General features: G+C 43.6%; 2 protein-coding genes across 4 annotated transcripts; both read right to left on the reverse strand.

Moving 5' to 3' along the window:
- Positions 1–13,929: 13,929 nt before the first annotated feature.
- On the reverse strand, positions 13,930–101,950 carry col12a1a (collagen, type XII, alpha 1a). 3 transcript variants are annotated; one of them, XM_083792574.1, is made up of 64 exons: positions 101,791–101,950; positions 100,819–100,924; positions 96,872–96,991; positions 96,529–96,672; positions 95,608–95,661; positions 93,939–94,202; positions 93,492–93,656; positions 92,762–92,935; positions 91,507–91,797; positions 90,573–91,175; positions 88,129–88,407; positions 87,310–87,585; positions 86,903–87,175; positions 80,238–80,507; positions 78,277–78,543; positions 77,961–78,153; positions 77,694–77,818; positions 75,229–75,378; positions 75,000–75,119; positions 74,301–74,465; positions 73,932–74,078; positions 72,505–72,641; positions 70,642–70,771; positions 66,229–66,365; positions 63,765–63,894; positions 63,513–63,652; positions 62,909–63,041; positions 62,390–62,419; positions 60,937–61,076; positions 57,993–58,122; positions 57,000–57,139; positions 56,702–56,831; positions 54,024–54,169; positions 50,482–50,611; positions 48,983–49,125; positions 48,246–48,375; positions 47,265–47,384; positions 46,354–46,500; positions 45,881–45,997; positions 45,084–45,236; positions 44,374–44,448; positions 43,446–43,585; positions 42,679–42,802; positions 41,556–41,699; positions 40,757–40,921; positions 39,951–39,989; positions 39,379–39,517; positions 37,386–37,528; positions 36,863–36,972; positions 31,326–31,484; positions 30,301–30,378; positions 29,179–29,265; positions 28,531–28,584; positions 27,778–27,873; positions 23,619–23,672; positions 22,505–22,558; positions 22,077–22,130; positions 20,663–20,734; positions 19,934–19,969; positions 19,769–19,835; positions 18,834–19,016; positions 18,399–18,476; positions 16,486–16,662; positions 13,930–14,831 (listed from the first exon to the last, which is right to left on the reverse strand). In XM_083792574.1, exons 2-64 carry the CDS (start codon positions 100,886–100,888, stop codon positions 14,683–14,685), a joined length of 9,090 nt encoding a protein of 3,029 aa, XP_083648700.1. In that variant the 5' UTR covers positions 100,889–100,924; positions 101,791–101,950; the 3' UTR covers positions 13,930–14,682. The 3 variants fall into 3 exon arrangements, with proteins under 3 accessions (XP_083648700.1, XP_083648701.1, XP_083648702.1); XM_083792576.1 differs by lacking the exon at positions 13,930–14,831 and adding an exon at positions 15,415–15,846; XM_083792575.1 differs by lacking the exon at positions 62,390–62,419.
- LOC310878460 (collagen alpha-1(XII) chain-like) lies at positions 67,487–68,880 on the reverse strand (the record flags this gene model as incomplete). Its single annotated transcript, XM_083792789.1, has 3 exons — positions 67,487–67,732; positions 68,608–68,753; positions 68,862–68,880. 3 exons carry the CDS (start codon positions 68,878–68,880, stop codon positions 67,595–67,597), a joined length of 303 nt encoding a protein of 100 aa, XP_083648915.1. The 3' UTR covers positions 67,487–67,594.
- Positions 101,951–103,341: the final 1,391 nt, after the last annotated feature.

Here is a 103,341-nt window from a genome sequence, read left to right on the forward strand (position 1 = left end):
ACTAAGCCAAAGCAACTGCCTATGGCTGAGCCATAGGCAGTTGCTTTTTTCATTTTTTTCAAATCCTCAAAAATGATGAAAAACGGCGTGCTATAGTATGCCGTACGATATGGGCTATAGCCCATTGTCCAAAATGATAAAAAACGAGGATACATTTTTTTATCAAAAATTCTAAAAACGATGGGCTATAACCCATCGTTTTTTTCATTTTTTCACTTTTTTTCAAATCCTCAAAAATGATGAAAAACGCCGTGCTATAGTATGCCGTACGATGTGGGCTATAGCCCATGGTCCAAAATGATGAAAAACGAGGATAAAAATTTGTATTCAAAAATTCAAAAAACGATGGGCTATAACCCATCGTTTTTTTCATTTTTTCATTTTTTTCAAATCCTCAAAAATGATGAAAAACGGCGTGCTATCGTATGCCGTACGATATGGGCTATAGCCCATGGTCCAAAATGATGACGTTCTCTCTACCGCAACATACTTAAAAGTATAGCAGTGTATGAGAATGGGTGTTGCGGAGGATGAGAAACATTAACATTGTGCTATATATAGGAGCAATGGGACTTGACCATAGAATGTCCGTACAGAGAGACTGATCATTAGACCATTGCACCATCAGTCAGACACACAGTGAACATCTCCTGGTAATTGTGTGTGTTAGCCCTCAGTTGGTAAAGTTGAAACACTCCAGCATTATAAAGCTATAGGAGAACAGGGATTTGAACATTTAGAGGTGTATTAACTGAAGGCTCACAGCCTCAGCCTGATAACCTCAAAAGTCTCATATCTCCCCTGAGCCATAGGCAGTTGCTTTGGCTTAGTGGTTAAGATGTTGGCCTTCAGTGCAGGGGACCTGTGTTCGATTCCTGGGTGTTACACTCTGATGAACGTGAGTCTATGTTCAACTCTTGATTCTTTCAACTTTACTATCTGAAGGCTAACATACCAAAGATCGCTTCAACAGTACAAAGAGGCAGATGTTACTGAGTGATGTTGTATAGTAGGGGCTATTCAGCACAGAGAGTTCATGTTCAAATCCCACTCTTCCTAAAGTTTAATGCTAGTTATTGAGCTTCATTTACTGCTATTCTAGCAGTGGCTCACAGCCTCAGCCTGACTACTCCAAAACTCTAATTGTCGTAGTGGTTAAGATGTTGGCTTTCCACGTGGGAGACCAGGGTTCGATTCCCGGCTGTTACACTATCATACAAAAGAAGACCTCAACAACAGCGCTAAGAAACATCTGATTAATATGAGTCTGTGTTATTTAAACTTTACTGAAGGCTAACGCACAAAAGATCACTTCAAAATTACCAGGAGACTTTGCCTGAGAGTGTCTGACTGATGGTGCAGTGGTCTAATCATCAGGCTTTCAGTACAGACATTCCATGTTCAAGTCCTGTTCCTCCTACAGCTCAATGCTGCAGTAATTTGAACTTTTCAAGGCTTGAATAAAAAATAATAACTCAAAAGCACCAGGAGACATCTGCTGAATGCCCCAAGGTGCCTTGTGGGGCGGCAGTGGCTCAGGGGTAGAGTGCCTGGATGGTAACCGCAAGGTTGCCAGTTCAAACCCGGGCTCCCCCAGAGTTACTGTCGAAGTGTCCTTGAGCAAGACACTGAACCCCTAATTGCTCCCGATGTGCTAGTTGGTGCCTTGCATGGTTTCCGCTGCCATCGGTGTATGAATGGGTGAATGTAATGCACAATCTCTGTAAAGCACCTTGGATAAAGGCGCGTAGCGCCTTTATCCAAGGCGCTTTACAGAGATTGTGCATGCACCATTTACCATTTATGTTAAATTGGACATTTTCATGGTAAAAGGTTAGCTGGACAGGGTTCTTTCAGACATAAGCCCCAACCATTACATCTCAGGAAACAGGGGGAGAGAGCACCATCTCCCGATGGTCCTCCAGCACCTTGATGTCATGACATGGGACTTGAACCTGCCAACTGTCTGTAGCAGAGGCAACGGGTCAAGCGCTCCACACCATTGAGCCAAGGCACCTTTGGGCAATCAGTAGATGTCTCCTGGTGCTTTTGAGTTTTTATTTTTTATTCAAGCCTTGAAAAGTTAAAATTACTGCAGCATTGAGCTGTAGGAGGAACAGGACTTGAACATGGAATGTCTGTACTGAAAGCCTGATGATTAGACCACTGCACCATCAGTCAGACACTCTCAGGCAAAGTCTCCTGGTAATTTTGAAGTGATCTTTTGTGCGTTAGCCTTCAGTAAAGTTTAAATAACACAGACTCATATTAATCAGATGTTTCTTAGCGCTGTTGTTGAGGTCTTCTTTTGTATGATAGTGTAACAGCCAGGAATCGAACCCTGGTCTCCCACGTGGAAAGCCAACATCTTAACCACTAAGACAATTAGAGTTTTGAGGTAGGCAGGCTGAGGCTGTGAGCCACTGCTAGAATAGCAGTAAATGAAGCTCAATAACTAGCATTAAACTTTAGGAAGAGTGGGATTTGAACAACTCTCTGTGCTGAATAGCCCCTACTACACCATCACTCAGTAACATCTGCCTCTTTGTACTGTTGAAGCGATCATTTGTATGTTAGCCTTCAGATAGTAAAGTTGAAAGAATCAAGAGTTGAACATAGACTCACGTTCATCAGAGTGTAACACCCAGTAATCGAACACAGGTCCCCTGCACTGAAGGCCAACATCTTAACCACTAAGCCAAAGCAACTGCCTATGGCTGAGCCATAGGCAGTTGCTTTTTTCATTTTTTTCAAATCCTCAAAAATGATGAAAAACGGCGTGCTATAGTATGCCGTACGATATGGGCTATAGCCCATTGTCCAAAATGATAAAAAACGAGGATACATTTTTTTATCAAAAATTCTAAAAACGATGGGCTATAACCCATCGTTTTTTTCATTTTTTCACTTTTTTTCAAATCCTCAAAAATGATGAAAAACGCCGTGCTATAGTATGCCGTACGATGTGGGCTATAGCCCATGGTCCAAAATGATGAAAAACGAGGATAAAAATTTGTATTCAAAAATTCAAAAAACGATGGGCTATAACCCATCGTTTTTTTCATTTTTTCATTTTTTTCAAATCCTCAAAAATGATGAAAAACGGCGTGCTATCGTATGCCGTACGATATGGGCTATAGCCCATGGTCCAAAATGATGACGTTCTCTCTACCGCAACATACTTAAAAGTATAGCAGTGTATGAGAATGGGTGTTGCGGAGGATGAGAAACATTAACATTGTGCTATATATAGGAGCAATGGGACTTGACCATAGAATGTCCGTACAGAGAGACTGATCATTAGACCATTGCACCATCAGTCAGACACACAGTGAACATCTCCTGGTAATTGTGTGTGTTAGCCCTCAGTTGGTAAAGTTGAAACACTCCAGCATTATAAAGCTATAGGAGAACAGGGATTTGAACATTTAGAGGTGTATTAACTGAAGGCTCACAGCCTCAGCCTGATAACCTCAAAAGTCTCATATCTCCCCTGAGCCATAGGCAGTTGCTTTGGCTTAGTGGTTAAGATGTTGGCCTTCAGTGCAGGGGACCTGTGTTCGATTCCTGGGTGTTACACTCTGATGAACGTGAGTCTATGTTCAACTCTTGATTCTTTCAACTTTACTATCTGAAGGCTAACATACCAAAGATCGCTTCAACAGTACAAAGAGGCAGATGTTACTGAGTGATGTTGTATAGTAGGGGCTATTCAGCACAGAGAGTTCATGTTCAAATCCCACTCTTCCTAAAGTTTAATGCTAGTTATTGAGCTTCATTTACTGCTATTCTAGCAGTGGCTCACAGCCTCAGCCTGACTACTCCAAAACTCTAATTGTCGTAGTGGTTAAGATGTTGGCTTTCCACGTGGGAGACCAGGGTTCGATTCCCGGCTGTTACACTATCATACAAAAGAAGACCTCAACAACAGCGCTAAGAAACATCTGATTAATATGAGTCTGTGTTATTTAAACTTTACTGAAGGCTAACGCACAAAAGATCACTTCAAAATTACCAGGAGACTTTGCCTGAGAGTGTCTGACTGATGGTGCAGTGGTCTAATCATCAGGCTTTCAGTACAGACATTCCATGTTCAAGTCCTGTTCCTCCTACAGCTCAATGCTGCAGTAATTTGAACTTTTCAAGGCTTGAATAAAAAATAATAACTCAAAAGCACCAGGAGACATCTGCTGAATGCCCCAAGGTGCCTTGTGGGGCGGCAGTGGCTCAGGGGTAGAGTGCCTGGATGGTAACCGCAAGGTTGCCAGTTCAAACCCAGGCTCCCCCAGAGTTACTGTCGAAGTGTCCTTGAGCAAGACACTGAACCCCTAATTGCTCCCGATGTGCTAGTTGGTGCCTTGCATGGTTTCCGCTGCCATCGGTGTATGAATGGGTGAATGTAATGCACAATCTCTGTAAAGCACCTTGGATAAAGGCGCGTAGCGCCTTTATCCAAGGCACTTTACAGAGATTGTGCATGCACCATTTACCATTTATGTTAAATTGGACATTTTCATGGTAAAAGGTTAGCTGGACAGGGTTCTTTCAGACATAAGCCCCAACCATTACATCTCAGGAAACAGGGGGAGAGAGCACCGTCTCCCGATGGTCCTCCAGCACCTTGATGTCATGACATGGGACTTGAACCTGCCAACTGTCTGTAGCAGAGGCAACGGGTCAAGCGCTCCACACCATTGAGCCAAGGCACCTTTGGGCTATCAGTAGATGTCTCCTGGTGCTTTTGAGTTTTTATTTTTTATTCAAGCCTTGAAAAGTTAAAATTACTGCAGCATTGAGCTGTAGGAGGAACAGGACTTGAACATGGAATGTCTGTACTGAAAGCCTGATGATTAGACCACTGCACCATCAGTCAGACACTCTCAGGCAAAGTCTCCTGGTAATTTTGAAGTGATCTTTTGTGCGTTAGCCTTCAGTAAAGTTTAAATAACACAGACTCATATTAATCAGATGTTTCTTAGCGCTGTTGTTGAGGTCTTCTTTTGTATGATAGTGTAACAGCCAGGAATCGAACCCTGGTCTCCCACGTGGAAAGCCAACATCTTAACCACTAAGACAATTAGAGTTTTGAGGTAGGCAGGCTGAGGCTGTGAGCCACTGCTAGAATAGCAGTAAATGAAGCTCAATAACTAGCATTAAACTTTAGGAAGAGTGGGATTTGAACAACTCTCTGTGCTGAATAGCCCCTACTACACCATCACTCAGTAACATCTGCCTCTTTGTACTGTTGAAGCGATCATTTGTATGTTAGCCTTCAGATAGTAAAGTTGAAAGAATCAAGAGTTGAACATAGACTCACGTTCATCAGAGTGTAACACCCAGTAATCGAACACAGGTCCCCTGCACTGAAGGCCAACATCTTAACCACTAAGCCAAAGCAACTGCCTATGGCTGAGCCATAGGCAGTTGCTTTTTTCATTTTTTTCAAATCCTCAAAAATGATGAAAAACGGCGTGCTATAGTATGCCGTACGATATGGGCTATAGCCCATTGTCCAAAATGATAAAAAACGAGGATACATTTTTTTATCAAAAATTCAAAAAACGATGGGCTATAACCCATCGTTTTTTTCATTTTTTCACTTTTTTTCAAATCCTCAAAAATGATGAAAAACGCCGTGCTATAGTATGCCGTACGATGTGGGCTATAGCCCATGGTCCAAAATGATGAAAAACGAGGATAAAATTTTTTATTCAAAAATTCAAAAAACGATGGGCTATAACCCATCGTTTTTTTCATTTTTTCATTTTTTTCAAATCCTCAAAAATGATGAAAAACGGCGTGCTATCGTATGCCGTACGATATGGGCTATAGCCCATGGTCCAAAATGATGACGTTCTCTCTACCGCAACATACTTAAAAGTATAGCGGTGTATGAGAATGGGTGTTGCGGAGGATGAGAAACATTAACATTGTGCTATATATAGGAGCAATGGGACTTGAACATAGAATGTCCGTACAGAGAGACTGATCATTAGACCATTGCACCATCAGTCAGACACACAGTGAACATCTCCTGGTAATTGTGTGTGTTAGCCCTCAGTTGGTAAAGTTGAAACACTCCAGCATTATAAAGCTATAGGAGAACAGGGATTTGAACATTTAGAGGTGTATTAACTGAAGGCTCACAGCCTCAGCCTGATAACCTCAAAAGTCTCATATCTCCCCTGAGCCATAGGCAGTTGCTTTGGCTTAGTGGTTAAGATGTTGGCCTTCAGTGCAGGGGACCTGTGTTCGATTCCTGGGTGTTACACTCTGATGAACGTGAGTCTATGTTCAACTCTTGATTCTTTCAACTTTACTATCTGAAGGCTAACATACCAAAGATCGCTTCAACAGTACAAAGAGGCAGATGTTACTGAGTGATGTTGTATAGTAGGGGCTATTCAGCACAGAGAGTTCATGTTCAAATCCCACTCTTCCTAAAGTTTAATGCTAGTTATTGAGCTTCATTTACTGCTATTCTAGCAGTGGCTCACAGCCTCAGCCTGACTAATCCAAAACTCTAATTGTCGTAGTGGTTAAGATGTTGGCTTTCCACGTGGGAGACCAGGGTTCGATTCCCGGCTGTTACACTATCATACAAAAGAAGACCTCAACAACAGCGCTAAGAAACATCTGATTAATATGAGTCTGTGTTATTTAAACTTTACTGAAGGCTAACGCACAAAAGATCACTTCAAAATTACCAGGAGACTTTGCCTGAGAGTGTCTGACTGATGGTGCAGTGGTCTAATCATCAGGCTTTCAGTACAGACATTCCATGTTCAAGTCCTGTTCCTCCTACAGCTCAATGCTGCAGTAATTTGAACTTTTCAAGGCTTGAATAAAAAATAATAACTCAAAAGCACCAGGAGACATCTGCTGAATGCCCCAAGGTGCCTTGTGGGGCGGCAGTGGCTCAGGGGTAGAGTGCCTGGATGGTAACCGCAAGGTTGCCAGTTCAAACCCGGGCTCCCCCAGAGTTACTGTCGAAGTGTCCTTGAGCAAGACACTGAACCCCTAATTGCTCCCGATGTGCTAGTTGGTGCCTTGCATGGTTTCCGCTGCCATCGGTGTATGAATGGGTGAATGTAATGCACAATCTCTGTAAAGCACCTTGGATAAAGGCGCGTAGCGCCTTTATCCAAGGCGCTTTACAGAGATTGTGCATGCACCATTTACCATTTATGTTAAATTGGACATTTTCATGGTAAAAGGTTAGCTGGACAGGGTTCTTTCAGACATAAGCCCCAACCATTACATCTCAGGAAACAGGGGGAGAGAGCACCGTCTCCCGATGGTCCTCCAGCACCTTGATGTCATGACATGGGACTTGAACCTGCCAACTGTCTGTAGCAGAGGCAACGGGTCAAGCGCTCCACACCATTGAGCCAAGGCACCTTTGGGCAATCAGTAGATGTCTCCTGGTGCTTTTGAGTTTTTATTTTTTATTCAAGCCTTGAAAAGTTAAAATTACTGCAGCATTGAGCTGTAGGAGGAACAGGACTTGAACATGGAATGTCTGTACTGAAAGCCTGATGATTAGACCACTGCACCATCAGTCAGACACTCTCAGGCAAAGTCTCCTGGTAATTTTGAAGTGATCTTTTGTGCGTTAGCCTTCAGTAAAGTTTAAATAACACAGACTCATATTAATCAGATGTTTCTTAGCGCTGTTGTTGAGGTCTTCTTTTGTATGATAGTGTAACAGCCAGGAATCGAACCCTGGTCTCCCACGTGGAAAGCCAACATCTTAACCACTAAGACAATTAGAGTTTTGAGGTAGGCAGGCTGAGGCTGTGAGCCACTGCTAGAATAGCAGTAAATGAAGCTCAATAACTAGCATTAAACTTTAGGAAGAGTGGGATTTGAACAACTCTCTGTGCTGAATAGCCCCTACTACACCATCACTCAGTAACATCTGCCTCTTTGTACTGTTGAAGCGATCATTTGTATGTTAGCCTTCAGATAGTAAAGTTGAAAGAATCAAGAGTTGAACATAGACTCACGTTCATCAGAGTGTAACACCCAGTAATCGAACACAGGTCCCCTGCACTGAAGGCCAACATCTTAACCACTAAGCCAAAGCAACTGCCTATGGCTGAGCCATAGGCAGTTGCTTTTTTCATTTTTTTCAAATCCTCAAAAATGATGAAAAACGGCGTGCTATAGTATGCCGTACGATATGGGCTATAGCCCATTGTCCAAAATGATAAAAAACGAGGATACATTTTTTTATCAAAAATTCAAAAAACGATGGGCTATAACCCATCGTTTTTTTCATTTTTTCACTTTTTTTCAAATCCTCAAAAATGATGAAAAACGCCGTGCTATAGTATGCCGTACGATGTGGGCTATAGCCCATGGTCCAAAATGATGAAAAACGAGGATAATTTTTTTTATTCAAAACTTCAAAAAACGATGGGCTATAACCCATCGTTTTTTTCATTTTTTCATTTTTTTCAAATCCTCAAAAATGATGAAAAACGGCGTGCTATCGTATGCCGTACGATATGGGCTATAGCCCATGGTCCAAAATGATGACGTTCTCTCTACCGCAACATACTTAAAAGTATAGCGGTGTATGAGAATGGGTGTTGCGGAGGATGAGAAACATTAACATTGTGCTATATATAGGAGCAATGGGACTTGAACATAGAATGTCCGTACAGAGAGACTGATCATTAGACCATTGCACCATCAGTCAGACACACAGTGAACATCTCCTGGTAATTGTGTGTGTTAGCCCTCAGTTGGTAAAGTTGAAACACTCCAGCATTATAAAGCTATAGGAGAACAGGGATTTGAACATTTAGAGGTGTATTAACTGAAGGCTCACAGCCTCAGCCTGATAACCTCAAAAGTCTCATATCTCCCCTGAGCCATAGGCAGTTGCTTTGGCTTAGTGGTTAAGATGTTGGCCTTCAGTGCAGGGGACCTGTGTTCGATTCCTGGGTGTTACACTCTGATGAACGTGAGTCTATGTTCAACTCTTGATTCTTTCAACTTTACTATCTGAAGGCTAACATACAAAAGATCGCTTCAACAGTACAAAGAGGCAGATGTTACTGAGTGATGTTGTAGTAGGGGCTATTCAGCACAGAGAGTTCATGTTCAAATCCCACTCTTCCTAAAGTTTAATGCTAGTTATTGAGCTTCATTTACTGCTATTCTAGCAGTGGCTCACAGCCTCAGCCTGACTACTCCAAAACTCTAATTGTCGTAGTGGTTAAGATGTTGGCTTTCCACGTGGGAGACCAGGGTTCGATTCCCGGCTGTTACACTATCATACAAAAGAAGACCTCAACAACAGCGCTAAGAAACATCTGATTAATATGAGTCTGTGTTATTTAAACTTTACTGAAGGCTAACGCACAAAAGATCACTTCAAAATTACCAGGAGACTTTGCCTGAGAGTGTCTGACTGATGGTGCAGTGGTCTAATCATCAGGCTTTCAGTACAGACATTCCATGTTCAAGTCCTGTTCCTCCTACAGCTCAATGCTGCAGTAATTTGAACTTTTCAAGGCTTGAATAAAAAATAAAAACTCAAAAGCACCAGGAGACATCTGCTGAATGCCCCAAGGTGCCTTGTGGGGCGGCAGTGGCTCAGGGGTAGAGTGCCTGGATGGTAACTGCAAGGTTGCCAGTTCAAACCCGGGCTCCCCCAGAGTTACTGTCGAAGTGTCCTTGAGCAAGACACTGAACCCCTAATTGCTCCCGATGTGCTAGTTGGTGCCTTGCATGGTTTCCGCTGCCATCGGTGTATGAATGGGTGAATGTAATGCACAATCTCTGTAAAGCACCTTGGATAAAGGCGCGTAGCGCCTTTATCCAAGGCGCTTTACAGAGATTGTGCATGCACCATTTACCATTTATGTTAAATTGGACATTTTCATGGTAAAAGGTTAGCTGGACAGGGTTCTTTCAGACATAAGCCCCAACCATTACATCTCAGGAAACAGGGGGAGAGAGCACCGTCTCCCGATGGTCCTCCAGCACCTTGATGTCATGACATGGGACTTGAACCTGCCAACTGTCTGTAGCAGAGGCAACGGGTCAAGCGCTCCACACCATTGAGCCAAGGCACCTTTGGGCTATCAGTAGATGTCTCCTGGTGCTTTTGAGTTTTTATTTTTTATTCAAGCCTTGAAAAGTTCAAATTACTGCAGCATTGAGCTGTAGGAGGAACAGGACTTGAACATGGAATGTCTGTACTGAAAGCCTGATGATTAGACCACTGCACCATCAGTCAGACACTCTCAGGCAAAGTCTCCTGGTAATTTTGAAGTGATCTTTTGTGCGTTAGCCTTCAGTAAAGTTTAAATAACACAGACTCATATTAATCAGATGTTTCTTAGCGCTGTTGTTGAGGTCTTCTTTTGTATGATAGTGTAACAGCCAGGAATCGAACCCTGGTCTCCCACGTGGAAAGCCAACATCTTAACCACTAAGACAATTAGAGTTTTGAGGTAGGCAGGCTGAGGCTGTGAGCCACTGCTAGAATAGCAGTAAATGAAGCTCAATAACTAGCATTAAACTTTAGGAAGAGTGGGATTTGAACAACTCTCTGTGCTGAATAGCCCCTACTACACCATCACTCAGTAACATCTGCCTCTTTGTACTGTTGAAGCGATCATTTGTATGTTAGCCTTCAGATAGTAAAGTTGAAAGAATCAAGAGTTGAACATAGACTCACGTTCATCAGAGTGTAACACCCAGTAATCGAACACAGGTCCCCTGCACTGAAGGCCAACATCTTAACCACTAAGCCAAAGCAACTGCCTATGGCTGAGCCATAGGCAGTTGCTTTTTTCATTTTTTTCAAATCCTCAAAAATGATGAAAAACGGCGTGCTATAGTATGCCGTACGATATGGGCTATAGCCCATTGTCCAAAATGATAAAAAACGAGGATACATTTTTTTATCAAAAATTCTAAAAACGATGGGCTATAACCCATCGTTTTTTTCATTTTTTCACTTTTTTTCAAATCCTCAAAAATGATGAAAAACGCTGTGCTATAGTATGCCGTACGATGTGGGCTATAGCCCATGGTCCAAAATGATGAAAAACGAGGATAATTTTTTTTATTCAAAAATTCAAAAAACGATGGGCTATAACCCATCGTTTTTTTCATTTTTTCATTTTTTTCAAATCCTCAAAAATGATGAAAAACGGCGTGCTATCGTATGCCGTACGATATGGGCTATAGCCCATGGTCCAAAATGATGACGTTCTCTCTACCGCAACATACTTAAAAGTATAGCGGTGTATGAGAATGGGTGTTGCGGAGGATGAGAAACATTAACATTGTGCTATATATAGGAGCAATGGGACTTGAACATAGAATGTCCGTACAGAGAGACTGATCATTAGACCATTGCACCATCAGTCAGACACACAGTGAACATCTCCTGGTAATTGTGTGTGTTAGCCCTCAGTTGGTAAAGTTGAAACACTCCAGCATTATAAAGCTATAGGAGAACAGGGATTTGAACATTTAGAGGTGTATTAACTGAAGGCTCACAGCCTCAGCCTGATAACCTCAAAAGTCTCATATCTCCCCTGAGCCATAGGCAGTTGCTTTGGCTTAGTGGTTAAGATGTTGGCCTTCAGTGCAGGGGACCTGTGTTCGATTCCTGGGTGTTACACTCTGATGAACGTGAGTCTATGTTCAACTCTTGATTCTTTCAACTTTACTATCTGAAGGCTAACATACCAAAGATCGCTTCAACAGTACAAAGAGGCAGATGTTACTGAGTGATGTTGTATAGTAGGGGCTATTCAGCACAGAGAGTTCATGTTCAAATCCCACTCTTCCTAAAGTTTAATGCTAGTTATTGAGCTTCATTTACTGCTATTCTAGCAGTGGCTCACAGCCTCAGCCTGACTAATCCAAAACTCTAATTGTCGTAGTGGTTAAGATGTTGGCTTTCCACGTGGGAGACCAGGGTTCGATTCCCGGCTGTTACACTATCATACAAAAGAAGACCTCAACAACAGCGCTAAGAAACATCTGATTAATATGAGTCTGTGTTATTTAAACTTTACTGAAGGCTAACGCACAAAAGATCACTTCAAAATTACCAGGAGACTTTGCCTGAGAGTGTCTGACTGATGGTGCAGTGGTCTAATCATCAGGCTTTCAGTACAGACATTCCATGTTCAAGTCCTGTTCCTCCTACAGCTCAATGCTGCAGTAATTTGAACTTTTCAAGGCTTGAATAAAAAATAATAACTCAAAAGCACCAGGAGACATCTGCTGAATGCCCCAAGGTGCCTTGTGGGGCGGCAGTGGCTCAGGGGTAGAGTGCCTGGATGGTAACCGCAAGGTTGCCAGTTCAAACCCGGGCTCCCCCAGAGTTACTGTCGAAGTGTCCTTGAGCAAGACACTGAACCCCTAATTGCTCCCGATGTGCTAGTTGGTGCCTTGCATGGTTTCCGCTGCCATCGGTGTATGAATGGGTGAATGTAATGCACAATCTCTGTAAAGCACCTTGGATAAAGGCGCGTAGCGCCTTTATCCAAGGCGCTTTACAGAGATTGTGCATGCACCATTCACCATTTATGTTAAATTGGACATTTTCATGGTAAAAGGTTAGCTGGACAGGGTTCTTTCAGACATAAGCCCCAACCATTACATCTCAGGAAACAGGGGGAGAGAGCACCGTCTCCCGATGGTCCTCCAGCACCTTGATGTCATGACATGGGACTTGAACCTGCCAACTGTCTGTAGCAGAGGCAACGGGTCAAGCGCTCCACACCATTGAGCCAAGGCACCTTTGGGCAATCAGTAGATGTCTCCTGGTGCTTTTGAGTTTTTATTTTTTATTCAAGCCTTGAAAAGTTCAAATTACTGCAGCATTGAGCTGTAGGAGGAACAGGACTTGAACATGGAATGTCTGTACTGAAAGCCTGATGATTAGACCACTGCACCATCAGTCAGACACTCTCAGGCAAAGTCTCCTGGTAATTTTGAAGTGATCTTTTGTGCGTTAGCCTTCAGTAAAGTTTAAATAACACAGACTCATATTAATCAGATGTTTCTTAGCGCTGTTGTTGAGGTCTTCTTTTGTATGATAGTGTAACAGCCAGGAATCGAACCCTGGTCTCCCACGTGGAAAGCCAACATCTTAACCACTAAGACAATTAGAGTTTTGAGGTAGGCAGGCTGAGGCTGTGAGCCACTGCTAGAATAGCAGTAAATGAAGCTCAATAACTAGCATTAAACTTTAGGAAGAGTGGGATTTGAACAACTCTCTGTGCTGAATAGCCCCTACTACACCATCACTCAGTAACATCTGCCTCTTTGTACTGTTGAAGCGATCATTTGTATGTTAGCCTTCAGATAGTAAAGTTGAAAGAATCAAGAGTTGAACATAGACTCACGTTCATCAGAGTGTAACACCCAGTAATCGAACACAGGTCCCCTGCACTGAAGGCCAACATCTTAACCACTAAGCCAAAGCAACTGCCTATGGCACCAGGAGACATCTGCTGATTGCCCCAAGGTGCCTTAGCTCAATGGTGTGGTGTGCTTGATCGGTTGCCTCTGCTACCTGGCAGGACACTGGGTGGACACTGCAGACACTGGGGATGCACTGGGGAGGCACTGGGGGGACACTGGGGGGACACTGGGGAGACCCTGGGGGGACACTGCAGACACTGAGGGGACACTGGGGAGACACTGGGGATACACTGGGGAGTGCAGGGAGGCACTGGGCAGACACTGGGGAAACCATGGACTAATGCCCTTTTTTCGTGATTTTCAACTTTTTCTCAAATCCTCTAAAATCATGAAAAACGGCATACTATAGTATGCGGTCCGAAACCATGGACTATAGTATGGACCTTTTTCGTGTTTTTAATCTTTTACTCAAATCCATGGCTATTGATTACTAAATGACTGGAAGACAAGAACAAATGCTACATTTTCAGTAGTTTTATTGAAAAATGCCTCTTCTGTTTCAGAAATAAATAAGAAAATAAGGCTGTGGAATTCACAAATGTGCAGTTAAAACATGAGAAAAGCAATTCTATGTCCATAGTCTTGCACGCAAATCCCAACTGCATTGATACAAAACAACAACTATTTTCTGATTTAGAAATACTTAACGTCCCTAAATATACAACACAGACATGCAATTCCACCTTTGGTAACAAAAATATTGTCAGCTGTGAATTGTTACAATATTTCAGATTAACTTTGGTTTACAGGACTTGGAAAAGCCACAATGACCAATCGGTGCATGAACTGGAATGGAGATGTATGTGGATAAAATCATTATGGCAAACAGATTTACATTGTGAATTTGTTTTCCCTAACTGTGAAGTAAACATAGCTTTTTGGAAAGCATTGACAAACATACATACTACTCTTGACATATTTGTTGATTTTCACATGATTAGTGCATTGCACATTGGACTCCGATAAACACTTGATGCAGTTATATTACAAGCAGAGACAATTAAGGGAACAGTTAGCAAGCACACAGGTTTTGTAATGAAAGAACATCGAGAGTTTTGTACTCTTCTTGCTAAACTTGTCTCACGTTGGCAAAATATATATGTTCAACAAAGCCAGGGGTATCAAACCCGTAGAGTTTTTATCAAGTCATACTTACATGTGACCATTGAAATAATTTTAATATAGCACTTTTTTGAGAACTCATGTTTGTGCCTATGATGGTATTCTCTCAGTATCATCTCTTGGTAGTGACCGCTTTCCTCGCTGGTTTCGTGTGTAACCAGGTGACTGTATTGTCTCATAATCTTCGGCTGGTTCCTCAGGTATAGACACGACCGCAGGCTCGGGCTCGTAGTGATTGGCTAGAAAATATTTAAGTTTGGCCAATCAAAAAAAAGGGTTCATTCTACATTATTTCATCTTAACATGCTCAACATACGTTTAGTGTTACATTGCACAATGCTATGGAAATCTGGCATGGTTGTTTCCTTCTTAAGATGCCAGGAGAGTTTTGAAAACCTCTTATTTTTAAACCTCAAAAATACAAAATAACAACCCGAAAACAAAACAAAAACACAAAATGTAAGGATGGCATTGACAATAACACATTCTGGACTGATATTTGTCTCAATTTCCTTTCTAATCCTAAAACCCGCTGAGGTATTAGATAAGAATATAGGACATCATCAAGTAAAATAAAATATAAAATAAAAAACAACAAATTGCAGGAAAACAAACACATTGTCAATTCTCAGGTTAAAGATTAATTGTACAAATGGCACATGCTTCAGTCTGAACTGGAGCACTAGCTACTGTATATAAATCACTGAATGCATCATAATCAGAGGTTATGCTGGCAGTAAGTAAGCAGAGTGTTATAGGGCACAAGCTCAATACAGATGTTAACTTGATTTTTTTTAGTGAATTGTTGACTTTCAAACATCATTTACAAGGCACAAATTAGTTTATTTACAGGTATCACCTCTTCATTGACATGTTAACACTGCTGTTGTCAGTTACGAAATCCCTTTGGTTAGTAGTTGTTTTGGGGTGAAGTTTTGTTTTGTACATGCTCCTTCCTTCGTAGAAAATGCTCTTTCACTCTGTTTTTTTCCCACCGGGTTTTGGGTTCAAGATGCAAACAGGCCAGTAGGTTGCCATCACTGTAGCTTGCAGCTGTGATTGGATGTTAGTGCCAGTCCACTTCTCTGTTTTTTCTTTTTTTTCTTTACAGTCTATTGGTTCGTTTTAACGTTGCTCATTAATTATGTCCATGGTGATTAATCCTTACATGCCCCTTTAGTGACCGGGAAAACATCTCAGAAACAGGACTTCAAAGTGTAAGCAGCACAGGCGGCTTAGTTTATTATGCCGTACCTGAAAATAGTTGAAAGAGGGTGTGAGTGTTTTCTGTAGCACATTCTGAGTAACCAGACATCACAACGCATCACATGCCACTTTCAGTATCACTGTCAAATGTATGGTTTTTGTTTCCTGAATATAGGGGTTCCTCGTGAAAAGATGGCATTCGCTCTCAACAAAACTGAGAACAATTAAGTTAACCACTTAAGCTTTGTCTACTTAAGTCGTACAAGAAATAGTGACAAGACGTGCAAACATATAGAAGAGAATAATGCTTGCACACTGAAGGAAACCTAAGAACTGCAAGAACACCGCACCAGGGTTTTCAGATGCAACATTCTTTTCAATACATAATAATCCATGGTGTGATGCAAAGCTAAGATGCTTCCACCATGGATAATTAAATATTGAAAAGACTTTAGCAACCCCAGTGTGTGGACATTCCCCTCTTGACGAATCAGTGGGCGAAAAGTGTTTACTGTATCATTCTCTATAGTCTCAAACATCAATCCGTTGGAACCCTTATATTCTGATCACCATACATTGTCAAAGCAAAAAGGTAGTGCATTGAGTTGCGAATAAAAATTAGTGTGCATCCATTTAACCTGATATGTAATATTGTGCCATGCAAGACCTAAATATTGTTCTATGTACCTGCATATCCTTGTCCGTGTCCGTTGTAAGGAATGCCAACACACTGAGAGGAGTCGCAGTACCCTGGAGGTCCTGGTGGTCCCCTCACCCCGGGAGTACCCTGGCGACCCGGAGGGCCACGAGGCCCAGCAGAGCCGGAGGGACCCGGGGAACCCGTTCTCGACTCGCCTGGTGGCCCTGGAGAGATGAGAGAAGGTTCAAATAGGAGGACTCGCTGCCAAGAAGGAAACCCAGTGACATCACCAACGGAAATGATATGGGTCACACTGGTATGTAGTACTGTAATTTAAATATTTAGACAAGCCAATTAAAAGCTTGACCACAAACATACCCCCCTCCCCCCAACCCCCAAAAAGTTGTACTTAAGGGGGCTCAGTGCAGTTGCCCCCTGGCCCCCTCTGTCTAGACGCAAAAATCCCAGGGTGGAAATCTCCCCCCCCCCCCCCTTCTCTCGTTCTCTCTGACTCCCTTAAATGAGCCCATGTGTTGTCAATGAAGCCACCAAGGAAAAGCTCATTGTACAACAATCTGAATCTCCCACCCACACACACACACACACACACACAAGAGTGAGTCATCCATCCATGTGGGTTTCCTCCTACTACTGCTCAGTCTGTTCTCACTTCATTCATAGAAAGACAGACATGGCAGTGTTTGGATTGGGGTCGGCAACACATCAATAGAAGATGCCTGCCGTTTCCCACTATCCCCCCCCCCCCCCCCCCCCCCAATGATAGGCAATCGTCTGAGGTGGTTGGTGGGCTTTTCCGAGGAAGCAAACTGAATATCGGTTGCAGCCGAGACTCGTATTGTGGCCGATTCCATGCAGACAGTGTCCTAATAATAACTCGGCCCAGACTAAATACAAAATTTTTTGGTCATTTCCAAACAGTTCCAACAGTATTGAGATCAATTAAAAAAATAAATCCCATATGACTTTGAGGCATTTCAATGGAAAGTAGTCACTTTCCATTTAAAGTAGGCTACAATAGTTCACGCATTGTGGAATAATTTTTTTTGTCAGAATGTGGGTTTCGCAGAATAGCTATTATGTGCACGAGCTGTAAATCATTAAGAAATGAAATAATTGGGAATACAATTCCAAGTATTCCCCAAGTGTTGAACGAAGGTACTGCACAGTAAAATCCTCAGTGTAAATGTATCCATTCTGTACCTCAGAAGAGTGTATAAATGTAACCTCTGAGTTAAATTAACACTGAAGATTGTACCGTAGACACACAATATGTAAATCACGCCTGCTCTTTGGCGCCTGTGATTTTAATTGGACCAGGAGGAATGGTCACAGCACTGTATAGTGAAAAAAAGTCACCATTTTGGAACTAAAATGTTAAAAACATCCCTGGCAGTGAACAGTGAGATACACCAGAACATCTGCAGCTGTTGAAGAACACAAGGTTGTACAGGAAGCCTCCGTGAAGATGCTTTTATGTTCCATGCTTCACTGTGATGCACATGGTGCATAGCAGCCTCATTGTTCATCGTTACATGTCTCAGTCACAGCTGCCTTGCAATGTGGACAGCACAGTACAACTAGAAGAGGATGTACTGTGTTCCTTGATCGGTCAGTGCATGCATCACTAAATTCATACGCTCTACACTTAGTGGAACGGACTCGAGATGGTCTGCTCTGATTTCCTTCCACGCCAAATGTCTTCGCCAGAAATGGTGGATCTACAAGCTCACGACGTGTTCTCACGTGAATGTTCACGCGTGGCATTTATTTCTGCCGAATGTTCCCCCCCCCCCCCCGTAATAGGCGGTGATGAGGTTCAGGTGGTTAAACGATGTTCAAGCCCAATTTACTACCTTGAATGTGGTCCCGGGGATCAGACAAATTGGAATGAAATGGATCTCTCGTGGTCCATAGGGTGAGAGACGAAGGAAAGTCTTACCTGGTGTACCACTGTTTCCTCTTTGTCCTCGCTGTCCAAGTCCTGGACTTCCTCTCTCGCCTTTCTCTCCTTGCAAACCTGGAAAAAGACATCAGAAGTAGAGAAATCAGCAACAGTAACAGTTTGCACAAAAAAAAAAAAAAAAGGGTCTGGAGTGACGTACTGTATAGATCAGGAAGAATTAACCATGATGGAAAAGTCTCATGTTACTAGTGTATACTAAACCTAACCTAATCCATCCATGTGCAAACCTCACAAGGAAATATAATTATGTCATTTCCTTCAGGCCGGATGGAGCAGCATGGGTACCGTAAACGTAGTGACTACGGCGTAGTCAAATGCCACTGTGTGCTTAACTACTCTTTTGTCATTCTTCTCTGAGAGACCCTGTGACACCTCCAAAACCACCAGTGGAACCAGCACTTGGGACTATACCTCTTTCTCCTGAGTTTCCGGGTTGACCCGGATGACCCGGGGTTCCGCTTCGCCCAGGCTGACCGGGCTCTCCTCGGGTTCCCTGTTCGCCAGAGGGGCCGGCGGGGCCGGGTGGCCCTCCCGTGCTGCTGCGGTATCCAGTGGGAATCTGGTTCAGCATCATGTCGATCCTGCTCATTTGGCCTGCGAGAGGTGAACGACGTGATTTCACGAATTTAAAATAAAATCTCACGACACAAGGGGATAAAACTGCGTATGGCCAATGTCCTAATATGCGATTTGTGAAACACGATATCAGACTGTGTTCATTGTTTAGGAAACAGCGCTATTTTATATCATAATTGTCAATATGATAAACATTATGATGTTTTAGTAATATTGTTCCTGTAATATTGTTCCTGCTGTTGGCAGTACATACTGTACTGCCAACCAGATGAAGAAATCACAAACAGACTCTTTAACCTTTGCTTTTATGACATTTATGGCAAATGCTTCAAAACATGTTGCTAGTTTGACCACTTAAAATGCTCTAATCTTTAAAAGAAATAGTCAAGCTCCCAATGCATCTGTGATGCGTTTGGAGCTTGTAGCTTCCATGCTTCCATTGAAGACATGCTGGCTTCTTTGGAATTCCAAATGCCTGAACTCAAGCGTGGCGACTTTAATCCATGCGATTTGTAAGGTTTGAAAACAAAACAAAAAACTAGATTTACAGGTGGTGCAAAATGTCCTTTAGGCCATTGGTTCAGTGGACGAGCCCCAGGGGTTTTATTGTTTTCTGTGTACATTTTAATAACACAAATCTTGCATGGGAGTCCCTGGCACAAAATATGTTCAGATGTGTGCCGGCGGCCAAATACATACTCACTTGCCATCCTTGACATGGAAAAAAGTTAGAGAACCACTGCTTTAGACTAAAGAGACATTCTACTTACTGTTCACGAGCTGTTCACAAACTTGTCTGGCGATGGAGCGCATCATGTTCTGGGATGCAAAGTCTCCCTGAGCAGCAGAGACATTTTAATGAGACCCGGTTGTCTTTATGCCACATTATAATAGTGCATGATTATACGATTCTAATAAATAAACATAATACATACCCTCTCTCCCTTTTCTCCTTTGATGCCAACTGGTCCCTGTTAAAGAGAAGAACGCCATTGTCAGTGACAAGATGAGAAACACGTTGCTTGAGCTTTGAGGCAACACTAGAATGGAACATGAATAACCATGGCTTTAACATTCAAAAGAGACAATAGATAGATCCAATGACATCTGACGAATTTAAGGGGAATGCTTAATACTTTTGTGAAAACAATAGACAACTATTGGGTATCTATTATACTGCAGAATCTTCTTCAGACATAAAAAAAAAATATATATATATATAGTGACATGCAAGCATTTCAATCTCAAGTCAAAGCATGGCTTAAGGCAACTTAAACTTGCCAACATAAACAACGCTGAAGCTGAACTCATGAACTTCTATTGTGCCTTTCACCATAACAGGATGTTCCTCACACGTTCACCTGAGAGGACGGTTTAGTATTGTAACGTAGTGTAATTTCATCATAATGCATTATTTTGTATGTGTTTTGAGTGTTTTGTATACAGCGTGGTTGTTCTGTTTCATTGCTGTACACCTGCCCAGGGACTGCAGATGAAAATTAGCTCAATAGCTACAGTACATCTGGTACACTGCGTCAGATTTCTATTGCTCAAGTCAGTTCAAATTTGTACACCGTCTCTGTCAGACAAAATAAAGTAAAACAAACAAACAAAACACTTGATCATCGTGGTCTGTCGATGGAATCGAGTTGCGTTGCACATACCGAGTTTCCTGTTTCTCCGGCCTTCCCTGGTTTTCCTGAATTTCCCTGTGCTCCTGGATTACCAGGATTTCCCTGGAAAGAAACACAAAAAAAGTGTACTGTAATATTGACCTAGTGCACATTACGTGCGCCAGCACAAAGTGTAATATTGACCTAGTGCACATTACGTGCGCCAGCACAAAGTGTACTATTGACCTAGTGCATGTTAACGTGCACAGTACAAAGTGTAATATTGACCTAGTGCACATTACGTGCGCCAGCACAAAGTGTAATATTGACCTAGTGCATGTTAACGTGCACAGTACAAAGTGTAATATTGACCTAGTGCACATTACGTGCGCCAGCACAAAGTGTAATATTGACCTAGTGCATGTTAACGTGCACAGCACAAAGTGTAATATTGACCTAGTGCATGTTAACGTGCACAGTACAAAGTGTAATATTGACCTAGTGCATGTTAACGTGCACAGTACAAAGTGTAATATTGACCTAGTGCTTGTTACTGTACGTGCACAGACCTCATCACCATAACGGCTCACTATTATTGTGATGTAATCAGCTTTAATTTCAGATGTGTGTTTTATGTACATAAGCCCTGTCCGGCTAAATTAGTTGATATAGCATCCAAATCAGTTTAACCACTTTAACCCTACATACAAGCTCAAGCTTTGTAGATCTGCTATTGACACTATCCATTGACACGGAAAACGTTGACAGCCACTGTGATACACCACTCCAGACGCACTACAGAGGATGTGGAAGACCACATCTAGATGGGATGATTGTTTACTGTACTGTACTGTACTGTAATGTACTGTACGCGCCAGCCCATGCTAAGCAGCCTTTTGAAGAATCCAGAACGGTATAGTGCACGTGAATGCCATGTTGGCATGCATGTAGCCCCTGTGGCATTGTGGGACGATTAAGTAGATACAGGCCTAAACCAAACCACAGAAAAAGAAAATGAGATGCCTTCGCCTTTTTCTCTCATAACAGAGGCCGAGAGACTACAGTCTGCGTTTTTATGTGCAGCGCCATTGGAGTGGAACTCCACAACCGGACGGGTAATTGTTTTACATATATCAGGAAATAATGCATGCTCCAAGGGGGTGTTTACGCCCCTTAACACAAAGACACCCCCCCCCCCCCCACACACACACACACACACACACACACACACACACACACACACACACACACACACACACACACACACACACACACACACACACACACACACACACACACACACACACACACACACACACACACACACTGTCCGAAACTGTTACTTTTCAGGATTCAAATAAATAAAATAGAGAAAATAGCAGATCTGCAAGCACGATTCTTTAGTGTGACATTGTAGTATGATCAAGTATAAGGCAGGCGCGCGCGCACACACACAGTCACTCACCATTGCTCCTGGTGGGCCTCTGGGTCCAGATTGTCCCTCCTTCCCTGGTGGTCCCTGTGAAGAAACAACAATATACGCTGACACGCGGGGTACAACACACTGGGGACCTTAATCCAATACAATACATGCCCACTGTTGAGATATATATATTTCTTTCTTTCTTTCTATTTCTACCTGAACAGGGTGCTGAATGGGGTGCTGGACAATTCATTACAGTAACATGCATTTACTGCACAAAGAAAACAGTTTTGGCTTGAGGCAAAATGGCTAAAATGCAAAGTAACTGTGAGACAATATGGTAATACTACTGTACATCACAGTACATGCTGCGCTACGTAAGTGCTCACATGCAAAGCACATGTCTAGGTAGGTGTTGGCTGGATTTATTTGTAGGCTGTCAACAGCATGTGTACATTGAACAGGCTTACCCGTGCTCCGGATGGTCCGACTGGGCCTAGCGGGCCAGCAGACCCGGGAGAACCCTGTAAATAAAGCAGACACACTTAATCAAATGGTAATGATCAGGAAAATAAGATTCATACAGGTCCCAAATGACTGTCTATAAAAATGTCTGCAGTTTCCTAATGATGTAGCCAAAGATGATAGACCATCTGTTTCCCTCCAAACCGGAACTATTTCATTTTCTTTTAAACTGTAGCTGCATGTGTTTATTGGAACCGTGTGCGGGACAATGCTGGCATAATTAGCTTGATTGTGCGAGGGAAACAATACAATGGTGCTAACAGCACTCTGAAGCTGCCCAGGTCTCAATAATGTGATTATTCCCATGTCTCACAACTGCCTTATTTCTAGGTCAAAGTAATCAGTGATGAAGTTCTGTCCAGTTGAAGGGTGGAAGTTGGCTGAATGAGAGGTTCCTCAGCCAGGAGATGACGCTGTAATGCCAGGCCATTCAAATGGCCTTGAGAAACCATGGTGATCTTTTCAGAATGCTAAATAAATCCATCTAAATGTCAAAGCCAAGTCGTCCTCAGCAAATCCGAGTACCATTGTCTGCATGGAGCCTTTGGACTTGGTACAGCACAGCGTCCAAAATCCAAAGAACCTTCAGGAAAACATTAAAAGAGACAGTAGGAACCTTTTGGAGCTGTAGTAATCCAATTTTTGGAGGTTGATCTTCTTAAGACTTCTATTCCATCAAGCTAGCGGAGACGAGAGATGTTCAGACCTATACGACAACGTGGCCTCTGGGTCTTTTCACAAAGTCCTTTTCAATCACAAGCACCAGAAAAGAACGTGTTCCATTCCCGTGTAAGACGAGTCTGCGCTCCATAATAATTTAACTGCATCAGCTGGCCTTCTACTGTGTGTCAATCAGTGGGCTGATTTCAAGAGTGGGGGGGCCTCTCGGGGGGATGGCACGGTCTACCTCCCACTTTGAGTGTGGTTTTAGACTCGCCATGTGGACCGATTCCAGGCTCCAGTAGCAATGCTTCTCTCCATGGATAGCCTCCGGTTTCCTGTTCAAAAACCACAGCTGGGGAATAAAAAATAAATTAAAAAAGAGAAAGCAGCACTCACTTGACGACCCATCAGACCTGCGTCTCCGTTCTCTCCCTTTGGTCCTTGGCGACCCTGAAGGAGGAGTGGGGAGGTGACAGGTTAGAGTTGAAATACCAATCGAGATCACTTGGCAAAAAAAAAAAAGAAAAAAAAAGAATCAACAACCTAAACTGCTCTGGTCTTTCTCTCTTTCACTATAGGCCGCCTATAAATGGGAATGCATTAATGTGTTGAAAGAGATTCAGAGAAGGAAAAGAGGAAGGAGTCTATCTGGCTGGTAAAAATATAGACCATAATCAGTCAGTCAATCCATCCATCCATCCATGAATCATCTTTAATGACCACACAAATGAGGTGTTGACAGTGCAGACATCAAGTATAAATCACAATCACTGATAGACTAGTATCAGAGAATCTGAGCTCATCTGCCTTCTTCCTACAAGCTGTCGATCACTTATCATTGGTGTGCATAGGTGTGGTCACTGGGGTGTGTCACATATGGGCCAGACCGCTCATTTTCGGATATCGGTACCATTAGAGAGGGGACAAAGGTTGCATGTTGGTATGTAGTGAATGGCATAACTCTGCAACTAACGGGCTGATTTGGATGAATCTGCTATCAAAGAATAGTGTTCTGGGGTGTTGAGTTGATTTGAGGTGACTGAAGCAATCCAAGTCCAGTGGCATGTGTCAAAGGTCAATGTCATGGTCATTTTGGCCTTATGTTGACCTTGCCCTCGATAATACAGATGGAATAAAATAAAATTGTGTAGCAAATAGCAAACATAATAAGCTTGATTGTTTTTTTTCATTATCACAATAATCTTTCAAGACCCACAGGCTATTTTGTTCTATGACGATGTAAACACCAAATGTCTTGAAAGAAAGAAGAGTGTACTTTCATCGGGGGTGGGGGGAGTGTGTTTCTGTTCTTTATTTATTGCATGGCAATTGAATATAGCTTGTTTTTACCAAAAATTCTGTCTGAGTCTGTCTATTCTTATAAATCCCATAATACTACTAAACCGTCTTGGATTTGTTTTCATTACTTTTTTTCCTGTCCGGAAGCCTTAGATTAACTCACAGGTTACGGAAGAGCGGCCTCAATCGGAAACACTGAAAACGCCAAATGCCGGTCTGTGCGTTGGATTTGAAATGAGGTCTATAGACGGCATTCGCAGTCAATGAGTTAATATAATAATATATCTGTCAACAACTGCAGTTAGGAAACTTGCATAGTCGTGGACATTTACAAGCCCAAAACTCATAGACTACATGTGGTGGAGGGGCTGTGCATATTCAATGAATTGCTAACTGTCCACCATCAACTGCAGTTGTCCATCCACTGTATGGGATCTGGTGCAGATGAGTCTCCGGAGAGCATCTCCATAATTATTCAAGTCTGGTAATTGGCACGGAGGACATGGAGAAATACACTTTCACTACATGGTGGGTGGTCCCAGACAGATACCAGCTACAAGTGAACTAAGTTGAAACATCCCAAGTCTGGCTAAGTTGTTTGAATGAATATAAGTGCTGAAAACAAGTAATTGAATTAAATTGAAAATCAGGGTTTTTCTTCAATAACGTCAGTGCATTCAGTTTTCCACAACCAGCAAAGGCAATCACGGTGTCACATCCTGTAGAAATGTGTAGCGCAACCAGACTCTCACAGAGGTTAATTCTAGTTGTGTGATCCTCATTTACATTCCTTTATTTGCATTTATTGCATATCTTGAGTTGAGTTAATTGAGTTAATTGTGCGCTGGGATACAACCATGAGTGTCAGAGTTCCTGACTCTTCAAAGTAAAGTCTAAATGTTTTCTCACCTCACCTATCCCGTAACCCCGGTGGGTCGTTGGGGCACCACATCCTCATAAAAAAGAGGTATCACTCATGATTCTATGATGTTTCATTCAGAAGTTGTATGAGAATTTCAAACATTGTTTTTATTGTGTATTGTGTGTGTGTTTTTTTCTTATTTTTTGTTGTTGTCTTTGTGATTTCTTTGTGGTTGTTTTTTGCTGTTCTTGGCTTTTTTTCTCAATAAAAATTAAGTGAAAAAAAAGTTCTCCGTCTCAAGAGTGGCAGCCATCTTGGATTTTCCCAGTATGGCTACCAGAAGGTATAATTCAGCCTGTCTGTTGTTATATTATGATGCTGGTTAGAAACATCAGAAATGTGCATTACAGTGAATCATTTAGGAGTTTAGACAATGATGAATTATGTGGTTTTGCACCAGAGTATACTCCTGCCCATCTGCTATCACACATTTTATCACTCCTGGATGTCAGACAAACAGTACGATAACACATTATGGCCTCTATTTTTGTCAATGCTAAACCCCTTACCCATTTTGTTGCTATTTTGAAAACAATTGTTGAATAGTTCAACTAGCCAATCTACATCGACACATTGTGAGCTTGTAGATTGGCTATTATAACTATTAAAAAATGTAAAAAAAAAAAAAAGGCAAAGTAGTAGTTTAGGGATAAAGGGTTTAGCATGGATGAAAATAGAGCCCCAAGTCCCTTTAAGTGGTACCGATAACACACCTGGCCCATGGACTAATATTGTTGTTGTCGTCAGGTGGAAACCTCATCATGTTGAGGTCGGGTAGAAACCTACCATCTCCATATTCTAACTTTTATTTTTCAACTTTTTTTGTAAATGAACTTGATCATACTAGTACAGCTTCACACAAAAGTATCAAAACTTGCATAATCACAAGTGACGTGTTTCAAGCTTGTCGATCTGTCACTTTTGGCTGACACCTGTATTCTACATTTGACAAACAAAATATACTGCCCATTTCTTGGCAGCAGAGCATACAAGTGGAGTGGAACGGGAGTGGAGCACGACATTTGTTAACGTAGCGGGGAGTGGGTTTATAAAAAGGTATAGGAGCAAACTCGGTGCGAGGACCACCTGTCGTTCCAAGCCGCTCCGGTCGGGGCTGCACGCCACATGTTGGGGCACATGTGTTGCGTGTTTGCTGCGTGTTTCCGACACGCAGCAAAATGAAGGCGAGCGATGGAGCGGGGTGGACCATAGCGCCGGGGCGGGATGGGGAATCAACATGAGCAGATAGCCGCACCACTCGGCTCGTATCCTCTGGCTGCAGTATGCCGTTGTACTGTCTAACTGCATACATACACACATGCTTCTATGTGGACCTACCGATGTGTTGCCACTCTTAGTTTGCACCTTGTGTCTAATCTACCTACTACCTGTGCATTCACTCACTGATTTACACCTGCAAAAGATATATATATATAATATATATAGATCAGATTGCAATGATATGAACTGGAAACTCATTATGTCCCCTCCATAATTATGTGTTCCATTCTGCTGCTGATCAAACGAAGCGATGGGAAAACGAACCGGAACGGGAGACGGTCATGTCACCTTCTTGGAAGCCAGGACTACAGTCATGCACAGATCCTACTGACTGAAGCCAGGACTACAGTCATGCACAGATCCTACTGACTGAAGCCAGGACTACAGTCATGCACAGATCCTACTGACTGAAGCCAGGACTACAGTCATGCACAGATCCTACTAACTGAAGCCAGGACTACAGTCATGCACAGATCCTACTGACTGAAGCCAGGACTACAGTCATGCACAGATCCTACTGACTGAAGCCAGGACTACAGTCATGCACAGATCCTACTGACTGAAGCCAGGACTACAGTCATGCACAGATCCTACTGACTGAAGCCAGGACTACAGTCATGCACAGATCCTACTGACTGAAGCCAGGACTACAGTCATGCACAGATCCTACTGACTGAAGCCAGGACTACAGTCATGCACAGATCCTACTGACTGAAGCCAGGACTACAGTCATGCACAGATCCTACTGACTGAAGCCAGGACTACAGTCATGCACAGATCCTACTGACTGAAGCCAGGACTACAGTCATGCACAGATCCTACTGACTGAAGCCAGGACTACAGTCATGCACAGATCCTACTGACTGAAGCCAGGACTACAGTCATGCACAGATCCTACTGACTGAAGCCAGGACTACAGTCATGCACAGATCCTACTGACTGTGATGATGACCGTGCTTTGTTCTAGACTGGAGTCTAGGCCTAATATCATGCATGAGTGTAGTTTTAGTGGAACTGAATGGAGGTTTTAGGAAGCAGTTAAAGTTGACTCACAGGCTCTCCAGGAATAGACAGTCCGTTAGGGCCTTGTGGACCTGGGGGTCCCATCGTACCTGGAAGACCTGAATCACCGCGGGGACCACTTGGACCCTACAGAATATACCCAAAAACAAAATGGTTAAACGCAGGCAAACTTAAAATATACACACACAAATACTACATGTCCTCAGAGAAGGAGAGCAGCATTTTCACAACATAGATGGGGAAAAGAATAGTGGATACAAGGCCATGGATCCACTAAGGTTTGCTTCAAGTTGAACACTCTCTGCGTTACAGCATTAAAGGTCCATTTTTGGTTCGATCATTAAGCAATCATTAACAAATGCATTGTATCAATCATTTGAGAATCGCTGCCATGAGAATGAACCACCACAGATCATTTTGAGAAATGTGCCTTTGGAACATTCAACATACTGTATGGCATGTTGAGTGGTTCCCAAAACGGTGACCCCCCCCCCCCCTCCCAATGGGTCATTGAGTCTGCTAAATCTCTTATGGTGTCCCTGGCACAACATATTTTCAAATGGTACCATGTCCTGTGGGGGTTCTTGAAATCACACCAACAATTGTAATAAACTGTTCGATTAGTCTTCTCAAGAAAAGACAATTTAGGTTTTTGAGAACTTGAAATTATATTGCCTTTATTGTGCAAATGTGTCTTTTACTGGCTGGTAATGAACTGGTTCAAAACTTTTATATGATGTATTGCAGAAAACGGTCAAAAAGAGCGTGCAGCATATAACTTACAGCAGGGCCGCTATCGCCTCTCTCTCCTCGTGGTCCCTTGGTGCCTGGGCTTCCCTACGTTAGCAAAGAGAGACAGAGAAAGCAGTCGGTGATGATTGAGAGTGAGTGTAAGAACAGGAGCAGATTCCAGAGGTCCTAAAAACGCAAGCCATCAGAAATGATCCTCGCTGAGGTAGCAGAGCACTCGTATTCCAGACCTCCTCTTCAAGGAGTCTGCTGCCGTTGTTTTTTTTCCGACGGGCATTTATCTTTTGACACGTCTCCCCAAGCCCCCACGTTGTTTCACATGCCACTGGTTTCGTCCCCCTCTCGATTCCCCTTTCGCGAGGAAAAGGAAAAACACCACTCCCTTTCGCTAGGGATGTCCTTGGTTTGTCTCTCTACTATCAACTACAAACGTTTATTTTGGAACTCTGCGTAACTCGGAGTGGGCCATTTTTGTTATTCTTACGCTCTCACATTTAAATGGGATTTTATTATGTAGCTCACTGCCTCTATGTGATTCGTCATTCGTCTATCTATAATCAGAGAGATATATGGTATTATCATCATCATCATAATCACCACATGAGAAAGCATACAATCAGGCGACTGACAGAGACAGAGCAGGTGATGAGAGACAAGAAGAGAGATGTGTAATGTCTTTACCAAAGGTCCAGCAGGTCCTTGAGGGCCGATACTGTCCTGAGTGCATGTGCAGGAGTGAGGAAGGGACGGGCACTTGGCCTCATCTCTCTGAAAAGGAAGGATGAGGAGAAGAGATACATGAAAATCAGGTCAGTTTATAAAGAATGCGCATCTTAAGAGTCCTGGCATGTTCCTCTAGACTTGTGGCAACCCAGAAACTGCATGGGGTAAACTAAAGTGAAGAGTGTTGATGTAAGTGAGTGACAACGCACTGGCAGCGGCGCCTTTGGCATTCCCTTGGAGTTTAAGAGGAGGAGACATATTAGAAAACCTGCGGAAGCCATTATGGAAAAGTGGTTCGTAGAGAAATGCGAAGAGAAGCAGCAAAATCAGTATGGGGATCTAGGACAAAACTCTTTATGGCAGCTAAAAACCTTCAAAATATTTAAAGGAAATGAGCATTTGACATAAGTCATGTAAATGCTACAATCATTGCATTAACATCTGATGCATTAATATCTGATGGAAATTATAAACAAATAACTTATAATTGGCTTAACTGCACATGCATCCGGCGGTATTTGACACATCACAGATCATGAGCATGACGATTTGCTATCTGCCTATGATGAAAATAAGTAGTGCTTGTTTCTATGTGATTGGGAGGGTTTATTGACCACATTCAGAATGGTGCTATTGCCGCAGGCTACAATGTCCCATTCATTTGTGTCCAGGCAACAATTTCAACGAGGAGCCTATTTCTGAGCCTCCCATTTAGCCTGACTATAGCCTATAGCAACATGTGTGTATCATAAACATTGTAAATTGCAATATCCCTAAAGGCATAGCCATAGGCTACAGTACATGCGTGAGTAAGAGCCATGATTCCCTGACCATACATTCCAAACATTGGTCTAAACATTGGGTGATGATGGATAGGAAAGAAATACAAAAGGGGTGTTTTATTTCTTTCCCCTGGTTTTCTTCTCCCTCCAAGAGTGCATGTTTTAAATCATCCAAATGGATTCAACATACGACAGAGATAGAGAGAAACAACATCGGCAGGAGAGTACAACTGCTACGTTCAAATGACGTTGAATTACAATAATGACACTTTCCAAAAGCCAGCGAGTTTTCCCTTACCGTGGCAGGCAGATCGCAACATTTGTCCCGCGTGGACCAGCTCTTGCTGCATACAATATCAAACATCTGGAGCTGGAACTAATGGAGCACAGACAAGGGGAAACAATGAGGGGTGTTACAAATGGCTCCCATTCAGGATGAAAAAGGCACGCTTTGGAGAAATCAGGCCAGCGCAAACCAAGATCGAGACCCTCCGAGAGATGAGAGTGAGAAGTGGCCTGTTGTTAATTGTTGATCGTGCCAGCTACAGTATGGATGAGGATCTGGGTGAATGAATTCAACTTGACAACCTCTGCGACACGCCCCCCCAAAACTATTTTTCCCCGCTTTTGAACTTTGAGTACCGGTATGTTTCCTATTTTTTAACTTACTGTTGCAGATAGCCGAAAGAAGCTTGTCTTTTTTTTAATGCAATAGATGCTGCTTTCCATGGCCTACTAGAAAGAGCTAGAAGAGTGAGGAACTATTCCTCGCTGCTTTAGACTATGGGGACATAATATACAGAAATATACAGAAATGCATCAGCTACCTACCACACAAGTTTTGGACTTTATTATTCTGCACCTCAGATTTATAAAGGGCGACAGCTATAACACCCATCACTGCATACTGTACAATAAGGTTGGATAGCCCCCCTTGTGACTAGGATTGCATTGGTTCTTATTTATCTATAAAGCTTTAATTGGGAGTTTACCCTCTTATTTAAACAATGTAAAACCATTTTTTATCATACAAGCTCTCAGGACAATTTGATGCTTGATTTCCTGATTTCCTGATTTTCCAGTTTGGAAAATCTGCTTTCAAGTGCTGTGTGCCGCACACCTTTGGAACACCTTACATACTTCACTCAAGTACAGCTCTCTTGTTCCACTAGATCGCTTTCAGTCGGACATAAATTATCAATCCCCACCCCCCCTTTTTTTACTTTGTTGTTGAAATCACAGCACCACTGAAAAAGAGGTTCCCAGCTCTCAGTGTGTTCTCCGAGACCTAAATAAAGGTTGAAATGAAATGAAATAACTTACTGTTGCAGATTGCCTCTTTCCACCTCCAGGCTTGTTTATCTTTCCAAGCACCTCATAGCCTTCCAATGTGATGTTGTTTGCTTCTTTGATGGGCTTCTCTGCCACCTCTTGACAGTCAATCCTGAGCTGGACATTCTCTGGTGAGATGGTGATGTGGAGCTGCGAGAAAGACAAGGGACAGAAGTTTAGTGAAACTTTCAAAATGTTTAATTGCTAAACACCTGGCAGCTTTGTTTCAAAACAAATGCTTGGCGTCGGTACCAAGGACATTTACAGCTTTGGAAAAACTTGGTTTGGCATTCAATTTGGCTTGAGAGGGGGAATGACTGCCCCTTTAAAAGACAAAATAAGAAAAATTAACCAAGCAAGTAGGAACAACCTCTGTGAACTTCCTCTGTGATGCTTACAAAAATGCTGATACTGTATTTCACATAATCGCTGCATTTGGTAAAATGTTTAGTCAATCATGTCTCCACGGAATTATGCTAATTGCAGATTCTGACATTACACAAGAGTGGTCAGAGCTTTGGCATGAAACCCATGTTTTGGCATCCACAGATGAACGGAACATTAAGAAGAGAAACATACTGTACTGTGTAACAGTTGCCATTTCCATGTAGCATTAGTGATTGTGTAACAACTACAATGACAAGGTGCCAGATTTTGAGATTTCCTGTCCAGGGAATCCTATATACCACATCTTGAAATCATACCATTTGTGGTGCCCCATCAAAAGTGCTACACTTTCCATATTTTCCCCTCACTGTTGCAAATTTCACCCTGCTGAACAGGCCGACAAGCTTTCTTTCTGTCAGGAAAAAAATAAAGGAAAAGCAAGCTAACATTTCTCTCCACAGAGTTGTACCAACCACAGGCTAGGCCATAGCTCTTGGCAACCAATCAGAAAATCACAGTTGACTTCCTTGGCAACAGAACAGACCGTCACACAGACCACAGGGGTGTCTGTTACTCCAGGGTTCTGGCTTGGATACGTATATTACACCATGATGCTCTTGAGGGCTTACCAAAATAACTCTCAATGATATACTGGGATGTGCAACTAACACATACAGTATATACATAGATTACCTCATTGACCAATACGTAAACACAATAAATACAGTTCAGTCCCCTGGAAAATAATGATTCATGAAAGCCAGCTTTCCGAACAACCATCGCTATACTGCAGTTGACTTGGCTTATACTGTCAACTTTGTCAAGTGATCTGGACATGCCATGGTCAAGCCATGAATGATGAAGAACGTTTTAGTTCTTCTCTCTCAATAATATGTATTACATATTAGAAATATGTTCCATATGGGGTGTCTCGTGTCTGGTCTGGTTGAGCCAGTCTAACTACTTCTCCTCCTCACAACCAAGTTCGAGTCTGACTCCAGTCTTGTCTCACATGTACTGTATACCATCTTTCTGCCTTCAGTTTCCTGTCTTTCTACACTCGCCTGTCTAAATAAAGCAGAGCATGGCAAGTATAAATCGAAAGAAAAAAGAAATACGTTCCATGTTGTCCACATTATACAGATAGTATATCTGTATACCTACATCTGGTTACGTTTCAGGTTCTTTCCCCTGGACTCCATCAATATACGTACTTCCATGATTTCTATCAGACACCGTTGTATTGTTCTTGGCTCGTTCTTTGTCCCCCGTTTGTATTTCCAAACCTATGCCTTCACGCTCACACTTTTGTGCACTCACCATTCCGTTAATGGCCCAGGTGCATTGTGCGTTACCTCCACGAAAATGCAACCGAGAGTTAGCAAGTTAGTGTCGCTGATAATAAAACGGAAATTAAAATGTAAAGCCACTCCATGAAATGGCCGTCTCGGTGGACAGAACGCAATATTGTCTATTAAATCTCCACTTTCATTGACCAATGTTCGCTTTATTGTTGCCAGAATGCAAGCTCCCATGTCCGCTCTGGGAAGACACTGCTCATCAGAGGCCCGGGATTGAAATATTGCATAGAGAGCTACTTTGGGTTAGTCACTAAATCATTTCCCGCATTTCTAGCATGGCTTTTCAGTTCATTAATTCTACTTGGCCAGGTCACAATGAGCAGACTTCTTTAGCAGAAAAGAAAGCATCCAAGTCAAAATACTGTCCTAAACGGAGGAGTACAAAGAGTGCAGTCAAAGAACACTGAGAAAAGTCTGCAGGGCCAGCACCATAAAGAGCTCTGGCTTTGTGGAGCGCTCTGTTCACCTCCCCCCTCTTGCTCAATTAGTGCGTGCATACACTGGCACGACAGCCTTCCCCAATCCAGTCCCTGAAAGGAAAGTTTGAATGACTTCAGGAACTTTAAAGAAAAAAGAAAAAACAATAATAAACTTAAGGTTGTGTGGCTTTAAGCTCAAACATCCTAGTGTGTCTACGACCACTAAAGCACACCCCTGTTTCCATTCGAGGGCCGCCCTCGGGGCACAAAACTCTACGACAGCGACGCATATAATGTCAGCGTGAGTTCAGGAGAAATGTCCTTGTCCGAGAGGAACGTTCTATCTTACTCCCCCCCCCCCCCCCTCCCCCCGACGCCCCTCACCTCTACAGGGAGGGATTCCCTCCTGCAGCCACGCTAGCTAGGGACCGTCGGCGTCTGTTAAAACTATTGCTAAAAGCTTTCCCACATGAACAGCCAGCAGCAAGGTAGGTTGGCCTCTCCAACCTGGATTTTGCTTTATTATTATTTTTAAATTACCGTGCATGTGCCATACTATTTATATCCATATACGAACAGTTGTGTTGTTTTGTGACTGACTGCAGTTACTCTATTAATTCTTCCATTCTCATGACAATGAAAATAAACGCTGCATTTGAAATGTAATTTTCATGTAGCTTTTTTCTTCTTCTTTTGCATTCTTGACAAATAACTGTAAACCTCATTTATTGCAACAAATTGGAGGTAAAATAAATAAAAACTAGTACCACTTGTATATAGTTGCTGCAGTACATAAAGATAAATGTACTCTAAAGATCAGTAACCCTACCCTGAGGGTCAACATTATTTGTGTGTTCTTTGTCACGGTTGTTCCGGACATTAAGTTCAGCTGTCGTTTGTGTCAAAACCTCAACTCTGAGGCCTCAGCACAAATACTCGGGTCACTCCAGTAAACGACCATGGACATAAGTGTTGGGAAACCACTGACAACACATAAACACACAACAGCAGCAGTACGACACTTGGCACCGCTGACCATTCGGCAGACCAGCAAATAAGCAGGTAGGCAGACCGCTACAGAGAGCTCTGCAACTACTGCACCACAACGCAGCCACACAGGGTACATTCAGACTGGAGGCTCCTCCAGGGCCACAGTCTTAACAAAACAAACACACGCGTCAGCGCACACGCACACACACACACACACACACACACACACACACACACACACACACACACACACACACACACACACACACACACACACACACACACACACACACACACACACACACACACACACACACACACACACACACACACACAGCAGGCTGGCATCCAACTAGAGCAGCGTTGATGTCACTTTGGTGATGTCACTCGCATCTAGCCTGAACCAAGCCATTTTTCAGGGTCCCACTCATTCATGAAGTTAGCCTTTAATTAGTCGTCTAGCGGTCGAATTGAAAATACATTAACTGTTCACTCTGATTCCAAAGCCAATCTATCTCCCACAGTGGGTTTTCACTAAGCGTTCTCTGCACAAGAAAGAGCTGTACTGTACTCTCTTATACCAGGAAGGAAGTGGGCGACGTTTGATGTTGTAGTTAAGGAAAAAAAGAAAAGGGTCAATTCGTTGATTACCTAGTAGTAGTAAGTACTGTAGGAAAACGTTGAACTTTTGTTTCAAAATAAGGGTACATCGTTCTTCCTGGGAACAAAAATCGGATTCACAATTGCACATGCCCTCTACTGCGCGTTTTTGTTTCTGTGAAGAATATAGCCGTTTAAAGCCATTCCGGTTCGGCATAAAAATAAGCTTTTCCATTGTTCAATCCGTCACGCCTTCCAGTTGGAGGGGAACATAACAGTGGATGTTTTATATCCACTGCTGCTTTGAGTTGAAGGGCAAGGCGTTTGATGTCCCCTTTAAACCCCCTGCTGTGCCCCTGGGAGACTCGGGCGCTTTACAAAAAACTGTATATCACGGCTGTTAAGCTTGGTATGTGACTGAATCATTATAAACAAAGTGAATTTTTAGGGCCAGTAGAAAGTCATGGCGTGACAGTACACTGTACCGTTTGAGCCAGTGCTGGGAAAATAAAATAAATTGGCAAAAGAAAACAAACATAGTTATTCTATAATATTAATATCACCGCCTCCAGCCTGCTACTGTTCAACCGTCTGGCCCGATAGTATCATTGACATTGAACCCCGAGAGATGACAGGTTTTGACACAGTGATGAATGGCTTTATTTGTCATTTTAATCAATTGATTCACTACATTTCCGAGACGGGAAAGAGAAATATCCCAATTCAGTCATGGCAAATTCTATTTAGACTTGGTGACGTATGCCAACAGCATCTCCTTAAGCTTTAAAAACCTAACTGGATTCTATTTCTGAGGTCAGAAACAGTCAGGTTTAAAGAAGGAAATTCTGCCTATTGAGAACAAAATTACAGTCAAGCTTCCATTCCTGAAACAATATTCAAAGGCAACTTACTGTACAGTAGGCGAATGTTTCTTTCTGTTTGCCAATGAGAACCTGGCCAGACTCCTAATGCACTGGGCTGCATTTACCGCAAACAAGATAAACCCAAACAAAAGATGATTCAATCCACCACTACTACACAACGGTTTGGAGCTCAGAGTCAGCCACCATCACATCCAATCAGCACGTGGGGAGACCTCTGTGGCTAATAGCACTGTATTGTGCTAGGTCTCTAAGGTCACTGACTTCTATATTTATAGCCTTTCTGACCCATGAATCAAATGAACTGCCTTTGGTCGAAGAAAACCCAGATTAAAGCCAAAGTGTAAAAAAAAGCCCTATGTATACTTTGGCGTCAAATCCTCTGCTGCTGAGAGATGGATAGCTTTGAATCATTGTGATGAGGGTAACGAGATACCTTGAACCCCGGTCTCGGCTCTGGCTTCTAGTGAGGTCTTCACCTTAAAAGGTAGTTTAGCCAAGTAAATGAGGCGCGGATGTCGCCCATACGGTCATCAACTATGGTTAAATGTGTCCAAGAATTGTTTCCGCAAAGATGAGCATCTTTGCCTTCAGGGGTGCATACAATTCCAACACAAAATCTATTGCAACCAAAAACCAACACCACGGAAAAGAATATGATAGTCAAACACATCTGAAAAGAATGATCAATGCAGATGCTGAAATTATTCACGCAAAGTCTCAACAGAATCTGCTAACACTCAAGTTACAGTGCCAGATCATCTCCGATCATTCATGAAATGAGATCACATACAGTAAAAACCACCTAGTCTCACAGTTGCCAAGCTTGAATAATATTGCAATGTGACACATACAGCATTCTTCCCATTGGAATTGTGCATGGTGTTTACCTTGTGGAAGCTCCCATGGAAAACTCGCTTCACTTGCTCCTCATTAAACGTGACTCTCTGGATCTCTCCCCGCGTGTCCTTGTTGTAGAACGTGATTGTTTTGCTGGAAGCTGAAAAGAAGAAAGTCTCTGGTGAGTCCCTGACAGGGACACATGTTGGCGTACAGAGGCAAGATGTAAAGCAAGGACGAGGACGGAATAATAAAGGCCATTGTGAGGGATCACAAAACATGCATTCAACATTCACCAAGTGTCCGCTTATAAAAGACACAATAGTCAAAATAAAAACCAAAACAAAGGAGTGAACTGAATCACTCTTCACACCTTTGGGACTGCCCGTCTATGTACAGCGGTCCAAATAAAACAAAACGTCTGAATATGAAGATGAAACAAAATGGGGAAAATGGGAAAGAAACCCCGGGAGGGAGGTAGAAAGGGATCGAAGAGGAATGAAGCATTTCACAGCTGTGCAGATGTTGGGTCAGGGACAGCCGAGGCCCACATTGAGAGAGGGGGGGACTTACGGTTGAGGGTGACCCCGACCTCTGGGTTATTGCTGCTGTCGGAAATCTGCCAGATATCAAAGGCTTCAGTGGCGGTGTCAGGAAGGAGGCGGAAGAGCAGGATGATGGTGTAGGATGGGGGAAGACCGTCCGGATGAATCTCCCTGTTAGCACAGAGAACAAATATGTACACGTGTGATGGGAAGTGGGTCAGAGCTCTGGTTCCCCAAACAGTGGCTTGGGACTAGAGGTGGAAAATAACATTGATTCTCAGGTTAATCATTAATTATTAATCGATTCACAAATTATATATATATATATATATATATATATATATATAATTATATATTATTATTTGATATTATTAAAAAATACTTGTTTATCTTTTTCTGTTTTCTGCAATTGTTTGCGTTGTGAAATACAACCTGAGAATTAATTAAAAAAACTTGATAAAAAAAAAAAAAGATCAGGGCTGTATAGCAGGGATCTAATTAGGCTACGCTGCCACCTCACCATAATCCCAAAACACATTTGTGAATGTTAATTTGGATAAATTCAAGAATGTAATTCAAGAATGTAATTGCATAAACCCAAGAAGATAACGGTTGCAGGGCGAAGAGTCAAGTTTGCAGCACAAGACACATTTCAAGTCCATGTGAGTTAGTGCTGGAGAGATGCAACAATGCTTGCAATGCAACAGTAAGACTATACAACCTTCCTGACAGGATGTAGACTGTAGAACCTGTAAATGGTTGCCAGTTCTTCCTTGGCCTCGTTAAAAATCACCCGCATACTGAAAGTATTTTCTGTCCCCTCTCTTCCTCTAGCGAAGTGTTTCCATTTGTTGAGCATTAAGTCAATGATTGTTAGGCCATGCACCCCGACTACATTCATTATAAACAAATTAACAAAGCATGCTAAAGATCCTTGAATAGTTGAGTGGTTCAACTATTGCCTAAGGGCATTTTAATGGGGCCGTATAAAGACCCAGAGTGCTCGACCTGGGGGCGATTCCCTTGCTCCCATTAAGACTGTTGGGCCAGGTCACCCAGGCAGGGGAGTGTTTAACTCTCAGAATCTTTTTTTTTTTTTTTACCAACACCTCATACTACACAAGCTGAAACAACAAACATTGGCTGGCGTGTGGGTTTAAGGCCGCAGGGCACTGGGGATGGAGGTTGTAGAACATTATGAATTATGATGATGATGGGCTGGCCAAGACTATAGTGCAGTGAGAAAGAGAGAGAGACAGAGAGAGAGAGAGAGAGAGAGAGAGAGAGAGAGAGAGGGGAAGAGAAGAGGCCAAGGACTTGGGAACATGCAAAGAGACATAGAGGCACGCATGGTCATGAATGGATCACCATGAATATGGGCATAAAACCACACTCGTGCACAGATGGGCACAGACATCCATCAGCAGAGGTGTACAGGAATATGAAACCAGCAAATACATCCTCAAATGATCTCTCACTTGTGCAGACAAGCATGCATGTACTTGCTAATGCATGCGTACACCCTTTCCTTATCTTCTTATCATTGGTCCTCACTAATGCTCATTATACTGTAAGATGGCACCCTTTTCATCTCTTCGCTCTGCATGTGAGTTCAGAAAGCTGCCTACCGATGACATGATTGATGGGGATTCCAAGCTAATGGGAACTATAGCCTTTCTCTTCCTAGAAGCCTTTTTATTGTTAGGTTTTTTTAAGATAGAAGTCTCATTTGAAATGACAGAGGAAGTAATCGGTAGGTACTAGGTAGGTAGATTTCTGAACTGTCCACAGCCCACCCTGAGACAAACAGCAAATAGACACAAATGGCACCGTCTTATTATAGAGCATTAGTGAGGACCAATTATGTAAAGGTAGACAATGGATTAAGTGCTGATTTAAGCCTCAAACCAGGTAGAAATAGCCAATTGTTGCCTGGCCACGCGCAAGCGACGCAGTATGAGCTTGAAGATCAGCCATTTATGACGCTGCGACACCGGCATGTAGAAAGGTGTGGCTCGTACTTGGTGGGCTGGTTGATGAAGGAGTTCTTGTGCAGCCGGTAGGCGATGTAGCTGTTGAACGAGCCCGTTTCCATGGAGACGCCGCTCATGCCGCCATACGTCTTGTCCGTGATGTTGAAAGCATCCAGCATTCTGAAGCCTGATGGGTGTCAGCAACATGTCAACACAGGGGATTAGATTGCACGCCACGTGATGGGACAAAATGAAACGGTGGGCAGTGAACATACAGCCACTTCGAATGTTATCAACCGATAATCACCAGTACGTTCTTATCTGGACCATGCGATGCAGGCAGTGTGGACATTCCTACATTTAAGGTTAAGACTGATATGAGGTTAGGGGACTTACGTGTCCGGTTAAGACTGATATGAGGTTGGGGGACTTACGTGGCCGGTTAAGACTGGTATGAGGTTAGGGGACGTGGCCGGTTAAGACTGATATGAGGTTAGGGGACTTACATGGCCGGTTAAGACTGGTATGAGGTTAGGGGACTTACGTGGCCGGTTAAAACACAGGTCAGGGTTAGGGTTACGGTTAGTAAAGGTCGGACAACGTGACCAATGCATACTCACCAGGCGTTGTGAATCCGTTCATGTAGATCAGCGGGCAGGCTGGAAAAGGGAGCAGACAAGTTGTAATCGGTGGTGGGAAAGGTACTCGCATGTTTTACTTAAGTAAAAGTATCAATACTGCAATATAGAAATACCGATACAAAAAGTACAATAGTGTTGGCATCAAAATGTACTTAAAGTACCACATTTTTAATGTACAGGTATAATTAAAAATATGTTGAAAATAACAATCTACAAGCTCACAATGCATCACGATGCAACGCATTGTGAGCTTGTAGATCGGCTATTTTCAAACGGCCGAAATGTATATAGGGCTAAAGTGGTTATTGTATGTTTTGTAATAATAAAAGTAACTAGTAAATTAGGGTTTCAAATACATGTAGTGGAGTAAAAGTACAATATGTGCCTCTGAGATGTAGTGGAGTAGAAGTAAATGTATTGGAAATGGGAAATACTAGTAAAAGTAAAGTACAAATATGTGTAGTTACAATGTGTGTGAAATAGAAGTTAGCAGCAAGTGTGTGCATGAGTGTATATAGTCAGTGTGACTAATCTCTCTCAACACACTTCCTTTGGCAGTAAATTGAGGTCAAAGCGATTTGACATGGAAAGAGAACTACTCCAAGTTATTCAAAAGATCCAAGGGAAGATGGGAGTTACAGTATATGGACAGGGATGAAAATAAACAACTGGAAAATTACAAAGAATAACTCCATTCTTTAGGAGAATAAGGTTTGGGGTTTTGCTTAATTTCCTCTTCCCATTAATTTTGTTAAGCACTTCAGTGTGGCATTTAATCTCCTTACTGGAAGTGGCCGTTTCGCATATGAAGGTGATCAGGTTATCCTGGATCTTGTCGAAGGACTCGAAATCGTCCACCACGAAAACGTGCCTCTCGCTGGGTTTGCTGCCGATGCTTCGGAGCTCTGTGGTGTCCACGTCCGCCACACCCACTACGAACACACTGTAGCCTAGGAGGCAACGCATACACACAAACAAACAGACACGCACACACAGATAGATACAAGACAGCTTCCGTTAGTCAAAGACCGCTGCATTATCACATTTGATGTGGCCAAGAAAAAGTTGTGTTTGGGAGTGTAACTAATTAAAAACAGCCCGGTTGCATTTATATACAAATTACAAAACAATAAAATTGTTAAGGTACTGCATATATTAAAGTAGCTTAGTAGCCTATTCAAAAGTACAACTTACAAAGTAATAATTAATTGCATTTTTATAGCGCTTCTCCAAGTGGTCAAAGCACTTTACAATGGTTCATTCATTCATACATTGGTAGCGGTAGGTGAAGCAGCGAACAGTCGACACCAGCGTCCTCACTTCCCACATTCACACACCAATGGTGGCAAGCTAGCACTGACCAACTCATTGGAGGCAATGTAGGGTTCAGTGTCTTACAAATATAGGGACACTTCAATGTGGACAGGAGGAGCTGGGATTCGAACCACCAACCCACGAATCATTGGACGACCCGTTGAATTGGACTACCTCCTGAAGCCACAGCCGCCACAACCACAGCCGCCCTAGATTTTCTTTATTTAACAATGCACTCTGTATTGAATTTAGCTACCCCATCCTACGTACCTTGGTGCTGCAGTTTCTCAGCGGCCTTCTTGGTCTCGTCCTGGGAGCGTCCGTCTGTGACCACCACCAGCACTTTGGGAACGTTCCTCCTCATGCCGCCTTCCGACGTGAACAGCTTATCGTTTATGTGCTTCAGCGCCACGCCTAGAAAGAGACACCACTGGATTCAACCAAACTCTTCTGCATAGACTTCCTACTAGCTGCAAACGATAAGAGCCATGGGACTCGAACGCCCAGTCACACGTGCAAGCAACTGAACCCACATGTCTACTGCTGAGCTAAGATGATTGTTAACCCATTCTGAACGGGCACCCATTTTGGTGTTAGCATCATGTTATGCTTTAGCTATTGAAAAATCGCAGATCTACAAGCTCATATCGCGCCACCGAGTGGCGCGATACGAGCTTGTAGCTCTGCTATTTTTGAATAATCGAAGAACGACTGACATTTTTAGAATCTGATCTCAGGTCAGAATGGGTTAATCAGACCAGTGTGTGTCCGGTGGAAACCTCGTATGAATCTGATCTCAGGTCAGAATGGGTTAATAGAGCACCGAAGTGTGATGTCAATATCGGTAGAGGGCTCAAATCCACGGGTTCATGTACTTTTTATTTGCATTTTAATCCCCATAGGGGGATTTTAGATCGCCTCATATAAGAACTGTGTCATCCCGGCCATTTCACTCATATGGATATGAAGAATCAACTGACTGAGAGAAAGCGCTATTGTTACTGCTACTGAATTAGTTACATATATGAGTGACTGACTGTCGCAAACGATACAGAGACACCTCCCTGACAATAACGCTGTGACAGCTTGTTTATTTTTGGACCACAAGGCTTATATGAAACGATTTAAAGATGAACCCATGTTATTCTCCATAGAGAAATGACTTCCGTGAACCAGGGGATGAGCGAGTGACGTCAGGACTTTGGCGCTTTATTGCAGATTTATTATTGGAATCTTATACCTGTCCTTTTATGCCCATGTTTTAGGCATGCTGTGTTTTTACCTGATGTTTGCTATTTGTTATGTCAGACTTATCTCTTTTTTAATTGTGAATTATTATTTGAACACTATCCCGGCTGTGAAGCACTTTGAACTATTATGATGTACTGTGTACCTGTCTTGGTGTTTCCTCCTCTGTATTTGACCATCTGCAGAGCAGACAGCACTGTGCCCTTGTTCTGGTAGCTGTTCAGCTTGAACTCAGTCTTAGCCTCGTCGCTGTACTGCACAAATGCAATCTGTCACCAGAAGACGAAAGATGAATTAGCCACCGTCAATCTGCCGTATCCATTTTGGGCATGGCATCATAAGCAAAAATATTCAAAAACAACGTTCAAAAGAATTTCAGCGATAGCCTATCTACAAGCTTGTAGATAGGCTAATAATTGGGCTTGACAAAAGAGTGGAGCATGAGAATAGCCGATGAATGAAACTCCAGCATAAATGACAAAAAAAAAGAAAAGTTTGAAAATAATAATAGTCTGTTCCCATGTTGTTGCAATCTTCAAAAAACAAAACAAATGGTCCAAAAAACTGTCCGAATGAATATCCAGAGATACTTCAGAGATATAAATAATAATAATAAATTAATAATGAATTTTATAGCGCTTTTCCAAATGCTCAAAGCGCTTTGCTTTGTTCATTCATTCATAGATTTGGAGGTGAATCGGCGAACAGTCGACTCCAGCATCCTCACTTCCCACATTCACACACCAATAGTGGCAAGCTAGCGCCAGCAGACTCATTGGAGGCAATGGAGGGTTCAGTGTCTTGCCCAAGGACACTTCAACATGTAGACAGGAGGAGCCGGGATTCAAACCGCCGACCCACGGGTAATTGGAAGACGTGCTCTGCCACAGTCGCCCAAGAAGGTGGACTTACCTGCATGCCTTTATTGCTGATGACATCGAAGGCTCCGGTCATGCTGAAGACAAACTGGATCACCTTGAGGAAGCTGTCATCTCCGATACTCCAGGAACCGTCGATGAGGAACACCAAGTCTGCCTTGGCGCCCTTGCACACTGAGGGAAGCAAAATAACTGGGTCAGTAACGAAGCGTCTGGGCTGATGACCACACCTCTTATTTCCACATTTTAACTTGTTGTTGTTTACTAGCTGCTGTGTACTAGCACAGCTGGTCAATGTTCTCTCTGCTGTGCTTTCACGCCCACTTGCTGTAGTTGAGACCTATGTTTCTCATTGGCTGTACTGACAACCTATCGTCCCGATTGGCTGCCTCGTCTCTAGGCAACCACACACTTTTTGCCTCTAGCCGACGTCTCAGCCATGGATATAAGGCAGCAGCTGGTAATTAATTGATGTCATCAATTCTTGTTCGTAAATTAATGCCCTACTTGACAATACTACAGCATCACACGAAAGCATCAAAAGTAGCAGATCCACAAGCACAAAGCGCAGCGCTAAGCGACACGCTTTGAGCTTGTACATCTGCTACTTTTGAAATTTGAATCCTGAAAAGTAACAGTTTTGGATATATGAGGTTGCGTACAATCCGTACGTGCAGTGTTGGGCCGCTAAGTAATATATTACTATAACAGTACTTACTTTCTCCAGTAACAACTAGTGTAATGAATTGCCAAAACTAGCGTTTTGAATTGGCTGATTGGTGACTCCTCCTGTGAGGTTAATTATTGTTCCAATGGAGAGGATTCAGTTCTAGAAGGAGCTGGCTAAACATGTTGTAAGTAACAAGTAAACTAATATCACTTTTTAAGGGACTTAAACTAGGGAGTAACTTAAATTCCAACACTGCGTACGTGGAGCATGCTAGCATCTTGCAGCATCTTACCATCCAGGGCAGGAGGGATGGTGGCTGGAGGAGGAGGCGTAGGAGGCTCCGTGGGGGCCTCAGTGGGTTTGACCACTGCAACACAAAATACATTACATGAACATAACATACAGCTGAAGGCAGCAGCACGGTCTGATGCAGTGCTTTTACATATTTGGTGTGCAAGGCACAACGATGAGAAAGTCGTCTTAACTGATGTGTACAAAATGACCTCAAGCTTCACAATTATGCTATTTACAGTAGTGATAGCAATGATCAAGTCACGCGAAGAGCTACAAGATCACTCATGCTCTTGAATCCTGCGTCTATTTACGTGTCTCTGCAGTCTGCAGTAGTCTAGCAGTCTATAAGACGGTCGGTCGGTCTGTATGTGTCCGTCTGTGTGTCTGGAGCAAATCTCGCATACCGCTGGACTGATCAGCCAATAATCGTAATGTGCACACCGTCAGTATTAAGCCACAGAATTGCCTCCACTCATTTTCTTTTTGGAACATTTAATGTAATTGTATAATGGGAGCCAAAGAGTGATGCCTCGATGAGGCAGAAACCGTGGCCACATGTCATCATACTGTAGATGCTTCATACAGGACTACCAGGCCGGCCACATGCAGGGCGTCCCAGATCCACATTGGAGCCATTTCCCATGTGGATATTATTAGATTTGTATGCAACACCATTCATCAACAGACAAAGAGGGGGATTTCCCTTACACGTGCGCTCCTTGATGCTGACTCCGGGTCCCTCCAGGTTGGGGGTCTGGGTGTAGACGGTGGCGTTGTAGAGGGCGTCAGGGGTCAGGCCGTCAAAACAGTAGGTGCTCTCGGAACCCCTGACGGTGATCTCCTGAGCTCCGCTGTTAGAGGCTGGGAGAGGACAGGGTTCGGATACAAGAGAAGAGCGCAGAGGAAAACAAAAACAAGGGTAAATCATGAACATAACACTCCAAAGTCCAAACTTTAACGTGTCAAATTATTCAACAGTTCTCAAGCAGACATGCGCTCACATAATAATGGTCTTCATAAGTGCTCTCTTTCTATCTGTAATGGCTACCATATTCACATCCTGCTTCACTCCAATACTATATTATTTTCTTTTTTCCTATCTCTCTCCTGCTTTTTATTTAAAAGTTCTCAGGCAAAGGCAAGTTAAACAAAAACAGATGGACAGGTCGCCAAAATTCAAATGAGGCTCAGGCTATTTGTGGCTACACTTAACAATTTACTTTCATGCTTTCTTGGGAGAACACATAGTGCACTGGTTTTCACATTAGGTCTAGACATGAATAAACAAACAAACAAAAAAATGTTTGGGTAAATTCAAAGTTTCACAGACTATAAGGCTAGAGACAACAAGGCAATAGAATCGGCAGACTCAAAGCTTGTATGGGATGGTTGAACACTTACGGTGAAAGGGGTTGACTTTGAGTCTGTAGGTATAAGATGGTTGAACACTTACGGTCAAAGGGGTTGACTTTGAGTCTGTAGGTATAAGATGGTTGAACACTTACGGTCAAAGGGGTTGACTTTGAGTCTGTAGGAGGTGGCAGCTCTGTGAGGGGCCCAGCGGATGCAGAAGGTGTCGTAGCCGACGTTGTACGTGGTCAGATCCGTCACGTTCAGATACACTGGAAGAGAAACTCACACTTAGCATACAGTATTATATACTTATAGCAGTGGTTCTCAAACTCTTTCATGTCAAGCACTGCCTAAATTGATGTATATATATGTGGCCGCAAACCCCCCCCCCATCTGAAAAGGATTCGTGGCAGGGATGCCCAGATGAGAGGATTTATGTTAAAGAATTCAAAATGTTTTTTTAGTAGCCCATGTTTAAATGGATAAAGTAGTTAAAATGATTTTGAGGCTACAGTACATTAACTACATTTGCTGGGAACCCTCTGGAATATAGCCAATGGAAAATAGAGAATCTACAAGTTGTTAAACTATCCAATGAGAAATGATGGATATCTACAGTACGTACGCGTGGTGCCTTCTCCAATCAGCGGTTCGCTCAGGCCTGAGGGGTATTGGGCCAGCACCTTGACGTCGTACGTGGTTCCAGGCTTCAGGTTGTGCAGCTGGTGGGTGGTGACGTCTCCAACAAGCGCCTCCATGGACTCATCTGAGCCTAATAATAATAAATGAAAATAAACATTATTTATATATAATGATTATAACGAATGATTATAATGAATATATAATAACATTAAAATAGGCCTAATAGCAACAACAAAAAATAGCGGGGAAAAAAGGTTAGCGAATCAGGCACAACAGTGAGTACATGAATAACAACACAGAGATTTAAAAAGTGAAGAGATAGACCTCTATTGGTCTACAGAGGCTTAAAGGACACATACCAAATAAGGCAATATTAAATACTCAATGCGGGGGAATTAACAAAACCAAAGCTATCAGTGGTTCTCAACCTTCAGGCCATGACTCCCAAAATAATCATATTTTAACTTGGGAAAAAAAGTATCATATTTAAACTGGGAACCCTCGACCCAGACTTGGAATTATAGGCACTTGGAATTATAGGAGTTGAGGCATTAAATATAGTTCAACTCGGCTCCACATATACTGTACATATTGGATCTACGCACTGCGAGGCGTTGTTGATTAGTTTTGATGCAGTAATGGTTTCTTTTTGAGCCTTTGAGGTATTATACAAGTCTTTTAAAGTCTTTAAATGATCACTTCACTGTCATCTGGCCTGGGTGGGTCCCGACCCACAGGTTGAGAACCACTGCGCCTAGTTATAACTGCAACCACACTTACTCTTGACTTTTTGGGAACATGAAATCCTTGATAATTGGAGTTTGGAACAAACAAACAGTGCTAAGAACACTCCATCTCCTGCAGAGACATATTGTAGGAACACATGCTGCGTACCTTCAGGTTGGTAGACCAGCTTGTATCCAGTCACTTTGGAGGGGGCAGCGTCCCAGGACACCCTGAAGCGGGTGTACCATTCATCAGACACACGCAGGTTCTGGGGACCCAGCAAGCCCACTGTTTGACAAGAACACATTTGACAAAGAACAGTCAAAACAGGCTTGCGTGATGGCACCAGAGAGAGTGCACATTCTTTCAACCTGAATGAACTGCCAGCATTGGGACTTTTATCACACACATGGGCATGCCTGACGTTAATCACTTTTGGATTATTTATCTTAATCACTTAAAGCCCTTATAAACTCGATAAGCTCACGACTTCGATGCTGACATTGTAGAATGTAGATGATGTTCTTTTTTTTTTTTTCGTAAACATTTTGAATGCCCAAAACAGGGACGGTTGAAAGTAGTTAAAGTGTAATCGAAATCAGTACAACAATATTAATCATGTCAGAGAAAATGGGGACAACAAAAGCCACTTGTGCAAGCTCTACTCTACTACTGCATTGTATAAGGCAGGAATATTCTCTTTGATTCGTGAGGGGAAATCGGTAAGGACACTGGGCGTATTTACGAGTGTGAAATCTCCCCCACTGGAGGACTGCCAGTCCAGAATTCCCTGGCACAGGCTGTAGGTAATGTTGGCCTTCAGGACGAGTCAAGAATTTCCCTATCGTTTCATCCATCCAGGATCATAATCAGCAGTTCAGCCTATTCACATTTTCTGCTGAGCATTCCTCTGTGTGTGTGTGTGTGTGTGTGTGTGTGTGTGTGAGGGTGTGTGTGTGTGTGTGTGTTCCTACGCATTTCTTTCCTTAACCGTTTTCTCCACATAAGCTTTATTGCTTTCACCATACAATTAGCCTCAGCAAAATATGTGTTAAAAAGCAGCTGGCAAGAATGTTCTGTTCCACTGTAGGCTGTGTGTGCGCGCACGAGAGAGCGCGTGTCCCCCCCGTGCGTGTGTCTGTGACCTACAGGTGTGTCCATCTCCTTCCAGTTCTCCTCCTGGTCCATCAGCGTAGATGGCGGTCACTCGGATGTTGTAGGGTGTGTCTGAGTCGAGGTTCTGCAGCACCACGCTGTTTCTGTTCCCCTGCACTGTGGTCTGTTAAGGCACACAAAGACAGTCAACTCATTGAGCCCTTGGGTGACAGTAGTACACATACAGCACCTTCGAGTGCCTCAAAGTGTGCTAGGAGTAATGTACATACATTATCTTTCTTTGCAGAAACCCTTTATCTCCATATTTTAACTTGTTTCGTTTTTTCATAAATGAATGCCCTACTTAATTGATCATAGTAATAATTTGTAGTCACAAAAGTATCAAAAGTAGCAGATCCGCAAGCTCGAAACGCGGCACAAAGCGGCGAGTTTTGAGCTTGTCGATCTGCTACTTTTGCTATTTTGGAATTTTATAAATTCCTTTGATTATCAGACATATGAAGTTTCCACCCGACAGAGACTAATTGTTATTCTTAATAATGTATGTCTTATTGCTGTTATTGCTGCTACAATGCCGAGGAACCAAAACCAAAGAATTGTCCTCTTGTGTACTCGTATATAAGTTGTAATAGTACAAATATAGGATGTTGAATCTATTCACATATACCGTAAATATGATGTATACCGCTCAACAAAAAAGGGAGTGATTGTCACTTCTCATTCAAACAATCATCAACACATAATTGTCCCGCTGTAGCATGGCTGCTTACATGTTCCTCAATGGGGTCGCCGGTGGTTTGGGCGTAGGTGATCTTGTACTGTGTTACGGGACCATCGGCGTGTTCCCAGGTCGCTGACAGAGTACTGGTGGTGGGGTCGTATACGCGCAGGTTCCTAGGGCCACTGCGGGGGACTGGGTGAGGGGAAACAAACATTTAAATGGTGCATAAGAGCCTTGTTGGACGGCTAAGTGGCTCAGTCATCATATCATGGCAACACTGTGAACAGTTCTACAAACTCACTCAATATGAAATATAAAAGGTATTAATAGGCTAGTTGTATTGTTAATATCCATAATTAGGGCTCCTGATCTAAACCCGTTCTCAAGGATTTACTCAAGGTCATTATTTAGGTAGCGCACATGTATTTTGAATGCCTTCGGCAGAGTTCAAATGAACCATTTTAATCTAGATTAATCTAGATTAACTCCAGGATTGCAGTGAAATTAATATAGATTAAAAATAATTAATATATGCCCACCACTAGAGAAAACGTATCCTATAGTATAAAGGGTATGCGCATGCATAAAGTGAGTGGCAAAGTGAGTTTAACGTCATTTAATACAATCAGATAGGACTACCCTCTATCGACATCATCCACTCGTCATGATAATGCCCAAGCTAAAATAAACTTAAAATAACCCCAACCAGATTCTTCCAGGACCAGTCATTAGATACTTTCTGTATCCACCACTGCATGCTGATCTGGGGTCTTATTCGGGTTATTTCAAGTGGGAGTGACTGAACAGTCAACATGTAGGAATGCAAAGCAAAAACCATTACACGGGTGTCATTTAAAGTAGTGCTTTATTTCATCACCGAAAGAAATATTTTATGTAAGATCAGCGTCCCTGCCTCTATTCTGCGTATGCATGTCTGGTCGGTGAGAGTTTTAAAGGAGTAGTTCACCAGAAAAAAATACTTATTTTCTATCAATTACACTTTGATTTCCTGGAGATTGTTTCGTTTTTGCCACATCCCTGAGCCAATAATTTGATCACCGGCAGCGGCGGCGGAGGAGACTTGCTACTGGATACTGATAAAATAACGAATGGCATTTTTATAGCGCTTTTTCCAAGTGCTAAAAGTGCTTTACAATGGTTCATTCATTCATAAATTCAGAGGTGAAGCAGCGAACAGTCAACGGCAGCGTCCTCAATTAACACAGCAATGGTGGCAACCTCGACTCATTGGAGGCAATGTGGGGTTCAGTGTCTTGCCCAAGGACACATTATGAGGAGCCGGGATTCGAACCATCAACCCACGTATCATTGGATGACCTGCTCTACCTCCTGAGCCACATCCGCTCCCCGGGCAGGTGTCGGGGGCGACGTCTCCAGCTCGAATAGTAAAAGATCTCCATGAATTCAAGGCCGTTCATGGGGTGTGTAATAGATAGAAAAATACTTATTTTTTTGTGGGTGAACTACTGCGTTAAGTTTGGAAAAACAAAACCAAAAGCTTTGATGGATGAATAAATGAGTTCTTACGTGTTGTGCCCTCGTCGCTGATGGCGGGACCTTCTCCGTCGGGGTACAGGGCCACCACCCCGATGTTGTAGGGGGTGTCTGGGAGCAGCTGCTGCAGGAAGGCTGTGGTCTGGGTGCCTTCGACTACGACCTATAGCCATACATACAACAGACCCCGGTTAAACAGAAAGTAAACAGTGCCTGGGACTACGACCTATAGCCATACATACAACAGACCCTGGTTAAACAGACCTATAGCCATACATACAACAGACCCTGGTTAAACAGACCTATAGCCATACATACAACAGACCCCGGTTAAACAGACCTATAGCCATACATACAACAGACCCCGGTTAAACAGACCTATAGCCATACATACAACAGACCCCGGTTAAACAGACCTATAGCCATACATACAACAGACCACGGTTAAACAGACCTATAGCCATACATACAACAGACCCCGGTTAAACAGACCTATAGCCATACATACAACAGACCCCGGTTAAACAGACCTATAGCCATACATACAACAGACCCCGGTTAAACAGACCTATAGCCATACATACAACAGACCACAGTTAAACAGACATATAGCCATACATACAACAGACCCCGGTTAAACAGACCTATAGCCATACATACAACAGACCCCGGTTAAACAGAAAGTAAACAATGCCTGGGACTACGACCTATAGCCAATAGCCATACATACAACAGACCTCTCTAATTGTGGAGACTTCTTGTGAAGTTACTTAATGTTCAACAATAATTTAACTCTTTTACAGGTCCATTTGGTTCCATTTTACAGTCTGAAGAGTTAAAAGATCTATAATGGTCCATTTGGTTACCAACTCTCTATCATTTAGCTGAGTACCACCTGGAACCCCCTCAAGGACCACTGCTAGTCCCCGGACCACTGGTTGAGAACCACTGATCTACATCAATGCATGTTACGTAGATGCAGACTTACGTTGTAAGAATAGCATTGGAAAAACAAAAGGTTTAATTCTACTGCAGATCTCTGGTTCTCAACGTGGGGTCAGGAGACCTCCCCCTGCAGGGGTCGTTGAGGCATTTCCAGGGGGTCCCGGCCGGCCATTCCTGGCTAAATGATTGATAGCTACTGTAGGAACCAAGTGGACTCTTAGGCCTAAGGCAGATTCTAAAAACACCTCTAAATCCTGACCTAAGTTTTCTGAAAAACTTCAAATATTTATATAGCAGCATCAATTTCTTTTACATTTTTGAATACTGTACATACTGTACAGAACCCCAAAATGGGTTCCCGGCCTGAGGGGGTAAAACACCAAAAGGGGTTCCTGCCCAGAATGGGTTAAGTGTCTGAAACTCTGTGAGTGAACAAATGGTGCAGTTTCTAGTGCGGTGACACCAGCCCGTCACCATGTGTACAGTCTCAGAGTTGAATGAGCACAGTGTATATCGGGGGTCCCTGGCCAGAGACACAAATCCATAAATCTAATGCATATCGAACTATAGCGTCTTTGACGTTAAAACGTTTGAGAACCAAAAATAAAATAAAGGAAAGATGCTGATGATTCTCTGAGTGAGCAAACGCGACACGAGTCCCCCTACAACACGCACGCACGCACACACACTCACACACTGACACGCTTTCCTTCCCTCTTCGACAGCTGTTTGTGTCGGCACACGCCCTCTAATAGCTCCCACTCAGTCAACGACCACTTTGTGTTGTCAGCACAGAGGAGTGAAAGGGAGAGGGTTTGGGCGCTGCCTTTCATGTGGGGGGTGGAGGGGGGGCGGGTGTCCCGTGGACACGGGGCCTGTATAATAACACAGTCCAACGGCGGTGACAGCTGATTACAGCGGTGACGGGCGGCCTCCTGTTCCAACCTCGACGCACTCCCATCAGTGGGTTAGCGGGCTGTAGACCCCATGAGGTCAGCGCTACCCTGGGGCTCTGTGCTGGTGCCATGCCATGTGTGTGTGTGTGTGTGTGTGTGTGTGTGTGTGTGTGTGTGTCGTGCATGTGCTTGCGTGCGTGTGTGTGTGTGTGTGAGAGAGTGAGGGAAAAATCCCACTGATCCACATGTTCGTCTACTGCAACGTCCTGACTCAGACTCAAACTCAAAGCCTTGTGCGTCTGATGTTAAAGTCGAGCTGGCATCTCCTTGCTGACCTGTCTACACAGTTCAAATCCTGAGTGTTAACCCACGGGTCCATTGGGTTCCATTTGCACACTCACTCTTCGGAGTTACATAACACTCTGGGATTTTACTGTGTGCACCCTTCGCTGGCACGCCAGCGAAACTACAAAGTCCTGTCTAATCTACTCGACTTCTCCTTACATCACTGGCCCCACTTTCCACTGATGCCGATGGACTCGTACAGTATAATCAAAACTTTACTGTATGCGCACTGCAGTAATATAACTCTGTTACGGGGGTAAAAACCCTGAGCCGATATGACATGCTGCTCAGTTAAGCTGGTAATGCACGCTACAAATCTCAGAATGGTGTTAAAATTTGATGGCTCTGACCGACAAAGGCGACATTGCCGGTGACGGGTATCTCTGGCTCCGGCCGTGGAAAATCGCCTAAGCCACCATATAAATGTACAACAAACCATTTCAGAGCGGGCGAGAGTGCCCCTCTCTCCGTCCATAAAATGGAAACTGCATCACTCCATGCGAAGCTGTAATGTGTCTTTGACTCCCAATAACGTGACAAGCTTGACTGGTGCAATATTTGCTGGCAGAGCGCGGAGCCAGTTGGTTTGCCTTGCTGCGACGCCCAGTACAACGTTCAGATGATGTTTATGGATGCACTATAAAGCCCCTTCAGATCCCAGCCCCTGCATGTGGAGTGATACCAGCTATTTAATTAATCGCCACTTTTAATGAGCTCAAAAGTTGTTTAAAATATTATGCTGTTTGTTATTACTAACAATAATTCAAACTGACATTAACTGCACATACACAATTACACATACACAGCATGCACACAAAACACATACAGTACAAAACACTCACATGCTCCATTTGAAGAGCAGGCTGTTATTTCCTTCTTATCTTATCCTTATATCTCATTGTTATCAGTAAGGGCGTAAAAAGGATTATATTCCCATTGTCCAAAAAAAAAGGCCGTCAATGTATTGTAACACTGTGTTGGTTTAACCTGACTCACCCTTAAGGGCTTGACCTGGGATGAGCCTACGACCCCAAGAGGGGATGTGGGTTTTGGTACGTGTGTGTGTGTGTGTGTGTGTGTGTGTGTGTGTGTGTGTGTGTGTGTGTGTGTGTGTGTGTGTGTGTGTGTGTGTGTGTGTGTGTGTGTGTGTGTGTGTGTGTGTGTGTGTGTGTGTGTGTGTGTGTGTAAATTAGAGAGGTTAATTCCTAATCTTTCAATGACAATTATAGTCTTCCCCAGCATCCCCTCTCTTGTGCCTTCATCTGACCCGACTGCATGTTTGCTTTCGTGGGAAAAATAATGGTACTAACTTCTTTTCTTTGCATATCTGCACACCCAAGACGCCGTTTTACCCCTCTATTTGCCATAGGAGAATATGGGTGAACTCACCGACTCAGCGGGCCTGGTACCGGACACAGGGGAGTAGACCACCCGGTATTGCTGGACGGGGCCTGAGGCGGCCTCCCAGCGCACGTTCAGGGTGTTGGTGGTGGGGTTGAACACCTGGATGTTCCTCGCTGGGTTCCGCTCCTCCACTGGAGAGAGAGATTTAGGATTTAGGGTGGGAGATAAAGAGATGGCATGAGATAGGATTTAGGGTGGGAGATAAAGAGATTGGGGCCTGGAGGGAGGGGATATTATAGGATTTAGGGTGGGAGATAAACAGATGGTATGGAGGGAGGGGAGATTAGGATTTAGGGTGGGAGATAAAGAGATGGGGCATGGAGAGAGGCGGACAGTAGATTATTGGGGCAGAAAAGTGAAAAGGTAAAGGAAGTGAAGGGTTAGCGTGGGGAGGGGATCAGGATGAGTTAAGCGTTGGAGGGGGTTTGGGGAGAAAGGAGTGATGACAGGAGGTGTAGACAGAGAAAAGAGTGATGCGATGGAGGGGAAGGGTAAACACCATTAGCACGTGGGGAGTGATGAAGGAGAGAGATAACAACACATAACAAAACAAAAGAGCTTGAAGGAGGGGAGGAAAGAGAGGAGGAGGAGGTTGTTAAAGGGCACCAGTTGGGTCGTATCTTGGGGGCCAGATTTACAAGTGTCTAAATAGCACTCTTGTGAATGTTCCTCCAGTGCTATAGTGACAGTGTCTTTGTCTACTGCTGTGCATGGTCTAGACCAGTGTTTCCCATTTTTTAAGGGTTGTTGTGCATGGGTACATTTATTTTTCCCCTACAAAAACATGCTTATGAAAAATTAAATAAGGTGCAAAAAGTTAAAAAAATTAAAAGAATTTCAGAAATGTTAAAAAAATTAATATATATATACATATTGTAGGCCTATATGCGACACATTGTGAGATGATAGATCAGCTTTTTTCACTATTCTTTGCTTCAGTGTTTAATTTGTATCGGGTACCAAGGAGACACCACCAGATGTGTCTTTTGGGTCTCTCGAGACGAAAGGTTTGGGAACCACCGGTCTAGACTGGTCTAGTCGACCGACGGAGAAGTCAGCGGAACACATGTGAATGTTTCAATAAAGGAACATCACTCCCCAGCACTCCCCGCAGAGACGGTTTTAAAGACACTGCTTAACAATATTGCTAGCGCCAGGACGCTTCTTTTTAATGCCTTAAAGGTTAATGAAAAGGATATACTGTACCAGAAGCCTGTGCTTCCCTCTGTGAAGATTGCCTTCTAAAAACCAAAGCAGATGTTTGGGGGCTTTGTACTACTCTGCATTGTAGCCTCGTAAATGAGACCAAAAAAGCAGGGTGAACTTCCGCACTGAAACACTTCAACGAGCGAAGACTATTGCCTAAAAGAAAACACTTAACCTACGCCTAAAAAAGCCTTTCAAGGAGTCAACTTGTTCATCGATTGTATAGATTCTCAATGGTGAATTAATGAGTTAACTCTAGAAATTAACTAAATTTAATTGCATTTTGTTTGGCAATTGAAGAGACAATCTATTCTGCATACTGTAGAGATCAAAACCACAGGTGTTTGCCATCAAAGCCATCAAAATTGCAATGTTCCACCACATCTCCTATACGGGTAGACGTCTGAGAGATGCAGGGTTTTTGCGTTACAAGGGCCACAAGCACTTTTGAACCTAGCAGACCACAGGCTATGCTATGGGGAAATGGGTAGAAACACGGAGTGTGACCTTGTTAAAGTGATCCAAGAGCCATAAGAAAGAGAATGCTCTCCATTCATTTCACTCCCTCCCCCAGTTTCTTTCTTTTCCCCCCGAGGGGAGCCAATTACTTGCCCCACCCCCCAAGCCAACCGACGCTAACCAACCATCAGCTCTGACCGCCAGCCGTCATGCTGGCCCATAAACGGCCCATATTACGGTAAGAACAGAGGAGACACCATTATAGCGCTGCCAACCCGGTGGAATTCCTTCCTACGCAATCACCCCTCAAAGCGCTGACTCATTCCCAGCAGAGGTTGGTGGTTTGAAACTGCGGGACACACTGACGATTGACCCGTGCTTTCTGATTAAGTTGAGAGAAGCCAAAAACATAACGTCATTCTGTACCATATGTTAGATCAAATGATGAAGAACTCCCTAACGTTTCCGTCGGCATGGCTCATACACATACTGTAAAATGTCAAGTCAACCTGTGCATACGTACATTTGGCCCACGATAAGCAAATACTGCATAATACTTTTGGCTTGAATTGAAGGTATTGAAAGGTCTTGGATTGTTATTTTCTTTTACAAAGCCAGCAAAACAGCTCTGTCTGGACGCCCTCGACGCAGCTTACTGACATGCAGAGGGAGAGGCCAATGAGTTCATTCCGGACGGACAGAAATTGATTCATTCCAGCGCAGCAACGGAAAGAAAGTGTCAATGCCTTGTCAACGTGTCTTTCTCAAAAAAAAGACAGAGCGCAGCCTTCACATTCTGTATGCAGCTGATTCGACACTGGCACGTGTCCAAAAATGCTACCACGCTACTGTGTATAGCCTACAGTATCTGCACACGTCGAAGAGTCTTAAAGAATTTGCCATTGTTGCTGTGCCGTAACAACTCAATAGTACAGAGCACACAGACTCAACATTACCACTGACTACAATTGTGCAATTATGCTCTATAGCCCACTTACGCGTCTTGCCGTTCTCTGCCATCCGCTGTCCCTCTCCAGCAGAGTAGACGGGCATCACGGTCACAGTGTAGAGGGTGTCCGACTCCAGGTTGGTGAGGACGGTCTTGTAGGTGTTACCCGATACCTGCGCCTGCAGGAGACAACAAGACAACACAGAGACAACTCCTGTTCATTCCTTGACGTAACTTTGACATGGTTTAATGGTCTCTATACAGGCGTGTGGTTTTCCTGGATAAAAAAATGTAATAAAGAAGAGGAACAAAGAGGACAAGTAGAAGCGGGTGTGGTCCAGCCCTACCATCTCCTCGGCTCCACCAGCCGCAGGCACGTAGAAGAGCTTGTACTGACGCACGCTGCCATCAGCCGGCTCCCACTGGACGTTCAGGGTGGTGATGGTGGGGTCTGTGACACGCAGGTTCCTCACACCACCCAGGGGCTCTGGAATACACGGTAGGATTCATTTACAAACTGGTAAACTAGGCTAACAGTATGACTACATAAAAATCACACCCGTGTGAGGGGCGCTAATATATTAAAGTCTAAGGGCCGATTCATACTCCTATTTTAGAGCCGGTTCGGCTCTGTAGAGCCTACAATGTGACGTCATTTGAGTGACGTCCTAAAGTCGGCTCTTCGGTGCTACTGAAAATTTCTGACGAGCCGAAATCATTTCGGCACTACAGCGGTAAAATAGGATTATGAATCGGCCCTAACTCGTGTTGATTAGGTGATGTAATGGGGATATAAAACAAATGGTGCCAACACAAACATTAAACACCATTAACAATAAAGAGACAATATGACGTGAATCCGTGATGAGGCACATTATGACGCAAATTTCCCATCAACATTGAAATGAAAACATTGAACTAAAGACAAACATTAAACCTGTGTATAGGAGGGGCTGGTGCCCCTCAAAAACAGCTCTATCACAATCTTCATTGTGAATCCTCAGCGGCACCACCTTTAAGTCATCATCTTCTATGTCTTAAGAGCAATCAAATTCCTCTGACTAAAGCGATGCATCTCAGTCCAACAACCCCCAGAGCCTGATGAGCCTGTGCGTTAATTCTCCAAAAGGTACTGCTCTCTATGATCTAATAATCCATTAAGTCATTAGCTTGAATGATCGAACGCTCCCAAAAGACAACTCTACATGAGATCTCTTTAGCACATCTGTCGACGTATCGGCGAGAGACAAAGTGAAAACAAAAGACAACTCTACATGAGATCTCTTTAGCACATCTGTCGACGTATCGGCGAGAGACAAAGTGAAAACAAAACTACTCACTTGTCTTCCCGATGCCGTTCAGCTCCTTGCTGACCCCGGTAGCGTAGACCGCTACCACGGTGATGGAGTACTCGGTGTCAGGGGTCAACTTGGGAAGCAGCACTGTGGTCTTCTTTCCTCCGATCTGGGTCTGTTGGGGATGGGATGGGGTGGGAGAAGGGGGCTGATTAACCTTCTCGAGCGACAGTATAATACTCTTGATTAAGATATTCCACATATGACTCTTTCAAATGATGAAGAGGCCCCTGAGATGTCCTATTGGAACGGTGATAGAGTAGCCGACTTGCACCGACACTCACTGGTTACACACGTTCACAGACACAGACACTTGGCGGCCGTATTCTGTTGGACAGCTGCGGTATCGCCCTTTTATAGAAGCCTATCCTACTATATATATATATATATATATATATGCACCTCTTTCGTCTAAATTCTGAAAGCACTTCTGTGACTTTGGCGTCAACGGCATCTGGATGTTCTTTTGAGTTCTGGGAGACACCGAGGGGAGGGAGTTGATCTGTTTCTAAGATGGGACACAAAACTCATCCCAGGACTCTGGAGTTGAAGTCACAAAGCTGGTGGAAAGAATTTCACCTGAGAAATAATGGACTGGAAGGGATGTTGTGAGAGTATTTGGATGTTGTTACTAGAGTGTGTAGCGGCCAAGGTAAATATATATCCTAATGGCAAAAACAGTTGGATGTCCTGCCATCACAGACATTAGTGGAGGGTCAATTTACTACACCGAGTTTGGCAAGGCTAGAGGGATGCTGTAGGACAGGGTGTGGGGATGGAATGCGGGGGGGGCGGGGGTTGGGGGGGCTGAGAAACTATGTGTTTTTGTGTGTGTGTGTGTGTGTGTGTGTATGTGGCCTTTACACCCACGAGGGAGTGACGGATATACAATACAAAATATGAAATACTTGCTGGCAAATATTTCACATTAAAATGAGCCTCGTTCCGAACAAAGGCTTTGTTGCCTTAGCGTAGTATTCATAGTCTGTATGAATGTATACATAAAGGAAAAGAACGAACCCAGAGTGTAGAGACCTTAAAGCACGTGTGTGTCTGCATTACTGTATGTGTTTACAGTGTGTCTTTTCTACTACTCCATGGAACCGACTGCCGAAATGTCTTATCAGCTGATTCTAAGAAAACAGCGGCATGGAAGCCTCGTCATTCGGCACCGTGACAACTTTCCTTGTACTCAAGCGCAAAGCGTGTGTCGGGACATTTCCTAACACAGAATTTATCAGAATTGGTCAGACACACACAGATGAAACAATGCAAGGCCGCAGCCTGGGCATGCTACACTTGTTGAAAACCCTACAGTGAACCCAAAAGACTTGGCCCACGCTCGGGCGGTTTCTGTAGCTCGTTTCCAGTTCTCCTTCAATCTCTCATCTTTTTAAGCGTGATATCACCCAGGCAATCAGCACAGTCAGCCGGGTTTTCCTCCAGTCAAAAAGACGAAGACCTTCCATCCTGTGTTAAGGGCGTTACGCAGCATGGTGGTCCGTCGGCGTGCAGCGTGTGACCTCCACACAGCCAGCTGGACCGAAGCTGCGTTTCTCGCAATCTTCGGCATGAAATACAACCTATGCTGGATGGTAACGGAATGAACATCTGGGCCATATATGACGAAACAGGAAAACTGACAGGGGAAACGAGTCTTTCTTGAAGTGCATCGCCTTTTCTGTGCAACACTGTAAACACCCTCTTCAGAATATGTCCCCCATGGCAGCGGACTCTACTGTTACACAAACAGACACTGATCCCTGCCAGGTCTCAGCATTCCATCTCAGACTGCGCAATGAACACAAACATAAAATATGACTGTACATCCGGACAAAAAAATGCACATTCCGTTCACTAATTTCAAACGTACAAACGTATATGCATACTGTATATACTCTCAAACACACACAAACGCCTTCAGACAGACAGACACACACACACACACACACACACACACACACACACACACACACACACATTAATCTCAAGTGCCTGGTCAATGTTTCCCTCAGCGGCTATTAAAATGGTTTCATCTGAACGTTTACAAGGTGGGACTCTGAATGTCTCTGTTAAGCAACTCTTCACATCCTGTAAACTCAGTGATGGCTGAAGAATGCTTGACCTCCGTTCCCTGGATGGGTAAAAGGGAAGATCATAATCTTCTTGGGATCGTTTAACAACGACATGCAGGGCTGTTAAATAGCAGGAGACACAGCTCGCCTATGCATGTGTGTGGGTGTCTACACAACGCACAATAGCTTGATTTATTATTTAGATTTATTTTAAATGACAGCCAGCCTTGCTTATCGACGTTTCCATAAAAGCAATCAGAAATACCCATCAGCATAAGTGGCAAAAATTTGGCTAAATTGTCCACGAGTAAGCTTCTACGATACAGCTGGTACACTGCTAGGAACTATCTGAGGAACTTTGGGTAAAATCCTCAGGGTTAATTTATCCAGTTAAAACTCTGAGATTCAGATTTTTTTATATAGGATTGGGGATTCTTTAATTAAGACATCTGACCATAGTCTGAGTATATTCACACTGGTTGTGCGTGCGTGCGTGCATACACGTGTGTATGTGTATGTGTGCATAATATCGTGTCCGAAATGGTAACTTCCAAATCCAAAAAAAAAAAAAAACCCAGCGAAAACAGCAGCATCTGCAAGCACGGAATACGTCGCTTCACATTGCATTTCGAGCTTGTAGATCTGCTAGTTTTGATACCTGTGTGTGACGCTGTAATATTATCAAGTAGGGAGTACATTTACGAGAAGAACTATATAAGAATATGGACATAGGATATGCTTACAGTTTGGGTCCTGAATATGGACATAGGATATGCTTACAGTTTGGGTCCTGAATATGGACATAGGATATGCTTACAGTTTGGGTCCTGAATATGGACATAGGATATGCTTACAGTTTGGGTCCTGCCTCCGGCAGTAGGGACGTAGGTGATCTTGTAGTTCTGGACCCGGCCCGGTGCAGGGTTCCACCTGGCATTCAGCGTGGTGATGGTCTCATTGAACACAACCAGGTCGGTGGGAGGTCCGTCTGGCACTGGACACGCGCACACACACACACGCACACGCGAGCACACACACACACACACACACACACACACACACACACACACACACACACACACACACACACACACAATTACAACCACGCAGATATTTGAATCAGTCACATCATTATTATTATTATTATAGCAGATGCACTGTAGATTTATTTAAAAAAAAAAAATCTTTAAAAGGACACAATCCTTGATATTTTGGTCAACAGACTCTTTATTCATTTTATATAAAGGAAAACTTAGTTTTTTTTATCTTGACGAGATTTGCGTGTATTTCTTTTTAATCCCATCAAGATGTGGATAATTCCTTTAATTTATACTGAAACAAAGAGGCTGTGTTGCTCCCATACAGCAAAGAATATTTGACAATGTTGGACACCAATTTGCAAAACTATATTTTAACTGCATGGCCAAACCTTCTAAAAAAAAAAAGAAAAGAACATCTGTGAAAATAAATTTCCAGGGTTCAAATTACATTTTAGAATTATTTGCCAAACTTTTGTATTATAATGTATTTCTTTGCAGTATAGGCATGGTTTGGAATCGAGGATTGCAGCTTTAAAGAAAGAAAAGACAATGCGTCCTCTGGTATGCCGTCTTTTCTGAAGCAGGGGTGGATTCACTGGAACAGCAATGGATTGATGGATGAATGGATTAATGGACTGATGAATATGGATGGATGGATGAATGAATGAATGGATGGATGGATAGATGGATGAAGGGATTCACAGCCATGACGTTCAGGATGAATGGAATGACACAGACCAACATAGAGGTGAGAGGGATTGAAACCCCTGCTCTGCGGGGCATGCATATACTTCAAGTCCTTCAACTAGGAAGGCTTAATTTTATACGCAGTTGCACGTCAGTGTCTCACACACACACACACATGGAGAACAGCTAACATACCAAGCATCGTGAGCTTGTAGATCAGTTATGTTCAGCAAGAGACACCGGCACGCAAAAGACGTATAAAATAAAATCAGGCGTAAACTTGGCTGTTTACAGCAACAACCTGCTGTGATGACTGGCGGGGACATGGGGACGCACAGACAGAGACAGATAGACAGACAGAGACAGACGAACACAAAAAAAGGCTGTTTCCAGCCGCAATGCAGCACCACTGGAGCGATGTATGGGTTAAATATGCCTTGCTCAAATGACACAATGATGGCAGTCCGATGAACATCAGCGCTGATGATTGAACAAAATAATGGAACATGCGCTCATCGCTTGGGGTGAAGAAAATAAAAAAAGAGAGATCATCCTCTTGGTTTACTGCAAATATACTTACCACGACCACGACTAGGTTGACCGGCTTTCACTAAACGATCAGAAATAGAGAAGCATAATGGACACAACCTTTACCCAACATTTCGCAAAAGCCTTATATCGTGTTACACATTCCATTCTGTCAGGAATTTTAAATACGAGTTACAGTTTTGGAGAATTGTCAGTGGAAATATTCTCACCAATCAATCACAAGTATGAGGAGATTTCATATATCGGCTAAAGGTCCTTACACACTGGATGCTTCTTTTATTTTCTTTCGTGCGACCACCTTGTCAGTAAATATATAGTGTCATGAGTACATCCACACAGAACGTGAACGCCAAAACAAGGTTGATTTTCTGCAGCAAATAAAAGCATCAACTTGAACGATGCGTCAACCAAATGCAAAATTGAATGCCAAAATATTCAGCGACCCAATTTCCTGGTCATTTATTCTCAACGCTACTGGTGTGTATAAGGACCTTAAGTGTAACTTCATTAACTGGCGAGGTCATAATGACGTTAGGACAGTGTTTCTTACGCGTCCTCTCGGTTCCCAGCAGGTCCTCGCTCTCCGACTCGTCGGGGTAGATGGCGGTGACGGACACGTCGTAGGGTGTGTCTGGCTCCAGGTTCTCCAGGAGGTGGTTGGTCTCGTCGTTGTTCAGGATGGCCTGTGGGGGGGGGGGGGGGATGGCGACGTTAGAACACGCACGCAGGTGGCAAAATGTGCACGTCACCATTCCATCAAAGCCGGCAAATAGGTGAGAGTCATGTTAGGTCATAAGCAATGTAATACAACTTGTTATCTGTTGCCAGGGGTCTGTTTTGCAGATGTTTGGCCCACCGCAGGAGGTCCCTATCACAGGAGGGCTTTATCGCAGCTGGAGTGCTTTGGCACTCATCAACTACACACACAATGATTCATCCCAACACCAACCCTCGAGTCCCTATTCCAGGGCAAATGTAGTTTGGCTATTTTTGGCGAAGAGATATGGTGTAGATGGGGGGGGGGGGGGGGGGGGGGGGGGAGGAGCAGCAGACTTTGTATCGAGCCGTGGGGGACTCCGGTGAAGTAAACCAAGTACTGTATATACAGTACAGTAGGGTCATTAGGGGTTAACACAGCTAGTGAGTTCTCTTACATATTGGAAGTTGGTGTCTCCCTTCTTGTTCCAGCCGATGCGGTAAAGGGCCACGTCAGGGGCCCCGTGCTCCCAGTGGGTCCTGAATTTGGTCTGTGCGGTTTCCGAGAAGCGCAGGCTCTGGGGAGCGGGAACCACATCTGCAAATAAAAAGGGGAGGAAATTAACAGAAGGCTAATGGCAATTTTAACCTATATAAACTAGTATCACATGAGAGCTAAATGGCTGGCGTGTGAATATATATTTTTTTACCCGTGACAGCTTCTCCCAGCATGGGCTGACCAGGACCCTCGTCGCAGATGGGAGTGACGGCCAAACCATATTCGGTCTGTGAGACGAGGTTGTCCAGCACCCTGGTGGTCACACCGCCGCCCACCTCCAGCTGTGGACAAATTAAACAGGATTTTTAGTTTTCTGATAGCATCACCCAATGCAGTACATGATCCAACGACTCAAGGGCTTCATGAATAAACTTGTGATCCCTCTGTTGGACGTTAAACTTTCGTCAATGCCTCTTTTCTTCCCCTTCGAAGGCCCGATTGCCAAGGTTCTCTCAAGTCTAATGAAAATCGAGTTCCATTCTCACAGCGCGTTTCCAAGAGCAATGGCGACATACACCCCGCGAGAGGGATTCTAAAGCTTGACCCCTGGCACAAGAAATTGTGTCCAGAGGAAAATGGAAACAAACAAGGACATTTGGATCAAAACTGTGAACAACCACCAACCAGACATCCCAGTCGCTTCTGTTTGGGTGTTATTATTTTCTTTTTGGAAATGTGTTTGAGTCATAAATCTGAACTGACATTTCTCTGGATTTGGCTCTCTGAGATCATAAATCCCAGCTGACAGGCCTTTCCTGGATAGAGTATGTTGCACCGCGGTGAGCTCTAGTGAGTGGCGCGCTGTCACGAAATCAGGTTCCACCGCGTTATCCATCAGGTCAGAGGGTGAAGCCCTTGCTCCTTTTTTTCTGGGCAAGGAGGCTTCTTCGCTCCCACGTTTACCCAGGTCAGAGATCCAAATCCTCTGCCTCCATGTGTGTTTTTCGACTCTTTTAAGAAGTCCCACAGAGGAGTAAATGAGGCACGCTGCTGCCTGATTTATGCCTGAGGATGTAGCAAATGGCCTGTGCCAGAAACTTCAGTTGTTGACCAAAGACTCCCAATGCAGGGAGGGTGGGGGAGAGGGGGGGGGGGGGTTGGGGGGTGCCATGCGACCACTGAAGTCTGCCAGTAACAGGACCACAAACCTCATCACTGCTGCCTAGTGCTTTTATATATCTGTGATCCCACCAATTACGGTACCTTCCAACTCTAATCATGAACCCTATAGAGCGTCGCAGTCCCACCCCCTTTCATGACGACGCCAAGCCCAGGAAATGATTCCCAATGCATTTTTCCCATAGACATTTCAAAAGGTATTTTTTTAAAGACGGTTACGCCAACTCGAGTCGTGACAACTCATGACAACAAACACAATATTTTGGACCAAACAAATAATTACAAAGAAGAAAAACAACAAAAAAAAGTGTTGTAAATTATTTGATCTGCCCCAAAAATTGTGTTTGTTGTCATGATTTGTCACGACAAGAGTTGGCTTTGTCCGCGGCGTAAACGTCTTTAAATAAATACTTTTTGAAATGTCTATGAGGAAAATGAACGGAGAATCATTTCCTGGGCCATGGTAGGGGGTGGAACTGCGACGCTCCATCTATAGCATCCCTATTAACAGCCAAACATTTGTGGAAATAAACTGCAGCTCTACATGTTGTGGGATCTTGTAGATCGTCTATTTTCGACGAAGAGATCTGGTGTAGAGGGGGGGAGGGGGGGAAGGAGAGGGCCAAGTAAAGACCCCTGGGGGACACTAGTCAATGAAGTATATCATTCTATTCAAGCACTTGCTGCTGATATCGTGTCATCCCACTCTTCTGACAAAGCTATGATACACACACCACAGTCTCTGTCCAATAGGAGCACTCCCTGAGGTCCCAAAAAAGAAGATCTCACCAGCAGCAGCTGCAGTCTCTATCATGCTGTCTAAGAAAATATTATTATACTGATCAGTCATATGGCATAACTACTAATTTATCAGACGTAATGATTCAAACAGACAAAAGACTCTGGAGCGGGACGTCGAGTATATGGGATGAGCCAACGCGAGGAGATTCAGGGTTACGATTATTGACAACTCACTCCTGCACCCATTCCACATCTTTATCTATTATTCTTTCAGGTGCAGCGCCAAAGAGTTTGAGCTGGAACGGATAGGTGTCATTTCTGGAAAGCTTCAGTTGCGCCGAGTCCATCGCTCTGTGCGTGCGTGTGCGTGCATGTGTGTGTGTGTGTGTGCGTGATATGGACATAAAACAGGTGCATATAATCTAGAAGGCCAGTCCACACCAATGCAACTCCTTGCTACAGAACCGTTTTAAGGCCAGTCCACACCAATGCAACTCCTTGCTACAGAACCGTTTTAAAGGCCAGTCCACACCAATGCAACTCCTTGCAACTGCCATTGATCCACAACATCCCAACGGCTGCAAGTAGTTGCAAGGAGTTGCATTGGTGTGGACTGGCCTTAAAAGCCAAACAGAAATGACGTTTTTATTCAGTGTTCCAATGGTCAACGACAGAAAAAACAAAATTAAATCGTTATCACAAATTCCATAATTCGTGACAGCCCCAGCGACCAGTACAGAATCTCAAAACCTCACCTCCTTGGCGTCGGCGTCCTCGGCCTTGTAGGTGATGAGGTATCCCCGGACGGAGCAGGGCGCTGCGTCCCAGTTGAGGAGCAGGGCGCTGTGGGTGACGTCGGACACCCTCAGGTCACCGGCTGGGGGGAGGGGCACTGTACGGGGGGACACAGCAGATCCCAGTTAGGGTGCAAAAGTATCCCTGATGCGAAGTCGGTCAGATCACGGTAGATCTGACAGCGAACACAGAAAGAAGTACCTGCTCACTCGTCGTGTGACTGCCGAACAGGTCGCAGTCTCGCACTGCCGTTGGACCGAATTACATTTAATAACACCTCATTATCAAGTATATGCATGGTTATTGTCGCCCATGAATTAACACTCACAGAGTATACAGTATGCCTGGTCACAGATCAGGTACTTATTGTGATACGATACCACTACGTGACCTCATACAGTAGCAACAAATACACTACACGATCATTTACAATTACAGTTTACAATTACAATTTACAATTACCATTTACAATTACCATTAACTGTACATTTACAATTTACAATTACCATTTACTGTACATTTACAATTTACAAATTACCATTTACATGTACAATTTACTATTACCATTCACAGTTACCATTTACAATTACAATTTAGGCATTTAGGAGACGCTCTTATCCAGAGCGACTTACATGTGCGTAATCAGAGTAAGCAGAGTAATCAGAGTAAGCATGAACCCTCGTCAACCAACAACATGGTAAATAGTCACATAGGCAAAAGAGTGCAAAGACAACAATGCAGCACTTCAAAGAGGTTAGGATACCCGCTAAACACAACATCTACCGTCTGTGGAAACAACATGCAACATGCATCCATGTCATCTAAATAGCATTCTTAACATTTGTGCTCAAGCAAAACAAATCTAACAAAAACCATGTGAATAAGTAACCAACATTTGCATGCATAGTATTAACCCATTAAGACCAGGAGCGCCTTTGTCACTTTAGCGTTAAACCACATTAACCATTCTTTTATACTTTAGGTATTGAAAAATAGCAGAAAATGTGTGCAAATCTTTGATTATATATTCTTTCACAGCGGACGTTTTTAAGTCAAATATTTGCTTCAGGGGGGGTCCCTGGAACAACATACTTTCAAATGGGGGTACAGATAAGTACAGATAATTCTGGACATGAAAAAGTTTGTGCAACACTGATACGTTTTTTCAGAAAACTGTCATGCGATTTGGAAGACATTTTGTAGAATCTGGCCTGAGGCCTTAATGGGTTTACTAGCATAAAAAAAGGTGACGAGAAGGACGAGAGGGAGAGAGGAGTGAAGTCTGAAGACGACGGCATTGATCAAGCGATGAATCCGGTGACTATTTTACATACGGGTGACTCCCTGCTCGGTCAGAGGGTCACTGGCGGCCTCTCCGTGCAGAGCGAAGACGGAGAGGGAATAGGCTGTGATGGGGAACAACTGAACCAGCTGAACATCGGTGACATTGGATCCCACCCTCATCTGCAACGGTCAAACCGCAAGAGAAACAACAACTTACACACGGGGGTCATGTCAGGGGAGTCGACGACAAGGACTCCTCAGTGTGACTCAGAAACAGACATGTTGGATGAGAGGCTCTCGTCTCTCGTGTGTGTGCGTGTGTGTGTGTGTGTGTGTGTGTGAGTGTGTTCTGGTGGGGCCGGTCTGTCAAAGCCAGCCTTGACCCTTTGGGGTTTGACACCTCGTGGAAAGAAAAGGGTGATGATGTTCCCTTGGCACAGTGAGCTCATAGTTTACCCACCCCTTTGTGTCAAACAAATCAGTTTTCGCCCGGGCGAACAGCGAGGCGAACACTGGTGGCTTTGTAAGAGGTTATTACACTGCGTGACATCTGTATTTTGTCAGGAATCGCTGACAGGAATTTGGAGTATTTGGTCTATGTGTGTGCGTGTGCGTGTGCATGTGTGTGCAAACTGTGCATGTGTGTGTGTGCGCGAGCACGCCTGTGTGTCTATGCATGCCTGTGTGTGTGCAACTGTGCACGGGTGTATCAGCGCACGCCTGTGTGTCTGCGCACGCCTGTGTGTCTGCGCACGCCTGTGTGTCTACGCACGCCTGTGTGTCTACGCACGCCTGTGTGTCTACGCACGCCTGTGTGTCTACGCACGCCTGTGTGTCTACGCACGCCTGTGTGTCTACGCACGCCTGTGTGTCTACGCACGCCTGTGTGTCTACGCACGCCTGTGTGTGCACGCGTGAGTGCCTGCGTCCTTTATATTATATGCGTGTATGGCCCTATAAAGGCGTCGGGTTATGTCATATCCACAGCTGCTTGGCGGGGTTCTAGGGGCATTGGGTGGATGCGTTATCGCCCAGTCAGGGGGCGTTGCTCTGACCTCCTTCTCGGGGGCGGGCTGGGTGGCGTTGATGGCGCTGTAGAGCAGCATGTAGCCCGTGGCTCCCTCCGCCGCCTCCCACCTCACCCGCATGGTGGTGATCTGCTCATCGTAGACCGTCACGTTCCTCACCACGCTCAGGGGCACTGGAGGGCCGTGGGAATAAAATGACGGATGGGGTGCAATTCAAAGCAACGGGAGAGGGGTCGAAATATTCAATGGATCGTCATCGGTTCAAAATACCTTTCACTCACCTGTCAAGTAGTGGTTCATGAGAATTACATTTATGATTACAATTACAGTTTACAATGTAGGCATTTAGCAGACATTCTTATCCAGAGTGACTTACGGAGTTAAGCATGAACCCTAGTCAACAAAACGACAGAGTAAATAGTCACATAAGCAGAGTGCAAAGACAACAATGCACGAGGTTAACAGCGAAACTGAGATCTGTCTAAACTCTGAAATAACATTCTTATAATTCGTAGTAAAAAAATAATAATAACATTGTGAAATATGGAAACAACATACAACTGCGTAACTATCATGAGGTGACAGGAGGGGATACAAGGAAAGAAGGGTCCTGGGGGGTGAGGTGTAATCTGAGTCTTCAGACTGGAAGAGTTTTGTTGGAGTTCAATACTTTGTCATATAGCATATTTGTTCTTTTTCATCTTTTAGTGATGAGGTGATAGCTCCAACCAAACCCAGGTTCGGCACGTGTGTATATGCCTACAGTACATTAATCTTACAGACATTACAATACTTATAAGGTACATTACACTACATAGTATACATGCGTGTGAGCGCTTACACGCGCTTACGCACAAATGGCTACAGAAATTCTTCCACATCTGCGAGTTTGCAATGTGAACGGCCCAGGCTTATTTCACGTGCTATAAGTAAAAAGTAAGTAGAGTTCTTTTATGTGTGATTTTTACAGTGGTATAAGTCACGGCATGAAAACTGTGCTATTCTGGAGAGCACAAATAAAACAACAACCATGAACGACATGAAAGACGCCAAGAAATGAAAAAACATGCCAAATTCCCCCCGAAACCTCAATGAGAGTCCGTTGCAATTGAACTTTACGTTAATTAAGTTATGCTAATGCTCACTTTATGCACCCACATGTGGTCTCACAAACGAGATGACAATATTCTGCTTTTGAACATTTAATGAATCGAGGCCACACAGGAGTTACAGTCCGTAAACATACAGTATTACGTACTGTATGTGTTGTGCAACCTTGCTTTAATCAGACAACATCCTGCAGGTCTGGAGTTCTTACATCACGTTATCTTGGGCCCTATTTCATCAACTGTCCAAATCTTGATATCTTTGATATAACCAGACCATAGATCTGATCCAAGATCAGCAATCAGCAACCGACCTTATCGTTAGAGAGGTCGTAGAATACGCACATCGACAGGTGTGCGTTAAAAAAAAAAGAAATGTCAGTAGTTGGATGGAGCCCGCACACCATATAAGGTACAAAGAAAGATTCTTTATTTATTTGTCTGACAACGTTTCGACCCTGTGGATTCATAACCTGATGAAGATCCACAGGATCGAAACGTTGTCAGATAAATAAATAAAGGGAGTCTTTTTTTGTACCTTATATGGTGTGCGGGCTCCGTCCCTCTAGTACATCATTACCAATCCGGCAGAAACCTTGTATCTCTGAGTTTCAAATGATTTTTCATAAACTAAAGCCTTTCTTCGTCCTAAAGAGGGTTGCACAAAAGTGGTGAAAATAGCAGATGTACAAGCACACAACACAAGTACAACGGCTCGCGATGTGAGGCGTTGTGCGCTTGTATGTCGGCTATTTACACTATTTTAAATCGTTTTTAAAATAATAATAATAAAAAAAGGACGGTTTTGGGTTTCCACCCCGTTTTTCATTAAAAAAAAACGTTTAGAAAATTGCCCCTCAGGTCTTAAAATTGAGGGTTAAAATTGACTTATAATTTAAGAATAGTGGCAAAAATGATCTAGGATATAAAAAGCATTGCTGCAGTGCAGACTCACGCGTGGTCTCGGCTCCTAGGAGGGGCTCGCTGCTGTCGTCAGCCACCATGGAGTAAACACTGACGTGGTACAGGGTCAGAGGGTCGAGGCTCTGCAGGACCACGGTGGTCTGGGTACCATCCACAAACACCTACGGACAATCAATAACAATACACTTAAAGCACAGTCGCAGAGTGCCTCGCACAGCACTGAATGTAAAACAACAACGTAATAATTGCGCGATACACATAATAAAAGGGCATATAAAAGGGTATACGCAGGTGTGAGAGGCACATAATAAAAGAGCATAAAAAGGGGGGGAAAGAAAACACCAAACAGACTAATCAGGTAGTAAAAGTAAGTGTGTTTTAAGAAGTGGTTTAAAAGAGAAAGAGTGCCGGCCTGATCTCCTCGGGCAGGTTTCCCTTGGGGGCAAAGGCCAGGGTCACCTTTTGTCTACAGCCTATACTTTGGAACGACCAGAATGGCTCTGCCCGACGATCTCAGGGCTATGCTCCTGCTCATATGGGGTTAAAATGATTGTAGGGAGGGGCTATAGGCAGAGCCATACCTTAGAAGTAATCAATACAATCTTGAAGTTAATTCTAAAATGTGCTTTGCTCTGATCGTTTCATGAATTATGTCTTGCTTCTGCATTCTGAACCAATTGGACATGTTGTTTTTATTTGGAGCCAGAGTGCACTAACCTAAGAGAATTTGAGAGATATATAAGCAAATGGACCTTTTACGGGTCCATTTGTTTATTTTTGTACACTCAGAGTTAAATGACAGAGTTAAATACCTCAGTGTGGGACTGTGGGTGAAAGTGTGGCGTGTGGCGCGCCTGTGCACGAGCACACATCATAGCTAAGTGTGTGTTTGTGTGAGGGGTACTGCTGTCTGTCTCTGCACCAACGTAAACCCAATAAACAATAGGTTTTGTTTACGATGGTACAGAACATCTATTATGTGAGACAACTAACAAAGAAATCTATCTGTTTTCAGTGTGGGGTTTTTTAATGGTTCTCCAATTAAAACCACAGAAGCCTCTGACCAAACTAAGCTGGGTCCAAATCCTGCGCGCGTGTGTGCGCGTGTGTCCGTGTGCGCGTGCTTGCGTGCGTGCGTGCATGCGTGTGTGCGTGTGCCTGGGGTCAATTACAGATCCCCAACAAAAATAAAACCTCATCCACGATGTTCACATACAAGCAAAAGCATGGGGGCTGGACAAAAAACAAACAACTCCAGAAAAGTAATTGAATTCAGACGCTACAAATGGATCAATTCCATACATCCTGGAGCCAGAGGCTCGCTTGTCCCATGCAGCTATTACACATGAAACAACTCATTATTTGCCTTCTCCTCCATTAAAGCTGTGTTTGTATTGCTTCGTCCGCTGTCATATTTTATTGTACTTTAGACACCCACACACACCAAAAGGCCAACACAAAGTAAAGTTTCCCCCCTGGCCGTAGCCAGAGTGATCAAAGGATTGAGCTGAGCTGCGCTCCCTTAAAATAGAAAAAAGAAAACTACACAAAACTACAAAACTTGTGTGGACTCTTACAGTCAGTTTAAAATGGCACCACGCTTCCCACAATGCTCTGGCTGATGAATAATGTAGGGCTCATTTTTCACAGCTGCAGGGATTTGGGAAATGTGCAGAGTAATTTTACTTTAAGAGGGTAAAAGATTTACCCAAATGAACACTCATATGGGACCCAAATGTTTAGCTCAGGCTTAAATAGAATTAAAACAGGGATTTTGAGTAGTGTAGAGTAGTATTACGGGTTAAGCGTGAGTGTGTGTGTGTGTGTGTGTGTGTGTGTGTGTGTGTGTGTGCGCGTGCGCGCGCATGTGTGTGCGTGCGCAAGTGTGTACTACCTGCTGGGGGCTTCCAGACACAGTCATGTACTCCACACGATACTTCTCCACAGGGCTTTCTGGGGCCTTCCAGGTGGCTCTGAAGGAGTGATAGGTGACCTCAGAGGTCACCAGGTCAGTAGGAGCCTCAGCGCCTCCTTCTCAGGAGGAGGGAGGGGAGAGAGAAGGAGGAGAGCATTACTACATCGCTGTCGGGAAGAAACCGCTTATCTCCATATTTTTGCCAACGTAATTGTGGCAAAGTAATATTTATCACAAGTCACACAATGTGTTTATAGAGCATGCTGCTACAGCTTCGAACGTGGCTAAGCCAATCATAATTAAGGAACGCAATCATATTATATTTTCTAGTTTTTACTGATGTATTCAGACAGGCTTATTGGTGTAAAGAGACGAAGGGGCGCAAGGGGCGAAGAATGGGATGCAAGGCTTTTAGTCATGAATATGGGCCACAGCTTCCGCCTTCCAAAGCTCGAGGTGGTGATTTGAAAGCGCTTTGATGTATCAAAAGAACGCATAACCCGTCCTTAAGATGGCCCCGTAAACATCATAAACATGATGCCTCATGAACTACTTTTTTTCAACACAGCCCGTGTATTTTTGTCGCCGCTGCATGAAAAAAAACTGTCCCTCGTGCATATCTGGGAAATGTGATCCAGAGGAGAAAAAAGGAATACTCTAGCCTAGAGTGATAAGAACTAATAAGAACTCGTCATGAGCAAACCATATCTGTGCTTTTTCCACTCAGGCTACAAAGACAGATGGTCTCCGAGAGTTTTGCTTTGTGTACTGTATTCAATAACCGCTCTTTAATTCGATTAAGGAATAGACTATTTGTAATTCCAGTGACAAAGGGGAAAAGCATGAACTGGTGTGTAAGAGAAGAGAGGATCTGTGATCATTTCCAGGAGTTTGGCTGCTTTTCTTAGCCTCTAGTGTTACCTGCAGACATGTAGGAACTGTCTGTGGGTCTTGGATACAATATATTTATATGGCATACCTTTAATCCGTTATGGCAAGAAGGCTAGCCAGGACATCATGTCAATGTACTCAAACAGATGTGAACGTGTAATTTAACCACATGAACCCGATAATACAAAGTTGACCGGTGTCCCCCAGGGGTCTATAATTAGCCCTCTATGTTTTTTCCCTCGACATTCAATATCTTCACCGGAAATAGCCGATATACAAGCTCTCATCACAACTCGTGCAACGTGTTTTTCCCCCGATTGTTCGTCCCCAGAATAGGAACGCTGGGGTTCATATGGTTAATCAAAACACGTGACACTTGGAATATCCGAATATATATGCACATCTCTGTATTCTACTACGAATTACCCTAATGGGGGTGCAACCACTTGCATAATAACTTCAAGAATGTCTCTGCATAGAAGTGTGTGCATAATGTGAATTAAACTCCTGCGTACCTGGTCCCTTCACGCTGTTACAGAGGTTGTCCGTGAGGTCGTCCACAATGTCCAGCAGGAAGGAGAAGTCGGCCACATTGTACATGTGGATTTCATCTGGGTCGGTGGCGATAGACCTCAGCTCGTTCTCGTCAGCGTTCTTCACACCTAAGCAACAGCCACAGAGTTCACAGCTCATTAGTAACATTTTCCTCCTCAACATGCTTTGTGGTAAAGATGGTAAGCCAAGGACATTCACACTTTCACACAAATAATTTGTTTAGTTTAGGACATGGAAGTCTGAGTTCACTTCCGACACCGACACAAAACAAAACGTAAAGAGAAATAATGGCTTGCGGGGAAAAAGTGTCACAAACTATCCTAACTTACCGATAGCATAGAGCTCGATGCCCTGGTCACGGAGATTCTGGGAGTTGGCGATAATGTCATCCTGGGACTTGCCGTCAGTGACCAGCACACCGATCCTGCGGGACTTTGGCCGCATGCCAACGTTCTCGTCAAAGTTGTTCTGGAGGATGTAGTTAAGAGCCAGACCTGCGATGAAAACACAATACAGTATGTACACCTTCCTTTACCAGCCCGATTGGGGACTGCTGCTGCCAGGCTCTCCAGCATACAGATCCACAAGAATTACCAATGATACATGAAAATGGGATATTTCACAAAAATGTTAGATGCTCAACATTAGTTCTGAAACTATAGGATCTCACAATATGAACAGAGTCAGAAAGTAATTATTTCTACATATGCATAGGATAGCTATAATCATGATGTGAGCGTGATCAAAACGATAACGTTCTGTAAACATTGCTGAACCGGACACCGCAGACATTTTGATTGGATTATTCTTTAATTTTTCTTAATTTCTTTGGATTCTTGGTTTCGTTCAGTCATCAAATGGCTCTGGAATTGACCCCGATATGATTCACAACTGCTGTTACAGTTGTGTGAACACTACCATGCACTCAAGTTAGAAATGTTTTTTTTAATGGATTTTGTTATCATCCTTGGTGTGGTGAGGACGGCTATTAACACTGTCTAAGAAGTGGCAGCGAATGGCAACGTTACCAGTCAAAGTGTTTCCTCCCTTGTAGGGCAGGTTAGCCACGGCCTCCAGCAGTGACTCTCTGGTCTTGTGGGCGTTGAGGTGCCATTCGGTCTTGGGGTCACCGCTGTACTGAGCCAAACCTGAAACAAACGCAAAGCTCTTTGTCACACGTCACCCAATCACCACACTCCATAGAAGTCACAAGAAACAAAGATAATACTGTTCACTACATAGTTGAGTTACACCCACCGATCTGGACCCTTTCGGGGCTGATGTCGAAGACTCCCACCATGCGGGCGATAAAGGACCGAATGGTCTTGAAGTTGAGACGCCCGATACTCCAGGAGCCGTCGACCAGCAGCACGATGTCGGCCTGGGCCTTGGTCTTACACATCACATCTGAGAGGTGGAGGGGTAGAAGGTCATTAGCAAAGCTGGATCCTAGCGAAAACCAGATCCATGCAAAAACTATGTTTTTTGTATTATAATAGCATGATCAAATATGACTTAGATGTGCTCAAAGAGGTGTGAGCCATGAAGGAAAAGGACAGAAATCAGGTCAGTGACATAACATGACATGACTGGACTGGCATTTAACCTGCAGAGCTTACATAAAAAGAAAGCAATGAAAAAAAAAAAAAAACATTTCCCATAACTGCTACACAAACACATTTCCTTTAATTTTCTTTACAGGCAAGCAGTAAAAAAATAAACGAAAACATTCTCCCTTCCTTTTTGTCTACTACTGTATTACGAGCCATTTTTATCAGAGCACATTTTATTTTCCAGGTGTGGTAATTATCATCTTCATGTCTTCTGACGTGTCGAGGCAGTTTGTCACTGCTGGTGGGTCTTCTCAGAGGCACCAGGGACCTCGTCTGAGGAGAAGGCACCTGGCAGAGCTAGCTCTCCCCATATGACTGGGATCTCCTCTGTGCTAGATTATTGTGAATTCCACAGTTTTCTGTTTTCCAGACACCTGTTTGATGATGAAAAGGAAGGCGTCTCATCCGTGGCACCTAAAGAAAAAGAAGCCAGGCTGCAGATGTGCTAGGGGGCATAGACGCCGTGCAACCTGCCACTGTCTGCAAATTGAAAACAGGTTACATGATGTGTGATTTACAGACATTTTTTCACCCTTATCCACTAACCCCCAACCCCCCACACTCCCTCCCTCCAAGTTTAACCCCCTCCCATCCCAGATTAACAGATGGCTGGCTGGAGTTTGAGGGACAGAGAGAGAGAGAGAGAGAGAGAGATAGAGAGAGAGAGAGAGGGGTACTCAAACATGTGTCTGCTCGCTCTCTATTCCAGGTACACAGATGCAACGATGAATATTCTGAGGATATTTTAAGAGTTATCTGAGACGAGCGGACGAGGGGAAAAGTTTATTGGCTTTGGCATAATGTTTGTCCTGGCATGCCGGTATGCGTTTCGCCAAATAAATTAAATCCTGTCCAAGCCCCATTAAATGGCTCTGTGAATCCACTGCTTGCTTACTTTTACTTTGTTGATCGCAGCCGCTCAAAAGGGAAAACCTCCTTTCAAAGGCATGGAAATACTTTAATTGGGGGAAAGAAAACGATAGGAGGTTTACATTAACCACTTTCAACTTGGCCTCCCTATTTTGGGCACGTCATTATGGTCTAAATTTTAAAGGTTCTATCGTTTTCAGGAATAGCAGATCTACAAGCACACAAAGCATCACGATGCAAGCTTGTAAATCGGCTATTTTTGCTAGCATTTTAAGTGGTTAAGTTGACTTCAAGTATGCATCTTTTTGAGGCCCCATGCACCCCTGTGTCTCCTTGCACCTCAGATTGTAGGAAACTAACTGAGGTAATAGATCTCCCATCTCCTTCTGGTTTATCTTTGGGAGCGTAACCCCTTCACTGTACGTGGATCTGCTCCCTATTAGGAGGGGAACTCACAGCTGAGGGGTCAAGTCAACCCCCTCCGGAGACCTTCCGTCCAACTCACAACATTTTCCTTCTCCTTGCGCTTACCGCCTGCCGTGCTTCGACTCACGAGGTTGTAAAACATTTCGTAATTGCAAACAGATCAGAACGTTTGTGGGTCAGTTCTTAGCCCCGTGGCTTTGCCTGGACGCGGAATAAAAGAAATAAAAAAGGAAAAAACACGAGGATGAAAAACGAGCGAGCTCAGAATGACACAAAGTACGAAATAGCCGACATATGGGATTGTCATTACATCTGTTATTTCGCGAGGACAATTAGCTTTGAGGAAAGGCATTTAGGGCAACTCATCAGCTTTTATGGGCTGTGAGTGTATTTTCCTAAGTAAAAGGTTTACTGTGTGATGATACGTGTCTCCATTGTTAGACTGTTACTGTACAATGTCAACAAGATATAGTAGACACCACTCTTAAAGTGGTGAGAACCATTGTGACAGCTTCATTCACCAATCTATCTATCACCAATAATCTATCTATATAGACGCTGACAATCTATATGTTAGCGTTAATATCTAAATATTAACGCTGACGTCTTCTGAAGCATATTACGTGCAGTTTGTGCAGCTTTAGCATCTCACAACAGTTCCCAACATGTTGGTTATTTTGCCATTCTGATTAACTTAATAATTATTGTATCGTGTCCTTTGGCAGGATAGCGTGTGTGTTTAATGTGGTCTGGTCAGATTAATAAAAGATTTAAAGATGTAAATGAAAGGATTTGGAAGAAGAGGTATATTACCAGGGGCTTCTAGAGGGGGTGGCTCAGGACCGTCATTGAGCGTGGTATGCTCCTCACCAGCCAGTGGCATACTCACTCCGCCATCAAACATTCCTAACACGCTCACCATGTACTTTGTATTAGCCCTGTGGAACCAAAACAAATTCAAAACAAACATCGCATCACAATATACAATTGTGGGTAATATCTATCTACAATAAGATTATTATTATTGTGTGAAATAATTTGAAAGAGTGAAGTCATACCGATAGTGTTTAGTGAACCCACCTTAATTCCTCCAGTACCACAGTGTTGTCATAGGGCCCCACCTGCAGCTCCCCCAGGTCAATGTCATCGCCTTGGGGGTGGAATTTGACCGTGTAGCCCTTCACGTCGCCGGGAGCATGGTCCCAGGTGACGCGGAAACTAGTCCTGGAGGGCTCAGAGGTCTGCAGGTTTCTGGGGCCTTTGTAAGGTGACACTGAAGAAGGAAGCAAGACATGACTTTGAACTAGACCTCACACGTTACGCACACTCAAAGGCAAACCCTGACTCAGAATGATACTGTATGTATATGTAAGATGAAACATAAAAATGAACTTACGCGTTGTTCCCTCCCCTTGTCTTGCTTTTCCCTCCCCCTGACGGTAAACCGGGTGGACGGTGATGTCATAGGTGGTGAGGTGAGTGAGGCGTCTGAGGACAGTTGAGGTGGTGCCGCCAGGCACCTTGGCCGCCAGCTGGCGTCCTCCTTCCTTGGGCTTGTAGGTGACACGGTAGTTGACCACGTTGCCAGGCGCCGGCTGCCAAGTCACCTTCATGGTCTTTTCCGTCTCCTCCGAGACAACAACCACTCTGTCGGCAGCTGAGACTGCAAGGAGGGAAAAATAAGGATGAAACAGGATGGACGGGTGAACTTCTATAGAAAGTAGACTTTTTTGGACCAGGCTCAACTGGAATGTGCGACAATTTACCACCCACATTTGCCATATGCATGTACTTTTGCAAATACTGGGGCTTTGGCTTTACTACGGGTGAGTAAAGTAAACATTAACACGCTTGGCTACCTCAGAGACTTCCATCAGGGTATCTGCACAGTTTTCATAATTGCTTATGAACACAAATCCTCCAAAATACAGCTTGATTTTCAAGAATATACACTGAACAGACCCATCTTTACAAGATCGATCGTGTTTAGCTGGACAGGTTAGAAGCCAAATGTAGATGTTTTTTTTTATTTCTTTTCTTTTTTCCACAGTGGTGGTCATGGAGTTTTTCTTCTTCTTCTTCTTCTTTTCAGAACAGGAAGGGCAAGTGTGAATTGTCAGAACCCTCTAAACGAGCCGAGGAAAATATTCAGACATCTTGACTTCAGAAGATTTTTTTGTTTTTTTATGAACGGAAAAAGGCAGCGCATCCAAGTTTTCAGTGTGTGGCTCGACCTAAATGGATCTATGATTTCTGTGGAGCAGAGAGAGAGAGAGAGAGAGAGAGAGAGAGAGAGTAGAGACAGAGAGAAATGGAGGGTGCAAAGGAACCCATGGACAAAGTGCTAACGGTTATAAACCATACAAGCCTCCGGAGTCGCCTCAAGGCTGTTCTCGGTGTATAATGCACCTGTCCTGCTTGCCAGAATCAACAAACCAAAATGATGGTTGGACATATTTTTCCATTAGCACATTCCGTTTTGCTAACCGGTGGATGAATTCCCTCCCGATTGGGGCAAGTTTCCATCCAATGTGCTTTTCTCATTTTGGCAAGAGAGCAGTTTAGTAAGGGAATCACCAGCGTCTATCGGTGTCCTGCATCTCCCACGAAATCTGGGTGCAGGTGTGATGGACGTGATGTAATGTCTCAGTGTACAAACACATGGGGCCATATGCTCGAACTTGCAAAAAGGCCCAGAGACAAAGACACATACGGTATCACCCCCATTACATAAGCATCTCTGTGACCTTCTTGACCTTCTCAGGTGAGAGGTACTGTAACGGCGATGACGTCATTCCAGAGCACTAGAGAATGAGCCATTACTGTCAAATCATCGTTTAAAGCCTGTTACTGCTAGATAATTTTTAAACCTATATGTCACTCTTCCAGATAGCTCAGTGAAGGGCAATAATTCATGTTAATAAATTACAAAACCTGCTCTTGATTTGCAGCCCAGAAAGCATAAAATATTTAATGCTCGCTGCACATTTAGGATATTAATTCCATGGTTTTTTGATGAAAAACAAATTTTGACACACTCTGTCATGCATTTAGGCTAAATTACTGTACAATTTATTTTCCAAGCGACCATTAAATGGCTGTCGCGTTCGTTCCAGGTGCTCTGTGCAGGATCAATTGAGTTTTACATGAAAATGAAGGCTGGACTGGTCTGAGGTCATGGTTTCTTTTGGTAGCCTACATCATGATTCTCTAGCTCTGCACTTTCGAGGTAGGTAAAAAAGAAAAAGAAAGAACAAAAGTAAAAACATAAAGAGAAGAAGAAGAGATGTGGAAGAGAGAGGGGGGCTCCCAGAGTAGATGTATGGTGGATGCATTAAAGGCGTTCAAGTGATTTACCATCTGTGGTTTCCTCTCCTGTCAGTGGCTCCCCCTCTCCATGGCCGTAGCCAGCATAGACCGAGACCTGGTACCGTGTCTCTGGCGTGAGGCCCTCCAGAACCGTGGCTGTGACACCCCCCGGCACCGTCTTCTCACCGGTCTCTTCCGTGAACATAGACTTCCACCTGACCCGGTACTGGCGAACATTACCAGGCGCCGCCGTCCAGGCCACGGCGAAACTGTTCTCTGTGACGTCACTGGTCACTAGGTCCTTGGGTGAGCCCAGTTCTGTGGGATAAATGTTACATTCGAGGCGTTAGGAAACAGGCTTCAGTTCGCTCACTGTGAGAACGGGACACACACACACACACACACACACACACACACACACACACACGTAATCACTATGTCAGGTGTGCTAGATTGGGTTTACTGAAAGGCATTGAAGCAATGTTGCCTCGATCAAATGCAGATCAAGTGCTGTAAGATGTTGCTGTTAGATCTTTGCTTTGAAAATGCTTTTTTTGGAAAAATAAACGTGCAGGCGGTGGCTTTTTTCTCAGCTGTGCTTGATTTCTCATGCAGATACACGGAATTCTAAGGAAGTGGGCTAGACATGCGACGGACAAAATGGACAGCTCCAGCGATAAACCACCAGCAATCGTCCGTCTGTCTCCGCTTTAACCCCTCAGGGTCTGTTTCAACAGTGATTTACTCCCTTCATAATCAGAGACTCTTGGAAAAATCTCTGCAAAACCAATCACCGATCACACCGCCTCAAACCCTCTCCTGCCAGCACTTTCATTTTCCATTGAATGTGAAGAAACCTGATCTGTGCAAGTGTGTTTGCTACAATCACAGATGTGTGAGTGTGCGTGCATGTGTGTGTGCGTGTGTGCGTGTGTGTGTGTGTGTGTGTGTGTGTGTGTGTGTGTGACTGTGTGCGTGCATGTCCCCCCTGCACTCTCTCTCACTCTCTCACTGAGACGTCCTCGGGGGAGGAGACCGGCACACAGTAGTGGGGTTTTCCGCAGTGATGTTTTGTGATGCGCTGCCAGGAGGTGCTTGGCCGTGTGTGATGCCCCCCCCCCCCCCCCGTTGAGATAGTCTCTCTCAATAAGCTGCACTGGCTGTGCCACAGAGACACTCCGCCTCGCACATCACACACACCAGCACAACCCCATAGTCCCACAGCTGGAGCGAGGCGGGTGGGTGGTCTTCACTGGATGAATCTGTTTGGATGAATGAGCGAGGTCCAAAGAACAACACACACACACAAGTCTGTCATATTTGAAATGGATCCTTACTCGATCCTTTTTTGTTTTGGAGAATTCTCCGACCTGTCTGCTTCCTTCTCAGCACTCACTCACAAGTTCCAACAGATAAATTGACAATTACTTCCACTCAGACACAAATTACACAAAAAATAACCTCGTAAACCCCAAGTTGCACCTCAAGAGAAACCGCCGGGTAAGGACAATGTGGACTCCTTTTAAATGCCAAGATCACTTCATCCAGAGAGGGTTTGCCAAGTCAACAGCACGGGATGGACTTGACTGACTTCTCTGGCTGTGCGCAAGGCAACTGTGACAGGATCACAAGATAATGACTTCTGCAGACAACGGTGCACTTTTCATCATCACTATGAGCCAAGCATGGAGAAGGGCCGACTTCCAGAACTGAACCACGTATGCACACCCATGCAGAACACATGGGCCATCTTGTGTTCAACCAAGGTCTCACTGCAAAACACAGTCGAAAGGTGTTTGTCTTCCATGTATGACAAGCATTTCTTAAGCCAAAGGCAATAAATATCAGACGCTATGGCTGCTTCATATTTGTCCACACCATTTCAGGCAAAAAACTATTCCCCAATGGCCTGGTTATTTTCTCAATGTGACCCATGGTTGGATCCACACCCTACAAGGAGAAGTCTGCTCTCATAGAAAGACCATTGACTAGACTACCAGAGTAAACCACACATTAACTCAAAATCATCATCTTGTATAGGGCGAGTTCTGACATGACCTTCACATCTGCAGCCAAAGACGTGTACAGCCTGAAGACATCATTGTCTGCCCTCACACACAAACATAACATAAGGTAAAACCTGTAAGGAACAAACTGCACAGAGCTATGATATTAAATAAACAGCCAAGAAATATTTTTAAGATGACACAATGACCATGCTATTTAATGCTCCAACACCTTTTTGCTGTAGATTAATATCTCTGCTGTCTGGAAGAAACACACCTCCAAAAAACTAAACATTCAACTCAAGTGGAGTTGGGAGGTTTTTGACGAAGCGCTATTTGATACTTTTCACTGAATATATTTCAATGAATGTTTCAATTCTCAAAGCTGTTCTTTCCATAAGCCACTCCAAAAGCCCCGCATGAAAATCCACTATTCCTCCAAAAACGCCATTTCAGCACAGGGCCTTCTATTCACAGTTCCCTTGGACTATGTCATTGCTCTCAATTCAGCAAATTGCTCATCTAATAAGCCATGGAGATGAACAGTTCACTTATCTGTGTGCCAGGGTCCCTTAGGGGACCTTTGGTGGGAGAAAAAAAAACTGACTTGGCATTGCAACCAACTAGCCTGGGCTGGCATCACCTGAAGCCCAGTTTCCAAAGGCCTCAGTCTGTGAGGAAACAAGACCGCGCTGGTATTATTTTTGCCCTTGTTCCACTGTCTGCCTACCATAAATCAAAGCCAGTGACTGACAGGAGTTTGAAAGGAACGGGTCGGTGTCGCTGCATTTCAAATAATGACAATAAATGAGCAATAGCAATGTATTGCAGTTAACGAAACACACTCTTGAAATTACAAAGTGTGTTTGGAGAAAAGAAAACAACAATTATTATTACTTAAGTATGTGTCTAAAAGGGCATTAATATTAGGTGATGAGGAACATGAGTTGAATGATTGATGATGGGTGTATAGTTTAAATCACACTCAGGCATCTACATAGATTTTGGAGGCCAAGTAATCAAACCAATCTAATGGAATATGTTTTGTAATTTTGTGTGTGTGTGTGTGTGTGTGTGTGTGGGTGTGCGTGCGTGTATGCGTGCGTGCCTGCCTGCCTGCCTGCGTGCCTGCGTGCGTGCGTGTATGTGTGGCGTGGCGTGGCGTGGCGTGCATACTGTACGTGCGTGTTTTAGAATAATAACGTTTTGGAATAATCAATAATAACAATCAATCACATTTGGAATTCGGACAAATCTCAAATACTCCAGGACAAATCTATTATATATTGATTGCAAGATATAATATATGGGCCTAAGTGTAATCAATCAGGAAATTTGTCTGAGACAGACGACTACACAGGCACCAAGAGCAGGTCAGAAGGTCAGGGCACTTCATAAAACCCTGGAGCAGTGGTACTTGAACCCTATCCACCTTTTTCCTGTAACCCATAAGTCTTTGCGTTTGTGTGTGTGTATAAGTTGCCAGTTTTGCAAGAGAAACAAGTGGCCAGGTCTATGAAAACAAGCGCAAATGAAAATAGCTGATCTACAAGCTCACAGCGACACATTGTGAGGTTGTACATCAATTATTTAAAAACACATTGAGAATAAATCGAAATATCTTTTTAAACATTTGAATAGGAAATGCACAACATATTTTCAGATGGATGTCTGTGGACAATTACATATTAATCTGGGGTTCCTTCCCTCCTTCCTACACGGTAAAATTCTCTATGATACTTTATCCATATGTAACTCATTCGACAGTGCACAAATCCCCTCATGTGTACACCGTCCGTCAGTGTTAAGTTTGTAAGACAGCATTAGCATGCCACCCACCTAGCTAATCCAGAGCGACTTGCAGTTCATTCAAGGCAACACAAAAGGCGAGTTTATACTGTTCACCACAATGGAAAAGCTCTAGACTGAGAAATATCTGTTCTCTTCTCTCTCTCTCTCACCCCTCCCTGGAAGAAGGTGAACGGCCAGTTCTCTCTGGGACCAGACACAGTTCGTGGTTCGTGCAGCTTTGATGTTCCCCTAGGTAACACCTTCCACATGTTGGAGAAGACTCCATTGTCTTTCCTCTCACCACATATTATAGACAGACATTGATGTCTTACAGTATGTTCACCTTTGAGATGTGCATCTTGACAATTAGTGTTGACACCATATTCTCTTTTCTTGGCGGCGCAAGGATTTTCCATTAGTCACGCCAATTTGAGAGGATGTGATAAATTCAGTGCTACTTCAGGGCTTTATGTAATGGGCTACGGGCCAATGTTAGTTACAAGGAGCGTTATTGTGTTTGAGACATTTTGTTTTTTTTGCTCTGCAGAGTTCTCGCCTACATGCAGGCACATCACAGAGGGGGGTCACTGAAGTCTAGTGGCACCCACTGGGCACAATGAGATCAGTGTCGGGGGCGTGCTGATGTCACCGCAGGGCATAAATGGAGTGACAGTTTAAACGACATGCTTTGTCATGGAGCACAGAGGCTGGTCTGCTTTTCCCCTGTGGGTGTGGGTATGGCTGATGACTGAGCAGATCTGCAACGTGGAAACTATCTCTATGCCATCCCAAACCAAGCCCTTTGGTCAACAATGGAACACAGAAAGAAAAACTCTGAATGTCGGTTCACCCAGTAGAATAGAACATCTATCATTCAGGCTGCAGGCAGCACCGCAGCAGTGCAATCAATGTATGTAACATACTAACATTTGAATGTATTAATTAATCAAATCATTTTTTAAATGTAAATTAATCTTGAGGGACTCCTCACATCCGGCCAACCCCTATTAAACACGTTTTTTTTTCCACAGAGGAACAAGGTTTCATTAAAGATTCAGCCACATGCTCAGCAGGTCCCTGTGGTCTGCTATAAAATGTCCTTGTTAAGAGGTGACACACCCACCACTAGTGACCACACTTCTCAAGACGGGAGGTGGCATTAGCAAACAACAAGGACTTCATTCTTCCTCTCGTGACAAACAGGATAGCTTTAGTGTGTGTTGGAGGCCTCAAAGAAAAGGAAAAAAAGTCCATTTGGCAACTTTGTAGCTACTGTCAAAGTGAGGTGAGCTTAGAGCCAGGCATGAACCAATTAATACAAAATAAGACATCCATAGTGTACAACAACAAAGTCTTCCACCCTGGTCTGTCTGCACCATGGGCCCCCGTGAGACAGCGAGGGGTCAGAACTGCAGCTCGCCAAGTCTAATCATTCTTATCCGTCCATTCATTTTCAACTTGGCCAATTTCTTTTAGCCCTTTGTATTTTGCCAGTTTACCGTGTGGCAACAATTATATATCGGTAAACCAAACAAATGATCCAGTCCATAGGCCACTATGGGGGCTTTGTATCAGTCCCGTTTAGTTTTCAAACGTTGGCCACAAGCTCTAAAGTTTCTGACCAAAGCACAAGGCTCTGTGAACTTTAGATTGAACTGCCACAAGCAAAACTGGTCAGGGGGAAAGAGCTGTTAGTCTCTGTGGGAGACAGGGTCTTTGTTGTCGTTGTTATTGTTCAGACCTCAGGGGACAAAAACATCTCATCACAGAGCTCACGCTCTGACTGTCTTCTTGCCCCCTGGAGTGACCCCAGCCATAACCTTTCACCTCCCTCTGTGCTGGATCCTACAGCCAAAAGACATCCCTTAAAATGCTCAGCACAAAAACAGATGTTCTTCACTCTAGAATCCAACCCCATCCCCCAAAAAAGGTCTGTACAATAAAACCCAGAGTGCTAATTTAACTCTGAAAGTGTAAAACGACCCCTGTGAAGGTACTTTCAGAGTTAAATGAATACTCCTGGTTTAGCTGTGTGCTGCTGTGGACAGAAAACGACGCTTGACCATGCTTCTTGGAGTACAGTGGAATGTCCACTACCACTCGTCACAGTCAGATGAGCCAAAACTGCTAACGGATAAAATGGTAAATCTGGTTGCCTCAAATCAGTAGCAAAGCCAATATACAGTACATATACTTTATGAATTGTAAAACTTAATATCCAAGTGTCATTAACACTCGCCATATGTCACATAAACCGTTGTCCGATAATGAGCCATAATATGGTTCATTATACTCCCCATATGGGGAGTGTCTAGGACACATTATGTCCTAGACAAGCAAAAGTATTAAAGTTCCCCAAGTAGCCAGGCATGTGGGTCTATACGTCTGTTCCAAGCCATTCCAGGAGTTTTCTAGGTTTACAAGCTTTCCTGCACACCACACCAATCCTCCACACTCCACCCCTCATCCATTTCCATCTGACTGGCTTCATGGGCGGTAAAGCCAAGCGAATATGTTCTGTCGGTGCCAGAAGAATTGGGACCACATTCCAGCCTTTTCCCCAGCAAATGGAGCCCATATAACCGACAGCTTCCTAAATGCTGCTGCGTCTACTGCAAACAGTGACACATTCAGCACCATCCTAAGAAATCTAGGAGGGACTTTGAAACAGTGGCGTTGCTCCACACCCACACGCGACCTAACACCGCTCACAAATCAGAGATGTGGAAAAGAAATGGACACTCTGCGCAAACCAGCAATCTCCAGGTTTGCCTGCCTCTTGAGTGGCAGTGATCACCCACTCGCTGTGACCATTGCAGCAAGCCATATGTCACACTTGTCACTCACATCTGCTATAGAATAAATGAATACCTAAATATTACAAAGTAAATATTACAAAAAAGACATGTCTTTTACCTTCCAAAGTTGTTCCGATGCCTAAGAGAGGCTCCCCGACACCAGAATCATAGCGAGCGCTGACAAACAGCTCATATTCAGTGGCGGGCTGGAGAGTCTTCAGCATAGCCTCAGTAGTATCTCCATTCACGGTCATCTCGTGCCGCTCTCCACCCTCCGATGGCTTGTAGGAAATCTGGTACTGACGCACATTCCCTGGTGCCGCCTGCCACGACAGTTTCATAGTAGATATCGTCTCGTCGAAGACGCGGAGGTCACGAGGAGACCCGAGTACTGCAAACAAAGGAACCCGGGTTAGACATTCATACAGCAGGTGTCGCCGACTGCATTTTTTAACTCTGCATTAAAACTCAACCACCTTTGTTAAACGTGTCTAAAAAGGTTGACCACCGTATTTCTCTCCTCACCTTCCTTCGTGGTGCCATCCACCTCCATACCGTCGCCCACGCCTGAGCCATATTCAGCAGACACAGACACACGGTAGGTGGTGATGGGGAACAGCTCCTCCAGAACTATAGTCGTCTCGGTCCCGATGGTCTGGGCCTGCAGCGTGTCCCCGGCCCCACTCAGCGAGACGTAGGAGAGGTGGTATCGGATCACGTCACCCGGAGCGGCCTGCCACAACACCCTGAAACTGTTCGTCGTTTCCTCCGTCACTCGCAGGTTCCGAACACCTCCTTTTTCTGAAATGCAAATAACGTGGGGTTGTTGGGGCAAGGTCAGTGACGTGACACCAAGAAAAATATGTTGTTTTTTTACTTTAAATAACAGGCATAAAAATTATTTACTTTTGTTCTACTCACTCTCATCTTTATGGAAACACATTTGGTTTTTAGATATTTTATTGGAATCACAGTTTATTCAGCATTTTGTTGTATGAAAATGGAGTAGATCTTTCTTAAGTTACTCACTTTATCAAAGTCCTTTATCAATAACTAACCTGTAATCCACTATAGTTTTGTGAAAACACTCAATGGAGGCCCATGTTGTAAGGTCTTTCAACATATTTTATATTTATTGTGACAAACCTTTCTATAAAATTACACAAATATTTGTGACTCTTCCTGATACTATTTTCTATCTAATCCATAAACATTTTTGGGTTTCATCATTTAAAGGCATCTATGGGGTGAATTAAAGGATACTGGTATGACAGCTCCTGGAAAACCAGGACTACAGTCATGCACAGAGCCTATTGCAATGAGCTGAGCCAGTGTTATACACACCTTCCAGAGTGGTCTCTTGGCCTGTCAAAGCGAAACTGTCTCCTTGCAGATACTGGGCCAAGACGTTGACCTCGTACGCGGTGAGGGGGAAGAGGTGGGGCAGCACGGTGGTGGTTGTGTCGCCGGGTACCGACATGGAGATGTAGTCTCCGGTGGAGTCCTCTGCCTTGCGGAAACGCACCAGATAGGACAGGACGGCGGTGGAGGCAGAGGTCCAGCTGGTGCGGAAGCTCCTGGAGGTCACCTCTGAAAACACCAGGTTTCTGGGCGGAAGCAGACCTGCAAAAGAAAAGCTCATAAGTCAGTCCTTGTATACAGTCATGAACCACATGAGGTGTCACTCAACTCAATATACAATCTAGAAAGATAATAGATTCTACTTCTGTCTAGGTCTAGATCAGAAATATATTTTGTAATAAAAGTTAATGGAACCATTTGGTTTAAAAACAATGTTGATTTGAATAAAATACTATTTTGGGGCGGTTGAATTTTCTTGTCATTATACGCAAACATTTATCAAAATTCAGGTCATTAAGACGTGCACCAGATAATTTCAGAGTCTCTCTCTACACTGTCAATAAGGGCAAGAAAAGCACAGCAAAAATAACTACAAATAAATAGATTAAACTTTGTACAACAGCAAATGGGTGCTATATTCTTTTACATAGGCCTATCTCATTTTTGTACCTCAACCACTCATTAGCTGTTCTGTGGCCTATTTTACAAAATAAATGCCACCACAAATGAAACAGTGACCATTTTCTTTTTAATAATAAATAAATAAATGCTATGCCCACTATGGGGCTCTGGTCAGAGAACTTGGTTTCAGGGATGACGGTAATTTATGGGTTTTTAATAAGGAGATGATTGAGTTCGATGCGCATACATACATGATGATGAATAAATGAATGGTAGGCCTATCTGAAATAACATAAATAACATGAGGGTATGGAGCATATGGGCATACACACAATTACAGCTGTTTTTATCGTAACTGGGATACACAGTGGAAACAATTTAGGTAGGACTGCTAGTTATAGATTTAGCCATCACTGTCCTTTCTGAATCCATGTTCTCTGACCGGTGCGCTGTGGTGGGCATAGCATCCTTCTACCCTCATTGAAAAGGGGGGGGGAAAGGAATATGCCAGTTTGTCTTCTTCTACCAAACCAGTCTGTTTGCACAAATCTCTACCTGCACAAATAGTAAGCGACTAAGCGTGCGGCATGCCATGCCAACACAATGCACTACATTGCATCCTCTAGTGCCTATATTTCGAAATATGCTGGCGCATCCGTTGTGTTAACTAGCCATTAGTAAGTGATTTACTAATAGCTTGTTCTTAATCCATAACATATATACATATATTATACATATACATATACATATATATATATATATATATATATATATATATATATATATATATATATATATATTCTTTTTTTTTTTTAAGCTGCCAATCCCAAGATATTAAGCTAGCTAATTGTTCTGTGTTTTGGGGCCAAGAGGATTCAGTATCAATAAGCATTTCATGGAGAGTGATGTCATGCTACTGCTGTGCCGAGAAGTAGCCACAGTCCTACTCCCTCTCAGAACTGAGGTGGCCTTGTGGATCCGAATTATGGTTGGATAAGAAAACAAAAAAGAAAGCACAAAAAAACACAGGCCTTCCAGTTGCTATAGTGTTCATAAAACAGTAAACGATAGCAAATGGTGTGAGAGAGCTCCCCTGAGCAGCAAGCGTGCGGTTTTCCGGTATTTGTGGACGTGCTAAGCTCAATTGAGTTCACAATGTTTTTCTTGTGTCTGCTTGTCTCAATTCCAGTATAGTTGAAACGGGTCACAATCGAGAAATAATTGAGACATACGGTAGACAGACTGTAATATAATGCTGTATATATGTGACCTTTCCTTGATTATATTGGTCCAATGCCAATACGAGCAATCTCTAAAGGGCCGAGCGATGGTAAATTCTTTCTACAAAGTCAATAGTTACGATATGTAATAAAGTACACGAGGACGTGCATGATGGTGCTAACAAGGACAAATGAAAAGTCAGTTACTGTAGCAAGAATGATTTTACATTACGACAAGAGCAGAACACAGGGTTCCTGGCTGCACATATGAAGCCTCCGCATCTAGGTCAATGGTTCCCAAACTGTGACCCAAAACTAGTGAAAATAGTTTTGCGTTGCGTTGTGTGCTTGTAGATCAGCTATTTTCCCTACTTCTTATTTGTTCAACTTATGGATTTTCTTCAATTTTGTTTTCAATTCATCAAAAGCTTTTTATTTTTTAGGGAATGTTTTTTGAAAATGTATTGAAATAATAATAATAATAATAATAATTAAAAGCTAAATGTAGGAAACACAAAATAAGGGGACCCACAAATAGGCCCCGACCCAGTGTTTGGGAAACAGTGCTCTAGGTCATTTACTTACTCCTCTTTTTGATGTTGAGGAGCTCCTGTTCAATCCTCAGGCAGATGGACTGAGTCAGTTCCTTGGAGATCCTTTGCATGGCATCGAAGTCCTCCACCTCAAAGACGTGATTGTCTGGTGGCTGGTTGGCAATCGCCTCCAGCTCGGACCTCACGGCGTCCTTTACGCCCACGGCAAAGATCTCCACGTCGGCGTCCCTGAGTTTGGTCGCCGCGTCCTTGAAGGAGTCGGACGACTTGCCATCAGTAATCAGGACCATGATGCGGGGCACATTTTGGCGGGCGCCTCGCAGCGGGGTGAAGATCTTGTCCCTGACATAATTCATGGCTTTGCCGGTGTTGGTGGAGCCACCGCGGTAGGGGAAAGTGCGCACGGCCTTGACCACAGCGCTGAGCTCGTGGTGGGTGTTGAGGGCGAACTCGGTGTGTGGGTCTCGGCTGTACTGCACCAAGGAAAGCTGGATCTTGTCTCCTCCGACATCGAAGGAGTTGACCATGACCTCCAGGAAGGCGCGGACCTTGGCAAAGTTTTGTAATCCAATACTGTAAGAGCCATCGACCAGCAGGACCACATCAGCCTGCACATCCAGTCCCAGAGAGCATTCTGGGTTAAAGGACATGAAATCATGGATTACTTACAGATCTGGTATGAATGAGTTATATAGTGCGTAAGAATTCTTGTCATATTTAAAGGACCACTTCACCACTTTTCAACCTATCTTCATATAATTAGTCCTCGCTAATTTGAAACATTATGTTATAATTTAGCTATTGAAAAATAGCAGATCTACAAGCTCATAGCGCGCCACCGAGTGGCGCGCTACGAGCTTGTAGATCTGCTATTTTTCAATAGCTAAAGCGTAACATGATGCTAACACCAAAAGGGGTCCCCGCCCCAAAATGGGTTTTAAGCAGTGGAGTGTTGGTTGGCTCACCAGTTGACACCTTGACAGGCTGGGTCTTCTCCATGGCCATGACGGCCTCGCTGGGGGTCAGGCCTTTGAGGGCGTACAGGAGGATCTCATATTCCGTCTCGGGAGACAGGTCCCGGACACTGATGCTGGTCTGGGTGGCCCCCGTGTACAGCTCCTGGCGCTTCATGCCCGGCACCATGGGGTTGAGCGTGATCTTGTAGCCGGAGATCTCGCCCAGGGAGGGATCCCAGATGACCCTCATGGACTTGGAGGCGATCTCTGTCACCTGCAGGTTCGACGCAGGCTCCACCACTATACGGAACACGGAGAGATGTCAGGGGAAGGCTTACAATAATATGAGGATCGTAAGCTTTTGATGCATGCTCCCTTGGCCCCGACAAGCTATTTACAATGCAATGTAATGCATACTGAGCCTGTTTTCTTTGTTGAGTTTAAGGCTGCAATCCATAACTTTATATATATATATTTGTAATATTATAAATATATAGTTTAACTAATCAAGTATGTCATTAAAATAGCACACTCTGGTGTTGGTCGGCTAGAGTGCAGTACTAAGTTCCGACCAGGCATTGGTCCGACAACGACAACCTACCTCAAACCCTAACCTAACCATAACCGCAAGCACGGAGCATGTTCGCCAACCTTAATGCATGTTCGCCAACCTTAATCCGGTCGTTTTCCGCATGTCAGACTATTGACGGGTCGGAAAAGCGTACAGACCCCGGTCGGCTAGGACACCTACTAGTTAACAAAGCCTGAAACTCATAAGCACAATATCTCCTGTCGCCAACTACAGTAGGTATTCAATCTTGTATGTGCGGGAGACCAGGGTTTGCATCCCAGGTATACGACATAATGCTATTGCTGCGTTCGCACGAGCAGATGTTAAAGATACAAAGATGCAAAGCTACACAGTGTATTTGTAACTGTTGTACTGTAGCTTTTGCAGCAGCTACAAATGTCGGATGCATCTTTGCATCTTCATGTCGCTGGCTTCCATTGACAATGAACGGTAGACTGTAGCTTTGCGTCCGCCCGTGTGAACGCAGCATAACCCTTCGGATTGCAGCTTTACATGACCTGCACTCTGATCTGTTGCACAAGGCCATGTATGTGTACAGTATATAGTAGTGTCACAGAAATACATTAGCTTCCTATTGAGAGCATTTCATATTAAGTAAGTGTGTGAACGGCCAACAAAAATCATGCCAACATTCGTGGGCACATGTATTCAAATAAGAATGAAGTGACTTACTTTCCTCTCCGCTGACCAGAGAGCTGAGCTGCTCATCAACGCCAGAGCACACCTCCGTGATGATCTGCTTCTGCACTTGTTGAATCAGGTCAAAGTTGGGCACGTTGTACACGTGTTTGCTGTGGGGCATGGAGGCCATCTCCTTGAGCTCATCCTCATCTGCTCCCTTGATACCTGAAAGGTGACCATTACAAACGCAATGTTAACGTACTAGGATCTTTCATCAAGGGCTGTCCCCACATAGGTGAATTACAGATTCATCTGTCAGTTTGGTCTTAGTCTTAGTCGTCCAAGACTGTCTTTTTTCCTGTGCAAAATGTATTATTTATTGCTGAATTTTGCGCACATCTCTTGTAACCTCTACATATAATCCTTTAATTATACCAGTCTTCTTTGCATGATTGTACACTGCAAACACAGTTTTACAGATTTGTTGATAAATCAATTAGTCTGTAAATTCCTATTTTGGCTTTCTTTGCAGACATGCCTTAGAGTTTTTATCTGACACTTACAGACTGTAAGCATGCATGTGTGGGCTACTGTTGGCTGGTGTCTAGAGTTATAGTTAGAGTGAAAGGTTATTATGTGACTAATACACAAAGTACAATAGGGATCTTTCAACCAACATCCAATGGAAAACCAGGCCTTGTCCAAGAGCAGCCTTGTTCTTGGTTCTTGGATTTTCACTTGGGAGAACAACATTTCGGTTAAACAGAACAATAAACTATACCTAGGACAAAGATTTCCACTCCGATGTTTCTGAGTCTCTTAGCGTACTCCTCCACTGGGTCCTGAGACTTTCCGTCAGTGATGATCATGGCTACCTTTGGAAATGCTTTCCTGGAACCTCCGGCCTCCGTGAAGATATTTTTCAGCAGATACTCGATGGCATCGCCTTTAGAGAGAGCAGAGAGCGCATGCAAAGTCAAGTCTTCACCAAGTGCTATGGAATTTGCCTGGACATGTCATCATTATATGTTCAAAAATAATACAAAGAAATCTATTTCCACAATAGTTTTCAAAAATCTGTTTAGAATATCTGAACATTGTAGGTTTGTAGTTTTCACTGCACATTGTGCACAAAAATAGGGACACCGGAGTTCATGTGGTTGAGTGGATTTAAGAATCGCAGTCACAGCAGCCTATTCCCCTGTATATACGTCGTATATATATATACCTGTCATAGTGTTTCCTCCCTTGTAGGGCAGGTTACTGACGGCACTTAGCAGGGCTCCTCTCTTGGTGTGCTGGGTGAGGGGGAACTCCGTACGGGTGTCTGTGCTGTACTGGACCACAGCCACACGGGTCTTGTCCTGGCCGATATCAAAGGCGCCCGCCATGGCACCGATGAAACTGCGGATGTGTTTGAAGTTCTCCCTGCCCACACTCCATGACCCGTCCACCAGGAAAACCAGGTCCGCGATGGCACTGACCGAACACTCTGGGGTGAAGAGAGTGTGAAGAGAGAGGGAAGTAAGTCACATAACGCCACAGAATCAAATAAATTATTTTTGATCCGGATTGTTTGTGGCCATGATCCATGGAAAATATGAAAACATTGGCAACCGCATAATTCTACTATAAATATAAATATAGGCCTATTCCCAGAAATGTGCCATAAAGACATGGTCCTTTTTGAAAAGCGAGGTGCCAAGGTATGGCTGTAACATCTTGGTGTTTGAACCATATTCTTACACTGGCACACTTCTTACTCCAGGGGCCTGAATAAAAAATGAAAAGCCCTGACAGCTAGTTGGATGGTTGATAGAACACATTCTGACATCAAAAGGAATGTCATACAATGAAGAGCAGGGCCAAACAGTGGGCTGGTATAGTCATTCCAGCAGATATACAGACAAAAATGTGCCTTTATAGACCAAACAATCAACAAAGCTCTAACCACAGATGTTCAATTTTACGCGTCCAACCCTGGTGGACTTTAAATCATAGATGAAATTCTTTGGAACGTTTGAGATAACTCTATTGGGATAAATTGGCAGGACTTCTGTGGATGGTCTTTAATCCCCTGTCCCCCAGGTCTCATTGACTCTCAATTCCGTTTATCACATCTTGTTATCCTCAAGTAAAAAGAAAAAATATATGTATCAATTCTTTGACAAAACGTCAAAACGAAGGCATCAAAGTCGGGCTTTAGCCGCGTTAATTAGGGTGGTTGTGACAGAGGTCCTGTGAGTGTTCTAGCAGAAATAAAGTTTTTGGAGCATCTGGACCTATAGGAGTACAGTTTCCAGCAGAAGAATCAACATGTTAAGAGGGAAAGAATGACTGTGGCCCACTGTTAGTCCGCACACTGGACAGGTCGGACTGCATCAGAAGACTGACTGAGGAGGAGGGGACTTGTGATGGAGAGCTGTAATCCTTTCCACATCTTTTAACAGTTAAACAGACAACGCTCACAGCGAGCTGGCACTACAGTGACGTCCTTAACACTCTGCCCGGGATTATGGGAGCTTTAAAAGCTCCCAGTCTCTGACCCTCCCCCTCCCAACTCCATGACGCATAGCAGCACTGTCTCCTAGCTTCAAGCCTAGCCTTCCTATTCGTTTTTTTTGATGTGCAGACTGGTTCCAATTAAAAGGGAAATAATGTGTGCTTTCCCAGCCACTGTCGGAACCCCCTGTCTGCTTACCCAGTGACAACCCACTCAGCACAAGGTGGAATGTAGGTCTGAGCAAATTATTCCAGTGTAGAAAAAAACGTTATGATGGAAGTCCCATGGAAAAACATCTATTAAAAAATGGAAAAAAAAAAGAAAGAAAAAAGAAAGCTGTGTGTGGGATAGACACGGACAAGATTTTAGTTGACACTACAGTAAACATACTCACTGATTGCATCCGACTGTGGCCTCCTGACTCGTCCGCTGGTGTTGCTGGACTGGACTGAAACACAGGAAAGGACACACTTGCAGTGTTAGCAGCAGCCGCACACATTTGCCGTCCCTGCAGCATCACGTGTGTTTTCTTCACAGCGGAAAGAGCAAGAAAATCAACATTTCATAAAAGCCCGGCCAGCGGGATCAAAACCGCGCGCACACAGACACATTTCTTTCGGCTACATTAGCAGCGAATATATATAAACAGAGAGTGATTCGGGTCTCAACAAACAGACGGGTTTCTCTCTCTCCGCTCTTCCCTCTGTCATGTGTGGCTGGAGGAAGCTGTTGGTCTATGACGACGTGGAGAACCCCGGCGTTTCAGGTGTCAGATGTGTTATCCTGTAGGACAGGCTAGTTCTCGTAGGATAGTTTAGTCTAATAACTCCTTCCATCTCCCACGGCCAGAAACAACCCCGAGCAGTTTGTCTGACTCCCGCTCTCATCCCTCACAGCTGTCAACGCTCATGAATTGCTCCATATAGAATGAATAGGAAAAAGTGGACAAGACGACTGTCACAAGTACCCCAGATGATTTCCTGGATATTTGGTTAGTAAATGATGGTTCTACTATAAAATAAAACTCTGTGGGATGTTAAAGTACATTAAAATCATTGAATTAATCCACAAAGTCAGAATCCTATTCATTGTCAATGGAGCAGTAACTGGCCAGTAATTATACATCATTCCCATTAAACCACTCACAGTGCTGCTTTGAAAACTTAACTTTCAGCTATTAAACTTATGCAAAATATCTTATGCCCATATCAAGTGCATGCCTATACTGGTCATTAACGCATCTGATCTGTACATCTTGAATCATAAAAGCTGCTCATTCTAAAGGAGCCCAACCATGCGTGAATAGTGCACTTACTGGTGAGTTGTCCAAAGACGGGGATGCTTTCATCTGCCCCAGCGTAGGAGAGGATGGACACAGAGTAGTCCAAGTCAGGGGTCAGGTCAGTAATGGAAGTCTTAGTGGCAGAGGCGGCAAGGGAAAAGTCTCTGGATGGTTCATCTGATAGAAGAAAATACATTTCAATGATGCAGCTATTGTTTGGACAACAATTAGTAGAATGAGTGTGGAGTGTGTTTGTCATCAGTGCAGTTGGTACAGTAGGCATTTTAAACTAAAGTTATGAATGTAACTACAGTTATGTGTATCCAGAATGACCGCCAGAGCACTGAATTTGCTGATGGAACAGAAACATACTAACCTGAATCTGCTGCTGTTACTTGTAACCTGTAGCCCTCTATCCTTGACGGGGGTTTTCTCCATGACATTTGCACTGTGTTCTCATTTAGAATTTTAAACTTCAAGTCTGAAGGGGGCTCCACTGCAAATAAGAGACAGGTCAATGTTAAAAAGTAGCTCTGCACACAGAGCTGTATTAGAGCTGATATATTTCTGATCAAATCAAAGCAAAGCATTATTCTGCTTATGGCATTCAACATTGAGCCCAACGACAAACACTTCATGGCTGAAGTGGAGACGTTCGTTGTTGGGGACAGACGAACAGGACTGACATCCAATTTTGTGAGGTGACAAATAAGGAACACAGAACAACACTGGGGGGAAAGTGTGAGAAGCCATTTTCGGAGGAAAATGACATTTGTTTGAGTTGCGCGACCGAGACGGCCAGCAAACTCAAGCACCGGGATACACAACGTGTGCACAACTCCACACAAACTTTTATCATAATGCAAACATTGAGGTGAACCATACAACACATGCTGAGTGCAGTCATTACAGTGCATGCCCCAACCAGCCCCCCTCCCCCCAAACTGCACAGCCAAATCCAGAATGTCAATTTAACCACTTAAGCCCCGACCATTTTCAAAAATGGTCAAAAACATTCCAAATCTAGCAGTGAGAGCCGATCTACTTTCTCACATGTATGCTGTACTGTGCGCTTGTAGATCTGCAATTAATGCCATTTCTGAAGATTTCTGACCATTTTTGCCTATAATTGCATGCCCGATATAGGGACGCCAGGTTGAAAGTGGTTAACTCTGAAAGAAAGAAACATTTTGACACTTTCAGAGTTAAATTAATACTCAGGATTTTTGCTGTTTAAGTTGCTTTCATTATGGTAGATGAGCAATATCAAAGTACAAAGACAATTTCATTCTCAAGTTACTGATTATACAATGGAATCAAGGCTGCCAGTTAAATTATTGGCATGACAATAACATGAATTGACACCGTATATGTTATATATAGTATATAAACATATTTTAACACAAAGTGTTATTTCTGTTGTTGATGTTAAGACTCTTTACACAAGTGATTGGCACACATCCATTGCAAACCTCTCAAAAAGAATACACAATTTGTCGCAGAGGACTTTTTGTGTACGTTCTTTTCATTGGCAGCGCAAATGCATGAGATGGCGTGAGACGGCATGAAGTGGACAGGACACCACTTTGGACAACCATTACGGACAGACGAAGCGTGATGTTTAATGAGGTGAACACAAGAAGACATCGACCTCCACATGGAGCCGGCCTGATCACAGCCGTCATGCATCATGTACAGGAGAAAGTTGTTTGGGTCACAACAACTTTGATTGATTGGATGGGAGTTTCCATGTACAATCGGGACCAAACAGACAGAAATGACAAGACATATTGTAAAATGATATTCTTCCTCATTGGTTCTTGCCATGCAACCTAACCGTAAGTTAGTAACCGGGGGGAAAGAGGAGGGGGGTGAGACTCAGAGAGGCTACTGTGTTAAAGGCAGACATTACAATAGTAATGTCTGTAATTATCATTTATCTCACACATGCTCAGTTTAGAGAAAAGCAAAAAAAACAAAAAAAGCTAAAATTTCTTCAAAGCTTCAAAACAATATTAGACTTAAAGGTCAGACCCGAAATCTGAGCTTAAATATTAGTATAATGCATAAATATCCATGCGTAATATTAATTTTACACAACAATAAATAACTGAATAGTGGGACAAAAGCTTCTTATGGAACTAGAAAATTACTAATATAATGGCAGTTACACTACTCTAGTGCTTCATCTCGGCACCAGTCGGTAACGGGGGATGATAGAAGCTAGGTTTAGCATGCATTCAGGAGACTGGTCCACTTCACCTGGAATCGTTCCGTCATAATAGAGGCATGCGGTATTGAGATGGCATCTGGGCCAATGGGATGCAAGAATATCATTGTAAAATACACTTTGGAGGAAGAAGCCATAGTTCAGGACACACTGAATGCACAGGCAGATGACAAAACAGGACCTGAGGCCACCAGAATCAAAATAACCAACCTGGCACTTCAACTCAAACGGCCCCGCCTGGGCCATGTTCCCCCTGTTGAATCCACAAGTGCTCATCGCCAACGTCAAACGCACGAGTGTGTGTGTGTGTGTGTGTGTGTGTGTGTGTGTGTACAGTACACAATAAGGATAGTTGTGATAGGCAGTGTTAGTGTAGGTAGGTAAGGAAGGAGTCGTACGAGAGTGACAGTGGATGAGGTTGAACATTTGGAAGAGAATATCGTGGTGGTGGTCTTCATTCACACGAGAAAACCCGTTTGACTCCCCCCCCCCCCCTACTCCCACCACCGCAAGACGCTTGGAAATGTCTTTGATTTACAGCACAGTTGTGTAAACAATTTAAAATAAATAAAATTAAAACCCTTGTTGGAGGAACGGATATTATCTAAATAAAAGGTTTCCCCCTCGTCAGGTATAAACAGATGTCTGCCTGACCAACTGCTAATCAGAGGACACCTCAGAGGCGTCTAGGGGCCCCGAGTCTGGCTACTGTTCTGTAACCTCTGTCTCCAGCCAGCCAGTCAAGTCTCCTGCTGTTGCCAGGAGGAGAGTGAGAGGAGGCGGAGGAGAGAGAGAGAGAGAGAGGAGGGAAAGAACTCTGACTCTCCCAAAGAGGCAGAACAGATGCCAAAGTAATTCCACAACATGTGCTGACATTAAACATTACTGCATATTAACTTTCCATATGGATTGCAACTCAGCGTTTTCTCGAATGCCCGCAAAAAGAAGCCCGAGAAAGGCTCTTTGTCTTTGCGCTGTCTGAGGATTAATTTGCGATTCTCGTATTACATCTTTCCATTCCGTTAGTGAAGATATATGGGAGCAGACGTTAGACTCTCCCCCTGCGGAAGACTTTTCAGGGGGAAAGAATCCGATTTTTTTTCTTTCCACATTTCCATTTTGGGTTTTCGGTATTATTTGGACTGAAACTGTTGGTATATCAAATTTCACAGAGAGACATTTTGTTTAAACTATCAACTATCAACAGATAATTAACACTAACACTCAATCTAACTCATTTGTATGTAATAACTCTTTCTACATTAACAAACAATGACTACTGCACTTTAGTGTAGAATTCAGAATTAAATAGCAATATTGCCACAACTACAGTATTATAACCATTTCAGCCTCAGACTTACAAATAAGAAAACTAGTTAAACCTTAATGCATCAAGAGTCATTACTAAATTATAACTGAGGGCTCTGATATATCTGCCCAGCTGGATTTGGCAGTATTCCTGCCAAACCTTGGTTTGGACACAGAGTAGAGCCTTATATCATAAAATCAAATGTAAGAGAGAAACCACTAAACAATTACAGGGAAACATGAATCCATTAAATGACTTTTGTTGTATTTCTGGTAGGCTATATGCCCTGTTGTTGAAAGGCATATAATCGTAAATTGTAAATGAAATAAATGTGGTGTTTTATCCTTGCCAAATCTCTATGAGAAAATGGTATCTGGACTTACATAACCAACATAATTCCAGCCTAATTAGAACAGATTTATGCGATAGAGACACATCCAAAAATACAAAAGGACATATGTCACACCAGATAAAAGAAATATAACAAAAGTCATTTGACGGATAGGCTAACCATACACAGTTAATTAGCATACACATGAAACTGGGTATAACTTTATTCAAATGATCAACACAGACACTTGCAGTAATTCCATACTGATGGCTCTGAATTAAAAAAAAAGAAAAAAAAACCTACAGCTCAAACCCTGTAATAATTATTGCATAAGTGAAAAAGATACAGTGATAGGAAAACGAGAGGAGAGAGAGAGAGAGAGAGAGAGAGAGAGAGAGAGAGAGAGAGAAAGAGTGATGATGTGAGAGGAGGGAAGGGGGTGGTCGCATTTACCTTGAGCTTCAACGGAGGAGAACAGAACTGCAACGAAGGCAGCGGTGGCTAATGAAAGCCCTATCTTCATCTTTAGCTGTCGTGGGTCAGCAGCTCATAAATGAATCTGAGAGGGAAAGACAGGCAAGGTGCATGAGTCTTGCAGCCGCGATGGGCACAGAGCCTGGCAGTCACGAGTAGGCCTCTATAGGCGCGTAGGCTATAAAGTGCCTGAATTTAAGAACCCACGGTATGACAGACAGATTGACACGTTTAATTTTAACCTGACTATCTGTGTGCCCCTCGTTTGGTTTGACATTAAGGGAGATGATATAGGCTACACAAGGACGGTATTTCAAAGCCTTCAAATCAACCGTCTAACTAACAAACCAAGAATAATTATCATTACATTTCGAATTATTTTTTTCGCCATATTCGTAAAACTCTGAAGCCAAATGCCATCTTAAGCATAGGTTGCGTGCCCCGCCTAGTGCAACAGCAGGCACACTGCAGTTAGGGGGCACATTCACTCACTGCTCCGCTGTGGCCCTTCGGAATAAGGAGCCCACCTCACCTCATGATAATAATCACAATTAGACCTGTGTCCCAGTTCCAAACTTCGACATAAATTAGGCTAACCATCTACATTGAGCTGACAAGAACTTTAAATAATTGCCACTGCATTCTTTTAGGCTAATTGATTAAGAAATGTTTTTAACGGATCGATTTCGAAATGTAAAACAGACTAAGCTCCTCCTTAGAACTCATTTAAACTAACGAACCAAGCAAGTTGTTAATTAAAATCATGAAAAAGGAGTCTGAAAAGTGTAATTAAAATCCGTTAAATGTATCAAAATTCGACCTGAAATTTGGGAGGAAAATGCCACAAAATGAACCAATTCGCCAAAGTAAAACGCTCCCATTCATAATAAAGTGAGTATACAATAAGCTTATACAAATCTATTTTCAACAAAGAAGGGAATGCCAACTCACCTAATCAACCCAAGAAATGAACCAACAGAGTTTGAGTGCAGCCTCCCAACAACTATATCAGAGAACTTTTCAGGAGCTGGGTGGACCCTTCTCTCCTCTCCGGCTACTGGAAGCTCCACTAGCAGATGTCCAAGAAGGAAAAGCCTCTTTCCAAGTGGGAAGAATCTTTCCACAACCGGCTACTTAATAGGGGGGGCAGTTCCCAGCTCTCATTTTACCATCATAGGGCTTTCTTACGAAACGGGGGGTATGAAACATCAAACATCCCCCTTGAGACTTTATGGAACTTCTGGAAACATTGCATTCTTCTCTGCATTCCTCTGGCATGGAGATTATGATCGGTTTTAAGTGGCTAAATTAACATTCGGGTCACAGTTTGGGCAATTTGGGCAAACTGCCTGCGTCCAACTGGCGAGGGGCTCAACGTCCCGACCATGCTTTACACACATTATTGTCGTGGCGTAACCTATACATTTATTTTATGCACATTTTCATTTCAAACTAAATCAAACTTATATTTGCCCCCCCCCCCCCCCCCCGAGCATATGCGTGAGATTTATTTTCTCTCGCGCACGCGCACACAGTGACACACACACACTCACAATAACCTAGAGATAGTCGAAAGATGTGTGCGCGTATCATTCATGTGTAATTTTATATATCGAGAATTACATTGACAGTTCATTTAATCGGCATCCTCTATTGGTCTGTCAAAAATATTGTTTGTAAAAAAAAAAGTAGGGCTACATTACATACATCTGAATTGTTGCATAGCCTACTATCAATACAGAAGGGGCTGCCAGCATGACATTGTTGCAGGCTATTAGGTAGTTATTTGGTGCCCTCTAGTGTTCAAAACGAACACATGCACATCAGGGTTTAAGCGTTGCCCTTGAATCACCAAAACCAAGGCAGTGGTTTTCAACCATTTTTGTATCAAGGCCAATTATTTATTCTGCATTTGATGGCATTTAGTCTCTTGTCGTTGGATAAAATTGTCCACAATTCCAATCCGTATTGATGTTGGTAGTGGTACCACTAGGAGAGATTAAGTAATGCAGATGTTTAACAATAATGTAACTCTTGAGAGTTCAAGACCTATTCTCTTTATTCAGACCGCAGCCATCTTGCCAGCAAGGTGATACCTAGGTGACACTTCCCATAGACAGGCACAGCCCATTCATCCAAACAGAGAAGTCCTCTCTAATTGTATTAAACATCAAAATCACCAACATTGCAGCTGTAGGGAAAGCTTGAATTATCTTCTTTCAATCTGTAAAGTGTTTGTTTCATAAAAATCCACCGTAGACATTTTATGAGCTACTTCCGGTCAAGAAATTCCTTGCAGATAATGGGCTCTCTATGGGAAGTGTCACCTTGCTGGCAAGATGGCAGCCGTGTGAATATCATCAATAATTTGGTTACCAACTCTCCATCATTTAGCTGGGGACCACCTGGAACCCATCTCAAGGACCACTCGTGGTCCGCGGCCCACTGATTGAAAATAGCCTCGGTCCCAGGCTTACTCAAACCACTGCCATAAGGAATAGA

This window comes from Protomyctophum parallelum, assembly GCF_964188405.1.
Source record: "Protomyctophum parallelum genome assembly, chromosome: 20".
NCBI classification, from domain to species: domain Eukaryota; kingdom Metazoa; phylum Chordata; class Actinopteri; order Myctophiformes; family Myctophidae; genus Protomyctophum; species Protomyctophum parallelum.

What these genes read in the sequence shown, in the direction of transcription:
- col12a1a (XM_083792574.1), bottom strand. Translation starts at nt 100,888, where the DNA reads ATGAAGATAGGGCTTTCATTAGCCACCGCTGCCTTCGTTGCAGTTCTG. An exon ending in GGATGGCACCACGAAGGAAG is followed by an intron (nt 87,176 to 87,309) that starts GTGAGGAGAGAA and finishes CTTTGTTTGCAG; the next exon opens with TACTCGGGTCTCCTCGTGAC. An exon ending in GAGACACCAACTTCCAATAT is followed by an intron (nt 63,042 to 63,512) that starts GTAAGAGAACTC and finishes CCCCCCCCACAG; the next exon opens with GCCATCCTGAACAACGACGA.